This window comes from Vanacampus margaritifer, chromosome 4, assembly GCF_051991255.1.
Source record: "Vanacampus margaritifer isolate UIUO_Vmar chromosome 4, RoL_Vmar_1.0, whole genome shotgun sequence".
Lineage (NCBI taxonomy): Eukaryota > Metazoa > Chordata > Actinopteri > Syngnathiformes > Syngnathidae > Vanacampus > Vanacampus margaritifer.
In genome coordinates, this window is record NC_135435.1 from 7,510,829 (window position 1) to 7,655,007 (window position 144,179).

The window sequence follows — 144,179 nt, forward strand, 5'->3', positions numbered from 1 at the left end:
TGTAGCTAGCAGATGCGCCTCACAGTTCTGAGGTTGGTAGTTTTAATTTGGGTTCTGGCTTTTGCATGTTCTCCCCGCGTTTATTTGGGTTATCTCAGAGTACTTCATTCCACAATCCAAAAACATGGTTCTTAGGTTAACTGAAGATGTTCAAATTTAACGTCTTCAGTTTTAAAGTTTAAATTGTCCTGTGGTGTGAATGGTTGTTTGTCTTAGCACCCTGTGATTGGCTGGCGATCAGTTCACTATGTTCCTCTCCTCTCACCCAAAATCAGATGGGCTACATCTGCAACACTTATAAGGATGCTTGGACAGAAAATGGATGGATAGATATTGTAAATGGAAAAAGGAAAGGGTAAAAAACAACAACATGAAAATGGTATGAAATATATTTAGCAAATTTGACTAGATGTGGTAAGGAAACATTGTTGATGTATAAGTTAGCTACACTGCTCAAGGCGGTGCTAATGTTCTATTATTATTCCTCCTGAATTATTATAAAAAAAAATAATATTTGTAACTAGGTCAAAAAGGCAGGTACAGAGAGTCATTTAAGGAATTTGGCAATTATCAATTAAAGGATTATGAGGCAAGCTCGTTCATGTGTTTGTGTTCGATTTGAACCTTAGCAGTGCTTTGGACTTCTGTGCCCATCAGAGACTGTCCATCACGAACAATATGTTGAAGGGTGTTCATACATGTACTTAGCACCAGGACGTATTAGGTCGTGTTTCGATGATGGACTTTGCGGTCATGTTATCTGACTTGTGGCTGCATGACTTGGACAGTCGGGTGAAGAAAGGAGCAGAACTGTCAACCAATCACCACCTCTTAGTGTGTTGGCTCTGAAAATGCCATTCCGACCTGACAGACCCAAACATATTATGAGGCCCTGCTGGTAATGTCTAGCAAAGTCCCGTCTCAAAAGGAGCTTCAACACCGACCTCCAACAGAACTTTGACCATGTCCTGGGGAAAGTGAGGGGCATTGAGCCCGAGTGGACCTCGTTCTGTGCCTCCATTAAATCTCCATAAAATTTAGAATTTAATTTAAGTCCTTCTGTTGACCTATGCTCATTACCACCTGTCGAGTATAAGCAGCTAAAGCCAAACAGTTTCATGGATTTTACTTTCTGGACCTGGATTCCCCAACACTGCCTATAAAACGCTAAATGATCAAGCACAATTATAGATTAAACAATTCCTGGTGCCCTATGAACCTACTACAGCGCTTCGCTGCCAAACGTTGGTTCCCAGAATCTGCAATAATAGAACAGGAGGTAGGACTTTCGCTTATCAGGCACCTGTTCTATGGAATCAGCTCACCAATTTGATCAGGAAGGCTGTTACATTCATTGTTTAAGAGCAAATTTAAATCATTTCTCTTCCATAAAGCACATGGTCAGGGATGATTTATAGCCCTATTCATTTTTGTGGCATAATGCCTTGAACAGCTCCCCCCCCCCCCCTCTCTCTCTCTCTCTCTCTCTCTCTCGCTGGCTTTCCCTCTCACGTTTCTCTCTGTGTTTCTCCTTTTCTACTCTCCAATCCCGCCGAGGCAGATTGCCGCCTCACATTGAGTCTCAGTTCTACTCAAGGTTTCTTCCCATGAGGGAATTTTCGCTTACCCGCGTCACCTAGTGTTTGTTCATGTGGGATTCAGTTGGAGTTCAGTTAGTCTTTTGATAAGTGAGGAGTGTGGTCTTTGACCTGCTCCATGTTTTAAAGTGCCATGAGACAACTTTTATTGTGATTCGTCCTTTTTAATGTAAATTAATTGAATTGGATTGAATTGAATTGTTGAGGTGGCCAACCAGAGGTGAGGCTGTAAGTTGCCAGTTATGGTGGTAACCCGCAAACCCATTAGTGGTAACCAGTGGTCTGGCCGTTATTAAGCTGAAAAAGGAGTCCTTTTGGCCTGTGGGACTCTGGAATCAGCTGACGAGTACCAGCAGACTAAATGGAAACGCAACTTTGGTGGTCGCTAAGGCAAAATGTCCGGTGTGGGAGTAGTTTGGTGGGGCAATTTAACCACTTCCAGATGGCTTTGAGGAAATTCTGGTCACCTACTGATGTCTTAGGAGAAATAGCAGTGCACCATCAACACTGTGTTTAGTGGGGACGGGTCGCTGTTGGCCTTGACTCAGGGCTGAGTTGAGGAGTGGGGAGAAAATTTTGAAAATCGAATCAATTCAACTGACATGAGACAATGAACGCTGGACTTTCCTGTCTCTTTGTTTGAATTCACCATGGTGGTTAAAAAGTTCCTTGGTCTTATCATTTCCCTCTGCTCCTGTTCACCTGCTCCCAATTTTAATGCACCACACACACACACTTGTATATACAGTACACTGGGTGGGGTCACATTCAAGGTTTAGGGGTAGAGTTCGTGGCGAGCTGGCGAACTCAGTAACAGGGTTAACTCTCACTAAGAACGCTGGAGTGACAACCGGGGCCTTTCCCCGCTGGGCCTGGGGTTCGGGGGTGCCGCCCGTCCTCCGGTGCCCCTATCTCCCCTTCTGCCCCCGGTGTTCCGTCCCTCCACGCGGTGGGGGGTGGGGTGGGCACGGATGCCCTCTCCGCGCCGTTGCCCGGCCCCTCTTCGGCGCCGGTGCCTGGGTGCGGGGGATCCCCGGGATCTGGGGGTCGGGGGCTGGGGGGCTGCCTGTTGGTGGGGGTGGGGTCGGGGGGAGGGGCGGCTTGGTTGGGGGGTGGGAGGGTGTCTGGGGGTTTGGGGGCAGCTGGGGCTGGGTTGGGGGGCGGTGGGTCGTGGGGGGTTCCTGGCGGGCCTGCAGTGCCCCGTCCTGCTGCGGTGGGTTGGGGGCGCGGGCCGCGTTGGGGTGAGGGGCGCGGGCCGCGTTGGGGTGGGGGGCGCTCCTGCTCCTGGGTTTGCCCTCCGGCCGGTGGCCCCTGCGGGGCCCGGGGGTCGTCCTTTGGTGCTGCCGCGGCCTGGGGGGCCCTGAGGTGTTGCGCTTGCTCTGTCCTGGCGGGGGTTGATGGCTCCCCTCTTTGGTGGAGATTTTCATGCATGCCAGATCCACCACACCAGCATTTATCGAAACTCAGACACAATCTTCCTCAGGTCATTGAATCGGTGGAGGCTGGTGTCTGTGGATCTCACTCGGCTTCGTCTGTCCTTCCTTCCTTTCCTCAGTCTCTCCTTTGGTCTCTTGAGGTCTCCCTGATTTGTTGGAATTTAGATGTTTCTGGGGTTGGCGATGGACTCTGGTTGATGGCCCGGTGGGTAGTAGGTAATGTCTGGTCGGTGCTGGATTTCACTTTCCTTTCTTTTCTTTGGTCCTTTCTCGGGTTTCCTGACGGCCTCACGACTCTGGCTGGAAGTGTTCGGTTTAGGGGAACGGTATGAGATTTTTTTAAAATAGGTTTTAGGTGAACTAATGAATACACACACACACACACACACACACACACACACACACACACACACACACACACACACACACACACACGCACACACACACACACTCGCACGCACGCACGCACGCACACACGCACATACACATTATCATCCACATACAAAAAAAAAATACCAAAAAAAAAATATATATATATATAAAAAAAAGAGAGCGATGATGATGACATGTCAAATTGGTAAAATTACCGAATGAACAATACTGAGCTCTCCAGAAAAAAGAAGAAAATTTTTTTTTCTGACTCCTGCACTGGTTTATCATTTCATTTTTTTCCCCTTCTTTTTTTGCACTGGGTCATTATGTAAACGTAGCCCAACGATAGGGTTAGCATGGGACAAATTACAAGACAAGTTCATCTAGTGGTAGCGTAGTTGTACCATGCTGCTGCCTTTAATGGTTTGGTCCGAAGTTTTTCTGTTGCTGTTTGTAAAAACAACATTGAAAACTGATGCTCAAGGACCGCCGAAACAGTCCACCAATTAGGAGCGGGCGATCACGCAGTGAAATTTGCATATGCCAGTGATAGTTGCTTGCCTTTGTGGCTTGAAGATTTTACAAGCTTGGACAGATTTTATCAAGCATTATGGAATTTGACATGTTTGATTTGCTTACACGGGCCAAACAAAATGACGTGGGGCCAGGTTTGGCCCCCGGGCCTTAAGTTTGACACCGGTGGCCTATTGAGAGGAAGATTTTATTTTTATTTTATTTACATGAAGCGTTTTAGACTGCCCCCCCTGATGTGGCATATGTGTAATATTTCTAACAGTGAACTTGCACCAGAGTGTTAGGATTGAAGCCGCTTAAAAGGAACGTGCAGGCACATGGTGCAGCTTTGAGTGTGACACAAGCAAGCAGGCAGGCTGGTAGGCAAGGCCCAGTGCTCCAGTGCTCCAGGTTGTCCGGCAGGGTGCTTGCAGAGCTTCACGCAGACTGTTGATATCAGGATTCAGGAGCGTGAGGAAGGGAATCCGCGGCTCGCGGTGCAAAGGCAAAGCAGGACAGCAAATGATTGTTTGCTCCGCTCTACTGAAGCTTCCAGAATCACTTGAGCGAGGCTTTTAGCATTTGGCACGAACCAGCGCTGCTCGGTTTGTGGTTATTTAATGGAGCAGCAAGGTAGGCTACCGCGGCTGTCGCCAGCATTACAACTTTATCTTCACGGAATAATGCGACGCACAGGCAGTGTGTAGTTGTCTCTCGGCAAGACAAATCGCACGTCTACGAGGACCATGTTGTTTTTTAAACAGAGTCTTCTCATTTAACGTGCATTATTTAAGTACAAAGCGCGCGAGCGCTTAACTTCGATCAGGCTTCCTCGCTTTCATGCCGAACCACCACATGAGAGGTCGACGTCGATAAGACTACAAACAAAGCTCCCCTCTTTTTTTATTTTGTATTGGAGCCACCTGAATCTACGTGGGGGAAATGCCTTTGGGTTTGTTCTGGATGTGTTTGTGGTGCTTTCTTCGTCCTGGAGCCACCGGCCAAGGACAGTCGACTTCGGCTGTTTGTTCCCCCTCATGCAGTTGCGATGAAGATGGAGGTGCTGACTGCTCCGGGAGAGGACTGACCACCGTCCCGTCTGGCCTCAGTGCTTTCACCTACTACCTGTAAGTTTTCGTCCCAAGTCCACACAGAATTTCGTGATCCAATCACGTATGATAGACACCGCAAGCACAGGCAACGCGCAATATTCGGGATACAATTAACAGAACGCTTCAGTGATTGTGGTTGTGTATCGATTATTTAGTCTGTTTCACGTCTTCGGGGTTTACTGAGTGAAGTTGTTGAACTGGCAACTTCCCACCGCAAGAGCATTGAGGGAGTAGTTTTCATACTCGTATTTGCAATTATTGTGGTTGGGGAGGATTTTATTTTATTTTTTTTAATGAATATCATTATGCAAAATGTGTCAGAATTTAGTTTTGGTTCATTGTTCATATTGTGGTTCATTGTAAGACTTGATTAATAGTAATAATAAATATTCAAATATGATAATGCTAATAGTGTTAATTATTCTATACCATATGGCAACACTGACAGGTGCTGCTATTATTTTGGTCACCTTACTTACAGTGGCTATTTTGCAGTAATCGGCAACTCGCTATCTTGCGTTATTTTGCAGTGAACTACAAGTACAAATTCTGCGGCAGTGAATGTGTACTAGCTCATGGTGTACTAGCTTATGGTGTACTAGCTCATGGTGTAGTGGCCTTGAGGGTGCTGCTTTATTCCCCAGTCACTGGTTCAAATCTGTACCTAATTAATTATAGGTGTACAATTTCTTGCAGCCAGTCAGGAATTGTAAACAAGCCCTTGTGAGACGAATTGAACAGATATGCAGTTGAACAATTTCAATTCTGCAGACAGGAAACCCCAAACTACTGGACTGAAATAGCCCTAATGGCCACAGCTGGAATCGGAAGCCAGTTAATCGGGAAGCCAGTTGAACTGTAACACGACAGATTATTTTAGCGTGACGTTATCACGCTAAAACGATCTATTCACGGCCAACCTAGTGCCTACTGTAATTACTCTGGAGATTGATCAATCAGAGCTGTTCGTGGCAAAATAACGCAAGCAGGAGAGTTGCCGGCAACGTAATCACCGCCTACCTTATTTAGCTGTGTCATATGGTCAACATTGGGGAAACAGGTCTCAAAGTTAGATCCAGCCCAGTCCAACCCTATAGTAACCATGCTAACTACTATATTATTATGGAAAATCTTAGTGATTGGTGTATTTTCAGGAAATAAAATGTAATAAGTCCTTTGATTTACCATGGTATTTACAGTAACACCTGTTACTACTTTATTGAATATGCTAGGAATGTTTGATTTAATTTAGATGTTTGATTATCAGAATTCAGGAAGTGCAGTTTCAATGTATTACATGTGCATTTGACCAAAATTCAAACTTGTGTCGTCATGTTCACCACCAGCCATTTTTCGCATTTTAGCACTTATAACTTGATACACAACTCATGTTGGTAAAAAGCAGCACAGCTGGCAAGTCTGTTTTACACAACACCAAATACACTTTTGATGATTGCTCCAGGAAGGAAGTTTTCCAGTTTGTTTCACAACTTCTCGCTGTTATTCATTAACTTGTTTAACTACCTTGGCAGGTGCATTGAAAACACTTGGCATTGCTGTGTTTAGGAATGTAACTCATAAACCAATTACTAGTGATTCTGGGAAAAATCCCCAAATGCAGGGCCATTACTTTAATGCATTTATTTTCATCTATGTTTCCTTTACAATATATTGTCTGTCTACACAACAGCTAATAATTAGCTGATCAGTAGGAGAGCAGCGTAGTTGGAGAATCACTGAGGTAATAAAGCAAAACATCAATGATTTTTCAAGGTTTCGGCGTGGCTGGTGGCCCTATCAAATGATGACAGAGCAAACTCTTTTTTTTGTTTTTTTTTGTTTATGTTGCCACACTGAGCAAACTCTTCTGTTGTCCTGACTTGCCAGTCAGTGTAGAAGGTAATTGCCACATTACTGGTATGTACAATGCAGGTAAATGGCACGGGCCTAATGTTATTTTTGTTTGTACTGTGAGCCACTAAAAACGAATGGCCGTGCTTTGTACACCCCGAAAAGATTCAAAATCAAAAATTGTTTGGAGTGTTCGAATTCAAAACAATGCCATAAATAATGGCATTTAATGCACCTATTGGCTGAGTGATTGCCATATTTCACACTAGTCTAGAGTGCAACCAGTGCAAGAAACAAACATGCAGGAAAGCCTGTCGGCCCTCCACCCAAATAAAACGCTGGGGTGATTTCAGTCCTCCATTAAAGCAGACTGATTATTTTTGTGTTATTTTTACTTGATCAACATTTTTGCCTGTTAAAAGTTACGGCCTAAAAGCAATAAATGAATTATAATAAAGTTATGTTTGTGTATTTTCTGCATTGACAACTTTAAATAATGTCATATTGATGGAAAATAAAACATGTTTTAAAATTTTAATTTGATTAATTAATTAATCACCAAAATAATTACATTAATTCTTAAAATTATCATTAGTTACAGCCCTATTAGACATAGATATAGATATGGATGCTGCTTAACATTACTTACAAGAAATGCAGCTTTTGTCCCTCTTCAGCAGAACCAACAACTAGGCTAATTGAAGTCACCATTGTTAGGAATGTTTTCAGAAAAGTAAACAGAGGAAGTGGATTTATACACTAGTCCATTAAGACATGATATCACAGTAGGCGCACTCATTAGAGTTAAAGTTCTTTTCCACAGTTTTTGCTTTGTGAAAAGGCTCCCGACTGTGTATTATTCAGTCTTGCGTTGCAATCTTAACAAGAAGCAGAGTTTTCACATGATATCACTGTGTTTTCAAGCACTCAACTGTTTGTTTTGTCTTGCTGATGTTGTTTGCGTGGTTATGTGAACTTCTTATGTGCATAGTCATGGCTATTTCACCACAGTTTGGTAGATTTAACACTAAGCTACTTAAAAATGCAGAAGAAAGTCTTTTAGCACCGTGAAAGGTTGTTTGTCCCCACTCGCTGTCTTTCCTCATTTGTTCTCCCAGTGTCTTGAACTTTAGTTGTCCTCTACCACTCCCTATGCCTATTGTATGTGGAGTGCTGGGGTTTGGGGATCGTGATGGATTAGTGAGACATTTTGCAGCTGCAAGAGCTCCTTCTGTCTGGGCTAATGCCTCCAACAATCATTTGCTCATATGTGATGGTTAAATTGCACGTTTTGTTTGTCATCTTAGACATATTATCTTGTCATGGGCCCTATTCACTCTTGTCTTGCTTTTTGTATTTGTTAAAGTTTCACACGTCAGCATTTAACAGACTGAAATGGTTCACAAAATGATTTACTCAGCTTTGTGCATGAATAGTACATAAACATACGCACAGATTGTTGTGATCCTGTGCCTGCATCAATTTTGTGGCTGTGGTTATGTCATACTTCACAGTTATCCACTTGTCCACCATAAGCCCACATAACACCAAGCGGCAGATTTTTAATGTCCTGTTGGTGTAAGTGGTCATGTACAGAAAAGCGGAGATTATGCGTTATTAAAAGTCTCTATTCTGCTCTCACAACTTCAATTGCCTCTCAATCCAAGAGACTGACATTTTATTTAGCTGATTTCATGGTCTGATGCCTTTAGAATTCAACTCTGTAAATGATTAACTCATAATGCAACCTGATGTGGGCATGAATCGAAACTGTCAGATGGAGTAGGATCATAATCTGCATCTTAATGTCAATGCTTTTGATTAGTCTTAAATAAAGAACCGCACCGGCACAATGGCTCAGTAAACAAGAATCTGTTTTTGGTTCTTGTCCCATGAGAAGCGCTGTAAATGAACTCTGAGAGATTCTCACCAGGAAGAACAATTGCAAAAGTGGGTCTCATTCCTTCGGTTTAACAGACACGATTCAAAAAAAAGTAAAAAAAAAAAAAAAAAAAGTTGTGCATGTGCGCTCTGTGGTCACTATCAATAAAAAATACATTTGATAGACTGTTCAATACGATGTTTGAGACAAACTAGGTAGAAAACCCAGATTCTGATTTGCAAGGCAATCTGTGGCATGCAGGCAGAGGCTAAGTGTTAGATTTGTGCCACAATTACAAGCGCGTAAAATGACATTTTAAGCACATGTATTGTTTAGAGCGCACAAGAACCATTTTTGTAAGCCTGGTCCGCTGAGTGCTTGCCAGCCAACCCGGAGACATGTGCCGTATTTTACACCGACAGCGTAATAAACTAGCGGTTTCTTGGCATTCTTTATTAGCGATTGAATATGATTTCGGGATGGCGCTATATTGATTTTGGTTGTCGGCAGAGGATGAGTCAAGCTTGTTGCCAGTTCCACCACGCTGTGTGAGTCAACTTCAAAATACAAGCCTACCAAGGCTATTGCATTGACATCCATGTATTGTTTGGGAGGCTTTTATTTTGAAGTTGGCCTTGGCATTGCGGCTAGCTTGAATCGTCCTCGCACTTGATCCAAACGTATCACGGCCAACGGCATCGCAAATTAAAACGTGTACTCACGCCATGCGACCACATGAATTTGTTTTTTTAAACCAGCAAACACTGTCAAGTTGCTCGCAGTGTCGATTCCTGGATATTTACACGACGTGTCAATAGCATGTCGGCTTTCAGCGATTACGATTCTCGTTCAAGGCCATGTGAACTGTGCACTACGGCCAGCAACGTGCCAATTAATATTTGACGGCAGTGGAAGGGCAGAGGGGCAGTTGGCTGACGAAAACAGACTGGCAACGTCCCAGATGATGTCTTGTCATCTTTTTCATCATCCATGCGCCGCTTCTGAATGAATAGAACAAAAACTCTATTTACGTAGATGATTTCTTTGTTTTTTGTTAAAAAAAAATACATTTTTCACATAAACCTATCCATTACGTGAGAATATAGGTCCACGTTAATTATGAAATATAACATACCGTATTTTAAAGCAGTTTGTTTATCCACCACCCCTCACCTTGCCTACCTCTACAGTCACAAATTGACCTCTTTCTCACTCCCCCTCCCCCTTGCCTCTTTCAATTTGAGTCTCCACAGCAAGTTGATGTGACGATGAGGGCGCCGGCTCCAGAACCCACTCCACTAACTTGACATGGAAATGTGCGGTTGTCTAGAAAACTAGCAAGTTTTTAATTTTTAATTTTTATTTTTTTTTTAAGGGCGTCCATGTGCCCTGACATTGATTGCACCCTGGGCGGTCGCCCACATTGCCCATAGCAAAAACCGTCCCTTCTCTTGACCAAGGTTAAGATTGAGGAGGGGGAGGAATTATGGTATAAGTCGTCCTGTATTTTGCCCATGCAGCTTGCCTGCATCACCACTGGTGATCGCTGTACTTTTTTAAATGAATGATACATTTGTCCTTGGTCTGCAGAGGTGAAAAAAAGAGGAGGACTTGTGAAAGAAAAATATTAACAGTCTTGCAGTAGCCTCTGACTTCCGAACACTTTGTATGCATCATCTACCTTGTTAATTTCCTTCTTGTGCCAGCTGTTTATGTTCTCTTTTAACTTTAACCACAAAATTTCATAGCATGTTAAGTTCACGTTTTTATCACTGTTAAAACAGTGGCTGATACTGAGAAGTTAAGATTGAGGTCTTGGCAGTGTTTTAACAGCTGCTAAGAGCTTGGTCAATGAAAAAGTATGTGCCTTATGACACTTTCCATGTTGTAGGAATGCTCATATGGATAATACAAATGAAGGAACATTCGAGTTTCCCCCACCCCAATTGCTTTTTTTCTTCTTCAAACCAATTATTGTTGTTTATTTGTGTTTTTTTTTTTTAAAGAACTAAACTATTAAGCAGTATAAATCTCTCTCTCTCTATATCTCTATATCTCTCTCTATATCTCTATTTCTCTCTTTCTCATGATGTATTCCCCAACGTTTTTGAAACTGATTCAGTTAAGTTTGTGTTCTAAAATAAAGGCGCATGTTTGCAAATGTCTTATTTGGATTAAACATACAAGATAATCAATCTGTTCTGCTTACATGAAGGACTACAGAAATCAGAAAATAATTATTGCTCGGAGGCTGAAATCAGAGCAGTTGGACAATTTTAAATTAAACAATGGCATTAAATGATTACAGTAATTTTCTGAACTACAAGCCGCTACTTTTTTCACTTGCATTCGACCCTGAGGCTAATACAAAGGTGCGAGACAATTTGCAGCCTCATTGCGGTAAAGAAAAGTAGTGGGAACCCGGTGCGGCTACAAAACACCTGCGGCTTAGTCGGGTGCAGTTTATATGTGTAACAAGCTCAAGTATTCCCCAAATTTAGCTAGCGCGTCTTATAAGCAGGCACGCTTTTTAGTCCAGGAATTACTGTACTGGACTATTAAAATAGATGTCAGTTAGTGTGATAATTTGTATTTTGTTACCACTATTGTGAAGTTTCTTTTGGCTGACAAATGTTTGGAATTTTACATATTAAAATGTAGGTGATACAGTCACTGTAATGTGCTAAACATGTCAAATATTCAAAAGGAATACAGCAATTATTGCCAAAATTGTTCCTTCTCTATGTCCATTGCTCATCAATACTTGTCTCGCAGTAGTCATCAGCTAGCTTTGCTTATTTGTTTATCTTGACTAATCTTTGTTGATGTACTGACATAGCCTCGCATGCTGATGACCATCTTTAAGTTACAGAATTTTTGTTTGTTGCTGTCCTCTGTAAGCGGCCAATGCAGGTTGGGAGTCGAAGTTGACCCAGAAATTGACTTGCTCCTGTCATCTCAGCGTAGCAGATCACGACCAGTGTGTGACGTTAAACATTAATCACATATCCTCAGCAACCACGCAGACGCCACCACACATCTAATTATGTTCGTGCAATGATTGCCAACCACTTCCGTGTCAAATTAGTTGCCGCAAGAGTTTGTCAGATGTGCTGTGGGAAATGATCCAAATTCACTTGACAGGCAAAACCATCATAACGCAAGTGCACTTTACATTCCTACTGTGACACTTTTGTCTGGCGGTGTGTAGTGTTGTCCCAATTAAAAAATTTTAACACCCAGTTCACACCGACTGTGAAACAGATACGGAACGGGCTCCGTATGGACGCCATAAGTAAAAGAAAGAATTTGAGTCTGTGTGTCAATTCACAACAGCTGCAGTGCTGTGCGTATCCGGATCCAGAGCTCCGGAAGGTTTCCACAAGGTTTCTATTTTCTCCGGATTCCGCATGGGGATTTGTTGAAGTTGAAGAAATTACACGAGCCACACAGGAAGTCAGGCGTCGGCATTCAAGGTTGATCCGGTATATTTCAAAATAAAACCTAACTATTTATTTATTTATTTATTTTTTTTATACAAACGAGGTGATGATTAAAAGTGCATTGTATTGGGTAGGTAGCTAGCTAACTACATAGCTTGACATGAGTCAGACAAAAGACAAAAAAACAAGCTTGACATAAATTAAAGGGATACTTGACTGATTGAGCTGTTTTCAGCAGTAAAAAGTTAATATATTTTCCAGAATGAATTTGTTAACTTCATTATGTTTCATGTAGAATTAATACCTTTAAAAACAAATTTTTCCACTTGCTGTCGACTGAAGATGACATCACCTGTGCTGAGGAAGTAAGGACCAATCATAGCTCAGTTTGCTGGTCAAACCCAGAAAACAGGTGAGCCATGACTGGTCGTTACCTACTTCCTCAGCACAGGTGATGTCATCTGCAGTCGAAGGCAAGTGAAAAAAATACTTTTTAAAGGTATTACTTGTATACAAAAAATTTATTATTATTATTAAATTAATTCAAGACAAAATACTAACTTTTTACTGCTGAAAATGGCTCAATGGGTCAAGTATCCCTTTAAACATGACAAAATAACACTATTTAAACACAAAACATACTTACCCATGGTAGAAGAGCCCAAGTCCCAGAAATAATGTTCAAAAAGCGTAGCAGTGAACGAAAGGCAAGTGGCTATTATTTACAAGTACAATAGCTCCCTATATACACGGTTATCACGTGAACTCAGCGTGAACCCCCGTGGTCTTGCGTGTGCAGATTTCCGAACACATACAGCTCACGCACCGCACTCTGTGTGAATTGCAGCCTGTACGGATGCCGTCAGAATACGCCAAAACCATCATGTGATATTTCAAAAACTAAAAACAATAGAAGGATCGAGCTTGGACACGTGTTGTAGAGTACCTTTAAGTCTTTATTTAATGGTTTACAAGTGCGCAATGTGGCCACCACCGGCAGCACGGATGACATCAAGCTGCATTTAAGGCATTGTCAATGTTTTTGGCATTATCTGCGGTTACAGATATGATTGTAATTTGTCTGTCCAGTTTCCATTCTAGTAGCGTTTCCTTTAGAATTTCTGACAAATGATCACTTGTATATGTGTCATAGATGTGATAACGTCTTCATGGAGAGTGCTGGACATATTTTTTTTATGTCTTTGTAAATGTGATGCTTTTAATTAGAGCTGTCAAACGATCCATTTTTTAAAATCAGATTAATCACATCTCAGAGTTTTGATTAATCATGATTAATTACTTAAATTAAAAGTTTTTTATCAACATTTTTTGCCCACTAAATTTGAAGAGCACCTGTTGTTATTTTTTTTCTACATTTAATGTTATGAGGATGTCTTCCACATTTTTTGATCCACTGCACGCTCTCATCCTTCTCTTTTTCGAATCAGTTAATTACTTTCATAATTTAAAATGAAAAAAATATTTTGACTAGAGCAAATGTCATATGCAAGCATTTAGTAAATGCTTTACTTATATGCATGCAGTTATGTTTACTGCTCAAACACCCTGCGTTCCCTTTAACGTAAATCCGCTGTTAAACTGAAGAATCATCTGCGGTCAAAATTAATACTGTGATTAAATTGCGTTAATACATGATTAATGTGATAACTTTTTGTGATTAATCAACGAGTTAACGCTTTGACAGCACTACTTTTAATACACCATTATGCTACATAAATAAACCTGCTTTTTTGGCAGCTCTGCTATGTAATTTTCTTAGTCACCTTTTTTACCTTGTTTTTTTGCATTTCTGAATCTTAGTGTGTTTCTTGTACTGTGTAAACGTGAACATGGGCGCACAATTTGTAGTGGTGCTAAGTGCTAACGGCTCCCGGAGTGTGACCTAACATGGCCCGGTGAGCTGAGGATGAAGAGACTGGTCGTGCCGGAACAAACCTTTGAGCAAAGAGGAAATGATGTCCTGCCCTTGCGTCTTTTATCATGGGGGAACGAATGAGTACCTAAATGAAAAACTTTAAAAAATAAAATGCATGAAAATTTTGCAATTTTTTAAAATAATTATATAAAAAAAAAAAAATCTAACCAAGTATTCAATCGAACTGAACTATGAATTTTAGGTATTCTTCTTTTGTCTACAATGCCCTTGAATTATTGTACATTCTTGTTTTTGCATTCTTTTGGATTACTGTACCTCTTTTGTAACTTTTTTTAATTCAACAAAAACTTTTAAAATCTTAATCAAATCACTATCACACACTTCTTGAAAGGCACTCATTCATTCAAACATTTTCTGAACCACTTAGTCGATCATTTTAATAGCTTGGCCGGATCACACAGTGCTTCCTTTTGTTTTCCAGAACAATGGCAAGTGTTTGACGGGAATTCGGCTGCTACATTGCATTCAACACGTTTACTGCCAGGAATTAAGTTCTGAGCATATTTTCCCATTACAAAGTGTTAGGATCACAGTTTGTCACAGTTTTTTTTTTTTTTTTTAACAAAGTAAAACCATGCCAGCTAGCTAACATTCTCAGATTTAGAATACAGTATTAAATTATTAGTTTGATGCTAGGAATGTGACAGTTCAATTTTTTTCCAAATAGGTCTACCATACAGTATTAAATTGTCGTGTTAGTTTGATACTAGGAATTTTCTCAAATAGGTCTGCTAATTTTAGGTCTTCCTCTCTACATGAATAAACATCACATGGGATTGATATTTAGCAATTCCAGATTGTATAACCATTTATGCTTGTCATCATTTATCACAGCTGCATTTTGAGTGTCCTCTTCAATCTATCTTAGCAGGGACAGGCCAAGGACCTTGATGAGTAAAGCAGCCAGAAAGTGAGGAAGGGAGAAAGCCGGATGGCTATACGGCCCTCCCATACACTTATTTTCTGTGTGTGATTACAAAAACCTGCAAATTAACTCACTGGACATACTAAAATTTGCTCAGGAATGAGTCTGGACTATTACAAGTGGTGGCAGATCCACAGTAATGTTTGCACTACCTCAGTCTGGAGCAACCACAATCAGGCTGTTTTCTATAAAGTAACTGGGTACATGTGCACAGGACGTTGATCGTACGGACGCTGAGCGTTCTGGCAAGGATCCGCCATGTAATGCTGCCGTGTGTATATGAGTGTAGTTGGGAATGCAGAGGAAGAGCAATATGATCCTTGTTGGATTTCAGGGGCCCACACAGGTCCTAGAGAGATCTGGCAATGAAATTCAAGATGACCAATTGCAGAGTGAAAATGAAGGAGGGGAGCAGGCTGCTGCTTTATTTCTTTGTAAATCATGTTATGTTTGGTGACTTTTCTCTAAAACAGTTTTGTGGATCCCAAGTAAAAATGATCATGTTTGCCTTCTCAGTAGTTCGGACCGTTTGATGTGAATACAGTATAGGATACTTTGTTTTGTCAGTTCTCTTGATTTCATTTCTGGAACAATTGCATGCATCTGCGATCATTAAACACATGCCCTGATATTAGCTTTTGTATGGAAGCAAATCAAGTCCTAAGTGCATATTTGTCATGCTGCTACATGCTTATCTTGAAGGTGGATTGAAAAGTGAAGATCCCTGGGGCTGAAGTGAAGTCAAAACTTTTTCTCGACAAAGCTTTTGTGATTTTCCTTATGCAAAACAAAAAAAAGAATCTAGACTACATGACACATGATAACATTTTGGGGATGGTAGAAATAATCAATTCTAGTCAAGTTGTTTCATGTTTTCACAAAACGTGACCAGTATTTTTACAAAATAAAGGAACACACCATTTAGTAATTGGTTAATTTATGAGATTTTCTTCTGTCAAAGAATCCAGTCAGCACACGCCTGTTATCTTCTTCACGTATCCAATTGCCCTGACCAATCCAAATAAATGGATCTTTGACTCATTGGAGAGACCCTTTAAGATTTGAGTACCCCTGATTTAGATTATGTTTAGTAGTCTGTCTAGTCTGCACACGTTCATTGAGTGTATCTATCAGTTCTGAAACAAATGTTGGCGGCCTCCACTCAGTTGCAGTAGTTTCATGACTGACACCATTCCAACTAAATCCTATGGCTCATGTAGGCCTACATGTTTTTTTCATGCCTTGTGTAATTTTTTTATAGCCAGTGTTGTCGCTTGTTTGGTGCGTCAGCTAAACAAAGGTGATTAAAATGTGACAGTTCAAATCACCGCCAGTCCTTTTCAATCGGGACAGAATTGGAAACAGAAGGTCACTGAGATGTACAAATTGCCTTAATGCAATGCATTTGAAAACATACTGAAAACTATCCTTCTCTGACTGCTAGTTACCTGCAAACGAAAAAGTTGTTTTGTGTATTTTAAAACATGGCCATGTCAATGCATTTTTGACAAAAAGTATCAGACAAAATTGTAAACTGATATTGTTTTCATTTCTTTTTTTACAGAGATCTGAGCATGAACAACATCACTGAGCTTCCAGCGAATGTTTTCAAGAACTTCCCTTATCTGGAAGAGCTGTGAGTGCATGCCTTCTTTTCTTTCATTAGTGGTATGTTGAACACAGTACAATGTTGACTTGAGGGTTGGGTCTTATGGTATGGAACTGCTTCTTTGAGTTACAGTATAGTATGGCGGGCAATACTGTGTTTACCTTGCCTGGTTAAAAAAAATAAACAAGTTTAAAATATACACTTCACTGAGCAAAGATAAGCAGATAAAATACAATTCAAAAAGATTAAGTGAGGGCTTGAATCCATAATAAAGTCATGTGACATCCTGTGTGTATTCTTGGGCTTTTTAAAGTGTCAAACATCTAATCTCTATGAGTGTTTGTTAAATGCTTCTCGTTCTGGCTCAATGCTGGAGGGAGTTGGTGATAGCATCAGTCTACCTGAGAAAGCTAAATGGCTTTTGCGGCTATGCTTTTTTTTTTTTTTTTAAGCTTTTTGGGTTCTTGCAGCAAGTCATCAGTCACCCTCTGTTTTCATCCACCACTTCAGTCTGCTTTGTTAATAAATAGAGATCCGGACATCACGTGACTATTCACCGAACATGCACCCCACTGCCAGGATAGAAGCCTATTACTTGCAATGGGCGTATTAACGTTTATCCGTCAACTTTCCGTCCAAGACAATTCACACTCACTTTGATGAAAAGGATAGGATGTAATCATGCACAAGACGGGCAGGTTGGAGGATATTACTGTTGCCTATGAAGAGCCAGGAGTGCTTGTTTTCAATTCGGCTACGCTGGTATGTGGAATGTCCCCCTCACTTACACTGGTGAGTGCTTGCAATTGTGATCATACAAAGGCTTTACAAGTTTGTACAATCCAGATTTATTTCCTCTTTGTTTGGTCAAAATGCCATCTAAGTTAGCAATTTCACACATTTTTTTGCAGTGTTATTGAGGTATTTTAGCAACTGCTGAGTCTGTTGGTGCTGCTATTTGTCATAAAAAGACTTCTTTATGGTCTTGATCAGTTATTAAATTCAACTGTGTAATATATATTAAATGGGAGCAGCACAAACGAACAAAACCGATTACCTCGCCCACATTTTGCGCGTTGTGGGAGGCTAGCTTCACACAGGTTAGTTAACATCTTCTGGTTCAGCCACCGTGTGCAAAATGGCCGATCACGACTTGCGCCATGCAAGACGGCAACGCATTGCCAACACTGTGAGAAGGCCAACTTTGGCCAACCTGGCAGATCTCACTCATGGATAATTGGAATCGGCAGCATAAAACTCTGATCAGAACACCTCTGCAAATAATACATGGATTTCAACGCCATGGTACGCTTGCATTTTGATGTTGTTCTTGTCAGTGCGTGGCGGCTGACTTGACCTGTGACGGGATAGTTGGAGCCCAGTTTATATTGCCGTTACAAACTGTCCCCATCAACTCAACGTCATCCCGAAATCATGTTCAATTAAGTTCTCTGTTGTGGCATTTTGAAAATGAGACGGGGTGTAGACTACACATTTATTTGTTTTGATCCCGTCATTAAACTGACACTGCTTTCACAGTTTTTTTTTATAGTCTTAAAAGATTGTCTTGATGAGATCTAAAAATGTCTTAATATCAAAATGTTTCATAGCTGCAGCAATACATTGTAGAAATGAATTGAGAAAACAATTGTTTCCATGACAAGAAGACATACCTTTTCTAAGCAGTACTTCTTTCTTAAAGTAAACCAACAAACTGTTTGTTGCCGTGTCCTTTTTCCCGTAACTTGGATGACATGATGTCAGATTGTGCATGTTTGGTTAACCTTTTCATGCAACAAACCTGACTGAAGACTCGTCTTATTGAACATTGGTGGAGAGCCTCTTTGCTTTAGGGTTGCTGCAGTGTCAATGAACCAGAGCGGCGGCCCTCAGGGCTCAAGAGTTGACAGAAAAGGCGATCAGGGAAAGAAAAGAAGGGAGCTCATACCCGTGCAAGACAGGCACTGACACAAACAAGGATTATTCCCTTTTTCGTTGTCACGCAACTTTGCTCTGTTCTATTCCTCCTTGCCAAATGCACAAATTACGCTAAAAAAAAACAACCCATGATGACAGATATGCCCTGTCTCCTTAAACGTGTGTTTTTGTAACCTGAATTGGAAAGGTACACAATAAAGCGGCCATTTTTGTCAGATGTGGGTTTTTTGTTTTTGGTCGGTGTCACCTGCATAGTTTGTACTTATACTGATATGTATAAGGCGTGGGCTGATTACCGGTTTGACGTTTTACTGTGGTTTTAAAATGTTAAGGTTTCAATAACCGCTAATACTGTCTGTCAAGGTAATGAGCTCTGTTTTTCTTTTTTGAGGAAATGTATAAGCAGGGCTCAATATGACTAGCCGCTGAAGTTAATTGCCCCCAACTAACTTCTTTTTTTTTTTTTTTTTTGAAGGGGTTGACTGTTCAGTTACGGACGGCGTAGGAGAGAGGGAGAAAGAACAAAGAGACACTGCAGAGACAGATGCCTTTTTACTCTGTTAACGTACATTGTCCTTTAAAAATAATAATAATAATAAAATGCCAGCAAGTACTAGTTAGCCACAAGGACAACATTAGTAGCCCACAGGTCTGTTCTAAAAATAGCTCACCAGTGATTGGACACTGATTTACTTACTAAGAGTTAAAACAGAAGAAGAATGCTAGCATTTATCTATTTGTCTATCTATTTATTTATTTATTTATTCATTCATTCATTTAAACTTAAAATGGTATACTGTATATTTCTTCTGTACCAAATATTCTATATTTTGCTTAAAAAGTGGTTCGGAAAAATGAATGAATGAATACAATTGGGGCTGGGTTCAAAATATCGTTATCGAATCTATCGCTTTTCATATCAATACCAATATCAATTCCTAAAGCCATGTATCGATACTTTTAATACGGCTTTTTCCGGTAAATGAATATGCCCGAGGCGAGCACTACTTGTTTAAAACCTCGAGTGAGCGTTGTTCAAATGTGCCCTTCTGTTATTCAGAGTACCCCAAAAGAAGCCCAGTGCTTATAACGAAAGGAAACGTTTTAATGCAAGCGGATCGTATCGTGGGTCTCCCTCTCGAAAAATACACACACTGTTTAGACTTAGTTTTAAATGGCTTACCTTAACTAAAATTATGCGTCACGTTGGAGCCAAAAGTAGAATTCTGATCGTTTACTGTGCATCTTGCTGCTCTAAATAGTAAATAAGTCATACTACACTTTAACTTACACAAGACTACGGACTATTTCTTCTACTGCCATTTGATTTTTGTCAAATACTTTTGGTTCATTAGCGCCCCCTTCCTTAGCATAGATACGCGGTTGGCAGGTGCTTTTGGTGCATTACTGCCACATTATTAAACGGAGTGTATGCATGTGGCAGTAATTGAACTGTACATTAAATGAAAGAAAAAGAGAGACTGAACACAAATAACCCCCCCAAAAAGTAAAGTAAGAAATTGGACATAAAAACACAAAATGTGGATGCATAATTATGCTATGACTGTGTCTCTTATGTCAATTTGTTTTTATTTCTTTATTAACCACTGGAATCTTAGTATAAAAGCCATCACATAAAAATTGTCACAGTAATGTGAATGTCGTAATTTGCCAGAGTGTTTTCCCCCCACTTTATTTACATAGCGCTGTAGTTGTAATTGGTTGAATGATGATTTTAATGACGTTTCTTCACGGTTATCATACCGTCATTTAATATCATCCCAATAGCCCATGCCTAATGTGTATACGATATATATAATTGGCTGAATTTCTGCAGGTTGGTGACCTAATGCTCAATCCCGTTTGGTGATTTGGATTGGTTTTGGTGATTTATGGTCAAATTCACAGAAACCACATAATACCTGGTTTTGGCCTTAATTCTAGAATGAACACAAACAATAGAAATTATACATCACATAAAGGTATTATGCACATGCTCTAATTTTCATGTTTCATTCATTCAATCTGTTATCAATTATTTCACCTCATTAACTCCTTAGAGAAAATGTGTAGTTCTGGTCCGAAAACATTACTATCTCATCAAATGCAAACAGTGTTATTTAGAGATAATTGAATTCCAAAGTTGTTTCCACTTTTAAAACTATGATCTCACATGATGGTGTAGTTCAGAAAAGCACAGATTGGGCCCCTCCCCCAATACGTAACGTGATTACACTGTAGCAGCAGGAAAGATAAGTCATTTGAAGGAATTTAGAATGAAATATACCATTTGTATTGACATCCGAAAATGCCTGGGAAAAGATCTTATTTTGACTGTTCCTCTCCTCTGGGACCTGAAAGTCATGTATGTATATGTTCCTCTAACACAGTCGGCCTTGATTTTGGGGCTCACACCCAGCAGTGGGTTTTAGTCTGGTCATATTACAGGGTGATAAATCTGTTGCTAATCTCTCAGGCCTGTTGGTGTACTTTGACTGGGTGTCCCAGTCAACCTTGTCCATACACACACACACTTTCTGAACAACTTCTCTTGGCAACAGGAAAGGGAGGTGCCCGACCACTTTTATGGGTACACCGAGGCTAAGTTTAAAAACAAAACTAAAAATCTGTTTCAGGGAAATGAATGGCTACAGTATATTCACAAGCTGGCCTTCCAATCATTAAGAGATATACAATTGTTTCATTCACTTCTAAAACAAATGGACTACTCTTGGTGTGAGGACCAGAAAGCAATTTGGGTTAGGGTATATCTGGAAGTAGTTCTAATCTTGTTTGGGTGACAGACAAAGTGACAGCAGGCCATGACAGATGTGTCTTTGACACCCCTGGCCCCATGTTCCGTGTGATTGCTTGAACCCATATGAGGTGCTGACACGGAGAGCTTTTCAGTTTAAGGCGTCCGACCCTTTTTTCCCCTCAGAAATCAACTGCATGTGTCAACATTTAACATTAAAATGTTGTTTGATATAACTGTAGATTTACACTTGTTTTGTCTTGTTTAGGAGACTTGCAGGGAATGACTTATCCTTCATCCACCCCGAAGCTCTGTCTGGACTGCATCAGCTCAAAGTCCTGTAAGCATGCACCCTCCTTGCCGCCACCACTGTCAACACTCTCATGTGGATACAAACACACACTGTGACAGTGTGAAGTTTTCCACCCACGGGGTGGGGGAAAAGTAAATATTTCACTATGTTGTGGCGCAACTTTGTGGCTCTGTTAGTGATATCCCAAAACATATTAATTCAGTAAAAAGCTATTTTATGTCCCTGGTCCAGAAGTGTTTTTGCCAACACACATTGTGTACAGATTAGTTCTTAATACTTAATATTTGGCTTCACATTGTAGTATTGTTTTATATGCTCTTGCGCTGGAAGGTACACAATATTATATACACGTGCGTACAAAGTCCTAGCGCTTTGGTTGATATGCAAGTGAGCTCTTTGCTCAAGGCCCTCAAAGTAGTGTACCTGTAGTGTTCAAAGTACATTGCATCTTGTATAAATGCATTAAAAAAAAATGATGCTGTACATTTTAAAGGTAGTCCTGTATATGGACAAAATTATATATCCCATAATTTTGCAACAGTATGTTATTTGGAATATAGAAGTGTAATATTTTACATCACATAGTTCTAAACTATGAGTTTGAACCAAGAGGTAAGCTATATTATGAAACCTTTAAGATATTTTACATCTATTTGTTTGTTTAGAGTAATTTTGTATATCATAAAGAATTAGTTATGAAGTTATTATAAGTGTCAACAAATTGAGGAGAGTTTACAAATCTTACCAATACAGTTAGATTTGGTTGTATTTGATCTGTTAAACCAAATGGTTTGAGTTTGATTAAAAACATGGATATGCTTTTATCATCAGGATGCTCCAGAATAATCAACTTAAGACCGTACCTAGCGCTGCCCTGAAGAAGCTTCATTTTCTTCAGTCTCTGTGAGTTACTAAAACCTTTTTACATGCATGCACACACAAACACAATAAAGAGGGGCTTCATCTATCAATTAGAGTAGTTATTCTTATAGATTCTAGTTAGTAATGTTGAACCTTAGGAGTATTTTTGTTCTGTCACCGATCTAACATTTGTATTAATGTGGTAGGCTCGCCTTGAAGAAATTAATACAAACACCAACCAACCCCAACACTACCAAAAGTGTGGTTAGAGGTATATTCCGAAGGATTTGTTTTTGGCATGTTTCTGTGCGGAGCCTCAACGTTTTCCTTCCAGCCAATCCGCGGAAGCAAGCTACTGTCAGTGTCATATACAAATTTCGCTGTGCGAAGTCTGCGAACCCCCGATCCCGATTGGTGGATTGGTTTCATGCTTGTTCCTGGTTAGCTGCTGTCCTTGGCTTCCTCAAGCCCTCAGTTTTGAATAGGGATAGACCGATTATCGGCTCGGCGCCGATATTTGGCATTTTGATGAATATCGGTATCGGCCTTTTGAAAAAACTGATGATGGATTTATTAAATCCATATAAAACAATTTGTTTAGATTTTCAGTTGACTTTCAGGGTTTTTCCTGGCTCAAATTGAGGCATATGTGGTATCATCCTGACTATGATTGGTGACTACCGATACCAGGTATCGGTATTCGTGCCAATACCAGTCTTATTTTAAGGTATCGGTACTCGCGTTAAGATCAGGGACAAGAAATTAGAAATTATATGAATACAAGTTGTCATTAACTAACCCTAACCCTAACCCATTTTTTAAGTAAAAATAATATATTGGGATATACAGGTCTTTCTTTAAAATCCTCTGTCATTTATAGGTGGGGAATTTCATTTACTAATGGTAAATTGCGGTGACTACTCAAGAGTTGCATATCGGTTGGAAAAAAAGTGGTATTGAACATCCGTAATCCTGACCATGCACCAAGATGTGCATGTATTCTGTAAATTCAACTGACTCGCTTTCATTTTTTACAAGCAACCTATAATAATTCCATGTTTCAACAATAAGAATAATAGTTCTAATAAGAATATGGCTATTGTCATGTTAAAGCATTCATTCATTATCAGGCACTCAGGCTGAAGGTGGCGAGCAAATAAAACAGCAACGGAAAAATGTTAGACAGTACCTACCTTCAAGCTAGTAATGCCACTACTGCTGCCTGGCACTTTGTTTTATTTTGAATGTTTTTGTGGTGTGAAAGTTATAAACTAAGACATTTCTATCATTGGCGGGTTTTCGCTCCTGTAGTTTTTAGTCATGGTGCAGTTTTATTCATCAAAATCCCTGCCAAAATGTAGGTCAGTATCCTTCAGCTCCGCTTTACATAACTTCTTGGCTATTGTGTGTAATTCCTAGACACGTGTGTTAATTTGTAGGAATTTTTGAACTCTTTGCCAATTAGCTCATGGGCTTTCTATTGAGTACTGAACTTAAGTTTTATTTACCCCTTTTTGGGTTTGACATTGATTAATGTACGAACGGGTCCATCAGGAGAAACATGCTAAAAATGTAACATTTAGCCATTAACGGCTCTTTACATGATCCCATTGTCCTGTGTTTTCCCGTCTTCTATTCGTCTCTCTTCACTGCGAGGGTTAAAAGTGTCTCTTGCTGAAGTAATATGCTTTTGTGGAGCCAGGACTCACTTTGCATAAAGCCCCCCAGAGAGCTAAATGTCAATCAAGACTGTTATTCCTTCCAGCCCAGACACTTGAGGAATTTTGAGGGAGGGTGAGACACACAGTGAGAGGGAGGATATCGGGAAGAAAACAGCTCGGTGATGGTGTTAAAACACTTACCTGTACATATTCAAAAAAAATAATAATCTATTGGGAATCTCAAATTCCAAATTTGAGCCAACTCACTGGGCTTCTCTGAGAAGTCAGACATTAATTAAGCACAATTCAACCCCTAAAGCTAATTTGTCTGTTCGCAAATGCAAGTTAATATTTCAAGTTTCGCATCTGGCATTAACCATCCATTGGATGGTCATCACCCCAAATATAGTATTTTATCGAATTCATGTCTTAATTCTTTTCCTCCCGTCTCCTCTGTCCTTTAGCCGCCTAGATGCCAACCATATTACCACAGTACCAGATGACAGTTTTGAGGATCTTCAGCAACTGCGGCATCTATGGTTGGATGATAACAACCTAACAGAGGTCCCAGTTGGGTCTCTGCGGCACCAGGCAAACCTTCAAGCGCTGACATTGGCACTGAACCGCATCTTGTACATACCAGACAACGCCTTTGCAAACCTCACCAGTCTAGTTGTACTGTAAGTTTTGTCATGCTACTGTTAAAATTGTTATGTTAAATTGTGGTACAACGTAAACAAACGTTTTACCTTTCCTGGGTTAGTATATAGCTATACTGTATTTAATTCAGTCGTCCCTCGCACTGTGAAGCTATAAAACCTTTACAATTGATACCAAAACACCATTCATTATTGACATTCATGTCTTAAATAAAGAAAACTAACAAAAATAATCAAAAGCATGTTAGTCAAACCTGTTCATAAATGTTAATGAAGGAATTTACAGGTAACATATTTTAACCTCATGTTAAATAGCATATTCTATATTGTAATCATTACCCATGACCCGAAAGAGGATTGTGCTTTTATTATAATGTGACACCGAACACCTGACACCTAATTTAAGCAATCTTTTTATCGTTCCTAGAAGAGCTAGGGAACTTTCCAGTCAGTATACGGTAATAGAGATACAACAGGATCAACCTGCTTGTGTACTTTGGTTAACATTAATTAAGTCACTAAGAACATTCTATGCTTTAATAAAATGTCCTGAAGCGGGTAAAGGACGCATGCCTCTGAGTTCAGCTAACTAACAGTTAGTTAGTATTACATTTTCATAACTTTGTCTTGAAAGGTTTAAATAAAAAAAAGCCTATTAAAATACTGTACGGTGATACGTTTCATATCTTAGTTAATCTGTTGAGTTTTCAAAATCAGTAGTGAACATGTCTTTATATAATCTGAAAGAAAAGACAGTGGACCAGAAAATGCAAAACCACATCAATAAATTGCATACAAGTGGCTGGCAAAGCACATTTGCCTTATGTGTACTGCATGACAAGGTCTTTGAACGTGCTTCCAACGTTTTTCGTCTTGCTCAGGCATCTTCACAACAACAAAATTAAGGAGATTGGCAACAACTGCTTCACTGGTCTTGTGAACCTGGAAACACTGTAAGTTCTCAGGTGTATTCATGTGCATGTGTTAATAACGCCCCCCCGCCCCTAACCCCCACCTTTGCTCTGGTCCTCCAGACATCATTGTCTCCACTTCCTCCTGTAATTGCTGAGGATAAATAGAGCAAAGTACATGATTCTTATCAAATCTGCCCTCCCACTGTTTGCTTCTTCCTGCCACACAGCCATGAAAATCCTTTAATGACCGCCACGGCCCCTTATTGCATGGCAACCTTCTTTACTGGTGAACTGAGAAGTCACAATGACTCTCTTGTGGTGCTAACTGCATTTTCCTCCATATCAGTGCATCACAGAATTCTCTCTTGACCTCATATCAGCCTTTGTTAAATCTAATACATTTGCAGTTATGTTTGTCAGTTGTGTTTTAAATTGTGTGATTTATTGTTGATCGTGGTCCAAGAATGTCACAGGAATGTTTACTACCCCTAGATTTATCATCTCAACGCTTGCTAACATGCTCTATTTTATTACTGTATTGTTCAACTGTTAGCTGCTCTGTATAATGATGAGCCAATTGGGTGCCTTTGCATGTGTTTACAACACTGCTGTAAACTTTTTAATCAGATTTGTTTTCCCACAGAGAGTAGCATCTTTTTCCAAACTATTAAATGGGAAGTCAACCCCTCATTTCTTTCTTGACAAGAATATGTTCTATGCAGCCCCACCAGCCTAAATACGGTATTCTGGTTAATGCATTTGTGTTATATAGAATTAAGCAGCAAAATTGAATCTGCTTTTATCACTATCAGAAGGCGGCTATTTTGTTACATGTTGTCAAGTGAAAATAAGATCACAGTTGCTCAGGTGACAGGTCTCAGGTAACGACCAATCACAGCTCAGCTTCAGAAAACAGGTGAGCTGTGATTGATCATAGCCAGAGCCCTGAGCAACAGTGATGTCATCTTCAGTTGACAGCAGGTGGCACAATGGCCGCCCCCAGATGGATAAAAATGGCTTGATTGTGCTTCATAGCTCATATTCCACATTGACAAGAAATGTTTAAGGTTGACTTCCCCTTTAAGTACATCTGCACAAGTGATTTGCTTTTCAACAAGTTGTAAAATGTCATTGCACTTGGATAAAGATTCTTGTCACTTAAAAATGTTGAGTAACTGTTTGCTTTTCTATGTCTTCTCTCACTGAAGGGATCTTAACTTCAACAACCTGATTGTTTTCCCCAAAGCAATACAAGCCCTGCCCAAACTGAAAGAACTGTAAGTATATCGCCTTATTTTATTAGTGCTCAGATTTTTATGGCCATGTCTCTAAACTCTGCCAAGTCCAATGTTTCTTTCACTATACAGACACTAGCTTACTTACGAACATCAAGGCATATGAACACACTGTGGTGTTCGTTGGCAATGGTTATGCAAGTCTGAATTTTTGAAATGCATTCCTTCAGTGTAGTACGCCATTTTGTTGCAGTCCATGCCAGGTGGCCGTAAAGTCTACTCTGCTAAATCGATACCACGGCTTACCCACAGCGTCAGTTTGCTAACAAATGTGCTAGCTGTTTGTAACGTTTTTTTTGTTTTTGTGATTAAAATTAGCCCATCCATCAAGACTAATTGCAAGTGATGATAGTGGCAGTGCTAAGAACCGACAAACAATCTCAATGGAAACAAAGATTGCCATAATAGGGAAATTAAATTGAGGTGAAATGTGGCATCTGCAGTCAACTGTCTGGCCCCATAAAAGAGAAACTCCAGATGGCGATTTTTATCCGGGGAGTGTTGTGAAGAAAGTTTCCATGTTCATGTTCAAAGATGGCAGCCAGGAATAGTGATATCACTCTTACCTACCTTCTCCTCACCTTTTGCAGTCAACGACTGGTACCTTTTTTGTTTTTTTTAATAGTTTTTCGCCAGTTCAAGAAATGTGCCAATTTGTACCATGTGTCTGTTAAAGTCAAGCAGAGAAGTTCCCAGAAACGTTTAGAAAATAATTGAGAGGCTACAATAAAATACTAGTAGTCGACTGTGAGTAGGGTAGTATTTGTGTATATACTGCACAATATAACAACAAAAATGTTAATTTGGCTCAGGGTCCTTTCAGTTTTTGGCACATGCTTACACAAGACTTAGCCAGAATGTCACACTTATCAACGTGTGTCAAATTAGGCTTTTTTTTTCCTGAAATGTATGTTATTTAATGACAAAACATCCATCCATGCATTTTCGTGACTGCTTAACCCTCCTATGACCAAACATCTACGGTTTAATGAGTGTGGTTGTAAAATATTGTGGGAATTGTTAATGTGTCTTGACCATAACTTGGCTGTTATGGTGTGGAATTGCATGGTAAAATCACTGTGGTCATTATTTTTGACTTTCCTTGTTTCTTTTATTTACCTGACATGTATACATTCATTTATGCGAAGTCTCAAAATACATCCAATGTAATTGGCCTTCTTCTTGTAGGGGGTTCCATAGCAACAATATTGCTTCAATACCAGAAGGGGCTTTCCATAACAACCCCCAGCTGAGAACCATGTAAGTTTAAACACACACTCTCATCCACCTCTGAAAAGACAAATGCCACTCTTTAGTTTGTGCCGACATTGTCCAAAAGATGGATTCGTGTTGAAATAAATGTCTGTCCCTCATTGCAGACACTTCTATGACAACCCGCTGTCGTTTGTGGGTGCTACGGCGTTCCAGAATTTGTCTGACCTCCACTCCCTGTAAGTCGCACATAACCTGACAAAGAAAGCCCTGTCAAATCTAGTCAATGTTAATGTGTTGTGAGGGTTTTGAATATATGTCATTTTGTGTGCGTTATAAAGTATCTCACAAAAGTGAGTAAACCCCTCACATTTTTGCAGATGTATAACAATATATTTTCATGGAACGGCACTTAACACCATCTGAACCAAATAAGTTTATCCTGGTCTCATCAAATCACAAAACAAAACTGCAGCTCAGTTTCAGGGTGTTGGCACTCTTCTCATAGCCTAGCCCAACTTTACTTTAAGCAGCAGTTCTTTTTTTTTTCTCCAGATCTTTGCCATGAGGTGCCATGTTGAACTTTCAGTAACCAGTGTGAGAGCTGTAATACACAATTCACACCTGAGACCTTGTCACACTAATGAGTTAAATAATAATAATACATTTAACTTATCAGCACCTTTCATGACACCCAAGGACACTTTACAGGGCAGACTAAACTAAGACGATTAAAAGCAAACCCAAAAATTAGGGCAGATAAAAATAATTAAAAATAAATAAATAAATATAAAGGCGTAAAATCAATACAGTAAAAGGAAAGACTGGCAGGAAACGTTAATCGGAGTAGGCAGTCCGGAACAGGTGTGTTTTAAGTCTTGGATTTGCAGGTGGAGAGAGAGTCACTCTTACATGGTATTGGGGAGGGATCATGATAAATGTGCTCTATTTTCACTTGGGGGGGTTTACTCGCTTTTGTTACTAGGGGTTAAGATATTAATGACTGCATTTCAAGCTATTTTGAGGGAACAATACATTTTATGTAGCTGCACAGACTACTTTTCATTGTGTCCATGTCCATCAGTGTTGTCCCATGAAAAGATATCATTAAATATCTGCAAAAAAAAGTCAGGGGATTACTCCCTTTTGTGAGATACTGTGTTTGCATGTTTCAGTAAAATTTCCCTTGCCGCACTCTGCTGCAGTCTAATTATTGCTACATTGTATATTTTCTCACCATGTGTTTCCCAGGATGCTGCGTGGGGCCGGCATGATGCACGACTTCCCAATCCTCACGTGGACAAACAACATTGAGAGCCTGTGAGGAAACCTGAATGAATAATGGCCGCTCATTGGATTGTGTGCGTCACAGTGGTGCTTGATGAGGTTTTTGTATTCCCAGGACGCTGTCAGGGACCAAGATATCGTCTGTCCCCGCTGATCTCTGTGACGATCTCAAGCTGCTAAGGACGCTGTAAGAAACTTTCCTTTTCCATTCCTTGCGTGTTGACTTGCCTTTGTCGTCACGCCTCCATTTCAGAGGATCCCGGTGTGCTAATTAGCTGTCTGCGTTGCTCTCATTAGAGATTTGTCCTTCAATGAGATCAAGGAGTTACCATCCCTTCAGGGCTGCGTCCAAGTGCAAGAGATGTGAGTTTGGATATGCTTAAGAATGAACAAATGTATTCATATCTTGTTAAAAAAATGTAAGTCTTACTGGCCTCTTGTTTCAATCAACAGAAGCTTTCAGCACAACCAAATTGAGCAGATAGGAAGGGAACATTTTCAAGGTCTTACTGCTCTCCGTTTACTGTAAGTCACTTCAGTCTCGCTCTCTCTCACATGCAAACATGGATGGATGCCATGACATGTTTCATACCTTCATTGTTCTGGTTTTCCACAGCGACCTGAGTAGAAATAAAATCCAATTCATCCACAGTGATGCTTTTCTCACCCTCGCTGCTCTCACTAACCTGTAAGTATGAATGATTGCCGAATGACAGCCAGACTGCAACTCTGTTTATGATCGAATCATATGAAATGGCTTGTGTACAATCCCTGCAGAGATCTGAGTATGAACCAACTGACTATGCTTCCAACGACTGGCCTGAGTGCCCTCAGTCAACTGAAACTCTCAGGGAACTCACAGATGAAAAATGTGCTGACTGTCAGCCAGTTACCCAAACTCAGGTGAGGAAACTCTCACGGTTAATTCATGTCACTCAACTTGGATGCAAAGATTTTTGTTTTTTATTTTACCACGGTGGCTTAAACGTAAATGACACAATTTGAAAATGAACAAAGTTGGATACAAACAATTGCCCAAAATATCTTCACACGCAAATATTATTATTCGCAAAGCAAATATTTCTCTGTGCCTGCTTTGTAGATCCATTTCCGTCCCGTATGCCTACCAATGTTGTGCATTTGTGGGATGTGACTCAGTGACAAGTTCTTGTGAGGAAAGTGACGTCAAGCGATCAGCAGGTGAGAATGCCGCAGTCACACCGTTCGCCTCCAAAATGTGGCATGTAAACTGCAAATTTAAAATATGTATGCATCTAAATATGTAACTAGTTGTGCGGGTCTGTATTGTAACATTTGTTACTTATCTTCCAGGTGGAGAGGAGGTGGAAAGAATTTCAATGATTATGCATTGCTCTCCCTCACCAGGCAAGGCAGTTAACCTTTTTCCTCAATGTGCCAATGCATTTTATTATTATTTTTTTTTATCAATATGTTGGATGTGGCCCTACTGGTCTAAATACTGTAATCTGATCAAGATTATGTTTGTAGAATATGAATTAAGCAGCAAAATCCAACCGTTTTTATCCATCTCAGCAGGTAGCCATTTTGTCACTTGCTGTCAACTGAAAACGGCATCACAGTTGCTGAGGGTTCAGGTAACGACCAATCATGGCTCACCTGTTTGGTCATGTGAAGTTTGCAAGCTGAGCCGTGCCTGGTTGTTACTTGTTCCCTGAGCATTGAGCAACTGTAGTGGCATTATCAATCGACAGCAAGTGACAAAATGGCCGTTGCTTGAGATTAATCAAAATGGCTGGATTTTGCGTGGGCTGGGTTTAAAAAAATAAAATGATCAATCTCAAATGTCCTTTTTGAGCCTATTGATTCATAAAATCTTTTGCCATAAATTCACAAGAAAATAGAATTTGAAAAGCTGTCTTTTTTTTTATTTTTGTATCTTACGGTTTTCTTGAAATTTAGTGTTCACATAAATTTAAAAGTATTTTTTTTACATTTATGAAAGACCAGACATTGGTCTTTAAGACAATTCACACATGATTGAATTTGAATTATGGAAATATTTTCATCTCAGTCTTGCTGATGTCAATGTTTAGGTAACACTTAAGTGATAACAATTGTTACTTTCGTTAATAAACTAAATTATTTAACCAATTAGTGCTTCCGCAAAATTTTATTTGGAATTGAATGTTTGTGGAGTTTTTTTTTTAATCATGGCCTAGATATGTAAGATGAATTGATCATTAATCAATATCGACTTAAATTGAAGTGAATCTACTACTGTAACCGAATTTGGAAAAAAAATCAAAATTGAATTTAACCAAACTCTTGTGAATCAAAATTTAATCGATGGAGGAAATTAGAATCGATACCCAGCCCAAGATTTCACAAGAGCCAATTCATATTCCACAAACGCATGATTAATTAATTAACTCCGTGTTTTGACTGGTGGGGCCACATAGAACATATTATTGTAAAAACTATTTTTGAGTTGACTTTTTGTTCACTTTCTCTGTTTTCGCTTTCTGTGTTCAGGAGCCTTTAAGCCTTGTGAGCATCTTTTAGGCAACTGGATGATTCGCCTGACCGTCTGGTTCATCTGCCTGGTGTCGCTGGTTTTTAACAGTCTAGTACTGGTTGCCACCTTCTCCCCCACACGCTGCACCTTAGGCCATGCCCACAGGTGGGCTCCATCCATCCCTCCAGCCCGGCTGCTGATGGGGCTTCTCGCCTTGGCCAACCTGCTCACAGGCCTCTACGTGGGCGTGTTGACCGTGCTTGACATCGCCACTTGGGGATCCTTCGCCGAGTTCGGCGTGTGGTGGGAAATGGGACCCGGCTGCCAGTTCGCGGGCTCTCTTGCAGTTTTCTCATCAGAGTGGGCCGTTTTATTGCTCTTACTGGCAGCGGTGGAGCGCAGTGTGGCTGTGCGGGATATTCTTGGCAAAGGGATGATGTCATCGACGAGGAGCAGCCTCGGCCGCAGGGGTTGCTGGAGACGAGATCGCCGTTTCGGCCTGGCCGCGGGACTGTTGGGGCTGTTTGCTGCCGCTGCCGCCTGCCTGCCTCTCCTGAAGTTCAGCCTACAGTCCGCCTCTCCTCTCTGCCTGCCCTTCGCCGGGGCCGAGAGTCCGGCCCTGAGCGTCACGGTGGTCCTGGTGCTGGTCAACGCGCTGGCTTACCTGTTCACGGCAGCCGTGTACACTCAGCTGTACTGCCAGCTGGGGAGGGTGGAGCTGGTCGACCCGGAGCAGACGGGTGCCCTGCGCCATGTCGCTTGGCTCATCTTCACCAACTGCATCTTCTTTTGCCCTGTGGCCGCTTTCTCCTTCGCCCCCCTTTTAACGGGGTCCGCCGTCGGAGGCCCTGAGATCGCCAAGTCCGTCATTCTCATTTTCTTCCCCCTGCCCGCATGCCTCAACCCGGTTCTCTATGTTTTCTTCAGCCCGGCCTTCAAGGAGGACTGGCTGAGGTTACGCAGCTGCGGGCGTTTGACCAGGGAGACCAAACAAACAGGAGGCGAAAGACGCGGAGACGACGGAGGCGGAGACTCGGAGCTCACGGCCGGCGGCTCCTCCGCTCAATTAAACTTTGACTGTGGAGTTTACTCTCAGCTTTGCGGAGAGATGCTTGTGTGCGAAGAGTGTGAGGCAACGCTGCATGCCAAGACCTGTTCTTCCCGCTCTTCCTCCACAGTCTGCAGACACTTGGCCAAGTCTCACAGCTGTCCCACCCTCCTGACGGGAGCCACGGCGTGCCAGCGCACCGAGGGGTTCTGGCCCGAAAGCGCCACGCCGTCCGCTCAGTCCGAGTACGCCGACGAGGGCGACTCGTTTGTATCCGACAGCTCGGACCAAGTTCAGGCGTGCGGCAGAGCCTGCTTCTGTCAGAGCAGAGGCCTCCCTCTAGTGCACTACTCATACAGCATACCTCGAGTCAAAGACTAAGGCCGCCTTCGGAACATCAGTTCATGAGGGGACAAACGATTGGTGGCCTCGGCGAAAGATTACAGCAAGCACTTAGGTTTGTTTTCAAAGTGTAAACATATGGAGGACCAAAACTGCCAAAATTAAAAATGAATGAATAAATAAATGATTAAAAGTGAAAATAAAAACGGATATAAAAAATAAGTACTATATATATAAATCCCTAAATTAAGTAAAAAATCTGTAAGATTAAAAAATATATATATAAAAATACATGTCGAAATAAATACAGAAATAGAATGAAATATCAATCAAAAATGCTCTGCTCTCACATTTATTTATTTCATTCTGCAGAATGTCCAACCTAAGACGCGCTTAGGACCGCCCTCTCATTTGAATAAGATTTCAACCTGACAGAGTGTTTGCAGCATGAAATAAATACATGCGAGGAAAGCATTTATATTTATTGAATGATATTTAATTCTATTTATATATTTATTTTTGTATTTCGACATATTTTTATTTTTTTTAATATTGTTTTGTATTGATTTTTACTGTTTATTTACTTAGGGGTCAACACCTTTATCATACATTACAAACAAGATGTTCCATTCTTAATGACAACTCATATTTAACCACAAATTAAAATACAAATGTTTAAGCTACATTAAACCCACAACAACATAAAAAAGACCCAATTTCTCCCCCCCCCACCCCATTAAAAAAAAAACTAACAAAAGACACACACAAAAGATAGAATCTGACCAACAGTCTTGTATTTAATTTTTGAATTATACTTTTATATTTGATTTATTAACACTTTTATTCATTTATTTAGTCATTTATTTATTTTTAATTTTGGCAGTTTTGGTCGTCGATATAAACAGACACAAGCAATCATTTAAAGGGAACTTTAAGCGTATGCGGAAGAGAAGATTGTGTCGGCCAACAAACGGACGTTGCGGAAGACGTCTCGCCACATGTGCCTGATTCTCGCTTATTGACGAGGCTACTTCGCTATGTGCGCTTGTGGACTTTTCATTTATTTTAAATGTGCGCCTCCACAATGTTCGCTTGATACTGTCATTTTATTTTTTTACATAAACGTAGCCAACAATTGTAAAGTTTGTGAATGTATACGTCTGGTGGTCTCCACCTTAAAAGTGAAAAATGTCTGGACTGTGCTGCTTGCCTGAACAGTGTGAAAAAATGGTATGAGAGGTTGTCATTCTCTACTCAACACTTCCTTTTATTAAGTCGGCAAGACTAAGAATGTGATCAAGTAGCAGATATCACTGTTTTGAGCGACAGCCTCGCTTGTCTGCCTTATTTATTGTTTGAGCGGCAGCAATGTTTGGATGGAGGTCGTGTCATTTGTGTGAACTGGTTCAGTAACGAATAAGCAGCTTCTGTTAGGTGGTTGCAAATGGTGTGTTTTGAAAATACATCAACTGGTACATGTAAAGAGGTTTCGTTTGCTCATCTGATGCTTCCAAATGCTTAAAGACCTTTTGCTAAGGTTGCTTTAATGCAGAATGTTTCGTTGATTTGCCGAGTATGGTGCACTTTTGTTTTCAACTCAGTTGGCACTTAAAAAAAAACATTTTAATAAAGCTAAGTGTAATTGCTTTGGGCAAATTGCAGCCAATCCCTGTTTAAATGCTTTCATCACACCGAGCTACAGATAATTAGCTAATTACTTAATTGAATTACAGTCGTCACAAAATTAAATATTTGTTTGGGGTGTGCAGTTTTAAAAAAACAGGAACAATATAATGTCAAACAAGACTCTTCAAATCTACTCCACTGTACCAGCAACATTATTATACTGTAGGATTTTTTAATTGATTTTTTTAGCTTATTTCCACGCTGTTTCATCTCTTGCTGTGTTATGCGTACTCTCATTTCCAAACATTTTCAAATGTGACCGACTGTGCGAGGACTTGGCTGAAGTAATTTTACACATTAAGTGGGTTCCACCCTCAGAGCATGTATCTGCAAGTGCTCAGGAATGTAGCCAATGGAACGTTGTCTCTACCATCAAGATCTTTTGTCCTTAAGTGAATCTTTTCCTCTTTTTTGGGGGGTGTACATGTCAGCATTGTCTAGACTAGGGGTGCTCAAGTTCGGTCCTCGAGAGCCCCTATCCAGTCTGTTTTCCATGTTTCCCTCCTGCAGCACAGCTGAATCTAATGATCGGCTAATCAGCAAGCTTTGCAGAAGCCTGATAACGATCCTGATTATGAATCAGGTGTGTTAGTGGAGAGAAACAGGCTGGATAGGGGCTCTCGAGGACCGAACTTGAGCACCCCTGGTCTAGATTTTGGTTGTCTGTCGCGCCTGCCAAAATGTCCTTTGATTGTTTGACATATCTCCTATCACAACTGTTGAAAATTGACAGGTCTTTTTGTAGGTAGGTGAATGTGTATTAAGAATCTAGGTGTTAATGTCTATTTTTATAGCTGTCTATAAATTATTTGAACAATACTATCAAGACTGGGATGCTACTCTAGGAAGCTACCTCCGGTTGTAGTTAGCAGCAGTACTTTACAAAAGACAACCCCCTTTTTGTTGTTGTTTTTTTGCCCCTGTTCCTTTTGTTGGCATCTCTGGCTTTATGTTGACCCTTTTGTGTGAACATAATGTTAAGTGCGAATTGTGGGAGGAATCTATTCTGTATACTGTGATTTTTATTTTTTAACCAAACTATACATTAAGTTTTGTTTTATAGATAAATCTGCAGATGTTTGTTTTTTTCATTGTCCTTTTTATGAGATCTCCCCTGGCTGTATTGTTTGATCTGCTTATGTAGAAAAAAATGTGAATAAATCATTGCAAACAAAACTGTTTTCATGAGGAAATGTTGTCGAACTGGGAGAAAAGTCACAAAGGTACCTTTAAAGTATTTTCATTCAATTCATTAATTTGTAAAAGAAAATACAATATAATGCAAATATTCTCTGATGTAGAATGAAATGGAATGGAAAGAAAACAAGTTGTATTTTATCTGCCGTTTTCCCCCAAAATTCAGTTACAAAAAAAAAGAAAATTAAAGAAATGTAGCGTTACTGGTGCATACATGGTTTGATATGTTGTACCAGGGTTATAATAGTTTAGGATTTTTTGATACAGTTTTTATTTTTGTTTTGTAAATTCAGTTGTCATTAGTTTTTAGTTCTAGTTCTACATAAGCCTGATAACGATCCTGTTGATTGGAATCAGCTTGTGTTGGAAGAGGAAAACCTCTAAAACCTGCAGGACTTCGGCCCTCGAGGACCAAGTTTTCCCACTACTGCTCTATGACGTCATCAGGTACCCCTGCGCCGCCTATGCGGACTAAACACACGCCCACCTTCTCTGAGACCTCCATGCTCGCAGGATAGTGATAAAAGTAGCCTTTATCAGTAAACGTTCTGTCCAAATGAATTCAAGGCAATCCATTATCCGTCACATTTGCAATGCCAAAGTGCAATGACAATTGGCAGTCTTAAATTCTCCGAGAGGTTCCTTGGCTGACACTTGTGTGAACTACAAGTAAAATGTATGCACTGTTGAACCGTACTGAACAAATGGCGTAGTGGTTAGCTCTCCCTGTAAGCAGAAGGTCCCGGGTTCGCGTCTCACTCAGTTTTTTTGTGGGGCCGGTCTTGCGCTCAAGTCAGCCGAAGTCAGCTGGGATGGGCTCCAGCACCCCCGTGACCCTTATGAAGAATAAGCAGTTAAGAAGATGGATGGATGGATGGTTTGTCAAGAGCAAGATTTAAAACAAGAAAAAAGGTCACTAAGTCTAGTGTAACCAAGTAAATTAGAATTGTCAAACAACTGACCTTGGTTCTTCTGTTACTGCAGATGTACAACAATACGAAAATAAATAAATTTAGAATGAGCCCCAGAAGCTCATATTTATTGATTAAAAACAAAAACTAAATTCCTTTTCTCTATAATTATAGATATTTGATAAACATAAAATGTAGTTTCAGTTAGTTTTTTATTTTTAATTATTGTTATTTTATTAAAAGGACAATGGCATTTTTTTTTTTTAACCATCTTGTGGTGAACTAATAGAATGCAACAACCCAAGTTCGAAGCTTGTGTACTATACGGTGCCTCAGCGAGACCATACATACCAACCTATCACAAATTACTATGCTTACTAAGTTTTTCTACTTCGGGTATCTGTAGCAGATAGATGGCAGTGAAACATGTCAGTCACCTGTAAGGTGACATTTTTTCATATTACTGAAATTAATAGTGAGTTTTTAAAATGAATGAACATTGCAAAATCAAAAAGTTCTACCCACTACTTTAACAAAAATGTTTTCTCAATTTTAGTTTTTGTTAACTATGTACTGCTTCAGCAAATGTTATACGTGACAAATGCTTATTCCCAGGAAGTTGTCAGAGGTCATGGTTGATTTGACTGGGTCTGTTCAGTGGACACCTTAACGGTAGTCAGGAATTTAAACTAGCCTTTCTCCAACAACTGCTGTAGTTGCAAGTTGCAATTTATTCTTCCAGAACTGGATTGGAGCTGTGACCCTGCGGTTCCAAAGTCAATTATTTGTTAAGTTTGCAAGTGTAGCATTATCTACTTTGCAGAAGCAAAGTTCGATATTGTGATTTCGCAATATTAAAACTGCCACAATATCGTTGCTGTCATGTCGCGATATTAAAAGCAGCACAATGCTGTTCTAGCACCCTCTTGTGACTAGTTTATTAGTGCAGTTTAATTTTCACAAGGCATGTTTTGGCCCTTCTATGTTTAAAATCCACGCTCAAATGAAGGGGAATGTAATATGCTTGTGAATCAAGTCAATATGTGGAGGAACTCAGTGTGCGTGCATTAGCAAGTAAGTGCCTCAATATTAAGTGCTATTAGAGATTGTATGTTGTTAATTTGAATTGCCGATATGTACTAAAGCAAGATATTGTGCTTTTTTTTTTAGTATGCGCTAATTTATTTATTAATTTTTTTACTTCTCTAATATCGCCATTGAGTAATTGTAAAAGCAGTAAGAAACTTGGCACACAATAAATAATAGCAACTATAAAAATGATATTAGCATTAGTTGTGCTATAGTATCCAGTTAAGTTAGTTAACTATTAACTTGGGTGCATGTACAGTGTCTGGATTAATACAGCCAATACTTCCTAGACACCCATGCTTGTGGTCTTGATTCCCATGTGCTGATGTTGTTTTTTTTAGAACACTAAGCTACTATTTTTAACTGATCAGGGCAGCTCTAAAGTGCTTGACATTGCTGAGTCCAAAGGTCACATTACTACAATTAATTCCGACTTTAAATAGTGATTTGGGGGTGGGTTTGTATGTGTGTGAGTGTGTTTGCTTACTGGTCTTTTAAAACAAACAAACAAACAAAAGTCTGTATTTTACTTGTTTTATTTACCGTGTTAAGTTACATGTCTTTAAAACCATCAATTCCACTCAAGCTATCAAAGCTAACAGCAAAACTCGTCAAAATCATATTTAAACATGTAATTAAGAGGCAGACACTGGCATTCGGATTGCGACTTTCTTGCCAAAACAACACTACAAAGAGAAGCACTGTTGCTACCATTTGTGATGATTTGCAGCATGAAGTTAAGAAGCAGGAAATCGGAATAAATGTGTCGTGAGAATAATTAGGACAGCACAACCCCTCTCTGTTCGAAACAAACCACCATGTGTTTACACTACTCTCTCACACACATGTGCTCTGTAGTCGAGAAGACATGTCAGCTATTTCAGACACACACACACACACACACACACACACACACACATGTCCCACTGGTGTACACATAAGTCAAATGCCTCACACCTTTTGGCTTTAGCGAGGCTCTGCTGCAATAAAAACTGAGCCAACGGCAACTCGAATATCCTCTCCTGAGCTTGTCTGAGAATTAACAGCACACTTCCCTTTCGATAAATCACAACAAGACACAACTCAGTAACATGTGTATGTTGGGGGTGTTGTTGACTGACAGACAAAAAAAATAGGGTTGAATTTTGTTATTATATAGTTTGACATAGATCTTTTGGATACATGATACTTGAGCAGGTGATTGCAGAAGAAAAAATAATGCAGGTGGAAAACTTCTCATGACAAAAAAAGATGAGAGAAGTTCATTGGACCCTCCCAGCTTACTTCTTTTCTTCTTTAGCAATTTGAGCTGCAAGGAAAGCAAATAATATAAACAGCTATTAACACTCTAAAACTCACATCACTGAGGTGGTAACGTGATATTAATCCCAAATTGAAGATATAGACATTAACACTTAGATCCTTGAAGGGGGGAAAACAAAAAAACAAACAGAACCCTTTGAAGCAGCTGTTAAAGGGGAAGTCAACCTAAAAAAAAAATTTAAAAAAAAAAGACAACATGTTCTATGTGGCCCCACTGGTCCAAATACGGTATTCTGGTTAAGGTGGCGTTAGTGGGGGACCACCATTTTGCCACTTGCTGTCGACTGAAGATGACATCACAGTTGCTCCATTACACCTCGCCTGTTTTCTGAAGCTGAGCTGTGATTGGTTGTTACCTGAGACCAGAGCAACATTGATGTCTTCTTCAGTCAACAGCAGAGGTGGTAAATCCAGATCCAGAAAGTAAAAACCCTGCCACAGTTTGGCTTTAGCCTCAGGTGCTAGCTAGCTAACTCCCATTATGCTCATTAGGGAGCTGCCTAGCTAGCTAGTACCAGGGGCTAGAGCCAAACTGTGGCAGGGAATTTACCTTCTGGACCTGGACAGGACAACAGGACGTGGCAAAATGGCCGCCTCATGAGATGGATAAAAACGTCTGGATTTTGCTTCATAATGCTTATTCCACAAATGTAATATTAATTAGAATGTCATGTTTACACTAGTGTGGTCACAAACATATTATTGTCAAGAAATGTTTAAGGTTGACTTAAAATAATCCGTCCCAGTTAAGAGCTCGATACACACAAACTGTTTAATTGAAAATACAGTTTAAAATAAATATTTGTTATTCACAATAAATAGTCAGACATCTTAATGCCTTTGCGTCATTACAGCAGAGATGGCAAAAGTACTGATATTCTCTACTTCAGTAGAAGTATAATTAATTACTTGCCCAAAAAAAAAACCTACTTTGGTAAGAGTTCTCACTCAAATAATTACTCAAGCAAAAGTAAAAAAAAAATAAAAAAAAGTACAGGCTCAGAAATATACTTGATGAGTAAAAGTAAAAAGTATTTTTCCCGGATGTGTCACGTCATATACATAATTTGAAGCATATTTGCTAAGTAACAACCTTGTTTTGAAAATGTATCAAGTAAAAAGTACAGATACTCATTTTAAAATGTAATGGATAAAAGTAAAAAAAATTGTTTGAAAAATACTCAGGAAAGTGAAAAATACTGAAGAAAAAAACATATTTGTACTTTGTTACTTCCCATCTCTGCATTAAAGGTACGTGATGTGCGACAAGTTAGCCAAAATGAATGAGGTAGCTATTAAATAGGCTACTATATAATGTGGGACTTTAAAGTGAAGGAGAAAAGAGTGGACATTCGAAACACAGCCTTTGTCTTCTTTGTTATTAAAAGCTGTCATGGAACCATGCAGTGTCGAACATTCACGCAAACACACACGAGTACAAATCAAAACAGCAATAGCTAAATAAAATAGTGTGTATCAAAGTTTTTCCGTCTGTATACTTACAGCGAACCTCCAGCTTACACTCTACAACATCTTCCCCGCTGTCATTGACTGCTTTGCACATGTACACGCCTCCATCGAATGGGCAGGGCTTTCGGATCTCCAAGGTGAGAACGCCGTGCTTACTCAGCATCCTGTATTTGGCTTCATTTGTGATGTCCATCTTGTTTTTGTACCATGTCACTTTTGGCTAACAACAACAAAATCAATCAGAAGATATTTCGATTACAATGCGTTATTGTGCATTATTTCACAATTTAAAACAGCTCCCAAAAAGGGTCAAAATTCAAAGGTTTCTGATCTTTTGTCAATGGGTAAAGGACCAGGGCTTTGCAACTAGGCCAGCGGCTGCTATACTGCCAACAGCCAAGGGTCTATAAGGACAGAAATCGTGGGTGCAACCCACCAGCCACTAACGCTGCCTTCACGCCCCCTTATGTCGTATTTTCTACTGGACAACTGGGAACGCACGCACGCACACACACACGCACATACACATACTCACCCACATACAAAAAAAAATAATATATATATATATATATATATATATATATATATATATAAAACATTTGTTTTAATAAAAAATAAAAAAGGAGAGCAATGATGACATGTCAAATCGAATGAACAATACTGAGCTCTCCATAAAAAGAAAAAAAAGAAAAAAAAAGAATCTACACAATTTTGCTATCACAACAAAATCACATGAACTCGGTTGTAATTAGGAGTTTCCGAGTGGTAAGGCCCATCTTTCCCATAGCACGTGAAGGCAGGGTATGCCGCTAAGGCTGGGCGATATGGCCAAGAAATAAAATGTCGATTTTTTTTTCAGTCATTCATTTTTATTGCGATTTTAAGCATTTTTAATCTAATAAACCTGACAAACATTTATTTAAAGGTTAGTTTGTGCAAAAATAATTCCTGTGCAAAATGTTCAGACAACAATAATGTACAGGGAGTCCTAGAGTTACGTTGTATGCGACCTACGTTGTTTCAACTTTGTGTGCCTCGTTTGTAGCACGTTCTTTTTTGTTAATTTCTCACAGTAATCACACCATTTCAAAGTTAGTTAAATCGATCGAGCAGGTCGGCTCGCCATTAGGGGCGTTGCATTTCCTTGTTTAGGTTTCCATTACCCCCACTTTGCCGCCCGACAGCAATAAATGTCTGTGCGGAAACACAAAGTATTGGTTCTGAATTCTTTTGGCTCGCGAAAAAATGTTTTTTAAAATTACCGTACAAAGTATTTTGATGTAAATATCGACTTTAACGGTGAAATCCAACTTAAATCGAAATTCAGGTCACATGGCCAGCGTAGGAACGGAACTTCCCATAACTCGAGGACTCCCTGTATACTGGTTTAACAAACTTAACACTCATAGTTTGTGCTTAAATAACATTTTAGTATGGCCTATAAGACCAAAGCATTTAGTAATAATTCTGATATTTATTTTAATACAGATTAATTTGTTTAAAAAAAATACATGGGCAGGGAGATCTTAAAAAAAATAATCTCTTGGTTGGGGGGGTCACATAAACTCACTGACCTTGGGGATGCCACTGACGGAGCAGCTGAGAGTGGCATTGTATCCTGCTATAACAGAACGGTTCACTAATGGGTGCGTGAATTTAGGAGCCTGTGAGAAGTCAAGCTCCTTGTAGGTGGCAGGCTTCCAGTCGATCCCTGCAGATGTATTAAGTTGAGTTGTACAGATTACATTTCAGCACATTCTCTCCGACATTAGTGATGACAGTTATGACTACATTCAATCAAGGCTATTAATAACTCTGTGTCCTTATTGCATCTTTTCTGCCCAACCTACCGCTTTTCTGGATGTAGACGCTTTCTTTTGTGTTGCAGGCCTCTGGGCTGTGACCCACCAGGTTGATGGCAAAGACTCGAAAGACATATTCATTACCCATGATGAGGTCGGACACAACACAGTTGGTTCTGCGGTACTGTTCGAAGACTGTAAACCACTCCTTCAAAACATTTCAAAATCAAATAGTTTATTTCCTTGAGAGTACTCAAACATTTTGTTGTTTAAAGTGTACAGGAGACACACACTGGCCAAACATAATGGTATTGCATTGTTATGTTGCTTTTATTGTGGTGTACATCATTTAATTGTCCCACGCTGTATCCTTTGGCACATACAGTAATTTGACCTCATTCACAACCACAGCATGAACTAAATAGACAATGCAATTTCTGCAGGACTTGCATATGAATGCTGACTGAAAAAATACGAAAACATATGGAAGGAGTTTGAATAATGTTGAATGATGTGAAATAATATTATTTAATATAGAATGAAGTGGAATGATATTTGTGAAAAATTGTTATATGTTGGTGAATGGGGAATTTTAGATATGTGGGAATTTCTGGAATGTGAAAATCATTCCCAAGGTGTCATGGTAGGGTGGGATGGTTGCCAGAGGGTGGATCCAAATGCGGGGAAACACGGCAGGGAGACAGCAATGACGGGCAATGTGAGGAACTTTATAAAAACGTAGTGGAAAAGGTGAGCAGACTAACATGATTGGACGGGACTGGACTGGACTCAGGCCGAGCAACTTTGATGTCATTTTCACTCAACAGCAAGTAGCAAAATGGCTGCCTTCTGATATTGATATTAAAAAAAAAAGGCTGGATTTTGCTTCATAACTCATATTGCAAAAATGCAATATTAATCAGAATGTCATGTTTAGACTAGTGAAGTCACATACAACATATTATTGTCAATAAATGTTTAAGGTTGACATCCCCTCTAAGTTAAGTAGGTACATATGCATATCAGTGTGTTGCTCTTGGACACATTTACAATGGTCAATCAGTGTTGGGACTTGAATCACGACCCCTCACGGGACAATCCACTGCGTTGAATGGCATTTAAGGGTGTGGAATGCTGAGTTGAATGTCTGTCCCATTGAAAATGAATGTCATTTTTTAAAATATAAAATATTACATTGTTGGAAAACTGTAAGAATGTGGATTGAGAAAAATGGAACCACAGATGTTGAAATTGGAATGGTGTGAATCAAATGTATTATGTGGGAAATCTAGCAGGTACAAAAAGTGTGGGGATGAAAAATTATAAAGAATCTGAATAACAGCATTCACACCAATGGGGATGCCTCAGCAGTCACACAATTCTGACATCATTTTCTGATTAGTAATATAGTCATACAGGAGGAAACTCTTCTTTTCATGTCCAGCCAGATGACAAACTAAAGATTGTGAGATCTAAACTTGTGATTCAGCATCATCACTCCTGTTGCCCTTGATTTGACTTCAAGCAATACTCACCATGGTCTTTTTGTCCGCTTTCTGAATATAATAACCCACTATTTCACAGTTTCCATCATCTCTTGGAGGCTTCCAGTCGAGGGCGACATTGAAGCCCCAAACATCCAGAGCCTTCAAGGCCTCAGGGGGTCCTGGGACATCTACAATAAAGTGTCAACAATCATATTGTACTCTGGACAATACAGGTGGTAGTTTTGTTGTTTGAACTGTTTCCCAAAAAGGGCCCAAAAAAGAGCAGAACACGTTTTTATTAAGAATCTATAAGAATTTTGTTAAGACAACAAAGCTGGCAGTGGTCTATGACTTTTGACCAGCAGTCTTATAAGCGCATTTCTTGTGATCCCGCTCACCAACAATCTGCAGCATGACTTTGGCCATGTCTTCCACATTCTCTATCTGCACTTGGAGATCATACTGCCCCGAGTGTTTCCTTTCGGACTTGCGGATGAAGAGGATGGTGTCTGTGTCGCTATTTCTCACGCTGACGAGCGCAGAATTTAGCGGCTGCCCATCTTTACTCCACGTAACCTTGGGCCTGGGTTTACCCTGCGTAATGAGAGAGAAAAAAAACAATCATAGATGACTTGCACACATCTTTCTCTATGTATTGTAATTTTGCCAACGTAAAGTAACCCAAGCGTACTGCACCTGGAAAGGAATCACAAGGTTGACAGTATCTCCAACTTTCTTGATCAGAGTTTGGCGGAGATATCGAGGAAGCCAAATTTTAGGCCTTTCTACTCAAGAAGAAAAAATACACACTCATGAATAGAACTGATATTTTCATTTCCCATGATTTCACTCCTGAGCATTCACCCAAGGAAGTCTTCACTCACGCATGATCTCTCTGATGGTAACGGGCTGAGCCAGGGTGGCGGCTGCACTCGGGCCGGCCATGTTGTACGCCCGCACGCGAAACTGCAGCTTGTCTCCTGTTGTGAGTTCTCTGATTGTAAGTGAGGTCCTCTCGGTCAGACCCTGAACGGCTGGCATCCACTCATCTGCTGTGCTCAGATAACACAGAAAATATACCATAACGCACCCAAAATACAAATTAAAGCCAGGTTTGGTTCACAAATCTGAAATCAGGGAAAAAAAATCTTGAATTCAATAAATTGTATGTATATATATATATATATACAGTATATATATAAATCTAAACAGATTTATACTATTTACTTAAACACAATTGTAAATAAATAAATGCAAGTGGATATGGCTCCATCACTCACTGCCCTCCTTGCAGTACTCAACCCCATAGCCCTCCAGGTCAGCTGAGCCGATCCTTTCAGGCGCTCGCCACTTGAGTGTGATGGAAGTGTCGCTGATGTCGTCCACGCACAGTCCGGTGGGCTCACTTGTTGGGGCTGAAAGAGGCGCACAGGGCAGCTTGAAGGGCTCGATTGCCAGTTAAAACTCTACAGTGATCAAATTAGAATGAATTAATGACGAGCGAGTTCAACCTAATGAGTAGTTTACTGCCAGTGAGATGTGTTTCTATTTGTGTTGGTGTCCTCTTTAACACAGAAGCACACAGACAGCCAGTGGACAGTACAAATGTTCTAGTTACAAAAAGAAAGATTCGACCAACCTCTTTGGACAGTTCCTTGGACCAATTTTTTTTGTTTTTTTTGTTATGATATTAATTGACCTTTGGATTTCCTTTGGCATGAGCAAGAGAAGAGGAAGGAGAATTTTTTATATTTATATTATCATTATCTGTAAAAAAAAAAGAAAAAGAAAAAAAAAGAAAGTAATATAATAGAATTTTACTTTTTATTTTACAGTTTATTTTCTTTATTTTAAAAATATCATTTAATTTACAAAAATAAACTCTGATTTTACATGTCAAATTAATATAAATAAATAAATGATTGTTAAAATATGTTTACAAATGTATCGTAATTTCGCAAATATTTGTCTGTCAAATTCAACTTTAAAACACAAAAAAAGAGAAGAAAAAAACATTTCAATTTACTGAGAAATTAACAATAAAAATGTGTAATTTTACCATAATTTCTTTGTGAATTGACCTTTGTTTTTTCAAAGATAAAATATTATATATAGATATTGCTAGATGATAGCAATAATTGTGTTAACATTTATTTTGAAAGGACATCTAATGAGACATAGGGAAAGAGGAAAGTAATAGTAATAATACGCAAAGCAAAGAATTGGACTTACGGATGTGAAAGATTAATCACATTATTTATTTTTTCATATACTGTTATATTACATCAAGGACAAATTACTAAACATTTTTTTAAATAAAATAATGCCATTAAAACAACTAATAACATCCAATTTCTGTAAATTTAAGCATTATTATTTGTAACTATATATATATATATATATATATATACTTACGGTATTTCTAGTTAATTTAATTGTTTTAAAATGTGAAACTACTTCTAATTAAACATTAAAAAAAACTGAAAATAAGGCAAAATTTATTTTCTGTTATCTCACAGTATTTTTCTGGCGCCAAAATGACTGTTCTTTTTGTTTTTTTACGATTTTCTTTCTTTCTTTCAGTGTATACAGATATACAGTATACTATACGAAAATGACTTTAAAAATAACTGTCACTCAGTGATGACTGCCCCTATAAAACTACAGACTATGTTGATGCTTGACTAAAATATTTAACCCCAAAATAAAAAGCTATTTCACTTTTTTTTCTCCCATGAGCATATTTTTTGTCTTTCAGCTGCTGTGGACAGACAGCTCAGCATGTACATTTGATTTCTCACAAGTTGACAGCATTTTTACTGGAAGGTGTTAAATCACAGTCATGGCCTGGTTACCACCAAGGCCAAGACTTTCTGTTTACAGTAGAGAAGCTGAGCCACAAGCTGTGCAAGAAATGATGGAAATGCCTTTCAGTAGTCAAAGGTTATAAAGTCACAGGAGCAGGAAATGTTTACAGTTTCATAATGTGAGGGCAACTAGACATACACTCAAACCATGCTTAGCACTTGCAAAATGTCTATCTCTGCGAAAAGGAATGCATGGTCACCTACTAATCCTAATTCACTCACTGCACCAACACAAATATCAGCAATTTGATGAAGTCCTTACCTCCCTCAATCACTTTGAATGACTCAAAGAGGATCATTAGGAACTACAAATCATTTAACATGAGTCACATTGCTGAACTGGCAGAGATCCACTTCAAAGTGTAATTTAAGGGCATGCATGTTTCAACTTTATTGTTTTCTTGCAAATATTCACTCTTTTTGATTTTGATGCAATGTCCTTCGTCTTTGGTAATTGATTTAATACTTGAGCTTTTGGGGTTAATTTTAAATGTGACTTAAGTATATTCATTTAATATTAACCTAAATAAGGACGTTTGACAGTGTGTCGCACAGAAGTGACGTCATCTAGCAGCAGCCAATAAAAAAGCACCTTCAGATGACATCGCTCCCATGTGCCAATGGACTATATGCAATGGAGGAGACTTCCGAATTCCGGGTTTTCACCTATCAACTTTGTTTCCGTTTCCGGTTTGCAACGTGTGGGCCGCGTCCCAGTACTTGCGCTTCCACCTTTGCGCCCCTCAATTGCGCGTTCCCGTCGACGGGTGCGAGGCTGCGAGTGTGTAGTGTCTGTCTCAGTGTCCGAAGCATATCAGATAGCCGAGGCGCCCTCCCGATTAGATTCCAAATTGGTGCGAGTGTTGGAACGCGGCCAGCAGTGGCCGGAAACGGCCCTGATGTTTAAAACCCGGAAGTCGGAAGTCCGTGGCATCTACCCCATTTTGCATGTTTGACTTTTGGCTCCAATGGCCTCACCTTCTTTTTCATTTTATTCAGCTGAAACACAACGCTACGTAAGACATTTCCATTACATGTTTAAGCCAAGAGTGCCATCTAGAGGAGTTAAAAAAATACCACAAGTGATTCATGAAGCGGAGTTTGCATGTTCTCCCCGTGCTTGCGTGGGTTTTCACCGGGTACTCCGGTTTCCTCCCACATTCCAAAGACATGCATGGCAGGTTAATTGAACACTCCAAAATTGTCCCTAGGTGTGATTGTGAGTGTGGTTGTTCGTCTCTGTGTGCCCTGCGATTGGCTGGCAACCAGTTCAGGGTGTACCCCGCCTACTGCCCGAAGCCAGCTGGGATAGGCTCCAGCACCCCCCGCGACCCTTGTGAGGAAAAGCGGCTAAGAAAATGGATGGATGGATGGATGGATGGATTCATGAAGCTTCATTTCCCCATCACTAGATGCATCTCCTCTAGGCAGTAATATTCTGATTAGTACTACACTGGTGGAGTACCACGAGAAAAATCCCACAAGCATATAAAACATTCAAACTGTGGCATTTATATGCAAATTCCACACAGTATGGTCAGAGCTGAGACTTGAATCTATATTGGTTTCCTCACAGTCAATCAAGTCAAATCATCATCTAATGTTTTGGACTCACCAACAGGCACAAAAGGTTGTGAGGCCGGACTGTGACGCGACATGCCAATGCCATTGACAGCATAGACTCGCATTTCATATTCCACTCCTTCAATCATCCTCTTTGCTTCGTAGGTCGTTTCAGTGTACGGGTCAAAGTTCAATCTCATCCACCTGTAACTCTTCTTTTTCTTTCGCTCCAACACATATCCTGAGAAAGACAAAAGTGCATTTTGTTTTAAGTGAGACTCCATTCCTTATGACTGGTTTTTTTTTTCAGGTAAGAGCATTTCATTCTGCTTTCTTTACCAATAATCGGCTGTCCTCCATCAAAGAGAGGCGGATCCCACTGGACAACGCAGGAGTCTTCTCCCACGCTGAGGATTCTCGGAGCCTGGGGAGGATCTGGAACATCTGATGGGGAACAAAATGTCCATCTGTAATATAACTGGCTGTGGCAAACGTCCAACTACAACTTAGCTGTGTTTATATAGTTTGTTGTCAATTGTGATCTTGAACGGTGCTTGCTCATGTTCTTACCAACAACTTTGACATTGATATCTGCAGTATCCTCCCCAGCAGGGTTACGAACCACAACTGAATAGATTCCTTCATCCTGCCTTTCAGCGCCTTCAATGGTGAAAATGCAATGGCCTTTGGTTGTTTCCACATGGACTCTGCCATCTCCCTCGGTGATCACCTACATTATGAAAACAAGAGATGAGCCTATTTTCATGTTTATTAAGTGGTTTAGTAAAAAGGTTGGATGGATGAATAGACCTTCATTGGATTAAAAAAAAACTTGCATCAATATGTCAGAATTTTCTTTTCTTTTCTTTTTTTTTACCAACGTATTACATGTTTTCCAGAAAATAGATGTAAACATGACTGAATGAAAAGGTTTTGGTGATATTTCAAATCGTTGAATGATTAGCTATAATATGTCTTCTTACCCGCACGTTCTTTTTGTTATTCACAATTGTCCCTCAAGAACTCAAGCTAGCCAGTCGTTCCCATTTTCAAATCTGCTAATAGAATAGTCTTTCTTAACTAATGTCTATTTGACTGTTTATCAAAGAGGAAGATCCTTGAAAAATGTGCCTTTGTAAAACTCTCACAGTACTAACCTACAAAGAAAATCTTGTGGACTCATACATTTTGGCTTCCGTAAGAAACATTTTAATAAGCACATGTTGCTGCAATTGGTCAACCACATCTCATCGGCATTAGATGGGAAGAGAGCCCTTGATCTAAGCCAGGGGTGTCAAACTCATATTAGCTCAGGTGCTGCATATAGGAAAGTATATTACCAGGTTGGGAAAATAATGGTATATAACTTAAAAATAATTGCCGTCAATTATACACAGATTTTCACTATTTGTGGGTCAGCCCTAAATTACAGCGCTCATCTGTAATCATTGTTCCAAAAAATACCACAAATGCAAATGCACGCGGAAACACTTTGCCTGTATGAGTTCCGGACGTATTAAATCTACCTGTTTTGCATACATATTGTTTCCCAGAATGCATTGTGTGGCGCAGTTAATGAAGTTATTATAAAGATGTTAATCCTTGTCATATGTATTTATGTTACCAGTAAATGAATTTGTGTCGTATTTAACACATTTATGTCGGTCTATGATTTTATTTTATTTTTTTTAAACAAACCGTAACTTTAGGTTGTGTGTAAAATAATGACATCCAGAACGATTCAGTGTACAGGTTGCATTGCTCATCTCAGGACTGCTTGTCAAATTACAAATGTATATGTTTTCATTGTGGCTGGCTGATTAATAGGTCCGTCATTACAAATATTATTTTTGTTCACTTTACAAAATCATCTCGCAGGCCGGATTAAACCCCTTTGCTTTGTATGTTTGACACCCCTGATCTAAGCAAATCATTATATAATACCGTCCATAATATAATTAAAATATATAATTTTCATTTCTAAACCCAGTAGGATCTTACTCCCAAGTAGTTAATCAGTTCCTTTTTGGTAAAGAGAGCAGCTTGTTTATCTAATTTAGTGGTTTTCAAATAGGGGTACGTGAGATTTAAAAATAAATTTCAAAAGTTGCATCCATTCAAAAATCCCATGCAATTATTATTTTTTTTTTTTAATAATTATGAAATTATGTAAATATTCAGTCATCTAGTTCATGAAATCAATGATATATTCAGTAGGCTATTCAATTTCATTGTCCTAAAAAACCCCTGAGTCTCCCCATAGCAAAATGGTTCAACCCAACCTATCATATGCCACCAAGCATCACCTGTCAGTCATTTCAAAACTTTATTTAAAATTAAGTTAGTAATTTATTTTTGAGAACAGATCTTTCTCAAAGGAGGACAGTTAATGGTGATCATTTATATGTGGATGAATCTTTATTTATAATTAATTTAATTATTTCTTTCTTGTTTTAGTTATCCTTTTTCAGAAGGTTCAAGAGAGATACAACTGAAGTTCCAAAGTTTAATAAATCAGACAATAATGGCACAATTCTCCATTTTAAGTCTTTTCTGTTTTCCAATAAGAAATGCTTTGTGCTGGTTACGGCGTAAACGGTTGAAAACAACTCATCTAATTGGTGTCTCATCCTGTAAGTCTAGTGTTCCTTCTGGAGTGCTTCATGGATCAATCTGTGACCCATTATTATTTTAACCCACCATGACTTTGAACAATCTACTTCTCCTTGCTAATTGGTGATAATACCAATATCTTAGTTGCTTGTGCCAACTTAAAATCCTGATAGAATGTGTAAACTGTGAATTGTCAGATGTATTTAAATTTATATGACGTAGGCTTACTTTGCTCCTGAAACTTGGCCTATTTTACCCTTTACATTTACATCAATATTAGGCATCAAATCTTGAGTAAGAGCCAATTTCTGAATGCCATTTAGGTGGTTGTCAGTGCGCCCTCCAACAGACAAAATGAGAAACACAAATGACTTTTGTTGAAAAATGACAGCCATTAATACAGTTATCTGTTAAGTGCAGGATTGAACCACACGCTGGGCCACTTCTGGCCAGCGAAGCACTGGGCTTGACCAAAATGGTTTAACAAATAATTGAGTTTATGACGCTGTGTATAAAGTGTATTTGGGGCAAATGATGATTGGTGTATACATTTACATTTCCTCCTTTGGTCCAAACAACAGTAGGAGCAGGGTCTCCAGTGATAGGGACATCCAGGCGCAGTTTATTGCCAGCCACCACCACGATAGTAGACTCAGCTGTGTGACCCCTACAGTCAAGGTGGATCTTAGGAGGGTCTATGAGGAAAAATGAACAAGCACACACAAGTACACGTACTCTACCAGATAAGAAATGTATGTGATGAATAAACAATACTGAACTGTATGGACTAGAAAAAAAATATTCAAAAACTACACAATGACAGACATGACTAGAGATAGAAAGCTGTTTTTTTTTTTTTTTTAATTACCAGTATGTTACTGTGGAGCGTTTTTTTTTAGAAAACAAATCAGTAAATGTCACATTCTTCAGGAAATGTGAAATTTGTTGTCAAGAACAGTTTGTGAATTAGATCACACAACATCTGTATACTTTGTAACTTGTAATGAAAAGAAGAGCAATCATTTCACTTTTAAAGCGACAATGAATTTAAAACTTTTTAGAAGGCATACATTCAATACTTGAACAATGTTAATGGTATTTTCAGTGAAGTGAGGTGACACTTATGTCATTCACTGCCAACCCAGTTCAACTGGATTTGTGACGTCAATAGCAATAGTCAATGGCAGTGAACGAGTTCATCACACTGACGTGCTTCTTATCATTATCATATTAGCTTGTGTATGTGTACCTAGTGTTTGTGTGGTTACTGTATATATGCTAATATAAATACCTTGACGTGGCACAAAGTCAATCTTCACCTCTGGAAAAGAAGGATACACATTTTATGAGTTAGTAAATGATTTGGGGAGGTTATGAGTTACAGACAGAATTAGAAGCTTCAAGTAAATGAAAGGATCAGTTGTACCCATGAAATTGAGTTTTGCAGAGAGGTTGAAAGCGTGGCCATCAGGTTCAAATGTATAGTCGGCCTCATCCTCAGGTTTGACATTGTCAATAGTCAGTTTGTGGATCCTGAAAAGGTCAAAGGTTGAGCCTTCCTGGCAATACATTTGGCGAACAACACATCATCATGAATGTAAGTAACCTCACCTGCCAATATGTGTGATATTTGTTCTGGCATCCGGCTTGACTTCCACTCCATTCTTGTACCATGTTCCCCTCACGTTCTCATCCGACACCTCACACTTGAACACGGCCTGATCCTTCGCCTTCACTGTGAGGTCAGCGATGCTCTGGTAGACCTCTAGTTCTTTCTCTGCACAGTCAATACGAAACACTCTGTGTACATAATACGGAGCCTGAGAGCCTTCAGACAAGGTGGAACCAAATGAGATGGAAGGAGGCAATACAATAAAATGAATAAATTCATTGACTTGAGAGTTGAGAATAATAAACACTCACTGTCAGCTAGGCTGCTGTACTTATATCTCTCAGGACCTGATACACAACTTGCCACTCAGTTTGCATGGTTTCTTCTGGTACACTCTCACAAATCTTCATTGATAATGTATTACATGATCAATCAAAACAAACTCAAAAGTCTACAGAAACTTTTTATTTTGACAGCCTATTTCAACAAAGATCTGTCGCAATACTTTTGCTTACTTACAAATATAGTGTTTTGTTATAAATTATACTATTACTAACCTTCAAAATTGTGTTTTGGTTCAGATTGGAAAGACTGGTACAGTTTTTATCCATAGGTTTGGCACATTTCTTGAAATTGAGATGACATTTTCAAAATACCATGGACAAATCCCTAAACTACCTAACAATTGGTCTCAACTGAATGGCATTTCTTATTGCCTTCATCGAATTGCCATTGTCTTCGTACATGTCTCAATTGCCTCAGTGGATCTGTGCAAATGGTTGTGTACATTTAGCCTACAGTTAGCACAATGTGCCCTCATTTAGCACATTTTCCAATTGAATAGATCTTGCTGATAGAACTGGATTAGTTGTTTTTCAGTCTAATGGCTGTCCTTTCCAAAACATGTCAGCAGGATTTCAGTGTGTAAATTATAATATGCCAAATCATCTGTTCAATTGGCAAAATTAGTCAAACATATCACAGGGGATCAGTGTAGAGGATGGTTGAGACATTCACGCCGTTTTTTTCCTCGCTGCATTGCAAGGGAAAATATCGGCTACGACGTGGATGAAGACCTTTGGCCAAACAAAGAGCAGCATATGGATGGCCAAGAGAATGAGGATGATAGCCAAGAGGGGGAAGGCTAGTTAAAGTGAAAGTGTTATAGTAATTGGTTCTTCATTTACGGTGTGCGAGATATGATTTTAGTTATTCGTTTTTAGTTTTTCAAAAATATACAGAATTTGGCTTACACTTTCTTTTGTTGCACTCTAATGTGTAAGTAACTTTGTGCGAATAAAAACTGTTTCAATTTCCTTGACTGTGAGTATTTAAACCGCAAACTTTGAATGCTGCTCTTGTAAAATCCCCCCCCCCCCCCCCTTAAGTTTTATATATAATTGTATTTTGTTAGCTGTTGTGAGAAAACTTCTAATGAATTTGACTTGTGGTGTTCACAGAATGCACAAGGGACGATGAATTGTGGGTCGCACTGACTACATGTATGACATCGAAATTTGTTTTTGACACATAAGTGAGCTGTTTTGGGAGAAATATGCGCTTTTGCAGATGATCCAAAGAGTTGTGCAAAATATTTTGGCAAAATAACTAAGTGAATGCAGATGAGCCAAAGTAATTGGGAAGGATCTTTGCAGTTGTGACTGTACCGCTGTTTGGGAAAGGAAGTTGGAGTGAAGCATGTGTGAGCAGTTTTGGGATGGATATGTGCTTTTGCTAATGAACTGATGTTTGCACAAATGTAAGTCTGTTTGGCCAAATGAGCTTGCAGTTTTGAAAATGTTCATCTCAGTTTCAAGAAATGTGCCAAACCTATGGAGAAAAACTGTAATTGGAATTGCTGAACTGTTTCAATACTTATGGTGGTCATTCTACATAAAATACCTGTCACAAGAAGCAATTTGCAGGCAGGGTTATTGAAGTTACATGACTCGCAGCACACTATTTGAAAAGATTATAAGAATTTGTCAACAGGAGTTTGAATGACACTAAAACAGAAAATGAGGAATGCGGTTGTAAACCTTTCATTTTTAACCTATACATATATATTTTTTTATTTTGTATTTTTAAATTACCCTGTTTGTGTTAGCTGAAATCCTTTTTCTTTTTTTTACTGTTATTTTAAACCTCACTGGTTGGTAGTAGTAATACAGTACAGGACAAAAATTTTGACACATGCAATGCATTTTCTTTATTTTTAGGACTGTTTACATTGTAGATTCTCATTCTTAGTTTTGATTCTTAGTTTTGATGCCTTCAGTGAGAATCTACAATGTAAATAGTAATAAAAATAAAGCAAAGAAATTGAATGAGATGTGAGTGTGTCCAAACCTTTGGTCTGTAGGGCTACTCTATGTTAGCCACATTTTTAGTTATGCTTAAATTTGACTCGTAGGGCCTTATTTTCGTGCCCAGGGCAAGATTAGCGCAAATCGGCAGTCTAACTGTGTAAGTGGGAGGAGTTTTTCTTTGGCATTTGCTGGACGAGCGCAGATAGAAGTGGGCGTCTGTCCCTTGTGTGCTATTGCGGGAGGGAATGCAGTCAACTGTGGGGCAATCGAAGCGGCTCCCCACAATAATCCATTTAAAGTAGAAGTCAATCTTAAATTTTTCTTGACAATAATATGTTATATGTGACCTCACTCATCTAAACATGACTTTCTGATTAATATTACATTTGTGGAATATGAGTTATGAAGCAAAATTCTGCCGTTTTTATTCATCTCAGGGGGCGGCCATTTTGCCACTTGCTGTCAATTGAAGATGACATCACAGTTGCTCAGGGCTCAGACAACGACCAACCACAGATCACCTGTTTTCTGAAATTGCGCTGTAATTGGTTGTTACCTGAGACCTGAGCAACATCGATGTCATCTTCAGTCGACAGCAAGTGGCAAAATGGCAGCCCCCTGAGATGGATAAAAACGGTTGGATTTTGCTGCTTAACTCATATTCCACTAACGCAATATTAACCAGAATGTCATATTTAGGCTAGTGAGGCTGCATAGAACATATTGTTGTTGAAAAACAATTTTTGGGGGGAGGGGTTGACTTCCCCTTTAATTCAGCAGAGGGAGGCGTTTTTTTTTTTTTTTACAGTGAAAAGTATACACGGTGATACCAGACAAAGCTGTAGATGTCCAACAGGTTTAATTTGGTATTGTATTAACATGACTTATGCAACTAAAACTCACCCTGCACCATGAGCTCAGCAACAGACTCGCCGCCGTTGGTTTTGACCTTGTAATGGCCGCAATCTTCTTTTGTGGCCTCATTAATGATTAGAATATGCTTGCAGCCATCTTTCTTGAAGCGATACTTGAAGGATTCATCTCTAGTTAGTTCCACGCCGTCCTTCTCCCTGGTGAATATGCAACCCTTCCATCAGCATTATTAGATTGGAGTGAAGCGAATGTAGCATTTTGACAATATCGAGCACACACCATCCAAAATATTAGGTACACCTCTACTACCTCGCACCAAGATTGATTGAAGATGTACAAGATTAAAAGGTAAAACCAATTTTTAGATGAGAAGAAGATGTCACCATTTCGCATTTGCACCCTCCTCGGAGACCTCACACTGTAGCTCCACACGTTCACCCTTCATGACCATCTGATCCTCCAGGTTCTTCACAATCACAACAGGAGGCTCTAGAAAAACAAACAAACTGAATCTTCCCAACAATCTTCACGTGCTGAATTGACCATGATTCAACGGACCTTTCACAAAAAGCTCTGTGGTGCATTTGTCCTCTCCCACTACACAGCAGTAGGCCGCATCGTCAGCCAATGAGCAGTGGTTGATGGTGAGGTAGCGCATGTTTCCCACACTCTCAAAAATGTACCTGTACAAATAGCAGGGTAATGTTTACATGTTCCTTACATTATACATAGAGTAGTGTGAGATACTTACTTGCTGGTGATGCAGAAGAATGACAACCATAGAGGGAAATTCACATCATAGAGTTAATAATTTGGCAAAAATAAGGTTGCATAGATGGAAAGTTTATGCATTCACACCTTCCAGTTGGATGTATTTCTTGTCCGTTCTTCAGCCATTTGACGTCAACATCCGGATTTGCTACCTCAACTGCTAATTTGATTTTATGCTCCTTTGTCACTTGGTAGGCGGGGTCTAGCTTCTTGACGAATGCTGCATACAGACACGTTTCATTCTGTTAGATTAGATCATGTGTAGTAGAGTTTCATGTTGACTTTGAGAACCAACCTGCACTTTTCTTCTCCTCTTTCTTCATCTTCTTCAGTCTTTTGAGCATGCCTCTCAAATCCGTGATGCCATGCTGAAAAGCAATCTTCTCATACTCTGAGGCAGGAGCATGGCTGAGAATATCCCAAACATCAACATCGGGCTCTGTGCTTATCTGCACGGCTCTGAAATAGAGAAATCACACGAATCACGCTTTTCAATACACATTGCACAAAGAAATCTTGCTATTACAATTTTTTTATTTTTTTTAAAATACATAGTCTATTACAGTATAATGAATTCTAATTGACTACAGTATATACATTTCAAACATTGGATATGCCTGTATTGAAAAGGAATATAAATAGTTGTGATATAGCATAATTAATTAAATAAATAAATACATAAATAAATAAATTAATTCATTAATTTAAAAAAAATTAAAATAAAAAATAATTAAAAAATAAAAAAAATTAAAATTTAAAAATTTAAAAATTTAAAAATTTAAAAATTTAAAAATTTAAGAGTTCAAAAATTTTAAAAATTAAAAATAAAAAAATAAAAAAAAATTAAAAATTAAAAATTAAAACATTAAAAAATAAAAATATATATATATTTTTAAAAATAAAAAATTAATAAATTTCAGCTAAAAGACACCCAGCCACTCAATATTTCTCCTTGTTTGACAATTTTGCAGCGCAACCATAGTTTTTTAATTTTATTAGGGATAGGTGAGTACTGATGCCAGGTATCAGCCTTATTTCAAGATATTAGTACTCATGACGGCAGCCAATATCAGTATCGGCCGTCCTCTTGTGGCCATTTTACGATCAGGAAATACAAATAACAAGAACAGAAAAATTGCCTTGCAATTTTAACAAAAATGCTTTGTTGGGCTATATACAGTAGGTCTTACTTTAAAATTATCTGCCAGTATTTTTTGGTCGGAAATGTTATGCATCAAGAGTAGTATCGGGACATGGTATCTGTAATGGTGACTACTCAAGAATTGAGTACTCATACTTGTATCGGTCTGAAAAAAGTAGTATTGAACCTCCCCAGAAATGACTGTATGTCCTGAATTTTTAAGCAAATAAAATACCTGCAAACATAAGATTTTCTCAATACACTCATACATTGCGTCAGCAGTTCCTTACCGATTGGATGATTTTAAGAAACTGCTGCTCATTCAGAGGTAGAACCCAAACAGCAAAACAAACCAGACAGGTTACAACACAGCATGTCAAAAGCAATTTAAGAGCAATTTAGGCTAATCAGCATTTTAGACGAATGATTCTTTAAGTATTTAATTTTGTTCAACTATCAAATGAAATCTTTAATTAAATGCAAAACAAACATGATGCTTTGTATTAGTGGTCGCTAAATTCAAATTTAAGACTGACTTGTGTGCATGTTTTGTTGAGAATATGTCAAGAGGAATAAACTGTTACAGTGAGAGGATGTGCTGGGCTATCGAGAACGCTTACAATTGTAATTGTGTTGTGTATATATTGATTCAACTTATGGCATGAACATTGAGATGAAGAGCTGATCTGATCTCATCCATCAATTCACACTTGTTACTCAGTGAGTTCATGCGTGTGCTGCATGACAAATTATTTTTGTGGGTGTTATTTTGTTAAGCAGACGATGTTGCTTACTCTCTTTAGAAGCCAAACAAACACCAGAATGAGAGAGAGAGAGACAATAACATTGATTAAAGAAAGTACATGTGATTGGATAATTGTCTTCATCAATATTTTCGATGCTTACCTCTTCTTTAACAATGTGCTGAAGTCCAGTTCTCCTGAGTTTTCTTTTCCTTCGGTGCTACTGCAGAAATATCAGTCACATTCATACGGGATCTGCTATAGTAACTCCAATAGCAGACATCATTCACCATGCTAGACATATACAAAATTACACATTGATTGGAAATATCTCTTTAATTATGAGCTGTTATTTTTTTTTATTGTCCTGTCAAATTAGGCAAATAAATTAACTCTTCAAAAGTTTACCGTTCTGTGCGTCAGATTGTGTAAATGTATTAGGCCACCAATTTATTATTTCAATGACCTTTTTCTCACAGCAGACACTTTAACATTTTCAAAAGTGTATATAGGTGAAAAAAAGGAATGCAGTGTATCATTTTTGGTGAGTATTGGCATAAAATGCAGATTCAGCTTGTGTATTGAATGTCCTCTGTTAATTTAAGTTATGATTTATATCTGATTCAGGGCCCTATGTTTGTGAATGGCGTAAATCTGGCGTGGCGATTGGCGCAACTGTGTGCCTGGTGTTGGTAATATAATTAAATTTCTTGACAATAATACGTTATATGTGATCTCACTAGTCTAAACATGACATTCTGATTAATATTACATTTGTGGAATATGAGTTATGCAGCAAAATACAGCCATTTTTTAATATGACATCACAATTGCAACACAGCTCTCCTGTTTTCTGAAGCTGAGCTTTGATTGGTTGTTACCTGAGACCTGAGCAACTGTGATGTCATTTTCACTCGACAGTAAGTGGCAAAATGGCCACTTTTGATACTGATAAAAACAGCTGGATTTCTCATATTCCACTAACGCAATATTAACCAGAATACCATATGTAGACTAGTGGGGCTGCATAGAAGATATTATTGTAAAAAAAAACATTTTTTTTTTTTTAGTTGACTTCCCCTTTAAATATGGCCCAACCGACAGTCTTTACAGACATGTCTCTTTGTGGAAAAGGATGCTGCGTAATCACAGCAATCTGTGCGTAAGTGGAGTATTGTCAATGGTCTCCAAAATCATGGTTGACCATCTGTATACCTTGCGCCAATATTTAGACATGGTCTGAGCAGGCATAAATTTAGATCCACTTTGTGCCACTAAATTGTCACTCCGCCGAGTGCGACTCCAAAGACACTACTTCACAGGCCAAATTGGCAAACATGTGCCATGAGTTTTGTGCTCAGGATCTGCACATTTAATCATTTACACCCCGCCGCATATGAGCTATCCACAAAAACAGAGCCCTGAATCTTACATTGGCGGGAAAAAATACTGTCACTATTTTTTGGGGTTAAGGCTGTCCAGTCTATGGCAGTCATGTTTGACAGAGAGCAAACATTTCACCAAAGTGTTTATCTATGCCAGGAGAAGCGTCAGAATGCATCCAACAGAACCACTTAAATAAGGAGCATGAAAGACAAAACGAGAAGAACCAGTATTGTGCATGCCTCCTTTCTAGAGGGTGAGTGAGTGCCTGCTTTGCGTGGTGCACTTACAACACTCCTTAACTGTGCTTCTTCTGTGTGCTAAAACAGTGGAGGAGCTCGGATACTGAAAAGCCTGTGTGTCTTAACGCATCCAGCACTTTCAGTACGGCCAAAGCTCCCGTCAAAGCTCACTCTGTTGGGTCGCTGTTTGTGCAGCTGTCACTGCTGTTTTTGACTGAGACTCAGAAGCAGATCAGAGAGCTTGTCTCATAATGTGTAATAAATACAGTGGCGGATGTTGAGGGCCTTAGCACTGAACTGTCAACCCATACACAAAAATGATTGTTCAATGAAATTGTATTAATTTTAGGGGTGTCAAAATGAGTGAGTTAATTTTGAGTTTGCTTAAAGTTCCTTCAATGTCATGAATTTTTTTAAAATCTGAAATTATTGACCGCCCCTTACTTGGAAAGCCTGTACTGGGGAAATTACAGTCGCAACGCAGCAGACACGTCTACATCAAAATTTTGCAGTAGTAAATGTAATAATTATGCATATATTTTTGGAGACTGGCGTCAAGTTATATTTGACAATTTTTAAAATTTGCAGAATTTCACAAGTTACAGATTAGATAGCTTTTAGTATGAAAAGAAAAATGCACTGAGCTGTCACCAATGTCTTACAAATACAATTATGCCATCTAGTGGCAGAAAAATGACCTCAACATAAATCAATATCACACTTGCTTTTTTACAGTACAGTACATCGTTTTTATTTTAACTACATTTTATGAATTATTATGAAATTACTGTATCAATGACTAAAATATGCAGCCATATTTTTATTAAATTTAACATTTTTTCTACTTTTATGTTAACAAGAGAAAGAAAATTTACAAAAAATATTTTATTTAGAACTGATTTAAATTTGTGATTAATCGTGAGTTAACTATTGAAGGCACGCGTTTAATTAAAATAAAAAATGTTAATTTCTTGACACCAATTTATTCCTAAAAGTATTTTTGGTAAATGGTCTATCATTTATATAAAGCACTTTTCCACCTTACAAGGCCCTCAAACCGCTTTACATTAGACTACTCATGACGCAGCATCAAGAGCTCAAGCATACTTTGACGTGGTCGCAATGGCATGGGATCGAGCCCACAACGTCTAGACTTTGGAGATGGCCACCATACAACTGAGCCACCTTCATTTATTAGCATTACTTTTCATTTATTAGCATTACTTTTGGCTGCACTGCTGTTGATGTTTTCATGACTAAACAATGTGAAACAACTGCGTCGGAGCTCAATAGTTGCCACAATTTCATAGTTGACATTTTTATCATTTGAGCTTTCTGCCTTCTTGTTGAGCTCTCACATGTTCTGCTTTCTGTGTTCCTTCAAAATATAGCAGCTTTGACGTTGCAGCATTCTGAATGCTAAATTCTGTTTCATTCGAAAGCAGAGAAGAAAGTGACCATTTTGTTGAAGGAGTTCTTCAATCTTGGTCCTTGTTTCTCTCTTCCGGAACACTCGAGAAAGTTTGACTTTGTGCCTCAATAGATGCAACAATAAAACTTTACACTACTACCTTGTTGACGCTCCCCTTCTCTTCATATCGGCATCGCTCCTAATAGGTTAGCAGTTCCACGGTTATTCCACACATAGTAATTGAACAGTTTGTCCCTCTGTGTTTGGTATCGAATAATTTTCAAGTATGTTGTCTGGCATAGAAGTTTGATGCAAAGAATTTAGCCAGACTGGCAAAATCACACTCTAAAAAACATTTGGGTCAAAAATACCCCAACTATCAAAAATATGCTGATCCTCTACTTGGGTCATTTTGACCCAACTTTGAGTCAAGAAATTGGTCTTTTAGTGGAAAACAAAACTCATAAATATTGGTCAGATCCTTTACTTGGGTCAAAAAATTGGGTTATTTTGTATAAAACAACACAAAAAGTTGGGGTAAATTGACCCAAAAAGATGATAGGTCCATTTTTGATCCATAATTCGGTTACTTTAGACCAAACTGTTTTTAGACTGCATGTTGCATGGGGGTGTACATAGGAAGATAACATATATAATAGAGTCATATAAACATATCAGTGCTCAGTCATCTTTAGAATGTTGAAGAATGTAGTCGGAACGTGAGAGGCAACAAAACAAAGGCAAGCAAATGGCGAGCACACAAACTCCACACAAAAAGATTCCAAAGGAGAGGTGGTAACTTACGTGCGTCGAAAAGCTGCTCTTATGTCAAAACCTTCGGTAGCACAAGCCTCTGGTTTGTAGACAAGGAAACAACAATGTATTTGGGATGAAAGTGGATGTAATTAATACAAATCATCAATAACATGAAAAAAATTGAATAATGCAATTTTGGTGCACTTACCATGTACAGTCAGTTGAAAATTACAGCTGTCAAACTTGTCTCTGGATAAAACTTCACATCTATAAGCTCCTGCAAAGTTTGCCTTGGCTTCCATGATGTGCATCTCAAATGTGTGGACCTGTTTGATGATTGATTCAGAACTTTGATGACCATTGTTGTCTGGTCCTTCATGGTCAAAACAGTGCAAGCATGAAAGCATTTATTATTTGTAGGGGTGTAAAAATATGTGTGACACGTTTCAGTTACTTTATAGTTCCTTTAACGCCACTATTTTTTTTTAAACACACGATTAATTCGTTCACTCCCAGCCATTTCCACTGAAGCAACCCCCTTCGCTCCCGGCTGTTTCACTGGATTTGACTGATTTTGCAAGGCCCACAGAATATTGTGTTCTATTGCTATAAAAACATGAAACCTGCCAAAAAAAGATTAGAGTCTCTTCTTTCATCTGGACAAAAAATATTTTTTTTATCTGTTTCCTTTTTGCTGCAATTAGCATTAAAATATAGCTAAGTTTCATCATTATTCACAAATCTATTTTAAAACTGGGGAAAAGAGCTTGTTGCAACATGGCCCTGGCTGATCTCTTATATTTATATTTTGTAATAACTACCATTGCTTCAAGCATTCTCTTCAGTTCAGAGGCTGCATCACAGCCCTCTCTATGCTCTAGGATTTAAAAAAAAAAACACAACACATGTATAAATATGTCTTTGGGAGCAAATGATTTAATGACCGTCCCTTACTTGGAAAGCTGTACTGGGGGAATTCCAGTCGCAACACAGCAGACACATCCACGTCTAAATTTAGAATTAATAGCTTTAATAATAATGCATATATTTGTGGTGACTTGTTGTCAAGTTGTATCTTACAATTTTGAAAAATGTGCAGAATTTCACAAGTTACTTCATGTTAAAGGTGAGATAGCACTGAGCTGTCACCAAAGTCTTAAAAATGCAATTATGCCATCTAGTGGCGGAAAAATGACCAACACAAATCAATATCACACTAATTTTTTATAGTACAGTACATCTTTTAAATTTGAACTCAATTCTATGAATTATTATGAAATTACTGTATCAATGACTAAAAGATGCAGCCATACTGTATTTCTATTGATCTAAAACTTTTCCCCCACTTTTATGTTTAGTATGAAAAATATTTTATTGTACATTTAGAACAGATATAAAATTTGAGATTAATCATGAGTTAACTATTGAAGTCATGCGATTAATAACGATTAAAAAAATGTTTAATCGCCAGACACCCCTAATTATTTGCAATTCCAACGGCTTTTACTTTTTTTTCTAAATTATGAGAATATGAATGTAAATATAAACAATAACTTAAAACTTATCATGAAAGAAAAAGTCAACAGCATGTGTTAGTTTACTTTGGTGTTGCGGTCATAGAACTCCTTTAGCTGCAAGTGTTTTCCAGATTTACTGGCGAGGTCCATCCACTTCCCTTTAAACCATTTGATAGTTGGTTTCTTCAGCAGTGATTCCGCATTGACTTTAGCCACAAATGCAATGTTTCCACCTAAACAGGGGAGTAGAATATTTATACATTTATACACAACATTAGCTTCCATTTTGTACTTTTAGACACATTTCCCTTTGTACTGATAATCGCCATTGCAGATCACATAAACATTAATTGATCTTGCATGACAATTCTATCACAAACTTCCACAATAATCAGTTCTATGGAAACCACAATTGTGCTCATTCTTCATTCTGCTCATTCTGTTTCAACATTGACAAGCAAGATGCTCACCTACAGTGACCTCCCCACTTTTGGGTTTCTCTGTGAAGAGGCCTGTGAGGTCCTGTCTAGTGTCTGGAGGCTGTCCATCTACAGTGCATAATCCAGTGATGCAACAGTTTAACTAGATGCCGAAATGACTGCAGGAGAGTGTTTCTGCTGGCTCACCCTCTGAAGGAGGGGCATCACGTGTTGGGGCAGTGGCCTCATCTTCTGTTGGTGCGGCCGCAGGTGTAGCATTCTGCTGCTCTTGTGTTACACTTGACTGTTCTGGTGCAGTAGCAGGAGCCTCAGCAGGAGTTTCTGTGTTCATGTTACCATAGAGATGATGCACAAGTCAGATATGCGGCAGATTTACTGGCCACTTCATTATATGTCAGGTGCTCCCCTTAGTGCCATTCTTCTTGTTCTTCGAAGAAATGAGAGGAGCAAATGATAATACAAACCTCTTGATATAATTTAGTGCAGCTCTATGTTCCTGCCAACAACAACTAAAAAGAACTACAAAAACTGAAAAACAGTATAGTATGTATCCATCCATCCATCCATTATCTAAACATTTATATTTGCTTGCGGGGGGGCTGAAGATGGGTCGTGGTTGGGTCTTCCAACACGACAATGAACCAAAGTACACAGCCAGTATAATCAAGTGGCTCCGTAAGAAGCATATCAAGGTTTTGGAGTTGCCTAGCCAGTCTCCAGACCTAAATCCAAAAGAAAATCTATGGAGGAAGCTGAAACTAGTAGTAGGTCAAATTCCTCTGTGTGCAAACCTGGTAACAAACTACAGGAAACATTTGACCTTGCAATTGTAATAAAAAGCTTTTGTATTAAATTTTACCATTTATTTTCTCATGTGGTTCAAATACTTATTTCCAGCACTAACATAGAAATAAATTATTTAAAAAAATCCTACAATTTGGTTTTTGGATTTTTTTTATTTTAGATTGTGACCCTCACAGTGGACAGGCATCTATGAAGGAGATGTCAGAACCCTCCATGAATTCAAACATCCCAGTAAGGAGAAGGAGCCAGATGGACGGCCATGGAAAGACAAGCTCCTGCATGCCATGTACCACCGACAAATTGAAAAAGTGGCTGACATTGAGAAAACATACCAGTGACTGGAAAAGGCTAGACTAAAACAAAGCACAGATGCACTAACCAGGGCAGCACAAGAATAGGCCCTAAACATAGGATCAATCGAGGCTGAGGTCTACCACATCAGGTGCAGGCTGCGTGAAGCAGCCCCAGTGCAGCATATGACAGCAGGGTGTTGTGCAGTTGTGTTAGATGTAGCAATCCCGAATGATTACCACGTCACTCTGGAAAAAGGAACACGAAAGGCCGGAGAAACATCAAGGACTGAAGGAAAAATGTGGAGGGTAAAGGCAACAGTGGTGCCAGAAATGATATCCCAAACTGGGTGGATGGCTCCAGTAGATAACAGGAACAACATTTGTCATCTTACTTAGAACAGGTAAGAGACTGCGCAGAACCCTCAAGCTCCCAGGCCTCTGGTAGAGGACCCGAGTTTGAAGAAGATACTGTCAAAGTGGACGTGGAAACAATTAATATATATCAGACTGCAACTAAATGTTCGATACTGATTGCACATTGAATCTTATTTGATAGCTCACCAGAAAGTGTTCATTTGGCAATTGCTCAACAATTGAATGTGTTATAAGAACTATGATGACATTGGCTTTGATTTCTCGAAATATTAATTTCTCCATATTCTCATTGAGATTCAAAAACTTAATAGCAACATAAACCACTTCAGTAAATACTCATTCTCTAATACTGACTACATTCTTCATGAGGTATTTTTCACTTAAAGCCTTGCATGTTATCGTCTTTGGTTGGATGGCTGTTTTTCCATGCGCTATCAGGCCAACCCTGAGAGCCAGTCAAGTGCTGCTTACTCATGACTAAATAATGTGCCAGTGGAAGGTTAAGGTCACTGCACAGACACAGTCAGAAGGGTTGCAACATGTGCAACACACAACTGTGGATCTCTTTGGAAGTTGTTTCCACCTTATGTGTTCCGAGCAACAGACAAGCATTGCTCATGGATTTATTTAAAGGAGGCGTATTATAATTCCTGTGTTTTTCACATGCCAAAACGTGGCATGTAAGTTTCAGATAATCATGTTGAAATATGTAAAATGAATCCATGTTAAATTAGTAGCCCTTTGTTGGATTCTGGAAAACAGCCAATTAGAAGAAAGACCTTTAGGGAGGAGGAGCTTAATGACACTGACAATCGTGTCAGTCAAACAAGAGACTGGGGGACAACAGCATTGTAAAGATGAACTCATTGATGATATTTATGCCATCAGATTCAAACAATGAGTAAAATGTGATTCAAAATAGCAAATAATAACCTCTTTAACCTTTCATTTGACTACCATGGTGATTGTCAATGCTTACGATAAACAAGGGGGTCCAGTTGTTTATTTTTTCTTCTCCAGAAAGTAAAACTGCTTTCTTTATATAGATGATAAATATCTAATGTAGTGATCTAAATTTAGATTGATATGTATTGACATTAAATATGGTGCATGCATTGTATCAGTCAACAGACCACCACCAACTCCTCACCTTTTTTTGAGAGGACTTTCAGATCAAACTTGACCTTTGAACCCCCTGCAATCACAGCATAGATGTTGGCATCCTCTTGGGTGACAGCTTTTATCGTAAGGGAATGCTTGTTTCCATCGGCCGCGATCTCGTATTTGCTGCTGCTGACAAGATCCTTTGTGCTGCACTGCCATTTCACTTTGGCATCAGACTTCTCGGTTTCTGCTTCAAAGACCACTGAGGACCCCTCTTCTACTTCCTGTGTCTTTGGCTTCTTGGCAAAGGCTGAAACTGAAACGTGAAACTGACATTAGGACCTTTTAACTGTAGTCTTGAAAACGTCAAACAATGACAAATAACAAATGAAAAACTCCAAAAGTATTTTCACAAATGTGCAGCCAGAATTATATAAACCAAACAATATAGGCAGATACAGTATAGATTGAAAATAATTTTACATGGTAGCTGACTTAGTGGAATCTTCGTCAACACGTAATCATTTTAGATTTTGTGGATGAGGTGAATGGGTTCAATTATTTTTCCATGCACAGTCTGCGTTCGCACGTTAACTTGTGGCAACGTCAATGAGTTTAAATATAGGATGCATAAGCAGTGGACTAATGAATGAGCGTGGCAGGCTTAAGTTGCACCGCAGGCACAGGTATCACAGCAGTGGGATTATCTTGGATCTATTTTTGCAGCTTTCGAGTCATTGAAATACTTGTGGACACTTGTGTTTCTCAAGACGGGGGCTTTTTTTTCCAATCTGGTATGATTCCTCAATAAGCCTAAAAATCTCATTTAAAATTCCAAGTTAAGAGCAGACTAAACACATATTCAACATAATCATTTTTTGACAGTGAATGTGGAAATGGAAGACATGAAAAGGTCATAAGTGAAAACAATGAAAGAGAAATAGAGTGGTGCATTGAGATATGAGTGACTCGTCTTTTGATGGACGAGTTTTTGCTTTGACTTGAGATACAAATGCTGTATGGTGACGGTGGTAGTGAAGTGAACTCAAGTCACTCAATTCACAATTCTTGCCACTCCCAGTTGGAGTCTACTGTCAAACTAAACATAAAACAAAGAGAATTAACTTTGTATATATTAAACAACTTTCTTTCAGTTTCAGAAGCAGGTTTACGTCAGTCTGGGGTGAGTACAAATGGTCCTTCTAATTCTTTGTATTTTATTTTAATGTTATAATATTAAACATAATAACTTATTGTACATTATTTCATGATATAAAAAGTAATAGGGAGTTCTTGTACTTCTTCCTACTCCCTTTGAACATGTAAGTTCTGACTTTACTTATAATTATTTTCTTTTTTAACTTTTATTTTCTTTCGTTGACTTTTATTTTATATTTTGTATTGCATTTATTTGTTCACTAAACCGAATCAAACTAAATTTGACAATTGATGGAAGTGCCCCCCTCTAAAAACTGGCCACGGAGTGAATTCAACTCAGATTTCAAGGCACTGCACTGTAAATTGAACTTCTACTTCTACTTTAAGTTAAAAAAAAAAAATTAAGAACAACAACAATATTAATTATATTGAATCTATTCAAATTCAATTTGGGGGTTTAGATTAAATTTCTCGAATGCCTTGTTAAGGGTTAAGCCACTCAAAATACGGAATAATAGTTATTTTTTTTATTTACAATCAATATTGTTTTTTGTCCACAGTAAAGCTTTTTTTTTTAGTTTTTGTTTTTTCCCTCGCCAGACATGTAGAAAAAAAACAACACCTCGAAAGTATTTTTAAAAAATGTAAATGTTGCACCATTTTGTGGTAAAGGGTTAGTGTAACTGTTAAGACCTGTTATAGCAGTTTGACTGTGGTTAATATTGCTTAAGATAGCTGTGAGGCAGCACAGTCAGACTTTTTGTTCTTGTGTCTCAAATGGTTTGTGTTTTGTCAGAGAGAAAATGTTCAAGTTCAGGAGTAAGGCTAACAAGTAGCTGTGTGGTCTGAAGTGGGCTACAACCAATTAAAAAAACAACAACATTGTTTAGAGGATAAAAGCTGCACACTCACTTGTTTTTTTGACTGGTTCTGGCATCTTCCTAAAGGATGTCCTCTCAAAGTGGTGACCTACTCTGCAGTCTATCTCGCTCTTCTGCCTTTAATAGTAGAGCCCCCCCCCCCCCCCCCCACCCCATACCTCTCCAGACACCTTCATTCCCCGCGGGCCCAATATGATGGCCAAAGAACAACAGCTGCCCCCACACGTCCCATCAAAGCTCATCCTGTCCCAGGATCACCACAGCACGTATGCGGCACGCATGCACGCACACACACAGAGGCTATATTTCAACCATCATTTCCTCCAACACCTCGCCTGAATGACAGGCCTTGAGAGCGGGGGCCGTGGAAGTTAGGCACCAGTTAAATTTAGAACTTAAATGAAAAAAGAAAAAGAAAAGGATGATGTGTCTGTGCTGTGCATTTAGAACTGAATGCATAGAAAACTAATTAAAGGCAGCACCCATTGTCAAGTTATTTTAGAATTTGGCTCCAAGTTTGTATTTATATTAGGGGTGTCAAAATTAGAGCACTAATTTTGAGTTAAGTTCCTTTAACACCGCAATTTTTTTTAAATGCGCGATTAATGACCGCCTCTTTCTTGGGAAGCGTGTACTGAGGGAATGCCAATCGCAACACAGCAGACACGTCCACGTCAAAATGAAGCAGTAATAAATTTAATAATGATGCATATAATTGTGGAGACTGGTGTCAAGTTGTATTTTACAATTTTAAAAATGTGCAAAATTTCATAAGTTACTTCATGTTAAAGATTAGATAGCACTTCGTTTGAAGGAAAATGCACTGAGCCGTCACCATTGTCTTACAAATGCAATTATGCCATCTAGTGGCAGAAAAATGACCTTAACACAAATCAATATCACACTCATTTTTTTACAGTACAGTATATCTTTTTTTTTTTTTTTAAATATCAAATACATTTTATGAGCTATTATTAAATTACTGTATCAATGACTAAAAGATGCAGCCAAATTTCTATTAGTTTAACATTTTTTCCCCCACTTTCATGTTAACAAGATTATGAAAACGTAGAAAATTGTAACTATTGAAGTAATGCGATTAATTACGATCTTGCCTGAAACCGCTAATTTACAGTACATATATATATATATATACGGAAGCGTGGAACTGCCAGTGTGGAGTAGCTATCTATCGCTGGAGAGAGAGAGAGAGAGAGAGCTTTACATATAGTCATACATATTTATTTTTTCTTTTCAATCTAAAAATGTTGTGACAGTGAAAACAAATGGCAACTTTTCAGCTACCAGTCAACATTTCAGGCCTTCATTTAGATTTACCACAGTATGTATTGTAATTCCATAACAATAAGTTGTATTACAAAACTTCAGGGGGAGCCCTGGAGCTGAAAAGGAAAACAGTAAAATGGTTCCTGCTATTTTTTTATGTCGAAAATAAAAACCACAGTGAGCCAAACAGTAGTTGACCACGCACGACACATATTCTATGATCTTAGAACAAATCCCTGGTTTGCTATAGTTTTGACACTACCTTATACCAATAAATGAGTGCACAGCTCTCCCTTATTGTGCTGTTCATGGGAAACTACCATCGTGCTAAATTCATCCGTTAGTGATGGGTTCAATTCCATCTTAATCATAGAGGCTGTTTGCCCTCTGATAAAAGTTATGCATTATATGTGATATTTCACATTTAAGTTAATTTTTTTCATAGTATTTATTTGAAGACTTTGATCAACGTATAATCCAAAGTGGAGAAAACATTACAACAGATACCCACATTGCATTTACATGGATTACATTGCTCAGCCACCCACACTTCAATAGTATGTCGTTCCTTCACTTTGCTGTACAGCTGTGGTAGAGGATGACAGCAACACACTACTGATCATGTTTCTTGTTCCTGAGAAAAATGAGTCCAAGTAAAAAAAGCAACACAGTGGTCCAAGTGGTCAGCGCATCTGTCTCACAGTTCTTTCTGGCTTTCAATGTCAGCTTCGGCCTTCCTGGGTGGAGTTTGCATGTTCTTGCCGGGCTTGAGTATTCCGTCTCCCTCCCACATTCCAAAAACATCCATGTTAGTTAATAGTTAATTGGAAACTCTATTACACTGTAGGTGTGGTTTTGAGTGTGAGCGGTTGTTTGTTTTCATGTGCTTTGCAATTGGCTGCCAACCAGTTCAGGATGTACCATGTCTGTCATCCAAAGTCGGCTTCAGATCACAATGAGGAGGAGAAGCAGTAAATAAAATAGATGAATGGACACAACAAAGTTTCGGCTATGTGTAATGACTAGAGCTGTCAAACGATTACATTTTTTAATCAGATTAATCCATCCATTAATTGCCTATAAAAAAGCCTTTTTTTATCCCAAAATTTTCCCGCAAAATTTAAAGAACACCGACTTTCTTTTTTATTCGTTTGTTGTTGTTTTTTTTCTTGTTTTCCAAAAACATTAAAAAAATAACATGGCATGTTTTAATATGAGCTGTGTGAGTATAATTTTGAGCTAAAATGGGCGGTGGTTATCAGAAACCATAACTGCATAACCGGCTTTAGGCATCTTAAAAATATCTTATTTAAATGAAGAAATATAGAGGTTCTTTCATGCATTGTTCTTAATAACAAAAAAAAACTCACATGGCATTGTCTCATGATTGAAAGAAATGTTTATTGCATTTTTGCTGATTCCACAGTTGCACAGTATTATACAAAAATCCCACTTTGAACAAACACATTGGCAAATCAGGCCTGTAATCTAAACTATATTCTTTAAATAACAGGTTACATACATCGTATCAAGGCATTGCCTTGTCTCCACAAGGTTACTTCCCTGTACACGCACTTTACCAGTTCCAGCTTTTCCATGTCCTGAATAGCAAAAGCAGTCGACTTGGATGGCAGACACTGGATAAACTAATTTTGACAATGTATTTCTGTGCTGAGAGAATTAAATGTGCTGTATAATAACAATGTAACCCAAAATGTTGCCCCTGGACAGCTTTCATGATGCTTTTAATGCTATTTACAAGGAATATTAACATTGTTAACAGAAGTTAGACCAGAAAGCATATATCAACATTTCAGTCTTCTCCCTACATGTATGGCTTTCTATCCAAATGAGTCTTCCCGAGGACCTCATCACTAAACTGGTACGTCAGTTTCTTTTTGATCTTTTTCACCTCTCCAGTTTTGCCGTAATTGCGCAACGCCCGTGCCATCTTCTGATAGGTCATTTTCTTGCGGTTGCCCTTTTGGATTCCCCAGCGGTGTGCGAGAGCCTCCTTGTTTTTGGATGAAAACTGGAACATTCCTTTGTCTCTGTCCACCCACCAGATACTGTCCTTCATATCGCCGTTCCGTAAAAGGTCCAACAGGAACTGATACAAGCGAATCTTCTTTTTGTTGCCTATGGGAAACAGTAAAAAGTTGCACAATTATTAATTCTGTATATTGCAAGATTTTGTTGGTTTTGATCTCACGAGATCAATCCAAGACAGCATGAGGAAAATGATCAAAATGATCGCTAAGAGAGTGAGCAGGTGCAAAGCCTGATTGAGTAACACAAAGTTAGTTTAACAAGATTTTGTAGAGGACACTAAAAATTCCAAGCAATTTTGACAGTTTTGCTGACATATTTTGACTTCTGAAGCAGATAATGAAGCGCCAGTCTTACACTCACAGAAATATTTCAAGCCTAACTTAAGATTTATGTAATTTTTTTACACGACAAATTCCCATTTCCTTTTTTTATTTTTTATTTTTAGAGAATTTTAACACAAAAGTACCAAATACATTTTATATGATGGATATTCATTAGTCTAATAAAGCCTATTTATATGAAATGTATAATCCTCAGGTTTTTCTATTTAGTTACTCGAAATTAATAATAATGACAGTATTTATTTAAAATATATAGAACACATTGTTTGAATTGCATAATAATCTGATTACCTATACGATAAAAAGCATATTGTCGCTTTAATTATTATTATTTTTAAACATTTTTATGTTTTGGGGATGAAACTGAATGCAGACATCTCAAAAAAATAAAATAATTAAAGTAATTACATTTTATTAATACTGAATACAAAAAAACTGAGGATTATGCATTTCAAATAAATAGGCTTTATTAGACTAATGAATATGTATCATATAAGGTTTATTTGGTAGGTCTGTGTTAACATTATCTAAAAAAAATAATAATTAAATATGAATTTGCTATGTAAAAATACATAAATCTCAAGTTAAACTCTAATTCAAATATAAGAAAACATTCATTTTCTTGTGTATGTACAAAAATCTATGTATGCTGTACGTTTCCAAAGCTTTGACGTGAGTTGGCTCAATTAACAAGTCTGAAACTATGCCAAATTATTTTCAATGACTGTATCGACAAAGAGTAATTGACCTTACTCTAACCTATGACCTTTTGTCAAAAATGCTTTTAATAGGTCTTGGGTGTTTAAACTTTATTTTAAACTGTGTGGTTTGGGTCGGCACTTTGTCTCATTTTTGTCCACAATTACTTCAAGTACTTGTCTGGTTGAGTATGTCTGAACTGTTGTATGATTTGTAACAAGTGATTACACAATTAAACTTCTGCCCTCTAATGGCAAAGTAGTTCATCACTTGCCTAGAAAGACAAAGATACATTTGTAGTCATTACATATTATTGTTTGACAAACAAACAAACATATTCATTAATTAATTAATGGGATAATTTTCCATAGCACCCTAAGATTGGTCTCTTCGAATTGAGATCGTAACAAGATCAAATTCAGCATAATTGAGCTTCTACAAAAGCACTATATAAATATTTGGTAACACTTTATAATAACTATCTGTTATAACTAGTTAATAGCTCATTAGTAAACTGATAATTAATGAATCATTAATGACATGTTGTTAACAGTTTGTTAAGGATTTATAATAATGGTTGTAGATAATTAATATATCATTAATAAACTGTTAGGTAATGAGTTATAGTTAGTGATTTATGACGCTACCTACTAAATGAGTAATAGATCATAAACAAGCAATTAGTAAAATACTAGTGACTTTTTGAGTATCAATTAATAGTTTATATATATTATTGGAACATTATTCTTAAGTTGCAACTATTACTCAATAATTAACCGTTTACTAATGATCTATTAACTAGTTATAACGGATAGTTAAGTGTTAGCAAATAGGGTAGGTAATATTTTATGATATAAAAAAATAAAAGTAAAGAAACATGTAGTGTTTAAAAAATTACAATATACTAATAACAAAATAGTGAGTAGTGCACGTAAAAAAAAAAAAAAAGCTGCTGCTTAGTCTCCTGATTAGTCCTTCAACAAAAAACATCGTCACTTTTTTCAAAGTTTGCATGTAAGCAAATATTTTGAGAAATTGCGAAATGTCAACTGAGGTCAGCTCCTGTCGCTTGAAGAAACAAGAAGCCCACATGCTGTAGTCTGCAAAATACAGTTAGCCGCAGAGAGCGAGCCTAAATACGATACATTTCTCCCATTGGCTCTGTGCTGACAAACACAGACTATTAATATGATGAGCTAATATCACCTAACTGCATTGCCTGACAAGTCAAATGTCTGATGATTAATGATGATGAACAAAATGAACTTCAAGACTGATACTTTTTTGGGGGGGCGGGCTCATCTCAGCTCTCATGTGGTATCTCAACAGATAATCTTGGTGTAATTTGGGTTTTCTTACCCATCTCTCCAGGTATGACATAAGGGGCTTGATCTCGAAGACACTCCTCATCAGACACCTCCAGGGGGGGACTTTGACGTCCATGCTCTTCATCATCAGTGCTGTGCTGGGACACGTGTGTAGGATACACAGCCCGTGGGTAGAATGTGACCTTCCAAACAGGAGACAAGTTCCCTATAGTTAACAATCTTATAATAAGTCTCATTAAATACTGTAATAATATGGCATAAAGGGATCTATTAGTTATAAACATCTCCAATAGGAGTAATCAATGTTTTCGGGTTCCATGTTCCATGTCCAGGTTCCTACACAGTAAATTTTGTAGAGTAAATTTGACTTTATTTAGAGTGGGACCAAATAGACTCAGTTTTAGAGTAGGCTAATATTTACACTTGGAAGAGAGTAAAATAAAGAATTGATCAAATAAATAAAATAGAAGTCACCCAAGGGTTGAAGAACGTACTCAGGACCTTCAGCTTGGAAAACAGCTGATCTACTCCCTGAGCCACGCATCTCCTGCTGTGTGTTGGCTTATCGCTCATGTTCGCTGGAATTTTCGTAACTCCAAGACCAAAAACTATGTTTTTGTTCTCCTTTTGGATATAAGCAAACAGTAGGAGGTGCATAGCTCAGGTGGTAGTGTGGCAGTCTCCCAAGCTGAAGGTCGTGAGTTTGTTCATCAACCCTTGAGTGATGTTTATTTTATTTATTTGATCAATTCTTTATTTTACTCTCTTCCAAGTGTAAATATTAGCCTACTCTAAAACTGGGTCTATTTGGTCCTACTCTAAATAGAGTCAAATTTATTCTAAATAGAGTCAAATTTATTCTAAATAGAGTCAAATTTACGGTGTATGGACAACATAGAATCCTTAACGAAACTTACTATTAATGCTTCAGGAATGTGGGAGGAAGTTGGAAAACCCAAATTGTGAACTCAACACAAAAAGGCCAAAACCAAGAATTGAGTCAATTCTATTTATATAGTTCTTCATCACCAAAATAGTCTGAATGTGCTTCGTGAGCTCACACATCACAAAGATCAACAACATCCTCTGGTCTATGTAGGTTTAAAAAAAAAAAGGAAAATATGGACAATGCATGATTCATTTTCAACATGGATCATTTTGCAGATGCGTTCTGCACAGTGCTTCCTAAATGAGCGCAAAACTACAACTGTCTTGTCGGGATGATAAAAAAAGGGCAGTAGTGGTTAGTTCAAGTTAGTTAGTTAGCTAGTAAACATTTAACATCCCTCACTGGCCATTTTGCTTGTTCATGTTAAATAATTGCAAGAAAATATTGCATATTGCCCATTTTTCCCATTACCCATTATTTAATACATGATTTGTTGATGTACAAAGTTTACTAGTTTGTAAAGTTGAAGAAAATCTAATATTTGATGCCTTGCTGCAAAGTCAAAATCCAACTACATATTCAATGCTTTATCTACATTTTAAATTATTCAGTCGATTTAGAATATATTTACGAATGATAGCATTAGAGAGAACTGTTTGAATGTATTGTGATTGATATTTTGTTATTCTTATTTTTGTAAATTTTACGTCAACATTCACACGCAAAAAATCAAATGATGGCCATCGTAATGCAATTTGATTAGATCAGGTTGAGGATTAAATATTCATTGAAGCCCCTGTGTGATATTGCTATAATGCCTCCTTCAACTTTGCTTTCTATTTTTTTGCTATTTAGAAGAAATATTTGTTCCAAAAGTAAAAGTTTCAAGCATTTCAACAAAAAAGTTCAGTTAGGGATTTTGTCAAAAGACCAAATGAAATTGCACCAAGTTTCAGAATGTCCTCACAGGATGAAATGAAACCAAAATGTATGTTTAGAAACACAGAAAGTCTTGTGTCAAACTGGGAATTTTATTGTGTTTCATTGTGCAATCTTATTCTTCCCAACTCTTGTCTTGACATTAGCCAACAATACAATTTACTGATATCAGTATCAGCTATCTCCATACACAAACTGGAGATGAATTTGTAACACATGATGACTTGTCAGGCTTTTTCATTTTAGCATGTGAACCAGTTTCTTGTTTGTTTTTTTGTTTTGTTTTTAATGAGAATACGTTCAGTGACATTTCGTAACTTACTGGTTGCTGTAACATATGCGAATGCGCCCCAAGGTTTGGATCCAATAGATTTTCTGGATCATAGCGCAAGACCTCGTGTCGAATTAGACCGGGCGGGTGCAGAGATTGCACACTTTGCAGCTCTGTGAAGTTTGCCTCTTGCAGGTTTTCAAACTCAATCGGGTGTACGTGAGTGTGAGGGTGATAGTCCCAGTGATCTAATTAGAGAACACAATGAAAAATGTTAGAAAGTTAGAAAAACACATACCGTTATTCAAATAAACAGTTGGTGAGATTTTAGTTGGAACAAGCACAGTGGGATTATATTAGAAAATAATATTACTTATTTCAGTCCTGGAAACATTTTTTTTAAATATTATTTTTCTTGACTGGATTTTAATACTCAACCAATTTAATGTAAATATTAAATATGCAAACTATAAAAATAAAGAAAGCATAAGAAAAATATTGTTAATTCACCCTTTGTCTAAATTTAATAGATTTCAAAATGTATTATGTAGAAATGATTTTTTTCCCCACACAGTGATGAGTCGTACTTATTTACACTTCAGTGAATTTTTGTCTTTGGAATATTCAAAACTGTTGCTACCAAGAGAAAGTCAACAAAACCCCATGGGGCAAAATTTGCTCTATGTCTGTAGTTGCAGCAGACCAAAAAATAGCATCTGTTTCCTGTGCTCTTCAGCTGCACACGTCGTATTCACCTTATGTACAACCAAAAATAAATATTTTTCAACATAATTCATTTTAGAGAAGTAGAATTTCTCATCAGGTTTCAATGTATTATTTCTAATTCATTTTGTAAAATATTTTAGTTAATATTGTATATTTGTTATATTAAAACAACATCCAGAATAACAAAACATGTTAAAGTACCTTTTTTTTTTTAATGAAAAAAAAAAAAAAGTTGTGAATTGTTGGATTAAAACTGACCTGCCTGCATCTCAGTATCCAGAACATATGGACTATAATATTCTGGCATTGGATGTCTGTAGATCTCGGGATCATACATTTCTTCGGAGGACTGCAAGATTGAAATGTAACAATCATCAGTGAAAAATAGTGTTGAAACGTACATCAACAAAGTTCATTTGTAGTCAATATATTGAAAATCCCTTTTGTAATAATCACACATTCACATACTATATGTCAATATTTGTATCAGGTAATAGAGTATACTATACATGCATTTGTGTTTACTTCAATAAAATAGAAGTTGTGATTTTTTGTCTGTTTGCCGCTGCTATTCTGAAACTCTCAAGAACTTTGGATTTTCATTTTCATGTCTGTAGTAAAAAAGACTGTTAGAGTTGGCATCCTGTACACGAATGAACTACAACTTATGATAATTCATCAAATATAAGATGATAGAATAGGTTAATTTTGTGTCTCTTTTGTTTGTAGTACAAAACACACACAATGTTAAAAAAAAAAAGAAAGTAAATGAGAACAAGTATATATTTTAACAATGTCCTCACACTTTGAAAGACAATTTAAAAAAAAGATGTGATACTTACAGGTGTAACGAGGTAACTCTCCATTCTGTACGAATGCAACATGGGGGCTTCTTCACCAACGAGTGGGCTCAATGACACGCCGCAGACCAAAAGCTCTCACAAGCTTTCAAAACTTTTGCTGCACCATTGCACAATGTTTCAAAATTTCCTCTCATTTAACGATAACCAAAACATGTCCCCCTGTCTCTCTTATTGTGTCGTTGACGTCCAAGAGGCCTTCGGCGGGATCAAATACAAGTCAAAAATAAGCAAAGGCTCAATGTTTGCCCGTCAAGTTAAAAAGGAACTTTTAACTTCTGTAAAATTTGTGAGGGTGGGAGGATCTGTGGGAGTGTGTCGGCTGCTTTAGGGGAGCACGCAAAACTTCACATTTATCACCGGCTCTATATTGTCGCCTCCCTCGGTGGCCAATCATAAGTGGCCGTGTCCACCTAAACATCTCCCATTCACAGGTCATCTCATCATCTAATACGCTGCTAAAATGGCTCAAGTCAAACGCTATACTGTACTGTAGTTCAGAAGTCTGTATCGTTAGATGTAATGCATTGGATGCTATTGGTAGAAAAATATACACTGTATATAATATCCATACTTGTCTTCTATTGGGCATTTATCAAATGGCACCTGCTTTGAAAAATTATCCCAAAATTATCAAAAACAAATAAGAAACCAAAAACTAAGCTCCACTTAATTCCACACTAAAACCTCTGCGCCCTTTTTCAACCTTAATTTCCCTCCCTACAAAGGTTTGCAATGTGCAATTACACCCATATAATCACACACATACCCGCACATGACTGGAAGATAAGATGAAGCAACAGTATCAGTTTTGGAGGTTGTGATTATCACAAAGGAGATACAGGAGTTTCAGAAAATGCCAAAGGGGATATAGCCCCTGCTCGCTACCTCCTTTTAACAAAGAAACATGCATGCATACCTTGGTTTGTGAGGATGTTACACTGAAAGACTGATAACACTTCGTTACCCAATTTATTCTTTCGAATATCCTGTCCACAATTCTCCTGTTTTATTAAGTGCAATATTTGTTTTTTATATTTATTGTCCTGTTCGCTCTTTGTAATTGTGGCTGTTTGTGGTCTTAGTGGACTCCCAAAATATCTATTTATTTATTATTTGCTTAGTTCCCCCCCCCCCCCCCCCGCTCCACACACACACACACACACACACACACACACACTTATTTGTGAAATGTTTGGGCATTTTCAAAAAATCTAAATCTTATTGGAAATCTAGTTAGCAGAGTTAGCATTGTGACAAAGCAGTAAGCAAATGTGTCCAATTTTTCTACTGAGGGCTTCGTCTCAAACAAAAAAGAATTCAGCATTTATAAAAATCTGATATACAATCGAGGCCAAACTTATTTCATGCCCTAACCACATTTGCAGCAAAGGTTGCATGGAAATCCTGAAGTGCATCTTTTTGAGACTTGTGAATGTCATTGGAAACTGAGAGACAAAAAACGTTTTTTTTTTCAATAATATGTTTTATTTGCCCCTTTAAGTCGAAACACATTCTGATTGCATTTGTGGTTATGAATGTAAAAGGGGGAAAAGATTTAAAAAAGAGAGCAATGATGATGACATGTTGACTCGCTAAGACTTCTGAATGAACAATACTGAGCTCTCCAAAAAAAAAGGAAAAAGGAATTAAGCAGCTAAATCCAGTCATTTTTATCCATCTCAGTGGTGGCCATTTTGCCACTTGCTGTCGACCGAAAACGACATCATAGTGCCAAAGGGCCCAATCTCTATGTAAAGTATTTGTAGGTAACATGGTGTGAATATGCTGGCTATATGCAAGGAAAGGATTATTTTCCAGCTTCCAGGAATTGTGCACAGATAGATCCTTGCCAACCCAATGCCGTACCCGCTGTCTGCCGTCTGTCCAGTAGCGTGTAAATTAACTGTGAAGAGAGCCCTCCTCCAAAGTGTCCACATAAATCAACAACATACTACAGTCAGGTTGAGACCTCTGTTAGGCCAACAAACACTCACCCTAGTGACTGTTTCCGACTAGAAATAAAGTATTATATGAAATGTTTAGATATGGGATGTTGTGGTTCCATCTGCTCTGTGTTTGTGAGGCCTCGCAGAAGTATTGGCAACTTGTCTGAAATGATATCTGCACAGTTTAAAGCTGGCTTTTATTCTGAAGGATCCAAGGAACAGCACAGCAATAATCATACATTTATCAGCATTTTGACATGACTCAACTGTCAGGTGAATGGATTATTTCGGCAAGTGCTCACTGGGACAATTTTCAACACATTTGTGGAGAAACTTTAAATTTGTAATACTGTATAAGCTTTTTGGCTGCAGAGACAGCACTTTAAAAAAGGACCTTTTATTTTTGCAATCAAGCTTTTACGGTCAAAAACTGGGTGTGTATTACTGTTTATTTACAACTTGATGACTGTGAATTAAACAATACTTTTTTCTTTTTTTTCTTTTTTGTAATCGTGACAAAATGATTGTTTATGCTTGAAACTGGCCTTTCTATGACTACAATTCAGGACAAGAAGTTAGGTTTCAAATATAAGAATGTTCATGAAGCAACAACAATTGCTTTAAGTCTAAAATATTTGAATTACTTTGAATATCAATTCAGTTGTAGCATCATTTGGTAAATGGAATGCTTCTATTGGACGTTTCGTAATTACCTGTTCAACTCTATTCTTTGGTTTTGTTTGTAAAATGAGCAAATACTAAGTATGCTGCAAAGATGATGAAGTACAGTAAGTGGCATATATATACGTACATGAGGGCATCAAGTGATAAGCTGAGTATAACAGCAAACTCATGGACGATTTCTGTTGTTGCTCCAGGCATGAGTCATCTTGGCTTTTGACATACAAAGCATTTGCAGTACAAAGCAGTTGACAAGTCTATCTAAAGAATAAACGAACCACAGTTAATTGAATTGAGAAATTTCAGCTTGGACAATTGACGACATTATACAACGCATACAGTTTACATTTTGAGGATATCACAACTATAACAAGATCATTTTAGGCAAGTATTTTTTTAAGCCATAATTCTTTGCAAGAAATAAATTCAATAAACACATACATTAAGATATCCGATAAAAATTATGTCACAAAAAACAACAAATGGTTCAATATTGTTCTAGTATACATTCCTAAAATAGAGTAACAGTACAATTCTATCCAAATCTTAAATTAATCATTTCTACAGTAGTATATGTAAAGTGTCTTCTATGTGAACTGTGCAGAATACAAAGCACAACAACAGAGGCATAAAGGCAAAATGAGGAAGTGGAAACTTTTATTTTGGATTCGGTTCTATGAATGTCTTACAATGAATCCGTGTACTTTTCACAATGGTCGGACGATACTTGAATAAGAGTTGGATCTCTTCTTAGATTTGTTTTCTCTGTTACTGAAGAGAGGAAGTAAAAACAGATAAAACAAAGGTTTAACTAGATTCTATATAACCCCCCCCCCAAAAAAAAAAGACTTTTAAGTTTAAAAAATATTACAAATGAGAACTCAAATTGTTGTGAAAAATGTCTGCCTTTTTTTACATTACATTGAGAAAATATAATTACAATCTAATGTGAAATACAAATAGACAAAAATGAACAAATTCTTACACATTTTGTTGTTCTTGCACTACAATTTTTGCACAGATAAATGTAAACCTTTTGAGATTAAAAACCACACAAACAACAGGGTAATGTATAATAATAGTGCCAGGTGCAGCAAAAAGTTTAGCGTAGGTTTGTGAATGACCAATAAACAATACTATTGTCAGAACTAGCAGGCCCCAGAATATCATTTTGCTTCAGGCCCCATGTGCCTGTAGGTCGGTTTTGTGTATAAGTGTAAATATAATAAAGACTATAGTAGATCTAAGGCAAAACATCCTGTTTCCACAAAGCTCACAGTGTAATCATTGCATTTACAATATAATCAATGTAATCAATAGTTCAACGTCTGATTTGTTGACAAAATGTTCACCTGTATTTTTCTACCAGACTCAGTTTACAGGGAAATATATGTTTAAAAACATTTTGTTCTTAATACAAGTTTGTTGATACGAAATTTGGCATTTAAAGCTTGTGTAATGTCTTATATTTTTTCAAGCACACTAGACGTTACACTGACGTACTTGTAACTCGATAGCAGTAGCTGTGACCAAGCATTGTTTTTTTTTGGTTTGTTCTCTAAAATATGTACTTCTCCGTTTTCAAACAAAATGACAAGATTAAGCTCTCTGGTTGCTGCAACATACAAACAGTTGTGTTACCCTTACCCTTGTGGGTTTTGGGGGGGCGGCCAGTGTGGAGGTGTTATTGTTATCACTAGTTTAGTAAATTCATTAAGATGATAATATGCAGTGAAAAAACACAGTCCAGATATCACATTTGGTCAGTCACTGCGAATGACATTTAGTAACAGTATCTATCTATCCGTCAATGTTCTTTAAATAGTGTTTTTGATTTTTTTCACCATAACAGTCAACAAATGTACGTATGTCATTACACTCTCCGTTGCAATAAATATATCAATATACTGACGGCAGCTGTCAAAATTTTATGACAACACATAATGGATTTAGCCCATCATTCAGACGTCAAAGAAGCTGGAAACATACTCAACGTAATACGCCGCCTACGCTAAGGCAAACTTCAAAATAAAGCTTTACCAAACAATACATTGACGCCAATGCAAGCCTTGGTGGGCTTTTACTTTTAAGTCGGAATGCGCGGTGACATGACCACCAGCTTGACTTGACTTTTTGACGTGTTGCCTTACATATCAAATTTTTTATTGAAATTATATGTTTTCTACCAACATTATAACAATGCCATCCCGAAAGTATATTTAATCGCTCATTTCTGACACTAAGAAACCTCTAGTTAATTGCGCCATTATTGTAAGATACGGCGCAAGTCTCCGACGTTAGTGGTACCAAAAGTAGTCCTTACCCGCTAGACCTTAACCTCTAGTTTGTGTTTAGGGCGTTATAAATAAATTTTAACTTACTTACTTACTCACTTACTGTAACTTCGGTCCATTACGCATTCAAAGCTAGTGCTTTTTTTTTTTATAGCGAAGCCTTGAAAAACATACAAGGACATATTTTTTTCCAGGCTTCGCCTCATTAAGTACTCGCCGAAAATGTGGTTCTGTCAACATCGGCCCGTCACGGGCAAAAGCTTCCACATTTTAAGCCGTACCTTTTATTTTTATTTTTATTTTTTAGTGAAGCCTCAGACGATGGTTTTCCGTATGCGTATTTTTAAAAAAAGTGATAAACGGACGTTTGGCTTCTACTCTTTGAGGAGATCCTTGAATACACCTTTTAATTGCACTTTGTCTTTTTCATTATTAAAAAAAAAGATAATTGAAGTTTGTCTTAATTTATTTTATAAAACACCTTTGCCAATAAAAAATAAAACAAACAAGCATTCAACTCAAAGTGTCAAATATAACCGTTTAGATTTTAGGAACAGAACTTTAATCAATTAATACCTTGTTATTTTATACATGGACCATGAATATAATAAATGGTACTTTGTTTATTTCACAAGTTTATTCTTCTTTTTGTATTTAATGGGCAAAAGTGAGACAAAGTACTATTTATCTAGTTGATTGAGTCATAATCTGTGACTCAAATCCATGATCCTTTGCAAACTGTCACTTTTGTGATCTTTTGCTACCACCGTCAGTACTTAATCTCTCCTGTCCTGTTTGTGGGGGCGCTAATTCCCTAATTGGCGGTAAAGCGGTGGTGAAGAACTGGTGTCTACACACTATTGGCAAAGAAGAACCGACGACAAGCTTTCCACTGTCACTCACATATTGAATATCTTTATATATGGTTACGAACATTTCTGACAATATATTGAATATCGTAGATACCGTGTATCATGATATTATCATTGTCGTGGAGCACATAACTGTATCAAATTGTGAGTTACCCATATCGTCTCACCCCTACTGTACAGACGTGATATTTTTCATGGTGAATTCTAAATGTGCTAGTAACAGGCTGTGGGATCGTTATCTGCATGAACATGAAATGACATATTCTTACTTAAAAGATTGTGTTTGATTGGATGGGTGGATAGTTTTCATCAGATCATCAACCCTAGGCAGGCGCTACTGTTGGCGCACAGTCACCGTGGTGTGGTTTGTACTTCAGAAGGATTGTGTTTTAGCATTTGGCCACAACACTACATTTACCAAAGACAGAGAAATGTGGACAATAAGTCAGTTTTGCAACATCTAATACCCCAGTACACCAGCAAGCTGCATTGCATTGAGAAACAAGGACAGCCAGCTTTCAGTGTTAGTCACTACTGTATATTAGGGCGGCTCAGCTTGTAACTGAAAAGTTACAATGATTGCAAATAGTCTGTTGCTTGATGATTGCAAATAGCTGTTTGATTACTTGTGAATACTTTTAACCATTTAAGTGGAATGTTTGTATGAATATGGTGGCATCATTGTTTAGAATGGTGTGTTCAGCACACTGCCTTCATGTGCCCATTCTGCGCCCAATTTTAACATTATTTCTTTGCAACAAAAAAGGGGTGGGGGGTTGTATGTACTTGAATGGCAGTGTGTTGAAATGTAAATTGTCTTTGGAATTTGTATGCATGGGTTTTAAAAATCAAACGGTATTAACACACATTCACACATTAAATAGGTTGCTACGTATTTTTCCACTTTTGTGTTAAAATGAAATGTGTCCCCCAAAAAAGTACCCTAAGTGATAACTAAAACTATACTCAAAATAATAATAATTGTAAAATGCTGGTAACACATTGTTAAATATAAATGGCAAAATAAATCAAACAATGAGTAAAGGGGAACTAAACCAACGATAATAACGAATCGGATTTATATAGTGCTTTTCTAGACACTGAAAGACGCTTTACAACTAGGGCTGGACTGGCTGTCGGGCAAAGCGGGCATATGCCTGGTTGGCTGGCAATTTCAGGGGCCGATGAGGTGCAATTCATTAACTCTCTCAATACATATGACATACCAATACGTCATAAGCGTCATAGTCGCCGCGTACACATGACGTATCAATACGTCATAAGCAGGAGGGTCTGGCGCAGCTTCTGACTGAAGGATTATGCTTGACTGCAATGTTATTTAAAAGAAATGGCCAGCAGGTGGCAGCAAGTATCAGATCAGCCAGTATCACACAAGGATCTTGTTGTAGAAGAAGAGAAGCAGGAAGTGTAGATTGGGACTGAGAGTGTCGTCTGTTACTACTACGATGTTGTAAAGCAGCGGGGAACAGCGGACTGAGCGGAGAGGAATTGGGAAATAAGCGATCGGCAGAACAAAACAGTTAACCCTGCAGGATTGCTTTATGGCTTAAAAAAAAAAAACATCCTAATCGGCTCATCAAAGCATAACGGAGGCGCTCGACCTGCTGCACGTCAAGGAATGACGCTTTGTCGCAAAAAGCAACCGTCGAGCGATTTCAAAGGTCACGTCGACCCCTGGACGACTGGATGCTGCGGCAGAGCTGCATTTAGACCCGCCAATTGCTTATTTTTATGTGCAATAAATTGTTATTTTGCTATCAAAAGCACTTTTTGGAATGTTGTTTTATTGCATTATTTAGATGTTTGAGCTGTCACAGAAGAATAAATAGTAGCGTTGTGCTTGAAATGTTTGTTTTACAAAAAGCTTATTTTCTACGGGTTTTTTTTCAGGAATTGGACTTTTGACAAAACTTGGCTAAATTCTAACCCTGCTAACTAAAGAACGAATGAAACTAGAAATACACTTCTTTTTTTATGATGAAAGAAGAGATTCTAATCTTTCTTTTGGTATGTAGGTAGGCTACTAAGCGTTAGTGGCTATCTTTTTTTTTCTTTTTCTCTCCGAGAGAGCTCAGTATTGTTCATTCGGTAATCTTACCGATTCGAGGTTGTCAGGAGACCCGAGGAAGGATCAAAGAAAAGAAAGGACACTGAAATCCAGCACCGACCAGACATCACCTATTACCCACCGGGTTACCAACCAGAATCTTTTCACCAACCACAGAAACATCTAAATTCCAGTGGCTATCTGGCGCAATTGCGAGCTACTTCGTAATATTAGAGTGAAAAGGACATGAGAAAAAAATCATCCTAGTCCTGCCAGAGGTGGGTAGTAACGAGTTACATTTAGTCCATTACATTTACTTGAGTAACTTTTTGAGAGAAAGAAAGTACTTCTAAGAGTAGTTTACCACACAATACTTTTTACTTTTACTTGGGTAGATGTATGAAGAAGAAACGCTACTCTTACTCCGCTATATTGGGCTACACTAGAGTCGTTACCCACCGCATACATTAGATTTACCGTATTTTTACATAAGCGCTCCACTTGACTGACTGTGCGGGAGCATTTCCGCGGACACGTTGCTTATTTATAGGAAATGCAGCCATGAGTGAAGACTGGCAGGCATGATGAGAACCTGAAAAAGTCAAATGAAAGATGACGTCTTAGTGCTTTTGCTGTAAGAAACTGCCATCTATAGTTGTCAGACTGAGAGGCAGCGCCGAGCGAGTTAAGCCACAATTTGTGAATGGATTGTGCATGCTTGGGATATCGTGTCTGCTTGCACTGTTGTTCTAGCTCAAAAAGTGTTTGTTTTTTTTAAATGTTTTTTTTTTATAATTTGAAGATGCCAGCATTTGCACATAATTTTATGTCTTGGTCTGACATCGTTTTTAAAATATAAATCAGTCTTCATGTTCAAGCAGTGACTCAGTACTTGAGTACTTGAGCGAATACTTTTTTGTACTTGAGTGATTTTTTTATGGCTACTTTTTACTTTTACTTGAGTAATATTATTTTGGAATAACACTACTCTTACTTGAATACAATTTTTGGCTACTCTACCTACCTCTGGCTACTGTTCCATGTATCGGTCTTTTTCACATAAAAAATAGAGCTGTCAAATTATTACATTTTTAATCAGATTAATCACAATTTAGAATTTTGATTCATCATGATTAATCGCTTACCATAATCAAAAAGGGTTTTTATAAACATTTTTGCCCGCCAAATTTGAACAGCACCTGTTATGTGTTAATTCTTTCTGCATTTAATGTTATCAGGATGTCTTCAACATTTTTTTTTTGATCCACTGCACATTCTCATCCTCCTCTTTCTAATCAGTTAATTACTTGCATAATTTAAAATGGACAAAAAGACCCCGATATTTTGACATAAACAACTATTCTGAACGTCATATGCAAACATTAATATTAAATGCTTTACTTTAATGCATGTAGTTATGTTTATTGATTTGGTTTGTCGAATAACATTTGAGCAAGAACAATGGAAACCTTTAACAAGCACTAACATTTACAGTATACTGTATGTATTTTCTTTCTTTCTATGAGTCCTCTTAGGCAGTAATGCTCTCAAAACGGTCACTTTGTAATTCTCAAATGACAGCAAAATTGCAAAACCCATGAAGCTGACATCGACACTTTTTATCACGAACGTTCGGAGTCTCCCGAGTTGGAGTTTCAGAAGCTTCGCATGCAACGCAGGATCACGAGATTGTGCCCACGCAGGTTTGCATAGGGGAATGACACGCATGACCACTGACTGAGGAAAACAGGATACAGGCAGCGTCGCAACAGGAAGTGTTGCGCTCCTCCTCTGCAGAACATCAGTTTAGCCAGACTGAGTGCTGGTTGATGTCCAAACTCTGAAAATCCTGTGGTAGTGCACATATTTCGTAATCACTATTCGCTCAACATTTTCGCTTAAGAAATACAGTTAAAAAAAAGAAAAAAGAAAGTATGTTGAAAGCATATGAAAACTTAAGTTGACATCACATTACTTTATATTTTTATAGAACATTTTACTTTTATCAGTGCTTGTCCTTGTTTAGCATCGAGCATAAAGTTAAACCCACATGGAAAATGTCTCATCTTAATGTCATGCAGTGACATTTTTTAATGTTTTGATATCACTATGATACATGGAGGATTAGCAGTAAATAAGCTTGTTTGATTTTGAGTTACAGTGCATTGTTTGACATTAAATTCTACACACTGATTTTAAATTCACAAAATTTACTGTCTTTGAAGTTGTCACTCATTTTGTTGCGTGTGGTTAAAGTCATTAAAAGTACAATATTATGCTTAAGCATTAATAATAATAATAATAATAATAATAATAATAATAATACAACTGGTTGGAAAAAATTGTGTACATGGTTGTAAAGTGAGTAAGATGCAAGTTAAACACTACTAAATAGATGACAATGGAATAGACAAATGATTCTAAAAGATCAGAGTGCCCCTCCAAGGTAACGCCCTCACAGTCTGTCTTAAAGAACAAAAGTTATTTGGTCTTACCAGTTTGCTGTGTAAATCTTCCAGCGGACAGCTGATACGTTCCCACAAAAGTCACTTCGTTAACTACTGGAAGCAAATTGCCAAAGGTGGTTGAAAAATGCAGCTTTCTATATATCTCTGAATTAGCAGGGGAACTAAAAACTTCCTTAATTCTGCCAATTTAGGTTGAGTACCATAAGGCTTCTTCTCCTATTTCTTCTTCTTCCTTATTAAAACAAGAAGGTGACAAACTTCCTACAGAACATGTTGTTTCAGGCTGTCAGTCCACAGGCAACCTCTGACAGTATTACTGGTTAACTTTACATAGAAGTGCAATGTTTTTTGGGGGGGCAATGTAAATAAAATAACTGTTTGACTTTTTTTTTTTTTAAGAAAGATGTTTTATGATATGGATCATCTTTTCCAGTTCTTGATGAAATTAACAAAGAAAGAATGCTATAACAGAAATAAATAATCAGAATTTGTACTAGCAGTAGTAATTTTGAAAACAAATCAGCCAGTTGTTTTGCCATAAAATTAATTCCTCATCCAGAACTTTCTTCATGGTCTGAAATACCATCTAGTTCAAATATGATTGTTTTTCCACATGTACAGTACATATTATGGCAACTAGACTATGTTTCGTTTCTGTGGATGGACAGCACACAAAGAAGACCGCTGTTGTTGACTGACACTCAGCAAAGGTTTCAGTGGCCATTATTTGTTTCACAATGACATGGAACAGTTGCCTGACATGCGTTCCTGGGGACATCCAGCTCTCTCACTTCTTATTCCTGATTCCTCATTTTCTCTGGACTCCACGACACCAACCCTCAGCCAAGGCCGTGGATATTAATAGACAATTGTGAATCACACGGCACATGGACGAACAATCACGCATGCGACCAAAAAAAAAGAGAGCGAGAGAGATGAACCAAAGATTGCAAGTAACAAGCATAGGCTACTGCTCTAAGAAGTTATTATAGCTTATTTTAACACACTGTTTCCTGTTTACTTGATGGTCAACTTGCAAGAACTTTAAAAAAAAAAATGCACATTTAGAAATGTATACCATATAAGGCTTTCAGCACCTATCCCTCTAAACAACCAAGTTCCAAGTTCCTCTTTTTTCATGTTGCTTAAGCCAGACAAGGATGACTCAGTGCGGATATTAATCATGTGTGTGTGTGTGTGTGTGTGTGTGTGTGTGTGTGTGTGCGTGTGTGTGTGTGTGTGTGCGTGCGTGTGTGTGTGCGTGTGTGTGTGTGTGTGTGTTTTTTTGCTGTTTTTATCTCACACTAAGTCCGGAAGAGTATTTTTTTTTTTATTAGAATACATTTTTAAAAAACTTTACAAGTAAAAGAACATCAACACTTATGCCCTTAATTAAACTGACTCTAAATGCAACGCGGATCTATTTCTTCAAATTGTGTTATATTATATTGTATTATGTTGTATGTACAGTATCATGAATTACACTTATTGTAGTTGAAGTTTCCAATGCATCCATGAATAATTTTAATGATACTGTACTCACTGTATCTTGTCTGCTCTCAGTATAGTGAATTGCTATTGCATACACCACCTAGTGGCCAGAAACGCTGAGATGCAAACTAACCATGGCAACAGGGGCCCATGTATGTCCTTACCTGTGAGTTAACCTTTTCGCCATAATGGCCTGCTCTCTTGACTCGTTGGATGACCACGGCAAATTACCCGGTAACTTGCTCACATGTCCCAAATATTTCTATAAGTAATTGATACAAAATTTTCAATCAGCTACACTGTATGTGCTTCTGAAACAAATGTTTTAATAAGAAGCCTGCTGACGTCTCAATGTTATTTTTCTACCCACTCATCAATGAATAAAATAACAGGGGGTTGTTTTTGTATCTTTTTGGGAGGGGTAGTCACATTAACAGTAATGTACAACTGATAGAGAGATGGTTTGGAAGCAAAATAGAAAATACAAGTCAACACATGTAAGAGTAGTACAGTAGAAAAGATACAGTTATCAATGGTAAACAATTATCAAATAAAAATAATAAAAATAAAACTCCTTAGAACAGTGTTTCCAAACCATTTAATATTTGTTTCCAAGATAAATAAATATCTTCAGTTATTTCATAATCTCGTCATATAAAATATGAAAGGATACATATAGTAAATAAATTTTTCTCCACAATTTAGTATCTTAAAAATGTGTCTTTGAAATGCTTTAGTCAGAAATAATCAACAATCAAGAATTATAGCTTACCTTACACACCTTTTTTCTTTTTTAACCCTTGCTAAAATTAGCCATTTTTGAGTGGGTGGTTGCGTTTCATGCAAATGATATGAACTACACGGTCAAAATATAGAGTAAGGAATGTGTTGCTTTGCTGACTGGTAGCAGAGCCAGGAGGTAGCTATTTGTTGAGCCTGAGTCTCCCCAAAAAAATTACATCAGTTTTAAAATCTATATTCAATTGAATATGTTTGAAGGGAGCTCCTAATATTTTGCTAGACAATAGATTATGTACAATAAATTTTACTTTAAACAGAGTCTACTTGGTCCCACTCTAACAGAGCAACATTTACACAGAGACAGAGAGAGAAAAAAGTCACTCAAGGGTTGAGGAACAAACCCACAAAATCAGATTGGGAGAGCCATCCAATCTACTCCCTGGGCCACGCAGCTCCTCCTGTGTGTTAGTATAGTGCTCGTGTCAGCTGGAATTTTTGTAACTCAAGAGACTAAAACATTTTTGGTCTCCTTTTGGGTATAAGTAAAGAGTAGGAGCGGCATAGCCCAGGTGAGTCTCCCAAGCTAAAAGTTGTGAGTTTGTTCCTCAACTCTTGTGTAACTTATTTTTATTTTAAAATAAATTTGTAAAATGTTGTCAAAATCTTTCCTTGGAAAATTTCCTTAGAATTTCTGAGTGAAAAATCTTTAATAGTTTTTTTTTAAGTATAGGCACGTTTTCTTGTACATTTTACTCTGTTTAAAGTGGGACCAAATTGACTCAGTTTAGAGTAAAATTTACTCTACAAAATTTAGTAATATCTCAATACAGCAATTTTGACGATCTACTTACAGATGGAAAATCACCTGTGATCAAGTAAATCAAAATGTTTTTTGTATGATACTTTGTAAAGACTAATGTGCAACTCCATTGTCGAGGACATCACATATCTTGATACAGTACATGACAGTGACGCACAATTCCCGATACGCACGATGACAAGAAAAAATCTGTGAACTCTGCATGAATTGGTCGTTAAATGAAACACACCAGCTCAGGCTCCTTCCCTGCCAGATAGGTGACATTCCATGTCCCCAGAGCTAGCTTCAGTAGCCGGGGGTTGGACCACCAAGGCCCCGCCTCTGGCTGACCACCAGCCCCCCCCCCCGGCCCCTCCACAGATGGTGAGCCCATGGGAAGGGGGACCCACGTTGCCTTTCCAGGCTGTGCCTGGCCGGGCCCCATGGGTATAGGCCCGGCCACCAGACGCTCGCCTTCGAGCCCCGCCTCCAGGGGCTCCAGAGGGGTGCCCCGGTGACCCGCGTCCGGGCAAGGGAAACCGCAATCTAAAATTGACATTCATCATAGGGGTCTTTTGAGCCATGCTTTGTATGGTTGTATGGTACCTCACCTAGGGCCTGTTTGCCATGGGTGACCCTACCAAGGGCATGAAGCCCCAGACAACATAGTTCCTAGGCTCATTGGGACACGCAAACCCCTCCACCACGATAAGGTGATGACTCACTTATTGCCCCCCGGCTAGGCGCCTGTACGTTGGGGTTTACCCCGGTTAATGAGAGGATAGCCTCCCTCCGCCTTCGGGTGGAGGGGACAGGTCCTGACTGTTCTTTGTGCTTATGCACCAAACAGCAGCTCATCGTACCCACCCTTTCTAGAGTCCTTGGAGGGTGTGCTGGAGAGCACTCCCTCTGGGGACTCCCTCGTTCTGCTGGGGGACTTCAACGCTCACGTGGGCAATGACGGTGAGACCTGGAGGGGCGTAATTGGGAGGAACGGCCCCCTGATCAGAACCCAAGCTGTGTTTTGTTATTGGACTTCTGTGCTTACCACGGACTGTCCATAACGAACACCATGTTCAAACACAAGGGTGTCCAAATGTGCACTTGACACCAGGACACCCTAGGCCGCAGTTTGATGATCGACTTTGTAGTCGTGTCATCATATTTGCAGAAGCATATGTTGGACACTCGGGTGAAGAGAGGGGCGGAGCTGTCAACTGATCACCACCTGGTGGTGTGTTGGCTCAGATGGCGGGGTAAGATGCTGGTCCGACCTGGCAGACCCAAACGTATTATGAGGGTCTACTGGGAATGTCTGGCAGAAAATAAGAGTTTCAACTTCCACCTCCGGCAGAACTTCTCCCTTGTCCTGAGGGAGGCGGGGGACATTGAGTCCATTGTTGAGGCGGCTGATCGAATCCTCGAACCTGCTGGTGGACACCAGCGGTAAAAGATTGGGCCTTATTGGCCTGTGGGACTCCAGAGGCAGCTGACAGGTACCGGTTGGCCAAGCGGAATGCAGCTTCGTGAGGCAAAAACTCGGACATGAGAGGAGTTCGATGAGGCCATGGAAAACGACTTCCAGACGGCTTCGAAGAAATTCTGGTCCACCATCCGGCGTCTCAAGAGAGGAACGCAGTGCGCCAATAAAACTGTGTATAGTGGAGATGGGGTGCTGCTGACCTCGACTCCTCTGAGGAAGCAGTGTCTGGGGACTCTGAGGTGGGCTCCCCTATCTCTGTGGTCGAAGTCTCTAAGGGTTGGAAAGCTCCTCGTTAGCAAGGCCCCGGGGGTGGATGAGATCCGCCCGGAGTTCCTAAAGGCTCTAGATGTTGTGGGGCTGTCGTGGTTGACACGCCTCTACAACATTGCGTGGACATCGGGACAGTGCCTCTGGATTGACCGGAGGGTGTGTTCCAAATATAGAGGGATCACACTCCTTAACCTCCCTGGTAAAGTCTATTCAAGGGTGCTGGAGAGGAGGGTCTGTCGGGAAGTTGAACCTCGGATTCAGGAGGAGCAGTGTGGTTTTCGTCCCGGCCATGGAACAGTGGACCAGCTCTACACCCTCGGCAGGATCCTCCAGGGTGCATGGAAGTTAGCCCAACCAGTCCACATGTGCTTTGTGGACTTGGAGAAGGCGTTTGACCGTGTGCCTCGGGGAGTCCTGTGGGGGGTGCTTCGGGAGTACGGGGTACCCCCTTATACGGGCTGTTCGGTCCCTGTACGACCGATGTCAGAGTTTGGTCCGCATTGCCGGCAGTAAGTCAAATTTGTTTCCAGTGAGGGGTGGACTCACCCTTTCTGTTCATAACTTTTATGGACAGAATTTCTAGGCGCAGCCAAGGCGTTGAGGGGGTCCAGTTTGGTGGCCTCAACATTGCATCTCTGCTTTTTGCAGAGGATGTGGTGCTGTTGGCTTTTTCAAGCCGTGATCTGCAACTCTCGCTGGAACGGTTCGCAGCCGAGTGTGAAGCGGTTGGGATGAAAACCATACTGCTGTAGGTTGGAGCGGGAGCTCAACAGGTGGATCGATGCAGTGTCTGCAGTGACGCGGACTCTCTGTTTTTTTTACTGGACACAGTGTGGGAAAAATGTGGGAACTAGAATGGTTCCGTTTGAACTTGTACTGCGAGAGGTCGCAGCGACACAACGGCCTATCCCAATTAATTATGCATGCCAAAGAGGCCTAAGAGTTAATCGGAGTCAGGAGTCAAACAAACCAAGGTCTGATTTACTGAAGATCTGCATGTGCAAACTTTATTGGTCAAGCAAAACACACACATGGAAGCTAAACTTCTAACGGGGCAAACTAAGCATTGCGTCAGCCGAACACCGCATAGTTTACTTTTGCAACTTGTTGGAGGACTAGCCTTTATGCAAATAGATTCCTTTAGCATGTGCAATGCCTGAGATGAATTGCACTGGATGACTTTGCGTCTCTAAATAAGGTATGTGCAAACCACCAGTACACAAATCAATACTAGTGTAGCACAGGTAAAATGAGAGTTAGCAGGGAGAACTAATTAATTCATGTAAACATCTATGAACTACAAATCTAATTGTCATATTCTAATATAATCTAATAATCATGTAAGGGTTTTCTTTGCATCAGTCACAAGGAGTCATGCCATCTCATCTATCACAAATCTTTTTTTCACTCTGCTCTTCCTTGCATTATTTTCATTTCAGTGTACTGTGACGTTTGGGGTTGGCCTCTCCCTGAGCAATTTTCTGGGCGTGCTGTTCCACGTTTCCCAAGTCCTGTCTCCCTCTGTTGGCAATTGTTTTTCTACGTTTGTTGGACTGGTTGTGCTTGTTAAATTACCTCCGGTGCCCAATTTCCAGGTATTGATGGGGAAACAGAGCAATATTATAAAGTTTGATAAATATCCGGTGTTCCCATTTTTATGTTTTGTATTTGCCAAAATAATTCCCCAGGAAATAAACCCCCAAAACTCCAAAAAGCAAACTATTACTAAAGGCCAGACAGTAGACACTGTTGAGAGCTATTAATATCTTGGGACAATCTTATACAAGCTCAATTTTACTTGTCACTCAGACAATCTTCAAATAAACAACAGCAACAACTGTCCTGTCTGAGGAAACTTTCCAAGTTTCACACTGATAAGTCCTTGATGATTATATTTTATGAACCATACATTGAATCTGTGTTGACCTTCTCTCTCCTCTGCTGGTTTGGCAACCTTAACACCAAATCAAAAAAATGCACTGAGCAGAATAATTCATCTAAGCAGTAAAATATTGGGAGTTCAGGTATTGAGGGAAGCCAATGCCGTACTTTGAATTTGAGATGTTGCCATCTGGATCCGTCCGTCCGTCTTCTTCCGCTTATCCGGGGTCGGGTCGCGGGGGCAGCAGCTTTAGCAGGGAAGCCCAGACTTCCCTCTCCCCAGCCACTTCAGCCAGCTCATCCGACGGGACCCCAAGGCGTTCCCAGAACAGCCGAGAGACATAGTCTCTCCAGCGTGTCCTGGGTCGTCCCCGGGGCCTCCTGCCGGTAGGACATGCCTGGAACACCTCCCCAGGGAGGCGTCCAGGAGGCATCCGAACCAGATGCCCGAGCCACCTGGATCTCGGTTCAAATTTCTGAGGATCAAAAGCAACAGTTACAAGCATTATTTTGTTCCTTCAGCCATTTTTCTCTTAAACTCCGGACGGGAGAGGAGCCGTACCTGCTTAATTGTCTTTTTTTATTGATTTTTTATTAAATTGTTTGATTTGGTATGATCTATACAGAAATTACTGTTTGCACTGATTGCACTTTCCTTATTTGCACTACTTCTTAGCGTTGCTTCGGACGTTGTTGATTTTTTGCCAGTATATTTGTTTTTTTAAACCTTTTATGCTCTTAGGTTCTTTATGTTTTGTTTGTCTTTAATACTGTTCACTGCTTACTCTAACAATAATTGCCCTATTGGGGTACAAATAATTTTGAACTTGAACTTGAACCTGGTTCATTTTAATGCACGGCGCCATGTGGGGGCTGATGTGATGTCACCAGTCACCCAAAGTGACATTGACAGGCCATCACTCGCTCAAGAGCTGTCGGTTATGTGTTATGTTGTTATGTTACCTGTGTCTTAAATACTGTTCACTGCTTACTTGCTATGTTACCTGAAGAAAGTGGTTCACATCAGACATTTCAAGAATATTTTTGAACTGAAACAATTTTGAAAAGCGAAATGTGCCAAAATTTATCCTGGCCAGCTCCAGCTCCAGGAGCAGTTGGTCGACTGAACTGAGGCACCAAGCAGGAGCTTAAGGGTGGCGCAGCTATGAAACAAAAAGGGTAGTCGTTTTCCACAGCCTCCTTAGCTTGCTTATGCTTTTGCAGCAAAATATTTTGCTTTTTTATTCCCACATTCAACAAGCGGTGTTGTACTTGCACAGATGAGACAAAACAGGAGTTTTTTTTGGCAAGGCGCATTAATGATTATTTATTAATTAATTAATTATTATTATTATTATTGGTTTGTATTTATGTATTTATTTATTTGTAAGTAAGGACTTGAATCAGTGATTTTACTTTGACCAAGTAAGAGAACCTTTCCTACCTGTATCCGAAGATATAATCTTTTTTTTTTTTTTATGTGTCTGTAAACCTATAAACTTACAGTAGATTTTATTTATTTATTTTTACTGGATACTGGATTGACTATTGTGTTAACATGACAATGTTGTTATTAGACGGGTTGCTATGGAACTGTTTTGCATCTTTCAACAGCACACGCCTATCTTAATAACGAATTACGCATGTAATTCTTTGTTCAAAGTGTTTTGCTTTGCTTTGTGGGGCGTGATCATCCTCATCTCATACTTCCTCCCTTTTTTCCCCTCCAGGAACCTCATACGTGGCTCCTGGAGGGGGAAAAAAAGAAGAAGAAAAAAGGCTGTGCTCGGTGAATGCAGCTGCAGCCGGACCATTCCTTCCTTCGGCTGCCGGCCGGGAATCTTGTCAAGTGCGCAGCTCAAGGCAGTTTCCATTAAGTTGGCCTGGATGGCAGGGACACTCTGGTGCTAAGACTGCTTAAACCATAAGGTATTGTTGGAACTATAAAATCGGTTGTATGCCATGGCTCTAACTTTGTGCAAGTGATGCTTGTGGCACTGATTGAATGTGACGACGCTAAAGTCTTTAGCATGCAAGTGTTTTTGTCGAGCTAGCGTTAGCTTGCTAACTTTTTTGTGCATGCGTCGGAGCTAGTTTAGACTGACGCTGACAGAAAAGTATCGTTGCTAATACTTATTTGGCGTAGCGGATGCTTGGTTTAGTAAGTATGTTTATGTTTTGTTCCTCTGTGTTACTCGATCTGCAGCATGTTATGTAATCTTTCCCTGAAACTCCTTGACGGTCGGTACACTGCCAGACAGTGATGAACACAGTAAACTTGATTGTATTTGCATTGCCAGCACATGTTTCTATTTTCTTCCCGACTAAAATTTTAAACAAGACGCTTTTAACTCAGTGTAGTGTGGAATGATGATGAGGGGAAACTATCACACAGCTTCTGGAACTGTACCTCTAAGTGTTTTAAATAATAATAATAGTAGTTAATAAAGTGCATTAAACTATTTGTACTGTGAATTCATTATCTAACTACCACAGGTACAATAAACTTGGCCTAAAGAATTTCCTTCTGAACAAAATTTTGCAATAACTGTTTTTAAAATAGAACTGAAAAGTAAGATGTGTATAAATTCATTATTTATTAAACATCCAGTCATTCATCTAACAACCACTGTCCATGTACCCTGAAAACTCTGTTATCTTCGGCTTCTGTTGACATGTGTTAGAATGGCGGCAGATATGTTTGCATCCTTCCTGACCCTCATCCTAATCATTGAATCAGGGATTTTATCCTAAAGTATCAGCTTTTCAAACTTCTGCTTAGACATTCCTCTATATGGAGTGAAGACGAGCTTCCTGGCCAGGCTAAACAGCCTCCCAGCAGGGGCCCAGGATGGTGTTAACTGCATGGTTTTTCAGTGAAATGTTCTTTACTAATGTCAATCAATTTGAAATGAGTGAGTGATGTCAAGCTCAGTTTCAGTACTATGTGTAAGTACAAGTATGATGGCTAGAGATGGGCTAAGACTTTAATATTTATACTCTTTATTGGTACTGCTTATTGATTCATTTTTTAATTTTTTGTTTAGAAAAACACCTAAACAAAAACATTAGAGTTAATACTGCTTTTTTGGTCATATAAATAACTTGTCTTGCAACTACAATGAGAATAGTGTAAAACAAAAACAATTTAATTTTTTTTTTGTTTGTTTTTACAGAAAAACAAATGTTATAACAAATCACAATCATCTAAACATTATTTAGTTTAAAAGAAAATATAACTGGTGTACTGTAGAGCAGCAAGGCTGGTACATGCATTTGGGTTGAAAAAGCTCTTCAACTTATGTGATATGCACATTTTCTAAATTTTATTAAGCTTGCTCATGTTTACCCCTGATATTTTAGTGATTGATTGTGCTTGTGGCAACGACACATACATTTTTACTATCAACCTTTGAGAAAGTTAACAACTATATGGTTAAATAGCACAATGGGCGTTTAAAAAAAAAAATTAAAAAAAAAAAAATATATATATATATATATATATATGTATAATAACACGTATTATATCATGATATGGTCTCATAACACTACACTGGCACATGAAGATCCCATAGATGCTTCTCGTGCATGAACCTGCAGTGGGGTCAGAAGGTTCGCCTCCGATTGTGAAAATGCATCTTAGACAAATACAATATTTTATGATAGGAAAAAAAGAAACCAGAGGGATAAAGGTGCAAATGATGTTCATATTGGCAAAAATAAATTGAAAAATGAACGTGAGTAACTTCTGCAAGACCGATAACAGAACTTTAAGAGTGGAGATTATCGATTCTGAAGTTTTAAGTTTGGTACCAAAGCTCAGTACCCATCCCTAATGATGGCCTTTGTAAGGTGTACAGGTTTGGGCTGCTTTCCTTTGACCTTTGTTGCTAGGTGGGTCAATCATGTGCAGCCACGCCAAGATAGCTTTTGGTGTGTGCAGTCAATATGTCAGCAGTAGTAGAGACATGAAATAACTTTTTGCATGGGTGGAACAGCCCCGCCTCTCACTTGGTATTTAAGTAATTAGGGCTGTAAAGAAGAATGTGCTACTGATGCTAATGGGAACATGTCCTCAGCAACACACCTGCCTATTAATTCATTAATTTCATTCTGTGTCACAAGTTTTTTTGTGTGGAACCTAGCTAGTGTGGCGTGGCTCCTCCTGGCATTTAAGTCTAATCCAATCCAATTTTGAACATGTTCAAAATTTCTCTGAAAGAAAAACGTTTTAGGAACATTGGGCAGTTGGTCTTAAATTCTGTTTCAAATGGGCTTAAAAAGTCTTGAATTTAACTTTTCTTAAACATGCTTTGTGCAGTTTGTCACTTTTTTACTCAGGATGACTACTTCAGGCCTAAAATGTAACTGCAGCCTCTGTATCAAGCTCACGCATGGAATTAACTCCTCTTTTTCAGTTTTCTTGGGGTCTGAGCTGGAGTTTGGGCTGAGCTTGAAGCTGGCCACTAGTATCCCCCCCCCCTTTTTTCCCATCCCAATTGTGTCGTACGGTAACGCTAAATGTCTGCGAGGACGAGCATGATGTCATCCTCCACCACCCAACCCTTCCCCCCCTAACAAGAAACTGTGGTGTGTTCCCCCCAAACACTCTACACCAAAGGGAAGATACAAGCTAATAGGCGCAGAAAAAAAGTCAGGGCTCTTTGTACTCATCTGGGCATTGGTGGAACATGCATGATGTAGAAAAACCTTTAAAATTAACATTTCAAACTCCACAATGCACCTTTAAGATGTATGAAGCGCCGTGCCTTGTGTGGATGTTTGCGGTGCAATGAGGTTAACAACTCCCACCTACCTTAACTCTGCCTCTGATTGGCTTACCATGGATTTGTATTCTGTATTGAACCGATCATCATTACATGTGTTTCTGTTATCTCTGCCTCCTTTTTGGCACAAATCTGAATGACGCTGACAAGCAATTACCATCATTGCTGTATTGATTCTTTTGATGGGTATTAAAGGGAGGTCAGACAGTGTATTTTGGTCCTGACCACAATGTATAAAATATAATTTTTTTTGTATTAGCCTACTACCGTAATGACATTATGGTATCGCCATGTTTTTCTTTATTTTTCCTATAGTGGCTGTTTTTCTGCAGCATGTTAGACTGTAATATTCTTTTCGGTTTGAACCTTTTCACAAAATAAAAGACGGAGAAATGAATTTCAATTTACATAAATGGTGCTAACTGTTTGATACTATGTTCCTATTGTTACAGAATTACCAGTTCCATGTGTTCTTTGGCCATTGGGACGGATGAAAAGTGAAGGCTGCCAGCCCATCTGGGCTGTATCTATGTTTATCGTAGTCTCTCTGCTGATGCTGACCTCTGAGGTGGTGTCAGGCCAGAAGATGACTCAAACAGCCATGGCTCAGGCTACAGCCACGGCTGCAAGACCAGGTCTTAACTTAACTGATGGCTTTCAAGGCCTCCAGGCGCTAGCAGACTTCCTAGCTAGCGAGCATGCTCATGTTTGGGTCTTGTCCCTTGTGGGCTCAGTTGTTGTAGGTCTCAGCGGGATTTTCCCCTTGCTCGTCATTCCAATTGAAGCTGGAGCAGCCCTTAAAACCGAAGGTAGGACATTTAACATGAATTACTTATCATGTTTTGCTGTAGGTTGCAAGATGATTCTATGGTCTGCAGTATATTGCAAAATGTGTCATGTGATACTGAAACCTTTTTACTGTTACTCTTTGTCTATGACGATATGCCCTTCAATTGTGCAATGAAACCTATAACACTTTTTTTTTAGACAGAGTACAAATAAAAATACAGTACTTGTACTGTATTTGAGTACTCAACCATGGCAATTAGTGGCACTTGATCATACCGATTTTGAGGAAAATGTGTATTTTTTAATTTTTTTTATTCAAATATTGGTTTAGAAACTCAAAACAAACTTTTCTTGAATATGGCTTAAGCTTCGCTCAAATCTCATTACTGACATTTTATCATCCATTTGCATGCTTTTGAAAAAGTCAGGCCACAAATTTTGCTGAAATGTAGCCTTTAACCTAAGACATTTAATTGATAAAGTAAAATTGGTAGGGTCACTTCTACTAACTAGGGTGACCAGATGTCCCGGAATAACAGAGACCCAGGACATTCCTGTTTTTTTTCTTTCCTTTTTTTAAATCCAGTTGCACAGTTGTCATAATGATTCATATGATAAACCAATAAACAAAAAATAGTAATTGCATTGCCACAAAATTGGGACAGAGCAAAAAAAAAGGTGGATAATGGTAGAACGGTGAGTGCATTAACTTGTTTTACGCTGTTGAAGTCAACCAGGATAGCATTTAGCATTAGCTAAAGTAATAACACAACCACCAGTCACCAGATTGACTAGTTACTAAATTTATTGTCAGTAGTGCCTTCCTGGTGAGAATTTATTGTATATTTGATTTTCAGTGAAATAGTGGTGTCGTGGTTTTTAGTTTTGAAAATCTGGTCACCCGAGCTGCTACTGTATTTACTGATGCTGCATCACCCGTAAGCCCGGGTGACACCCACAATTTGGTGTAAATGCCAATATAGGAATATCTACAAAATCGAGTTGATTTGTTGTGTACCTTGGTTCCGGCACAGTATAACCGTGGTTTACACGCCACAGCTTGGCACAGTATAACAGTGGTTACACTCCACAGTGTGTTGCACAAAGCACATAAACGTGACTTCTAGTGGGAGGAACTATTCTCGAGTATGGGTTCTATTACTCTTTCCCTATGTTTATCTCCATAACTGTACTGTATGTATAATGACAATTTGTATTTTGTCTACAGGCATTTTTTTTTTCCTTTCTGATGTGGCATTTCTTGACATTTTTAGCATTTTCTTCATTTTTTTGGCTATAAACACGGGCACAACATTGGAAACTGTGAACAGTGACTGTGAGACATCAGCTGATATTGAGCTGGTTGCAGTTCCCTGTCCACTGTGACACAAGCACAATGTAAGGCTAGGTCAAAATAGAAAACTATAGGGAACTGTTGAACCCGGTCATCTATGTGCACACATAGTACAGTAATATAAATGGTATATAATTATCTCTTGTGCACTGTGCTTTAATCAGACACAAGCTAAATCAGCTTGAGGCTTGTGGCCTCTTCAGGTCATCTCTCATCACACTATGGTTTTATTTTAGGCCTTTGATTTTCAAGTGCTACATGACTAGAAGTTAGTAATTTACAGGGACGCTTCAAACAAATAATACAGTGGGGGAAATAATTCTTTCAATCTTATGTTGCAAAGGCTGTCGCTTGGTAATTTGAAGTTTACAGTTGCACAGCTCAAAATTAAAGACCATTTCTTTGTAAGTGGGCGAGGAGCTAATTATTTTTCCTACTATACGTGTTGGTGAACCCTTTCAATTAATTCATTTCTATTTATGAGCCAGAGATGCTCATCTGAAACGCATCACCTTTTACCGGTTCAAATGATGATTGAATTTGTGAGGAGAATGAAATATACTAAAATTAAATGATGTTAGCTTTAGGAATGTAACGATATCCAAACATCATGAAATGAGCAACACAATATGATAATTATCACGATATTGTGGAGGCTGGCGATATAAAAAAGCTCACCATAATGTACAAAAACAAAAAACACTGTGTTGTGTTCTTCTACATAATAAAAAGGCACGGAGAAGTTGGCTTGGCCATGTTATTGTCATGTGCTCCTATTGCCTCAGCGGCACAAAGTATCTTGAGAGAGAGGTTTTTGACAGAGAGGTTAAAAAATGTTTGCTGGTATGACTGATTTATAGGAGTGATAAGCGCCGCAGTGGCCAATGCTAGAATTGCACAAATGGAATACAACCTTGACACCTTTTTAACAGGTGTGCTGCTTTACATATCTTGACATAGGGTTGACAACGATATTGTGGCAATTTTAATATTGCGTTATCACAATGTTACCATTATTGTTACATCCCTAGTTAGCGTTCTTTCCATCTTGCTGTATAATTAGTATCACCCTTTTGTTATTCTCAGCTGGACACCAGAAGCTAAAGAGGCTTTTGAGCTTTGCTATCGGGGCTCTACTTGGGGATGTATTCCTTCATCTCCTCCCCGAAGCATGGGCGCTCTCTGGCTCTTCAGGTTGGTAACTTTGGATCACTTGTCCATCAGTAACACTATGTCCACTATTTGACATATTCTGCCATTCCTAATGAGTATTTTCTTACTCCAGATTATTAAATCTGTTTCAATGTCCTCTAACATAGGACAGTGGCTAATGAAACCACTACCATGCTTATTATACTCGAAACATGTTACTACTTTGTTACTCAAAATAAAGTTTATCTTCTCTTTCTCCAGCCAGCAAAGAAAAACACTACACAAACATGGGCTTGTGGGTAATCACTGGCCTACTGGCATTCCTTCTCCTCGAGAAGATGTTCTCAGACCAAGATGAACAAGATCCACCATCGCATTCAGATGTGAATTTTAACTCCACTGTAAGTTCTGTGGCTGTCGCGATATGCAATAAATCAATTAATTGCACAATAGTAAAAATTATCTCAATAAGTTTGCAGAGCGCAATAATTCCCAGCCATGTACGTGCGTGTTTGTTTACATACGTTATCAACATTCGTGCAGCTCCGTTGCTTCATTCTGTCAGTCACTGGGTAAAGGGCCTTTTTTTCTTCTTTCTATTCACTCACTCACGCACACACAAGCATAGTTTCCTAGGCGAGTAAGCGAACCCACGCCGCCTGCACCGACGGCACCACTCTGTCATCCGGAGCTCGTAAAGCGCCTTTTAAAGCCAGTTAAAACATTTTGGTTTGCATGTGTCCGATCGGTTCTTCATAAGCACATGCAATTCTCTTTTTCATTAGTGAGCCGCGGCATTAGCGCTGCTAATAGCCACGTAGCATTATTGCTAGCAGCGCACAACAGCTGTGTTGTTTTTATTCATTGCTTATGCTTCGGAGCCTGCCGAAAAAGCAACACTCGCTACGTGCACACACCCTCGCAATCCTGTGCTGCTCAGTGAGATACTGGCTTTACCAAAGACACTGGGTGGGTAATAAGTTAACTTTCCTGTCACGACTGACTCCTCAACCGTTCTTAGTATATTGAGGAGTGAATCATCTTGACACGCACTCTGGAAGGAAGTGCTGTGCCAAATTAGTTACCCCCGAAAAAAATCTGTATCCCCTGCCGCAGGTACGCATGTTTTTCAATAAATGCATGGAGAAGACACATGCTTTTGAGTTTTAGAAATAAGGTTTTGTAACAAGAAAAATAATATTTATTGCAGATAAACAAAAGAAAAACGAGAACATGCTTCGCATTCTGCAATGGACTCTGGGTGATACAAACCTGCCCGGGGGCAACCACCCTGGCACAACAGGGGCGCATTTGGCGCATCAGATTCAGCGCGAGGGCCCCTGAGCAGTAGGGACAGTCATCATTTGGAAATAATGTGGACAAATGGAGCTGGTATCAAAGCCGAACACAACCGCTCTTGTGTGGGAATTTTATGGATTTATTTATTATACCATTATCATTATATTAGTTGAAAAAAAAAACAATCTTATTGTTTAACGCAATCATTTCTGGGGCCTTTTATCGCCAAGCAAAATTTCTTATCGTGAAAGGCCTACCCTCAATTCCATTGCACATTAATATATTGTTCAAATACACTCATCCACACAATCTGATGAGGGCTAATACAAGAGCTGATATTTTAGTTCGTAACTCATATTTTACTTACCCTCTTGTTTTCTTTGGTATGTAGTGTATAGTTCATAATCCTGTTTGTGTTGTATTAGTCTGAGTAGCGATCCTAACTTCTTTCATTGTGTTTCAAGGCATAGTTTATCATTTTGGGAAATGTGCCACTGTGATGTGAAAAAGACGTTCACATCGCCAATGCAATACATCAGCAATTTTTTCCCCCTCACACTTTAAAATATTGTCACTGCTATGTGAAAAACACATGTCCATTCCCCCTCTTTTTTTTGATTTTTTTTTTTGATTTTTTTTTACGTTTTTGGGATAAAAGTGAATACAAAAATCCCCAAAAACGTAAAAATGAAAAATACTGAAAAAAAATGGGCAAAAGTCTATTTCACATAGCAGCGACATATATTCTAAATTCTCAACATCTTTCATAGAAACTGCTTCTAGAACAAATGATTCTTTCAATGATGTATTTATCATGTTTTAGCTAACTCACTGGTGGCCTTTTGATATCCAGTCTCTCGATGATAATGCATTCACTGCCAATTACTCACTGTCTAGTGCTGATTGTTGCAGTCTGTGGTCCTAAAGTTGTACATTCACACATTTGCTTCAGTTTTTCAATCAAACTGTACTGAAACAGTACATTGACATTTGATGTTTGGAAAATACATTTTCGCCCACTGGACAATAATTAATGGTGGATGTCATGCAAGGGGGCCGTATGATCATTTTCGCCTTTTTTTCCCCCCCTTTTGTACACAGTCAAGTTCAGTTTGCAATGGAAAGGCTGATGTGGTACATGCAAATGGATCTCATACTGAGTCACAGAAATCCACCAAGCACCAGAGTCTGCAGGGGTCTACAGAGAAAATCAAAGTAAGTATGCTAACAATGGCTTCATCATAGTTTTGTGTGGTCTTCCTGAAAGCTAAGCCACTGTGTATCCAACTTTCAATGTTGTCTTACCACATGAGCTACACATACAGGTGCTCGTCAAAAAATTTGAATATCCTCAAAAAGTTGAATAATTTCTGTAATTCCATTCAAAAAGTTAAACTTTCATTATTAGATGATAGATTCAGGGCCATTCAGAGGGAAATTCTTGTCTTAAAAATGGAAGTCTGTGAAGTTGCTTAAAACAGTAGTCTTAACATTATGTGTATTTTAAAGAATATCCTGTATATATTTTTGTGTTTTTATATTATCAACTGTCGTTTAGAGGCGCCGCTCAACTTTCTCTAATGTTTTGTATTTTTTCCATGACGTATGAAACGAAACTGAAACTTAACTGTAATAAAAGCGACGAGGTGGCCGGGGGAGGAGAGAGAGTCGGAAGGAGCCGAGCGTGAGTTAAGGTCTCGCGCCTCCTCTCCTCTCCCAGCCGCGGTTGCAATAAAACAAAGCAACAGCTTCTGCCTCCTTTTTCCTTGGTGCACGGTCAGTAACTAAGGGGATCTGTAATATCAGACCCAACAAAGTCAACCATAAACATTTCTTGACAATATGCTATATGTGGGGCGGCACGGTGGCTGACTGGTTAGCATGTCTGCCTCCCAGTGCAGAGGACGTGAGATCGAGTCCGGGCTTCGGCCTTCCTGGGTGGAGTTTGCATGTTCTCCCCGTGCTTGCGTGGGTTTTCTACGGGTACTCCGGTTTCCTCCCACATTCCAAAGACATGCATGGCAGGTTAATTGAACACTCCAAATTGTCCGTAGGTGTGATTGTGAGTGTGGTTGTTCGTCTCTGTGTGCCCTGCGATTGGCTGGCATCCAGTTCAGGATGTACCCCGCCTACTGCCCGAAGCCAGCTGGGATAGGCTCCAGCACCCCCCGCGACCCTTGTGAGGACAAGTGGTTAAGAAAATGGATGGATGGATGGATGCTATATGTGACGTCATTAGTCTAAACATGACATTCTGATTAATATTACATTTTTGGAATATGAGTTATGAAGCAAAATCCATCCGTTTTTATCCATCTCAGAGGGCGGCCATTTTGCTACTTGCTGTCAACTGAAGATCACATCGCAGTTGCTCAGGGCTCAGGCAACAACTAATCACAGCTCACCTGTTTTCTGAAGCTGCGCTGTGGTTGGTTGTTTCCTGAGACCTGAGCAACATTGATGCCAGCTTCAGTTGACAGCAAGTGGCAAAAAAGCCGCCCCCCTGAGATATGGATGAAAACGGCAGAATTTTGCTGCTAATGCAATATTAACGAGAATACCATATTTAGACTAGTGGGGCTGCGTAGAACATATTATTGTCAATATTTTTTGGGGGGGGTGGGGGTTGACTTCCCTTTTAAACTTGTAACCTAATTAAAATGCATGACCTCAATAAGTGAACTATGTTTCAGACAAGTGGCTACCTTAACCTGCTGGCCAACTGCGTTGACAACTTCACACATGGATTGGCTGTCGCAGGGAGCTTCCTTGTAAGCAAGAAGGTGAGCGAGCAACTGTGCATATGTAATACAAAAATATGTTTATGTATAAGTTTACCACAATAAATATTACTACAATATTTTATGCTTAATAATAACTCATGCTTGTAAACAATTCATAGGTTGACACTAGCCGGACACAACATTTGGTACATTTGCATAATTGAATGTGACTAAGGAAATTTTATTCAAAGGTACTAAAAAGACTCCTAAAGTGCTTTATATAGTTGTAGTATACATTCATACATACCAATACAGGATCACAATTTAAAGTTAATATAAGAAAAAAATTATAAAATGAAAATACAAAAACAGCAGTCCGCCCTTTAGTGACCTCTGGTATATACATCAAATTCAAAATTATGCAAATGTTTCTATGATTTTTCTAAATAGTCCTATGTATGCAAATGGCACTCTACATAATTTTGAAGTGATCAACTTTTAGAGCTATTACATTTTGTTTAAACATTTTTTTTCCCAAAAATTAAACATAGTTTTTGTTTTAATGAATTTGCGGCATTAGGAAGTGTTATTTGCTGAAATGAAAAGCTAGTTCAATCAAAAACAACAGGTCAAATTATATTGTAACATAGGAGCTCTTAATTGATAGTATCTTTACAAGTCTTAGTTTGGCTGGTCCTGCAATTTATACTCGTTTGGATGTGTTTGGTAATTAATGGGAGGAGAGGCAGAATGCTCTCTCCTCCCATTAATTTCCAAACGCAGCACACGGTAGAAAGCAATCAGCAGTTCTTGCTTGAACTGTTTCCATCTGGACTGCCTGACGCACCAGGAACACCGCGTCCCCAGTCCGAGCGCACACTCCAGCACTCCTTTTTTGGGGCTCTCTGAATAACCAAACGGCACATTTGAACAACGCTCTGACTTTGAATTGAAATCCCAATATTTGTCAGAAAAATTGCAATACAATCTTTTCTTGAAACCTAGAAGTCATATCTCTTGCTTGCATAGTCAACACCTGTGCACATAACAAAATAAAAGCACAGCATATACATTGTATTTTGACTTCATGAACACTGCCAGTGTGTGGAATTTGCCACACATTAGTTTTGAATGATACTGCCAAAAGATTAATTTGACTCAATTAGTGAAACCAACAGAGACTTGTGGTTTATTTGAGTAGGTTTGTATCAGATGTCAGGTATTTACATTCACCCAAATCAATCGTTTTCTTAAGACTTGGGCGTTATGAATTGTTAAATAATCTAGAGGTGCCACGATTATTTGACAACTAATCGCTTATCAATTAATTGATAATTATGTTTGATAATTAATTAATTACTATTCGTTTAGAGACCATGTTTATTTTAAAATAGTCCAAATCATTGTCATTTCAGCCTCTCAACATTAAATCTCATCTGATTTTTCCTGCTTTTACTTTGGAAACTTAATCATAAACAAGTGTGCCTATTTTCTGACATGTTATGGACCAAACCGGTAACTGAATCTGAATTTATGTTTGTGCATTGTTTGCACTGTCAATTTGAAATAATGTCCTGCTTTTGAATAGAGGGATGGAAATTAAACTTTTCTGATCAGATTCATCACTTATTGACAAAATAATCTACTGATTAATCAATTCTTAAAATAATGGCTAGTTGCAGCCCTAATTTCATCATAGACAATGTTATCCTGGTCTTTTAAGAAATGGTTAATAAATGTAAGCTGACGTTATTATTTGAACCCATATCTAGTGTTGGACTACTTATAGTACATATCATCACCCTCTTAAAATAATTGCCAAAGTCATTTTTTGCACCCCAAATTTTTTTTTTTGCCTTAAATCATCTACTCATGATTCAAATGCTTAAAAAAAATTGTGTTTACTGAAAAATTGGGGGGGGGGGGACTTTAAAAAAGGTGTCAATATGATACATTACATCATCTACTGTATAGTGTTTTTGTTTTTTAAATTATGCATAAAAAAATTTTTATACACATATTCTTCTCTGTATAACTCTTAAAGGGGCCATCAGCCGAAAGACGGCCTGGTATCCACTGAGTACATGATCATATATCATAGCTGGAACAAGACCAGTCCAGCTGGTGTGACATAAGGCTATCAGCAGGAACTATGGGTGTATGTGCCAGGGAGGAAGTTAGCTAGATGTCTCCAACACACACACACACACACATATGTCATGTCACTGATGCTTTTGCGCAAGCTATTGCCATATGACACATAACATGAATGTAATGTTTAAACGACGAGAGGTCATTTTCCAAAGTCTTGCTTCAAAACAGACTAGTCAAAGGAATTTCACTAATAATACTTTTCTTGCAGGTTGGCTGTCTTACCACCTTTGCCATCTTACTCCATGAAATCCCACACGAGGTGAGATTTTTGGACCGGTTAACTCACATTTCCCTTAAGTTTACAATGGTGAAGTAAATGCCCACAATTAGAAAGTGAAGTCACTGAAAGTTTCATGTCGTTGTCCTCAGGTGGGTGACTTTGCCATTCTGCTCCGAGCCGGGTTCGACCGGTGGAGCGCTGCCCGTCTGCAGCTGTCCACCGCACTTGTTGGTGTCCTTGGGGCTTGCTTTGCTTTATATGCTCAGTCACCAAAAGGCACAGGTAAAAAAAAATTCCAAGTTTATGAATACATTCCCTCAAACATCACGTGAACTACAGCTTTGTATCCGCAATGTCCAGAAAATGCGACTTGCTGGATCCTTCCATTCACCTCTGGAGGCTTCCTCTACATCGCTTTGGTGAATGTAGTTCCTGACCTGCTAGAGGAATCCAGCTTAAGGTATGATGACTACATTGACTAGGGCTGGACGATTAACCAAAATTTCATCGTGATTTTGATTTTGGCTCCACGCCATCATTAAATTGGAATGATCGAAGAAAAATGATTAATGTGCACATTTACAAGTTCCCTACGTTTTGAAAGTACCCTGAATGCACCATGTAGCTTGTAGCAAGCCCAAAGCTAATCAGTGTGATTCTGCCGTCCCTAAGCGTCCTTTAAGCTGTTTAATGACACTCCAGCTGGAGTTAACTGTAAAACTAAACACACTATAAGGAGAATCACATACAGTGTGTATTTAAATACAAAACATGCTTAGTTTTTAAAACATTGCCAGTCTAGCGCTAATGCTAGAGCATGGCGGATCCCATTCAAATACTAACAGTTAGCATCAACTTTGGGACTAATAGTCCTTCAAATAACGAATATTCACACACAAATGTTGTGGAAAGACATACCAACATGCAAGATAACACTACTCAAAGGTGCAAATTCTGCCTAATTGGTAAAAAAATTAGTTATTTTAACAGAATTCAGTCGCAACTTTCTTCTGTTCTCATTGTGTGTACACCATGCACTGGACCACAGTATTGTTTTTTTGCAATTACTGTTTTAGTACACAGTATTTTTATTTTGCTTTTGGTTATTATTATTATTATTATTGTTATTGTTTAAGGATTCACAGAATGTTCTTTTTCTCAAAATTACAGGATACAAATGTATCTAAGGAGTTTGTTTTTTTCTCATTCACTCCCAGCCATTTTCATTGAAGCAATCCCCTTCTCTCCCAGCTATTTTACTGGATTGGCTGATTTTGCAAGGCCCACAGAATATTGTGTTCTATTGCTATAAAAACATGGGTACCTACCAAAAGAAAGATTAGAATCTCTTTTTTTCATCAGGAGAAAAAAAAAGTATATTTCTATCTGTTTCCATTTTGGAGCAATTAGCATTAGAATATAGCTAAGTTTCATCATTATTCACAAATCTATTTAAAACTGTGGGTAAATTAGCTTTTTTCAACATGGCCCTGGTTGATATCTTTTGCTTTACTGCCACCTGCTGCCCGTTTACGTAATAACTACCATTTCTTCAACTGTTCTTTGCAGTTGAGAGGCTGCATCAAATGCTCTAGCTTAAAAACACATAGAAAACGTATAAATACGTCTTTGGGACACTTAAAACATTTAAAATAGAATGTATTTATACGTTTTTGGGAGCAAATTAATTAAATACCAACACACATTTCCATATGACATAACACAAAATAATATCCCTGAGGTCCCAGGATAGCCCAGTAAGTGCCCAGACTTGTGAAAATAACATAAGATTAAATAAATATGATAAAGAGGGTAATATAATGCTTAAGTTTGAATTAATTAGATTAGGTTATACTTGACAAAAAGAATAGTGTTCAACGTGAAGGGATGAATTGCAAGGCTATGATCATAGTTTTGAGTAGTTGAGTTTTAGTTGTTGAAAAAATATTAAGTCTTAAAATCAATAAATAATATTTTTTTCAATCTCAATCAAAATAATTGCCCAACCCTCATTGACCACCAATAAAATATTTATTTCATGTCTCTGATTTGTAATGTTTTGTTTTGTAGGCACGCCCTACTTCAGGCCTTACTCATTTTCTCTGGTGTGGCAGTCATGGCTCTTCTGTCGACCGTCGTCGTTTGAACATTGATGGCTGGCTGCTCTTCTTGCTGTAGTACCAAAGACTTAAAACCAAAAGCAAGCAGGACATCCTCACTACTTTCTATTGGATATTCATGAACGCTTACAATTAGTCTTGATTGCCATGTTACGCTCTCGTCTGGATGATTGTCATGCGTCAAGGTATACCCAAACAAATATCTTATGAAAAAATTGCACTTTATGAGTCAATGACAAGCTCAATGTTTTTATTCAACCTTGGACAATGTGCCAGCTCTAAAAAGCAAGGGAAAGATGATTATTTGTATGGATTTCTGTTATCAAGTAGTCTTAAAATATGCATATTTATCAGACAATCCTGTTTTGCACATCTGGTTGTGGTGCTACATACAATTCAATCTAGTGGATCCCACCTTTTAGTTATATATATATATATATATATATATATATATATATATATATATATATATATATATATATATATTTTTATATATATCCCAAGAAAAATAATTTCTGCTGCATATTTATTTAAAAGGAAAAAAAAAGGATCAAGAGCACACAGTATGTCAGTATGTTACACTAGAGTCACCAAAGTACATTCTTTTTACATGCCTTCATTAAACTAATTGCACCTTTTAAACATGTGAAAAGGTTATTATGAATCATACATGATTGTTCAGTTGTTTGTGTGATCTGCATGTGTAACCAGTTGAGTTGCATTACGACAGACAAGGCGAAGAACCCGATACCTTGCTGAGGAAAAACCCGCCCACCGTATGTCAATGCTCCACAGATCCTATGTACATAAGTATCAAATGGAAATGAGGGGAGTCATGGAGATGCTGTGGTCACGCCGGTCCCTTTTCTACAGCTCGTTTGGCAAGCATGTGTTGCTATAACGAATCCGCCACAGGTTGTCTACTTTAGTCATCAGCCTGTGAGGTGTGCATTGTCTGTGGGAGGCTTTTCAGTCAGGGAACACAAGGACAACAAATGAACACTCCACATTTGAGAGGAATATGCTGCCAAATGTGCATAAAAATTAAAAGCAGTGATGAACAATGACGCGCTGCTTTGTTCCCATCACGCACTTGGTAAATATTTTGTCACTAATTGATGTTGGAATATTTTGGTACTACCAATTGTTTAGCATTTATTTTAACAGAGTTATTTAAGAGATTATTGTGTAGAGTTCAATTTTTGATGGAAATATTCAACAAAATGTCTTACTAAGAGTAAGAGTTCACACTTTAAGCATGCAAGAATGTTATATTAATGGAACATTAAGCCTTAATATTTTATTTCAGTGCTGTTCAAACATGAAACAGACTGCAACCTGTTTGTTAAATACAGTGGCTCACAGTTATAAACCTGAAGTTTCAGATGAATAAATACATTTTCATACAAATCTTACAGTGTACAAGTTTCCTGATTAGTATTTTCTAAATTTGAGTTAAAAAAAAATTGCAATAATCAATTTATAGATTTGTATCGGGAGTAATCGGCATTGAATTGTGACCTATGAATCGTGACATGGATCGAATCGCCAGGTACTTGCTACTCTGTGGCAACCAGTGACGTGCGGTCAGGATAGGCAAGGTAGGCACTGCCTACCCCAGGCTGAAATGAAAGTTGAAACGTTTGGCTTTTTCTATTTATTTTAAATATTTCTTTCATTTCAGAAAGTCTTTTACGCAAATAGGCAGATGGCTATGCAGCCTTTTTACGTTGCTGTATTATTCCTATGAGAACGTGCATTTGTGAATTCAAAACATACTTAGTGCACAGCAAAGCGGTAAGATGAAATATGGGAGACCAACGCCTTAGCTACTGGATCTTCAGCAAAGTCAGGGACAAATAATTATTCGTACTTTTCACAAAGAATGGTGCAAAAAGAAAGATTGGCTTTGTGGAAGTGCTTCGATTAACTGTTTGGCATTGCTATTGCTATTGCTAGCTTGATTTTGTGAAGAATTAGGCTGTTTTACAGGGAGATATTCACTTTATTAAATTCTTTCCAGGCGAGTTTGAAACCGCCGAGTGCAACCACAACGTTTACTGTGGCTGGCAGACTGCGCATTGGCTGACGGTAACCCAGAATTTAAGATGAGAGGCAAATGTTGAGCTGCCGCACCGGAGGCGTTTGGTACGAACCCCACTCAAAGTAAAAAAAAAAGAAGAAAAAAGTAAGACTTCAAACGAGAGTAATGTTTTTTTATTTCTCCCCATACAGATGAGGCATGTGTTAAAATAGTTTGAATGTATGGCATCCTGTATCTGAATATCAAATATCTTGAGGTCAGGCTGAGTGTCCTCTTTTTTTGTAAAGGAAAATATGGTCACCCTAGGATATGTTGTACACTCGCCTGCCGACACACAAATTTGTAATTGGTGTGTGCGTCTGCCTGCCTGCCTACCCAAACCTAGAGCTCACTGCACGTCACTGGTGGCATTTAATTATTTTGTTTCCCCCCTTTGGAGGATCATCAGCTGAAAAGTTCAGTTGTAAACAAATGGCCATATTGGATTCAGGTGTTCTTAATGATTGTGCCTTTATCATCCACTGCAGTTGATTAGAAATAAAACGGGGTACAGTTGAAGTTTAACAGCAATATGTCATTTACCAGCAAACAGAGCTATTCTTTAATATCCATTTCATGCTTACAAATGCCTCGATTTTCGGGGGGTTGAAAGTATTTGGACAGTTTGCATAATTCTAAAGAGAGATATTTGTAATATTTATATGGTCCACAGACTCCACACCATATTCTGATTTTCCTCATTGCTGAGGCGTTGCCAGTCTTTCACAGCAACCACATTTGCTGCTATTTGGGTTCTGCCCTCTTTTGTCTTCAGTAAGAGAAAAGCATGTTCCTTTGGTTTAAGTTGAGGGACCTGACATAGCTTTTGAACAATACAGCGGACGGTTTCACATGATGAACATACTTTTCTCTTAATGTTATCAGATACAAGTTTATCTTTGTTTCATCTGTCAAATAGGATGTGATTGAAGAACGTGTGTGTGTGTGTGTGTGTGTGTGCGTGTGTGTGTGCGTGTGTGCGTGTGTGTGTGTGTGTGTGTGTGTGTGTGCGTGCGTGCGTGCGTGCGTGCGTGCGTGCGTGCCATCTGGTTTTCTGCTTAAGAATGGTCCTGCTGGTTTGTACCTTTTTAAAAGATACATTCTTATACATTGAGCGTTTACAATACACATCTTCTCCAATCCCCAGAATAAAATTGTTCATGCTTGTTTGTTTGTTTTCTTCATCAAAGAAAGGATTATGTTATCAAGTGTAAAGACATTTAAGACTGATGGTAAAAACAGGATCAGCGGCACCTGCATGTTCTCATCCAATAAATCATTCAATTACTGATGATGAAAAGGAGTGCAACCAGACCGTTTATTTCAATAGTTTTCTTTTCCCAAAAATACATTGTGTTGGTGTACAAAATGCAAAATCATGAATACTCTTGTCTCATGGGTGTTTTTTTTTTTGTGTGTGTCAAAGTGTTCATAGTGAAAAGGTTGTACATTTTCACTTGTCAGGGGGATCCTCTGCTGTCGGTGTATAGAAAGTACCTGGAAATTATTAATGTTTTGTGTTCATTCAGGTGCTTGATTAATGAATCTTAATTTATCGATCGAGTGCTTTGCTTTTTCGAAACAGGCTTTTTGTTCCTGCTTTGCATCGCTGTCAATTGCACTATAATTATACCTTTGTATGACTATGAAAACAGGCTGTTACGTAATACAAGTATCAGAAGGTTTAATATTGAATTGCACTGTATGTAGCAAGTCTGTGCGATTACAGTAATTGATCACAATAACTCTGGAGTTTTTTTTTTTTTACAAACAAAACAAAAAAATATCAGAATAAGCGGCGTAAGTCTCCCCCTTAAAAGAAAATGTAAATAATTTGAATAGCAACATATGTACACAATAAGTATCCATCCATCCATCCATTTTTCCTCACAAGGGTCACGGGGGGTGCTGGAGCCTATCCCAGCTGGCTTTGGGCAGTAGGCGGAGTACACCCAGAACTGGTTGCCAGCCAATCACAGGGCACACAGAGACGAACAACCACACTCACAATCACACCTAGGGACAATTTTGGAGTGTTCAATTAACCTGCCATGCATGTCTTTGGAATGTGGGAGGAAACCGGAGTACCAGGTGAAAACCCACGCAAGCACGGGGAGAACATGCAAACTCCACCCAGGAAGGCCGAAGCCCGGACTCGATCTCACGTCCTCTGCACTGGGAGGCGGACGTGCTAACCAGTCAACCACTGTGCTGCCCACACAATAAGTATGCCTAAGTAAATACTTTTGAAAGGTAATGAAATCATACACGACTATAACTAATTCAACTTGGCCCAAATTTATTTCTTTGGATTCCCGATAAGTAAAAACATTTCAATGCTAACAACAAAGTTTAACAAGGTCTCTTTGTTGATCCAAGGTAAGGGCTGAGTGGTCAGGTTATGATTTAGGGGGGCGGGGGGGCTTTTTAACCAGGGGTATGGCTCACCCTGCTCTATTCTACTAATTCCACTGACATGGCTGTGAACAGAGACAAGCGAACAAAGACAGAGTGAAATGTCTCAAACTCAGCATTTTGGTTTTGGCTACTTTTCCAACCCCTCACGCGACAAAATGAAAAAACAAAAACGTGTAGCGGTTTGATTCTTGCTAAGTTACAGACAACATGAGTGACAATAATTTCACGTTGTCTTCCTTTTAACAGCCTGATTGAATGTGTTTGTTGCCAAAGCAGTGATTCTTGATAGGATGCAATCCTGTGAACATATCTGCTTCCAAGCAGCAAACATTTTGCTGAGGTGGATTGGCTCAGCTGCATGAGCAACTCTACATGCGAAAACCAGTCCTTTTGTTTTCACACCTGTTTGTCAAGGTGCCACTAAAATATTTGCTTCATGACGTAATTGTAACATTGACAGAGGAACAGCGAACAAAGAAATAAAAAAACAACAACTTGTGCCCAGTAGGCTACACACATGCAGGGTCAATCCCACCCACCAAGTTGCTTCCTTGCTGTGGAGCGACAGCTGAAGCCAGCAAATGACAAAATATACCAGTGCGGGAGCAACCAGTGAGGCAGCACATTCTTTTTTTTTTTTTAAAGAAGATGAAAGATAATGAGTAGTGATGGCAGACGATTTTGATTTGATATAACATGATTACTTTATCTGGCATTTTTTTCCACAACAATACTTTATGTGAATGTTTATTTTACCACAATTATAAAACGCATGACAATAATTGACCATTTTAGCAATGGTAATGTGTGTTTTGTTCATAACATATTAGTTACTTATTTTTTATGAGGGATATGTAAAAAAGTAAATGCCCAGAGGCACAATTGAGCTTTACCAGTCACCAATACATTCAAAACAATGAAATGAGATTAGTGTCATTAATGAATATACAAATAAATAAATAAATTGTATTTTATTTCATAAAATGAACCATACCCTAACTGGCCAGGATTATTTAAGTACATGTCCTGACAGAAAAAGAAATACTTTCTAAATTAAACTGTCAAAATAAATTAATAATTATTATTATTATTGTTAACATAAAGTTGGATGTTTTTACTTGGCAGACTGGTGTTCAGAAACATCCGCATATCCACATTTGTTATATAGCCTGTATATAGTTAATTTATTCTAACAATTGAAGTGACAAAAGCACTTTTTAATGTATTAACTAGGGTGGTGCATTTGGAAATACAATCTGATACATTCTACTCTGAGAGCGTGAATATTCCGAGGCAAAACAAAGCCTTTTTTTCTTTGAGCTTAACAATGTTTTGTCCAGGCAAATCAATCCCCCGTTAGCCCCAAAAACTCTTCCTTCCATCTTTTACTGTCTGACGCTTTGACACACTCTGACCTCAGTCAGAGCTGCCAGAGTGCAATCCAGGCACCCTGAGAGTATGGCACTTTGAATACCCCAATGGCACATTTCAATAATGTTGTGAGTTTCCATACTGTTGGAATGTAGCAGAGTGTGCTTGGAGTGCATTTCCAAACGTACCCTTATTATTGAAACTTAGCGTAGTCGATACACAAGTGATACTTGTGAGACTATCGGTAGATCAATACCACAGAATCAACCGCACCATTAGTAAGGAAGGTGCAGATCAAATTCAACTCACAGTTGCAGCACGATATAAATAATTTTAAAGCAGAGCTGCAGTAAAATATTTACATTTCTACATTGCCCTACTAGTCTAAATACAGTATTCTGGTTAATATTGCATTAGTGGAATATGAGTTAAGCAACAAAATGCATCAGGAGGTGGCCTTCTGTGCCTGTGCCCTGAGTAATTGTGATGTCATCTTCAGTCGACAGCAAGTGGCGAAATGGCTGCACCGAGATGGATACAAATGGCTGAATTTTACTTCATAACTCATATTCCATAAATGTAATCTTAATCAGAATGTCATGTTTAGACTAGCGTGGTCACATATAACATATTATTGACAATAAATGTTTAAGGTTCCCCTTCATGACCAGGTTCCCCTCAATGACAAATCACAGCTCACCTGTTTTCTAAAGCTGAGCTATGATTGGTTGTTACCTGAGACCTGAGCAACATTAATGTCATCTTTTGTCGACAGCAAGTGGCAAAATGGCCGCCCCCTGAGATGGATAAAAACGGCTGGATTTTGCTGCTTAACTCATATTCCACCAACGCAATATTGTCCAAAATATTGTAATTAGACTAGTGGGGCTGCATAGAACATCCATCCATCCATTTTCTTAACCACTTGTCCTCACAAGGGTCACGGGGTGCGCAGGAGCCTATCCCAGCTGGCTTCGGGCAGTAGGTGGGGTACATCCTGAACTGGTTGCCAGCCAATCGCAGGCACACAGAGACGAACAACCATTCACACTCACAATCACACCTATGGACAATTTGGAGTGTTCAATTAACCTGCCATGCATGTCTTTGGAATGTGGGAGGAAACCGGAGTACCCGGAGAAAACCCACGTAAGCACGGGGAGAACATGCAAACTCCACCCAGGAAGGCCGAAGCCCGGACTCGATCTCACGTCCTCAACACTGGGAAGCGGACGTGCTAACCAGTCAGCAACCGTGCCACCCTGCATAGAACATATTATTGTAAAAAAAAAGAAGAAAAAAGAATGGGTTCACTTCACCTTAAAATGTTATATAAAATATTAAATTCATTATTATTGTTTACTGATATCCCCCCAAAAAAATTAAATAAATAAAAATAAAATTATAATCATCATTAAAAAAAAGAAAAATGTATTATTCTGTCATGACAACCTGATTATAAAATTACTCCGTTCATGGTATCATAACTGCATATCTGATGTTTGTAACAAATCATTCTGTGTCCACATTGGTAAAGAATTTTATGAATTATGAATTAATTTGTTGTAACCAAACACAGTTGGCTCAATACAAGTGAATGGATGGACGAGATGTCCCAGTTCAAGATGGCGGATAGGTCTTCATATCCTCAACCTGCTGAAGCTTCCGCTCTCAACTCTTGTCACAATTGGACCCACATTTTCCTACTTTATATGAATAATAAACAATAACAAAAATGTACTGTCAAAATAAAATAAAATATGTATATCATATTTTAAACATACTACACACAAACATGGTACTGGTAGTAAACTCAAAATTACATTACAATAATTTGTATAAAAGCCATGAATATAAAGTCGTATGTTTGTACAGTCATACACCAAGGACCCCCTATAATTTTTTACAACCTGTCCGTGACCCACCCATAATGAATGTGCAACCCACTTTGCAATCCCAGCCACCTGTTCAGAATCTCTGTGCAAGAGCTTATGTAGTTATATGGAAAAGCACCGTACTACTGTGCTTCTATATTGCACCAAAGGAGCACAGCACAGCATTCCCACGTCGGCAGCGGCACAGTACTTTCTTGGCTCACCAAGCTGTTTGAGTCACTTCTCTGCCCAACAGAAAGACTAAATATTTCACACACATTCATGACATATATTACACATGACTGTGGAACATCAGTAGTACTTAAGTAGCTTACCGCCGCCAGAGTGTGAATGTGTGAGTGCATGAATAATGTATTGTGATGTGTCTTTGAGTGTCCAAAAAGCGCTATATAAATCTAACCCATTATTATTATTATTATTATTAATATGGGAGATGAAATACATATAGTGGCAAGGAATGTCTTTTTTAGGGGTGTGCCAAAAAAATCGATTCTCATAAGAATCTCATTTAGTACGATTCAGAATCGGTTTTAAACGTCCCAAAATCAATTTTATTTAAATGATTTTATACTGTCTTCCCTTTGTTTGTGTGTGCCTTTATTGGGAGTGCTGTCCATGTTGTACCTGATTTGGCGACTTAGGGGCAGTGTGGTTCCAAGCGGTCTGATACAGTGTTAAGTTGTAGCCACATTATAGAGTAGAAGGAAAAAGTCACGATCATGTTATTCCAATAAAAGTTTTTTTTTTGCAGCGTAGAGCCATTCTTTTGAGTGCTTAAAGTGCTCCGAATAGCACTAATTAGCATTAGCGAGTCAGACTGGAGTAGATCATTACGATTCCTTGAACATCTATAAATTGAAGCAAAAATCATTGTCAATCAAATCATTTTGAATCAAAAATCGTTGTTAATCAAAAATAGATTCTGAATTCGAATCGCATCGTGAGACATTCAAAGATTCCCACCCCTAGTCTTTTTGCATGTGCATTTATGAACGGGAAATAAGCAAATTCAGTTATTTTATTTCAAAGTCATTTTCAGGATGAAACAATTGACATTAAAAAGAAAATCAATGTAAAACACGACCACAGAAATAACATGGTGAATGATTTAATGTAATGTTTTTATTTTTATTTTTTACTCTTCACACGGTCCAGGGGATGGGACAGGGAGGCAGTGCCTCCCCTGTCTACTTTGTATTTTGACTGTATGTCTTTGTATAACATAAATTTGAACAATTGTGTTGAAAACAGTTGCGTTCAATCAATAGTCATGCTTTTATTATTATATTTTACACGCTTTGGTTGTTTTTGTCATTTGTATGCTTCTTCGTTTTTTCTGGGTCACTTCAGTGAGGTTTTATTTTTATTTTTTATTATTATTATTATTATTATTTTTTAATGATTTTCTTTTTAAATCTGCAAGTTAACCAAGGTAAGGCTGGCTTTCTACGTTGAGTAACCTACAGTTACCAGTGCCCACAGAGTCTGCTCCCGACAGCCTGGAGGAGAGAGTGCGGTATTACATCCCGTGGCCCAGCCTCCTCCTCACAGCGCTGGTCGCCATCCATCCGTTCCTCCTGTACCACAACAGATGGTGACAACAACATTGCATCAAGCGGGGAGCACAACAACAGACCGCAGCATCCTGTCCGTGCAACACGGGCCTTTCGTCAGCATGCTCGGAGGGCAGGACCGCGTGAGGCTGTGACTTCACGCGGCAGGCAGAGGCACGAGCGCCGGCAGGCAGCACCACGGCCACTGGAGGAAGCTTCTCGCCCGTCTCCGTCGAGTGGAGGGGGGGAAGATGGCCGCTATGAAAATATTAACCAGTGGAGGGCTCTTCCTGGCGTTCTGCGCGCTGGGGCTGCTCGCTATGGCGATTTGCACCGACTACTGGTACGAGACGGACGCGAGGAGGCACCGAGAGAGGTGTAAAAACTACGCCAACAAGCGCAACGACCCGGGCTACATCTACATCTCCAACCACAACCTCCCCCTCCAGATGCCTCCGAAGAGGAGAGGAGGCGGCCCGGAGGCTGCTCCTCTCTTCAGGGGCAAGCGACACTTTGTGGCCGCAGCCTCGGCGATGGAGTCCCACTGCAGTCGGCAGTTCAACTCAACCGTGTCCGGCCTTTGGAGGAAGTGTCACCGAGAGGGATTCGACCTTGAAACCGAGGACCTTATTTACAAAGGTAAACAGTCTTGTGAGGAGCAGGCCGCGATGCACGTCTGTGAGCTCATCGCACCTTTAGCTTGACAACACAAACACAGCGTGGCCCATGCAGGCTCTCGTGAAAACCTCATTTGACTTGGTTGCCTATCAAAATAGATGGGGATGTTTCCTCAAGAGCATCCATTGTACATTCCTCCGCCCAAAAGGTGGTCATCTTTGTTCCCCCTTTAAACATTTGTTCTGGAGTCCAAGCAAAGAAAAACACATGGCAAATTATTCTACCTAAAATACCAATTAAGATTTCTCCAGTTGTTTTGTCAAAGATTAATGACAATAAAATAATAAGGCAAACACTTTACAACTTAATGCTGAACTTGACCATTTTCTGACACTTTTTAGAAGACTAACATATTTACATCTCAGCTGCCAGCTTGTCTCAAAAATGCTGACCACATATATTGATCATATTTCTTTGAGGTCAGCCTCTATAATACTGAGGTCACCAATGTGGCTCTCATGGGCACCAGGTACCTCCCGAAGGCCCACATGAGTAGCCCACAGGCCTGTTCTCAAAACAGATAACCAGTCATGTGACATTGTGATTTCCTAAGACTGTTGTAGAAGTGATCATTCGAATTCAGACTTATAGAAACTGTTGCATATTTTTTATATATCTGTTTCGTAATCATTGTGAGAAATCATAGATCATTAACTTGATTCAATGTTTTCACATAAATGAATATACTTGATTATTAATAATATGGCATATTAAAATTATTAAATGTAATTTGACCAAATGGTACACTATCCATAATATTGTAGAATGAGATTTTACTTAGGGTTGTTGTGTGTATTTGGTTGGAATGTCAAAACACATCTTACTGTATGTTTGTACAAAAGTCAATTGCATGCAAATATCCATAGTTGAAGATAATGGCAAAGTTGGTTTCTGAACAAACATGGTGCATGATATGTAAATGTAAGTTCTTATGTCACTATTTGCTCATATGTGCTAAAGCATTGGGACCATCGAGTAAGTAAGCTCAGATAGCTTTGTTGTGTCCATTATTTTTACTTGAATGAAATCCCATAATCATACACAGATGATGCAAATCTGTGTTTTGGTAAAAGTGTATAATAATTATTGGGCGACATGATAATTTCTTCCCTCAAGTGCAAAGATAATTGAAGTTCTTTGACGAACAAGATTGCGAATCATCCTCAGAGGCTCCGTGGCAACTGAGTTGCAATGCCAACTCTTTATATAATCAATATTATGGTAGTTTCTGGAAATAATTAAAAACACAACTCTAACAGAGTGGGAACAAAAATGAGTCACACAGTTTGTATCATGTCAAAGAAATGTGTGTGAAGTGTAGTGAAAATTTGCTCATTGCAAATGGTGCCATATGTATGCCTTAGAATGTGATGATGTGACAGTTTGGTATTTATTAATCACTCAAACATTTAAAATGTTGCTGAGCTGGGCTGCTCCTACACGTCATGTAAAGGCAGATGACAGACAATTTTTTAATACAGGTTAAAAGCTTGCCGGTCATTGAGGTGATAGTATAGATAGCGTTAGCATCTAGCTTCCGATCAGTTCGGGATCACCACTTTGATCACCGCAAATAGTTTTATATTGGACGGGGTCTGTGTCTGTACCAGACATTCAGGATTGGTCAATGTTGTAATTCCCAACAACCAGTTTTGTTTTCACATTTTCCAGCTTCATATTTTCAGCTCAGCAGTAAAGTGCTATAAATGACGTTTGATTAGTTCTTCTTCGCGTCCATCCTTACGTGAGTGCAAGCCAGTGGTCAGACTGAGACACCACCGTTGAATTAAACGTTGACAAAAAAAAGAAGAAAAAAAAAAAGAATTAAACGTTGACAAACTTGTGTTGCCACAACTCTGGCTAAATGGTACATTCCTGTATTCGCTAAAAACAATTTGTACAGCAACATATTTTGATCGAGACTTTTTATGGCCACTGGATTATTTTTTCCATTTTATTTAATTTTTGTAATTAATTTATTGTGTGTTCTATACAAAATATGCATTTTATGAACAAATTGAAAAAAGAAAATTGCCATTAATTTCATGCAATTTTAAGGAAATTTGCTATATTGGGATATATAGGTCTTTGTTGAAAATTAACAAAAATTTTATGTATCAAAATTACTAGTGGTATCTATCTGCACTTGGCATCAGTATCAGTGAGTACTTGTATTGGTATGAAAAAGGGGTATCGAACATGCCGAGTATTTACAGTATGTGCAATGTTTCACTTTTTCTTTGTTTCACCAGGAATAATTCAAAGATGCACCCCAGTAAAGTATCACTACACTTCGTCCATTCTTCCACGAAATTTACCCGGCAACATCACAAAGACCATACGGCAAGATGAATGGCATGCACTTCGTGAGTAACAAATTCTTGTATTTTTATGGAGAGTTGCTTCATTCACACTTGAGTTGTTGTCTCTTTTTTCGACATTCAGCATTCTGCTTTTTCTATTTAGACTTTTAGCACACACCACATAATGTGATGATGCTGTTGTTGTAATTCTGTTGTTTCTCCGACATTAAAGAATGTAGTTTACTACTATTTTCTTCTTGTTTATTTTCTGAATCAAAATGAAAAAGTCAAATTAAGATTTTGCACAGCAATGTTTGTCTCATGTTTGTGGCCATAAAGCTGGTGGTGTTTTGTTAAAATTGTTAAAATAATGTCATCCACTCCAGTGGACCATCTCAAGTGTGATGTGTTATTTGCTGTTTGAGGAGTGTTAAGTGAGGGTAAATCAAAAAAAAAAAAAGATAATGTATTTGTGATAACGTGGTGAATAGGACCACTCCCTCACTCTTAAAGTGGCTTCTCCTTTGTACCATTATGACCATGAAAGAATGACGAGAACTTGACTTGAGTTACACACGTTTTCATTTGTACAATATAAGAGTTTCCCTCTTCCTTACTCATCATCAGTCAGTGGACCAAAAAAGACATATTAGCTAAGACTCCAAACCACTCCAGTTTGTCACCATCCACGTCTAGTGTATGTTTACACTAGACCAGAGTTTGAGAATGTTTTCCCTTCAGACATCATTGTGAATGGAAAAGTTAGGAACTCGTTTCGAACTGTATACAAAACGTGCATTCCTTGTTAAGCAATTACAAATAATCTGTGAATAAAGATGCAAAATGAGTCGTTTGATAAGATATGGCATTATGGAAAGCAATTTGAGTGTTTAATCAGGAGGCTTGACATCCAGTTTACATTCTTTGTCCTCATTAATAAGACAATTCAACAGACTCGTCAGGCCAAAAGTTTGGACACACACACATCCCATTCAATGTGTTTGCTCTATTCTCATGACTATATACATTTTAGATTCTCACTCAATGCATCAAAACTAAACATGACAAAAAGGTGACATAACTGAAAACATGTTTTAGACCTTAGTTTCTTCAAAATAGTGACTCTGATGATATTTTTGCACACTCTTGGCATTCTCACCTCTGGAAATTCTTCAATAGTGTTGGAAAACCATTTCAGGCGACTACTCTTGAAGCTCATCGAGGGAATGCAAAGAGTGCAAAAAAAATCATCAGAGCAAAGAGTGACTATTTTGAAGGAACTAGAATTTAAAATGTTTTCAATTATTTCCCCTTTTAAAAAAAAAAGTCTCATATTCAACTTTTTCACATACTGAAATAGTTCTCAAATGTGTAAAAGACATGTATGTGACATGCATTCTTCGAAATTGACTTTGGAGCTAATGTTTTTGCTGTCCCTAAATCAGCCCAAAAAACGCTATGTTCAAAAAAAGCCTGTTTTAGAGGCGTGTCACTTTTGTGTAAATAGCTGCACCAGACCACGCCTAGGCCATACCTTCTCTCTAGAAGGGGCTGTGATTTTGGCTCTGGTAGCCAATGTGCTAATGGCAAGCAGAAGCAGTGTGGTATAACCGTACCAATTTGAGCCAGACAGACATGTCTTTTACTCATTTGAGAACTATTTTATGATGTGGAAAAGTGGCATAACATTTTACCGTAAGAAAAAGTTGCATAACGTTACTACAGAAACTATGTTGTAGCGTTAGTTTGCGATTGTTTGGGCAGTCGTTATTTTGCCGTAACCGGCAATTCTCCTGCGAGCGTTATTTGACCCTGAATGTCTCTGATTTATCGTGAATTCTTGTAGACATTTACAGGCGGTTATGAATAACACAAATGTGCATTTAGGGCACTGTGCAACGTGAATGCCGTCTTGTCGAGACCACTTAGCGGCCGGTTAGCATCACAAAGTGATGTCAACTAGGTGGCAAGTTGCCAGTCATGGCAAAATAATCACCGCGGATTGTATCTTGGCAAAACAATACGCAACCACTTCAGTATTATCCAACCACCATCTGCCTTCTCATATCTGACCTCTTGTAACCAAACAACCTCCACATGACAAATGTAGCTCCCACTTTAGGCACTAAAAATACACCGGTAATATGGTAGAAGGTATGATATGGCACATCTTGAAAAATGATGGCTAAATCAAAATAAAATGTTAAACTTACATCTTTCATATTTGCAGTAGTTGCAAATCCAGCTCTGAAAAGGTTTTCATTAACAAAACAGTCCTTCGGGAAATGTTGTCGGGACACGTCCTTCAAAAATAAAGTTAATCCACTGTCTTCTCAAAGACTCAGACGAGAGATTAACCCTTTCTTTCTGATCGTTGCTTCCCCATTGTTCTCCACAGAGTATACGAGTAGAAAAAAAAAAGGAGCAGCCAGCTTCTCAAATTTCTGTGGGTGTGACAAACCTTTACCAGAGGCGATGCCACTAACCCAAGGGTGCTGGGTCGTGTGCACTTCTGTGTTTTATGGACATCACCAAGTCATGGAAGTTTAATCTGCCCGTTTGAAGCAAGCATTTTAGAAAAGAGGAGAAAGCTATAGAAGTCGCGGAGTGACTTTTTTCATACCTGGTTGGATTGTAGACAGGCCGGGGATGGATATTATTGATTAACAAAAACACCACTAAAGTGCATTTTCATACTATGAGACCTTTAAGTACATAACTCCACATGTGTTCATTCATAGTTTTGTTGCCTTCAGTGAGAATCTACAATGTAAATAGTCATGAAAATAAAGAAAATGCATTTGCATGAGAAGGTTTGCCCAAACTTTTGGTATGTACTGTACGTATCATGAATAGGGGGCACTAGTAGAATGATTTTGACTTACTAGTAACATTTTTTCCACTATAGTCTTCCACTAGTGTAAACAGGGCTCTAGATTAACTTTTTGCACTGGTTGCACTGGCGAAAAAGTCGAGAAGAATTACAGCAATGATAATAGACCTTTCGCAAAAGCCCCTCCCCCTTCAGTTGAAGCTTCCGGGTCCGACATCCCTCTGGACACTTTCAATGTAAATGAATGTACCAGAGCATGTCAGTCAGTGTTTTTGGAGCAATACAAGTGCTCTATCTATCTATCTATCTATCTATCTATCTATCTATCTATCTATCTATCTATCTATCTATCTATCTATCTATCTATCTATCTATCTATCTATCTATCTATCCATCTATCCATCTATCTATCTATCTATCTATCTATCTATCTATCTATCTATCTATCTATCTATATCTATCCAAGAATATAGTAATAAATAGTAAAATATGCAGAAAAGATGGCGTCACAACTATCGATGCTAAAACATACAGCTCTCTAGCTAAGTCTGAAGTAAACAAAAACAAGTGTCTCTCTCTCTCAGCGTGGAAATTACAATCCCGCAAAGTAATTTCTATTTTTAATAAATGCACTTGTAAACTGATTACGTCTTATTTTTCTCAGTCTGTAACAGAACGGTTGTTTACTCAGAGGTAGTACAAAATGCTATGTGAAAGATGAACACAAAATAAGTTCAAAGTGCCTGTTATGATGCTATGTTCACTTTGGGTAAATTGATGAAATATCACAGAGCTCCCAGTATGAGACCCAGCGTCAACGTTAAGTTACCCAGCTAACAATAATAATGATGTAGATCAACTTAACGAGTTATGTATGATCCAAATATTTGTAAAAATACACGCTCAAGCAGGTTTGCGTCTGTTGATTGGGCTAAATAAAGATGTCTTTCTAGTCTATGTATTTTTACGAGGCATGACTGCGACATCGCGTCATACAGAACTCGCTGAAAATGGAGAAGCACTCGCCGATTTCAGTGATGAATGGCCGATGGTATTCTGATAAAGTACAATATTAAATAATCATAATTATGACTTTGATGTCCATTTTTGTGGATGATCTTGCCTCTAGAGCTAAAGTGAATTTGACATTTTAGCTATTTCGGTTGCTAAGTAGCCCATTATAGCTACTTTACAGTCTCTTAAATTGGAGCAAACGTAGCGTTCCAATAAACGTTTGTTTATTTTGGAGACTTGCAGACTCACTTAGGCTTCGTTCACACTGCAGGCGATTGCGACCCAAATCAGATTTTTTTGCCCAAATGCGACCTATATCTGACTTTTTTATGTCAGTCTGATCGGCTCAATTCCAATTTTTTCATATCCGACCTGGGTGACTTTCATATGTGGTCCTAGATCGGATACGTATCCGAATTTTTGCAATGCAACCGCAGTCTGAACGGCTAGGTCGCACATATCCGACCTCAACGTCATCAGATAAATGTCCAATATGCAGCCCGCGCAGGCGGGGGCATTAAGCTTGATTTATGCTTGACGTTGTTTCGAGTAACAGTTGTGACTTTATATTTGACTTGAATTTAATCCCACTTGAAACATGAAGTATAAAGATGACATTTGTGGTGGTGATATTAGTAATTTAGCCACGCAGACGGCTCATTTATTACATGTGACAATGACGTGACGTCATCATTAGGGAGGGGAAAAAAAGGAGATGTCTCCGTGAGATGAGGCGCTCGAACAGACTCGCCTCATTTTCACAAAATATTATTTCTACCTCCTCCTGCATCACCTCTGTAGATACGAGATGGTAAAAATATTAGCCCCGACGACGGACTTCTAAAAGTCCGCGGCCCTGACACGCTGGATCATACGTATTTACTTCCGCAAACAGCGTTGTGAGTGACGTTGTATCTTCTTCTTCTTCTATCACATTACATCCTCACAGCAGACAGACTAAGGTCGCAATTAATAGGTAATGTGAACGCTTACACAAAAAAAAATGATTTCACCCAAAAATCGGAATTGAGCATTAAGACCTGCAGTGTGAACGCAGCCTTAGACTTACAGATTTAGCTGCGAGTGAGGCTGTCCACACTGTACAATCCATTGAAGACATCGCTCCACTTTGTAATGGAAAGAATAAGACTCCACCTGTGATCACTCTTGGGATTTCTCATGTTCGATTTACACAATCCTTGGGCACATCGCTTCACTATTTTTGTTGTTGTTGCCTAGACAATAGTATAAACGATGACTCGTATTAAAATGGCTAGATTGACGGCAATGAGCACGAAAAAGTCCACGTTGTACCGGGAAAGCTTGCAGGCAAAAGAATGCAAGCGGTACGATGTAAAAATTGGACTGATCGCCGAGATCCCTACATTGAAGAAGGAAGCTTACGCCAGCCACTAGTTACGTACATGGGGTGAACTACCTTATAAATGCGAAGAATGCAGTTAACCTTTGAAAAACTAAAGGCATATAAATAAATGGAGGCAGTCAACCAGCTGTGTTTTGGATAAGCGCGAAGTGCAACGCATGACCGTGAACTTCAATGTGTTTATAGTGACGGACGGCAAAGCTACGTCGCAGCTTAGCTTAGTTTATATTGTGCTCATTAAAGTATGCTGTATATTTTACACCTTCGGATCTTTCGGATCTTTGGAATGGAATAGAATCCCAATGTACAAGTTCTGTCAACTTTCTTAGTACAGCCATGTACCTAACACAAAACAACCATATTGGTTATGAAAAGGAACACTTGTTTCCTGAAGTGCCGCGTACTGTGCCTTCTGCTACAAAAAACAAAACATATGGTGGACGCATGACGCTGTGACGCCACACGGCTAGTAGCCATGTTGGATTTTTATTCCGTCTCCGGAAAAAAAAAAAGAAGAAAAAAAAGAGACTTCAACAAGACGCTTTTCTGACGTCATGTCCACTCTTCACTCATTGGTTCATTCCACTGTCTGTTAGCTCAGGTTTGCTCCGCCTTAGAAATGCAACTAATAGGGCAAAGTCGCAAGTGAGTCTGGATTTCCAGGCTAGGGTAGAGAGAGTAGCCAAAAATTTTACTCAACTAAGAGTGGCGTTACTTCAACATAATATTACTCAAGTTAAAGTAAAAAGTAGTCATCAAAAAAAATCACTTTAGTATAAGTAAAAAAAGTATTCACTGAAAAAAAATACTCAAGTACTGAGTATGACAAAAAAAAAGTATTTGTTTTGTTTAAAAAAAAAAACACATTAAGGAACAACAAACACAAGTTTCAAACTTTGTTTTTCACAGTTTTCACTTCAACAATCTCAGTTACTGTATAAAACAAAAATTGAATATGGCAGACAAATGGAAGACAAACTAATTTGAATAACATTTCATGACGCATTTCATGCTGACAGTATCTGCAGCATGAGATAAATAATTATGAGCACTGAGTGCTTTCATTTATTGATATTTTTATATATATATATTTATTTATTTAGTTATATATTTGGTCATTTTAAAATTTCCATTTATATTATTTTTTGTATTTAATTATTGAATTCTATTTTTATATCTCTTTTTATTTTCCCTTTTATTTATTTATTGGCATTTTTGGTCCTCCATAGCTGAGGAATGACGGATTGACAATTACAATGCTAAAATATTGATTGATTGAGGATGACGGGAGTCCCGACTGTTGACGATTGCCGAATGACGAATGCTCAAAATTTATTGACTCTCCCACCTCTGGCAGTTAATCTGTTCTCTCTTCAAAAAACAAAAACACACCGCCAGCCCAGTTAAAATAGATCCTCTTGGAGTTCTATAGCCGTCAATGGCAGTGAGTGAATGAGTTATCATGTTGTTGTTTTTTAAATTTTGCACTCAACTGTATTGTACTGTATAAAACCAGAGTGATAATTATTGCACTCCACATCAGATGCCAATGGGAGCACAAAACAGGATTGAATCAGACGTTGTTGTTTTTTGGAGGGGAAAAAAATATGAATTACAGCCTTTGTATTGGACAATAACAAAAGTATTCTTACAGTTTGTGATAGAACTGTAATTGGTGTGATAGCTATTGTTCACATGACAAGTTTGTAACCTTGTCATCTCTTCTCGCAGATCTAAGAAGAATGACGGCTGGCTTTGTTGGTATGGCTGTCTCCATCATTCTTTTTGGCTGGATAATTGGAGTGCTGGGATGCTGCCAACAGCATGACCTCATGCAATATGTAGCTGGACTACTCTTTCTCATGGGAGGTACTGTGTGGAAACATTTGCGCATATTTACACCAACACTGACCAGCCAAAACATTATGACCACTTCCTCACTGTAATGACATCCAAAAAGAGTACTGTATCAAACAAGCTGCTTTTATAAAGATACTAATGTTTACGCTCGATTGACACTATCAGAGAACCGTATTTACCCAAATGTTGTGATTGTAACAAGCATTGGTGTACAACAGAACTGTATTGTACAAAAAGCAGTTTTTCTAATATTTTTGCCTCTTTCATATAACTAATTGATGTGACCAAACTATTAGACTCGGGCTTTCATAGGATTCAGTACAGCTGTACATTGCAAAACAACCATGTCAATATCACCATAAGGTGCCTTTAAAACGTCCCTATTTAAGCCCCCAAATTCTGAAATGTTAAAATGAACTTCATCTTTATTACATTAAGCAGATGTTGTGCTCTTACAAATGTGTTTTGGTCAAGCTCACAAAGCCCACCAAAAACAAAACAAAACATAAATCTACTGCAAGCAGACAATGTACAGTACATGCAAACAGCAAAATATGTAAGCTTGCTGACGGGCTGGACGTCGAACGATGACAGGATGGACATTTTTGACATTACGTCAGCGCTTGAGGGAGCAACATGATTACTGACTGCAAACTGTTGAAAAGAAGTGGGTCATTTCACTAGACTCACCACAGCTAATTTATTATAAAACCACATTGAATATTTATTATTTACTATTCTGACTATTATCTACAATTTCACAATTTTTATATCTAGAATTTGGTACATACCGGTACATGTCTCATGGAAAACTTTCTACAATGGTTGTACCTGATTATGGTTGGTCACCTCACGTAAGAATTTCAATTTACAGTAAATCAAAGTTATGCGGCTAACAATTAGCCATCCAAACAAAACAAGCTAGCTAGCCTTACAAGTAAAATTATAATGAAAATATATATTTGTTGGAAAAGATGAATATCAATTGGGGTTTTTTTCAGGTCATAAAATGCTTTGTTCAAATATAACCACTACATAGCAGTTGCTAAAAGGAATTATTTTTATTTTTTTGACATACCGGTAGTTGAGAGACAGTACAAACCTGATAGCTGCTCCCATGTGTTGTTGACTGTCTTATGGGTGATAAAAACTTCTTAAAAAGTTCTGTCTTTAAATGTTTTTCAAAATAAAACTCCCAAATTGCTTATTTCTTTTTGGTCGCACCACATAATAATTCATATAATGGGCATCATTAGACAAACTGCGTCAATGACCCAAATATATTCAGAATTTTTCAAATGATTTGACCCCAATACCGATTCCGATACCGAGCTTTGCAGTATCGGCCGTTATTGATGCCGTATCAATACCTAGTTTTTAAAATTTTTGTTTTTGTTCAACATAAAAAGCTGCCCTGCCATTGGTTCAGAGCATTAAAGGGCCAATAGGATATCTTGACTGGGCATGCAGTGAACACGTCACACATCAGTGAATGTCGGGCACAAGCAAGACACAAGATGCTGCATCCAAAGTCCTATATTAGCATCGGAAATAATGGTATTCGCATGTTACTTGTTAGTATTTGCCGATGCTAATACCACTGTTTTAATGCAGTATCGGGGCCTCTACCGATGCTGGTATCAGTATCGGAACAACACAAATTTTCAACATACGGTAGTACTCTGCATTAGCCACCGTTTCAGCCTCTCTTGAAGAAATAAAAAATGTTGGTCGTCAATGAAAACAGAAGAAGGTTTCTTAAAGGGGGCAGTTACTCCATGACAGGGTGGACAACAATTTCAAGGACACATACCAAGCTTTCAATATTATAATCAAAATAGATTTGACATGATTGATCAACATGGCTTGTTTCATCAAATAACCCACTGTGTACAATAAATTCTTATTCTTATTAAAAAACATATATTTTAGGTTTTAACCATTTATTACAAACACTGTAGTTAGCAGAGCGGTGTGTGTGACATGCCGAAACCTCCCATATTCCAATGAAAAGGCAATAGTATAAAACGAAAGAAACACAAAATAAGAGTCTTCTCAGTGTACTAGTATGTGTGCAAATGCTTGGCCACTTTTAATAAGACCTCAGAGTTTCCTTATCCTTCTACATTTCCATGACGACTGAGGGATTCTGATGAGCACACCAAGGCACTGGTGATATTGACTCAAATGAAAACCAATATGACAGTGTCACAACTCAACATAATTACCTCCATATAAAAAGTCAACACATACCTGTTAAACACAAGGACGCGCGCATTATGACGTTACAAATATGTGCCACTACCATAGAAGAGGGGAGGGCTTGAGGAGTTGGGCACAACTTGAGCCACAACCACAACAGATGGACCAACGTGGCATGTGGGTTATTATTGGCGGATTTCTTTATTATCTGATTTATCTGTATGATGTCAAATTGGTCGATAATTGGCCACCGATATTATCGTTTAAGTAGGTATAGGTTTAAAAAAAAAATTGAATAGTCGATTTTGAACCAATTTTACTTTCCAAACCCGATATAGATTTATAAAACCATGAATTTATTATTTTATATATATCTTTTTTCCATAAATTCTCAAGAAAGTAGAATGTTTAAAGGATCATTTTTTTGTTGTCTTACTGTTTTCTTGAAATGTACTGTAAACATGAATTTAAAAGTATTTACTTACATTTATGAAAGACCTGACTTATTGCACTTTAAAACAATTCAGAATCTTTTTAATTTATATTTACAATTATTGAATTATATTCTGAATTATTTTCATCTAATCCTTGCTGATGTCAATGTTTGTGTAACACTTTACAGTAAGTGATTATAAAACATATTACTTTCAAACTTAATAATTTGAACAGTTACTGTCTCCGCAAATTTTACATTGGAATTTAATATTTGTGAAGTTTTTATCATGTCCTTGACATTTAAGAATCCATGTGCCATAATTAACTAATTCAAACCCAAAAATGTGTAAATATGTTTTTTAGTACTTTGTCCTTCACTCCCAAAAACATTTGTATACATTTTTTTTTAATGCAAGATCACTCAGAAGGCTCTGATGCAGCTTCTGACATGGAGTGACTTAAAGCAATGGGGGGGTGGGGGGGGGCGGCCAGCAGTTGACAGTAGAGTATAAGAGATTAGCAGGGCCAAGTTCTTTTTGTCAGTGTTTTTACCAGGAATGGGAATATTGATGAAACTTAGCTATATTCTAATGCTAATTGCTGCAAAACAGAAACAGTTACAAATATACTTTGTTTTCCTGATGAAAGAAGAGACTTCAATCTTTCTTTTGATAGGTTCCATGTTTCTATAGTAATAAAACATAATATTGTGTGGGCCTTGCAAACGCAGTCAAAATCCAGTAAAAGAACCTGGAGCGAAAGGGGTTGCTTTAGTGAAAATGGCTGGGAGTGAATCAGTTAATGGATATCGGATTGAAGTGAATTGAACTGAACTCTTGTAAATTGAAATCGAATCGAGCCCTACTTTTAAGGTTAACATTGTGTGACATCACAAAACTACGGAAGCGTATTGCATTCACTTGAAAAAAAACAACTAAATGAGACATGTCCATTAAATGTTTACCGTCCATGAAAGTCCAAAATACACAATTCCCACTAGATTAGGGAACTTGACAAATGTCCATATATCCAATGAGTGCCCGTCGTCTCTTCACAGGAACGTGCTGCATCATCTCCTTGTGCACATGCGTGGCCGGAATCAACTTTGAGTTAACCCGCTACCCTCGCAACATGTACGGCCTTCCCGAGGACATTAGCCATGGCTACGGCTGGTCCATGTTTTGTGCCTGGGGCGGCCTGGGCCTTACTCTGCTGGCCGGCTTCCTCTGCACCTTGGCCCCCTCCCTCAGCACGCCGGCCCGCACGGCCACCCACAAGCCGAGGCACGAGAACGGAACCGTGTGACGGCCACTCACGAACTCCACTCTTCAAAACTCGGATCTTCGTCTTTTTGTCTCATCACCATGTCACCGCGCACTCAACATCGCCATCCCTCTCAGTGTTCATTGTGCCTGAGTTGTGATAGCACACATTCTGGAACAAACAAGCGATTGACTTCTTGAACCCGCCCTAAAGGACCTCCATGGACACCACGAGTGCAACCTAACGTCTTTGGCTCTCATAGCACAAGGTTTTTTGATGTTGTCTTTTTGGACATGCTGACTTTACGGCAATCTGAAGGTGACTGTTTTACAATGGTGCTCTCTTCAATCCGTTTGCTACGCTCACTCCTACAGCCGCACACCAGACAGACACCAGCTTTTCCACACGTTCATTTTCTGCTGATGAATCACGAGAGAATTCATCCAAACAGAGCAAATCACATCAAATGAGGCCAGAACATCCCGTCAGCCTTGCTCTTTTCACTAGATGCAGTGTGCTGGTTTTGTTTGCAATGGAAAGAAAAAAAATAATCTGGCAACGAGTGCCCATTGCTTCGTGTTAGTGTAGCACAATGACATCCAACATTAGCCCTGACCATGGTAGATGTTTGCGTTCTCTGCTGGATGGATCAAGTACGACAGCATATTAGGGTCACGTATATATATTTTTTCTTTTCAGAGGGGAGGTAATATTCTGAGAAAAAAACTTGCAAATTTGCGAGTTTATAAAGTGGCAAATTTGCAAGAAAAAATAACTCTTACGAGAAATACACGTAGCGCACTACTCGGATGTTTGTGCCAATACTTTTCGGTTGGGTTTTTAAATAAGGAGATAGTAAATTTGTAAATACAGTAGTAGTAGTAAATAGTAAATCTTGATAGTAAATCTCGCAAATTTGCCACTTTATAAAGTGGCAAATTTGCATTAGTTTTATTCTCGGATTATTACTCCCCCCTTTCAGTGGTGTAGTTGTCCCCGGAGAAGTGGGTATACTCTCAATTGTCACATTTTTTTTTGTAGTCCAGAAAAACATCCTCTTTTAGAAACGGTGACATGTAAGAATTAAAAATCCGTCATTTGTACTTGCTCACAATAATAAAATTATCATGCTTTGTAAGAGCAGTTTGATAACACAAGCAGCCTGAAATTATGTAAAATGTATTTATCATGAGGCAAACAGAGTATATGTTAGAAAACAAATTACAATATTTAATGAACAATGAACAAAAATAGTGAAAAACAATCTGGTTTTCAATCTTAAACTATTTGTCCCCATTTTTGTGTTTTAATTTACCGTTACTAGTACCAGCCTATAGCTACAATAAAACTTAACTAGAGCATGTAGTTAGTGTGTAACCGGCAGCTTCCACCCTGCGAATCGAACCAAAATATGAGGTCAAATCAGTTCACCTGAGCTAGATTTTTGGGTCACCATTGTGGCTCGGGGGGCCATTTGAAGGATTGTTTTCCTCAAAATGACCCTCCCTACTCGGGCTCTGATTGGCTCATCGGTCCTCATGCCAAAAGTTAGCCAATCTAATCAGGGGGAACCAGCCAATTAGAGGCAGAGTAGAGTAGGCCAAGGCTGAACGGTGTGCATCTCGGGGGATTTAGAAATAGGTATACTCCATATACCCTGGACTACACCACTGCCCCCCCTGAATAAAAAACAACAACAAAAAAAAAAAAAAAAATAAATATATATATATATATATATATACGTGGCCCTAATACTTCGTAATCAAGTGTGGGCAGCACAAAAAAATAAATAAAAATATACACGACTAAATTTGCATCAAAAAGCAACACATTTGATCGTCTTTTCAAAGATTTGTGTATGTACAATTGCATCTCTATGTAGACTAAGATACATCGTTTATGTAAATTAGATTTTCAATAAGGTTGTTTATATCCGTGTGTTGAAACAATAATTCCTGATGGTACGGAAGTGCGGGCTCAGCAGGATCGTGTTCAAGATTTGCGCTCGAGGGATGAATCCATTATAGGATTTAGCAACATGAAGGCATTTTTACTTGTTGTTTTTTGATGAGGAAGAAGTGAAATGCATAACTGCTGAGCTAAGATTTAATGCTGCTGCGCTCTTACAGCTCTTGAGTTGTTTGCTGACAGCTGACAAGAGATAAATGAGAAAGTCGACTGCAGAGTAAAATTCAGTCGCTGCGGTGTTTACACTCACAATTGGTACTGGTTTTAGGAAGAAAAGAAGAGCAGTATTGTTTTAGTATTGACACACACACAAAATCTAAAACATAGGCCAATGTCCTTAATTCTGCCTTGACTCAACAGGATGATGCTGAAATAAGCAGCAAAATTTCGCTGAAATTCAACTTTCAATGTTTTGTTGCACATCTAATGAGTCATCAGATGCTGAACTATCAGCAGATTTTATTCTACCACTTCATCAAGCATAATTCAGTTGTCTGAATGAAATTGCATCAATTTGATGACAGGCTTCCAAACTTTCAATTCAAGCACCTGTTTATAAATTCATTCCTGATGCCCAAATTTACCAATAGACACAATAACATTGTCGTCAACAGTGCTTAATAAATGCCACCGCCATCGTCAGCATCGTTTTCATGTATTCTGCGTGCTCATTGAGCCGTTTAACCAGCCTGGGCAGAAAAGAGGAATTTCAAACTGAATTCAGCTTTTTATATCCTACCTTGAATCAGCTCACTGAACTTATGTGAGAAGTCAAAAATTATTCAAGCATATGACCAAACTGCTTCTCTGTTAAGGAATGCTAGTAAATCTAGATAGGCCTAATGTAAAAAAAAAAAGAAAAAGAAAAGAAAAAAAGTGATTTACTATTCTTGTTTTTAAATCAAACTTTAAATTAATTATAATAATCCTGGTCAGCATCAAAAAAGGATGTGCAAACAAAGTAGTGAACAACATTTTTGGGCAGTTTTGGATGATTTGGTCCAAATATCATTAATTTTTCTGTATTGACCTTTTGCAAGTGACGTCACCGCCCTCATTGGAGCGCCCCCTATGGGACGCCGGACGGCAAAAGAACCACTTGCCTGTATTGTAACCATTGAATCTCGTACAGCGTAAAGTCCTTTATCTAATCGATTATCTTATAAAATGGTCATATCTTGCTGTGCGGTCGGTTGTACAGATAGACAAGGGAGTAAACTAAATATTGTTAAATATTATTATATATAAAAGACGTTGATTGATAGCAGCAATCAACAGAAAGGACTAGCAGCCCACAAAGTATTCACGGATTTGTAGCGATCATTTTTTTGCGAGGTTAGCAGATAAATGTTCATACATTTTACTAGTAAACGTACACTAATAACAAAGGTGTCAAATTACGTGTTTCAAATCACATTAAGGAGCCAGATAGTTAGCATCTACTCCAACTGCGCGTACACACAGCTTAGTTTTAAAATGTATAAATAAAATATTGTTCCCCGGTGTGAGCGTATCATCTCGTCCCAGAGACCGCCAGCGACTAGCGTTTAAATCAGCTCCAGTGTAAGGAGGAGAGCCGGTTAGACACCGGCATTGACTATATAATGATATAGGTCGTGCGCTGTGAATTTCGGCAAAGTCTGTGATTTGATTAACTTGGTAAAAACAGCAGGCGACAGAAGGTAAGGGCTGTTTTCAAACTAGCGATCTCCAACTTAAGTAAATATCGCACTCTATGAGTCCCGACTAAATGTGCCACTTCGACTGACAGGCGAACTTTGGTTGAAGTAGTAGATTCCATGGATTAATTGGCAATAATAACTTTTCATTTGTAAAATAGCCGTCGCTAAGTCACTAAGTCGCTCCGGGTCACGTCCACTTCCATTCAACAATCATTTCCTTCCGCCGTCCGTCATAGGGTAGTCATGTGATCACATGACGTTGGTGCAATTGGTCAATAGACTCCCAATTTATTTATTTATTTATTTTTTGTAATTTCACACTTTTTGGAAAAAGAACAAGAAAGTTTTTTTTATTTTTACAAAAATCTTATTTTTGGCATATTTAAGGCATATTAAAGCAGTGAAGAGAGTGAAGATTACTTGCATTTACATGACATGCAATAATGAAGATAACAGATCACTTTGTTACTTACTTTATTACGACTTCACTTACTCAAGAGGTCGACTTCAAAATAGGCTCTGATCAGTTATTTACTCTCAAGGTGATTTTACGCTAGTGTTTCTCAAATTTTGCAGAAAATATTTTGTGCAGTTTTATTTTTGATTTCACGTCTTTTTTAAATTAAAATAAAACTATATACTTACCACATACATATGTGCAAAGCCCTTTAACGCTAAAATAGACCTTAAGCAACTAAACCTCACCAAGTCTAGGATGCAAATGAAAGATTGTACACTGAGCCTTGTTGAGGCTACAAGCAGTAGATGATAAGCTTACCTTTAGCTAGTCCTTGAACGCTCCTGATAAACATTCACCTGTTTCAAAGCCACTGGTTGCGAGGAACAATGATGAAAAAAAAATTATAATATATAAATATACTTGCAGCCAAGTGAGGTGAAATATCCTCTAATAGATGCATTATGTTCTATGAATCCCTTGGCAGTTCAGGTCTTGTTCTTGGAACCTAGTTTAAAAGTCAGTAGTGTGCTACTTAGTAGCCTACCAAAACAACCCCAAAAATAATCATAAAAAAAAAATAGCACATTGCGTGTAACAGTAAAAGTTATTGTTATTGTCATCATTGTCATGTCATTCTTGTTAATTTTCAGTTTCATTTTGATGCAGACCAGGATGTCCGATACCACTTTATTTTTCAGACCAATACCAGTATGAGTACTCAACTGTTGAGTAGTCATCGATACCAAGTACAGATACCACTAGTACTTTTGTTAAATACAATTATCTCCTCCCAAAAACAATGTCAGATTATTTTAAAGAGAAACTTTTATGTCCTATTTTTCCTTAAAATTGCAAGCAATGAATGGCAATTTTCAATTTTTCACATTTCTAGACATGCGAGTGCCGATAACGTCAAATAAGGCCAGCTATCGGTACTCGTCCCTTGTAATAATTATATTTCAGCTGTAAAACTCTAATTCTGATTAAATAGTGTATACATATTAACCATTACATAAACATAAAAAAGTTCAATTTGAGTGCTGTTAATTTAGGGCAATTGTGGCATAAACCTGAGTGGCAGCCCATTTAAATTTGATTTGAAGACCTGTACATAATGAAACATATAAACTCGTGAAAATGTGTGCCCACTTGATGGCTGGACAAAAGGTGACCCAAAACTCATTTGAGAAAACTATTTTAATGTCAGAAACATGCAACTAAATATCTTCTTTTTTTTCTTAATTTTTTTTTTATAAAAGGTCCAAAATGATCAACTAGTTTCCGATTTTTCTCGCACGAGGATGGAATGGCAGAGCAGGCTGTATACAGTATTTGAATAAGAACGAGGTTCTGTAGCTTATTTCTTGTGGGCCAGATTTTTTGTTTTGCCTTTTGATCACCAAAACATCAAAGTTTTACATTTTAGTGAGGTGAGGCACAAGAAATGTTCTCAGCTATGTCCGCTAACTTTCTTATTAAAAAAAAAAAGGTGTTATGATGTGTGTCGACAACACTATGTGTGATGTTCAAGTCCTTTCCACGTTACCAAAACACTACAAGAGGTTCAATGTTAACTGAAGCATGATTGAAAAGTGTTTCTTCAGTGTCTTGTTGAATCTTTGCACATTGCTGGCTCTGTTCAAGGTTGGAAAGTGTTTGCAAGGTCACACAGGGCATCGAAACAGATACAAGCATGTGATGCACACTATAATGTGTCTTTTACAAACATTCTGGGTTTATACCACATTGTGTATTTATGGGAAGTTAGTTCAACCTTTTATTGTGAAAATATAATGGCAGTGACAAGGGAGTGAGTGTGAACACTTTTTACTTTTATGAAGATCGCCACCCAAACTAATATGAGTAAGGACTAAATAGTAATGTGAACATGTAGACATAATAGAAGCAATATTAGACACGTATTTTTTTTGTTGTACTTTTGTGGTAAAAGTATGATGCCCTCTTTTTCTTTTTATCTGATGTGCTACAACTTCATATTAGATGAAGACTATTAAGCACAATTTTGTGTCCCCTTTATCAGATTGTTGCATTTGATGCATATACAATAAATGACAGCACACTCTGGAATTTTAGCACAGTATTATGACTATCAGGTTTTTTTTTAAATGCAAAATATCATGTAGGCTACTCACCTGCAAGTTAAAAGACTGCTGAGTCAGCTGTTGATTTCAGCGCAGTGTTATAATGATTTCAAATAGAATACATATCCTCTCAATATTCAACTGCAGTGGAAAGGTTGCCATTTAAAGCGGCACTTGTTTCAGTAGCACAGCTATTATTTTTTACATTTTTACCAATGCAATTCACTGCAGAAACTTTGTGGCGACTGAAAAGACATAACAGACATGCATGATATCATTGCCGTTCATTTCAATATTAAACTGTCAATTTTCTTTATTTATTTTACTGAAATAAAAGACGTATTTGCCAGCTTTCTGGTTTCCATTGTTTGGTATGCTTCAAGATTGCAGAAATCTAGTATCATGCGTGATGATGATCTTTTTTCTTTCTTTCCTTTTTTTTTGCATCACATTGGCATTTTGTCACTGAGCGAATGGTGCCATCTAGAGGGAGAAACTGATTATGTGTTTTTGGATTTTTAGCATGATGGCTGATTTGAATAATGAACAAATCAAACGGCACAAATGAAGTTTAAGTGCAAGATATACACACAAATGGTTTTATATAACATGTGTTTACATATTATTAAATGTTAATGTCCAAACATAAAATGTGCACGACTTCCTTTGGACACTACGTCACTTAACATCCAAACAGATTGATGAAATAACACATACTTGGGTATTTGATATTCAAATAAACACAAAAATCTAAATACTGTTGTACATACCCCCTGTAAATGTAACCCCAATAAACCAATCAATAAACCTGCGATGATGTGAACAAATATAAATTAACAACAATGGCAGGTAAGTACAACAAAAAGGGCACGTTGGATAATAGTATGGAGAGCGATCTACTTCTTTCCACGGTAATGTGCGTTGACCACCATATAGTTGTCAGGTGACACGTTGAAATTGAGGGGCTTGACTTTGTCCCGACAGCTCCTGATTTCAGATCTGCCCACCGGTCCTCCTCTGCAGGGGTCGTGTTTCTGTAGGTAGTTTAAAAAAGTCTCCCAGCCTCCACCCACTCGCACCATCACGTGACGCTCATTCAGCATCTGTGACATAAAAAATACGTAGGGAATGTCTTATTACCGCAATATTTATAACACACACACACACTCGCCAATCTAATATTTACAAGCTTCCCTTGCATATGAAGTTGTCGCCATGAAAGCCAAATGATAGCTTTGTCAAAATCTCATTAAACCAAATGAAAGAGCACCTCGTGCCACCAGCTGAGCTCACACGACAGACTAATCCATATATGAGCATGCATGCGCACACCAGCAGTGACGCACGAAGCTTCATCCGCACACAAACCACGTAAGGTGCACTATTTTCAATAAAACCCGCACCCAGCCTTGGTGCGTGCGGGCAGCTGTTGCAGAAAGGCCCTCTGTCTCGGATTCAACACATCCTTCACAGACAAGAAGCCCTAGCGATGAAAACCAACTGCTGCCATGGCAACTACTGCCACAATATGAGGCCAAGACAAAAATTAAAGGGGGATTGAGATGAATCCATTGCACACCCACAACTCCCAGGAGACATTAACATTCCCAGGAGGCCTTGCAAAGCGGGCCATTGTCCTGTCAGCAGTGGCCCACCCCCCTCCTTGGTTTATCGCCAATAAACCCTTCATTAAGGAAGCATTAAGAATGTGATCACACGAGCAGATATGCCTCCAACCCCTCCTTCCCTCATGTTTGGAGCAGCGTGCCACACGTATGGGATGAAAAATCAATGGCACGCGCTCAGACTTAAGCAGCCGTGGAGGGAAGCCGAGCTAGACGCGCTCTATCTCAGCTGACATCCTCCAGATTAAAATGTTAAGGTTGACAGAGGTCAAGTCTGACATTCTCACTCAACCATTTTTCTGACTTACAGCCAGTGGATGCCATTTACACTGTTGCTCTTTCACAGCACAATAATAGCCTTTGTTTGATTTTATTTATATATATATATATACAGTATATATATATATATATATACACAGTATATCTTCCGTCAGCCTGCTCCAGGCCAGCTGTGGCAACTGAAGTAGCTTACCGCCACCACAGTGTGAAAGTGTGAGTGCATGAATAATGTATCCACTGTAAAGCGTCTTTATCTGGTGCATAATTATTATTATTATTATTATTAATCTCTTGATCTGAAACCCAAATGTCTTCAGTATACAACAAAAGAAAATGAATTGATCTTGCCATTCCAACACTTTTGGACGGGACTGTAATTTTAAAATCTTAAGTGATTATTATCGTTGATAACAGCCTGATTGAAATAAATACAACTAACACACATGGGTCAAAGAAATACTTTTTGCATTCCTTTGGCGGGAA

At 38.4% G+C, this 144,179-nt stretch overlaps 6 protein-coding genes across 7 annotated transcripts in view; 3 read left to right on the forward strand and 3 right to left on the reverse strand.

Moving 5' to 3' along the window:
* Window positions 1-4,268: 4,268 nt before the first annotated feature.
* On the forward strand, window positions 4,269-36,347 carry lgr4 (leucine-rich repeat containing G protein-coupled receptor 4). Its single transcript, XM_077564177.1, has 18 exons — window positions 4,269-5,046; window positions 16,654-16,725; window positions 21,660-21,731; window positions 22,536-22,607; window positions 24,691-24,906; window positions 25,767-25,838; window positions 27,008-27,076; window positions 28,283-28,354; window positions 28,474-28,545; window positions 29,558-29,626; window positions 29,709-29,780; window positions 29,891-29,956; window positions 30,047-30,118; window positions 30,210-30,281; window positions 30,371-30,496; window positions 30,696-30,793; window positions 30,926-30,979; window positions 32,108-36,347. The coding sequence occupies exons 1-18, from the start codon at window positions 4,862-4,864 to the stop codon at window positions 33,517-33,519; spliced, it is 2,943 nt and encodes a 980-aa protein (XP_077420303.1). The 5' UTR covers window positions 4,269-4,861; the 3' UTR covers window positions 33,520-36,347.
* A 2,554-nt stretch (window positions 36,348-38,901) lies between these two features.
* Window positions 38,902-69,412, reverse strand: mybpc3 (myosin binding protein C3). Its single transcript, XM_077564477.1, has 31 exons — window positions 69,333-69,412; window positions 67,309-67,578; window positions 64,873-65,007; window positions 64,717-64,794; window positions 64,331-64,479; window positions 62,938-63,055; window positions 62,778-62,826; window positions 59,101-59,160; window positions 58,485-58,511; window positions 57,349-57,512; window positions 57,141-57,273; window positions 57,034-57,036; window positions 56,841-56,965; window positions 56,666-56,771; window positions 56,313-56,479; window positions 53,100-53,265; window positions 52,915-53,021; window positions 52,780-52,809; window positions 52,044-52,183; window positions 49,446-49,605; window positions 49,215-49,319; window positions 48,928-49,116; window positions 45,726-45,860; window positions 45,330-45,497; window positions 45,142-45,230; window positions 44,844-45,039; window positions 44,494-44,633; window positions 43,007-43,166; window positions 42,731-42,867; window positions 41,190-41,376; window positions 38,902-39,672 (listed from the first exon to the last, which is right to left on the reverse strand). Exons 1-31 carry the CDS (start codon window positions 69,355-69,357, stop codon window positions 39,644-39,646), a joined length of 3,747 nt encoding a protein of 1,248 aa, XP_077420603.1. The 5' UTR covers window positions 69,358-69,412; the 3' UTR covers window positions 38,902-39,643.
* Window positions 69,413-71,970: 2,558 nt separating this feature from the next.
* Window positions 71,971-79,786, reverse strand: spi1b (Spi-1 proto-oncogene b). Of its 2 annotated transcripts, XM_077564871.1 has the most exons (5): window positions 78,676-79,786; window positions 78,092-78,182; window positions 77,159-77,355; window positions 75,040-75,190; window positions 71,971-72,727 (listed from the first exon to the last, which is right to left on the reverse strand). In XM_077564871.1, exons 1-5 carry the CDS (start codon window positions 78,715-78,717, stop codon window positions 72,414-72,416), a joined length of 795 nt encoding a protein of 264 aa, XP_077420997.1. In that variant the 5' UTR covers window positions 78,718-79,786; the 3' UTR covers window positions 71,971-72,413. The 2 variants fall into 2 exon arrangements, with proteins under 2 accessions (XP_077420997.1, XP_077420996.1); XM_077564870.1 differs by lacking the exon at window positions 78,676-79,786 and having other exon boundaries at window positions 78,092-78,645.
* Window positions 79,787-97,373: 17,587 nt separating this feature from the next.
* On the forward strand, window positions 97,374-113,698 carry slc39a13 (solute carrier family 39 member 13). The gene is made up of 10 exons (XM_077564835.1): window positions 97,374-97,619; window positions 100,930-101,286; window positions 103,707-103,814; window positions 104,034-104,173; window positions 106,173-106,286; window positions 107,765-107,854; window positions 110,157-110,207; window positions 110,318-110,450; window positions 110,529-110,628; window positions 112,239-113,698. Exons 2-10 carry the CDS (start codon window positions 100,968-100,970, stop codon window positions 112,312-112,314), a joined length of 1,131 nt encoding a protein of 376 aa, XP_077420961.1. The 5' UTR covers window positions 97,374-97,619; window positions 100,930-100,967; the 3' UTR covers window positions 112,315-113,698.
* Window positions 113,699-121,588: 7,890 nt separating this feature from the next.
* Window positions 121,589-142,145, forward strand: tmem276b (transmembrane protein 276b). The gene is made up of 4 exons (XM_077564234.1): window positions 121,589-122,247; window positions 124,539-124,652; window positions 131,552-131,689; window positions 135,375-142,145. Exons 1-4 carry the CDS (start codon window positions 121,860-121,862, stop codon window positions 135,620-135,622), a joined length of 888 nt encoding a protein of 295 aa, XP_077420360.1. The 5' UTR covers window positions 121,589-121,859; the 3' UTR covers window positions 135,623-142,145.
* The window catches only part of gas2b (growth arrest-specific 2b), a 17,242-nt gene continuing 15,092 nt past the window's right edge, over window positions 142,030-144,179 (reverse strand). Inside the window, exon 8 of the mRNA XM_077564235.1 lies at window positions 142,030-142,895. Coding sequence (XP_077420361.1) covers window positions 142,689-142,895 — 207 coding nt within the window. The 3' untranslated portion in view covers window positions 142,030-142,688. The remainder of the gene's footprint in view (window positions 142,896-144,179) is intronic.

What these genes read in the sequence shown, in the direction of transcription:
- lgr4 (XM_077564177.1), top strand. Translation starts at nt 4,862, where the DNA reads ATGCCTTTGGGTTTGTTCTGGATGTGTTTGTGGTGCTTTCTTCGTCCT. An exon ending in CTCACCAGTCTAGTTGTACT is followed by an intron (nt 24,907 to 25,766) that starts GTAAGTTTTGTC and finishes CGTCTTGCTCAG; the next exon opens with GCATCTTCACAACAACAAAA. An exon ending in CTCAAGCTGCTAAGGACGCT is followed by an intron (nt 29,781 to 29,890) that starts GTAAGAAACTTT and finishes TGCTCTCATTAG; the next exon opens with AGATTTGTCCTTCAATGAGA.
- mybpc3 (XM_077564477.1), bottom strand. Translation starts at nt 69,357, where the DNA reads ATGCCAGAACCAGTCAAAAAAACAA. An exon ending in TGATGCCCCTCCTTCAGAGG is followed by an intron (nt 64,795 to 64,872) that starts GTGAGCCAGCAG and finishes TATGCACTGTAG; the next exon opens with ATGGACAGCCTCCAGACACT. An exon ending in CGTCTACATCCAGAAAAGCG is followed by an intron (nt 42,868 to 43,006) that starts GTAGGTTGGGCA and finishes ATACATCTGCAG; the next exon opens with GGATCGACTGGAAGCCTGCC.
- spi1b (XM_077564870.1), bottom strand. Translation starts at nt 78,236, where the DNA reads ATGTACGTTTCAACACTATTTTTCACTGATGATTGTTACATTTCAATC. An exon ending in GGATACTGAGATGCAGGCAG is followed by an intron (nt 77,356 to 78,091) that starts GTCAGTTTTAAT and finishes TTCTCTAATTAG; the next exon opens with ATCACTGGGACTATCACCCT. An exon ending in TGTCATACCTGGAGAGATGG is followed by an intron (nt 72,728 to 75,039) that starts GTAAGAAAACCC and finishes TGTTTCCCATAG; the next exon opens with GCAACAAAAAGAAGATTCGC.
- slc39a13 (XM_077564835.1), top strand. Translation starts at nt 100,968, where the DNA reads ATGAAAAGTGAAGGCTGCCAGCCCATCTGGGCTGTATCTATGTTTATC. An exon ending in AGCAGCCCTTAAAACCGAAG is followed by an intron (nt 101,287 to 103,706) that starts GTAGGACATTTA and finishes TGTTATTCTCAG; the next exon opens with CTGGACACCAGAAGCTAAAG. An exon ending in TCCATGAAATCCCACACGAG is followed by an intron (nt 110,208 to 110,317) that starts GTGAGATTTTTG and finishes CGTTGTCCTCAG; the next exon opens with GTGGGTGACTTTGCCATTCT.
- tmem276b (XM_077564234.1), top strand. Translation starts at nt 121,860, where the DNA reads ATGGCCGCTATGAAAATATTAACCAGTGGAGGGCTCTTCCTGGCGTTC. An exon ending in AGATGAATGGCATGCACTTC is followed by an intron (nt 124,653 to 131,551) that starts GTGAGTAACAAA and finishes CTCTTCTCGCAG; the next exon opens with ATCTAAGAAGAATGACGGCT. An exon ending in ACTACTCTTTCTCATGGGAG is followed by an intron (nt 131,690 to 135,374) that starts GTACTGTGTGGA and finishes GTCTCTTCACAG; the next exon opens with GAACGTGCTGCATCATCTCC.